Source organism: Phascolarctos cinereus, unplaced genomic scaffold, assembly GCF_003287225.1.
Source record: "Phascolarctos cinereus isolate Bilbo 61053 unplaced genomic scaffold, phaCin_HiC Scaffold_1;HRSCAF=81, whole genome shotgun sequence".
Taxonomy (NCBI): Eukaryota; Metazoa; Chordata; class Mammalia; order Diprotodontia; family Phascolarctidae; genus Phascolarctos; species Phascolarctos cinereus.
The window spans coordinates 176,128,645-176,232,154 of record NW_027555514.1 but is presented as its reverse complement, the minus strand read 5'-3'; the positions used below and the strand labels follow the sequence as shown (position 1 = coordinate 176,232,154).

General features: G+C 36.3%; 3 protein-coding genes across 10 annotated transcripts; 2 read left to right on the top strand and 1 right to left on the bottom strand.

Annotated features, from left to right (window-relative positions):
- Positions 1–19,249: 19,249 nt before the first annotated feature.
- PYROXD1 (pyridine nucleotide-disulphide oxidoreductase domain 1) lies at positions 19,250–57,929 on the top strand. Of its 2 annotated transcripts, XM_020994294.2 has the most exons (12): positions 19,250–19,473; positions 23,097–23,177; positions 24,331–24,450; positions 28,174–28,302; positions 31,279–31,352; positions 38,037–38,197; positions 38,939–39,039; positions 45,702–45,831; positions 46,523–46,635; positions 47,709–47,831; positions 52,025–52,162; positions 53,477–57,929. In XM_020994294.2, the coding sequence occupies exons 1-12, from the start codon at positions 19,390–19,392 to the stop codon at positions 53,723–53,725; spliced, it is 1,503 nt and encodes a 500-aa protein (XP_020849953.1). In that variant the 5' UTR covers positions 19,250–19,389; the 3' UTR covers positions 53,726–57,929. The 2 variants fall into 2 exon arrangements, with proteins under 2 accessions (XP_020849953.1, XP_020849955.1); XM_020994296.2 differs by lacking the exon at positions 24,331–24,450.
- RECQL (RecQ like helicase) lies at positions 56,095–81,221 on the bottom strand. Of its 7 annotated transcripts, none has more exons than XM_020994266.2 (17): positions 81,137–81,221; positions 78,228–78,329; positions 77,768–77,855; positions 77,293–77,341; positions 74,475–74,672; positions 73,033–73,212; positions 71,168–71,274; positions 69,630–69,828; positions 65,084–65,250; positions 63,334–63,415; positions 61,797–61,945; positions 61,591–61,708; positions 60,911–61,049; positions 59,047–59,138; positions 58,325–58,544; positions 57,947–58,076; positions 56,095–57,359 (listed from the first exon to the last, which is right to left on the bottom strand). In XM_020994266.2, the coding sequence occupies exons 4-17, from the start codon at positions 77,306–77,308 to the stop codon at positions 57,189–57,191; spliced, it is 1,968 nt and encodes a 655-aa protein (XP_020849925.1). In that variant the 5' UTR covers positions 77,309–77,341; positions 77,768–77,855; positions 78,228–78,329; positions 81,137–81,221; the 3' UTR covers positions 56,095–57,188. The 7 variants fall into 7 exon arrangements, with proteins under 7 accessions (XP_020849925.1, XP_020849928.1, XP_020849926.1 ...); XM_020994269.2 differs by having other exon boundaries at positions 78,228–78,263; positions 81,137–81,201; XM_020994267.2 differs by lacking the exon at positions 81,137–81,221 and adding an exon at positions 81,027–81,130.
- Positions 81,222–81,346: 125 nt separating this feature from the next.
- Positions 81,347–97,649, top strand: GOLT1B (golgi transport 1B). Its single transcript, XM_020994371.2, has 5 exons — positions 81,347–81,510; positions 86,661–86,752; positions 89,081–89,259; positions 91,053–91,134; positions 95,089–97,649. The coding sequence occupies exons 1-5, from the start codon at positions 81,486–81,488 to the stop codon at positions 95,125–95,127; spliced, it is 417 nt and encodes a 138-aa protein (XP_020850030.1). The 5' UTR covers positions 81,347–81,485; the 3' UTR covers positions 95,128–97,649.
- Positions 97,650–103,510: the final 5,861 nt, after the last annotated feature.

Here is a 103,510-nt window from a genome sequence, read left to right as displayed (position 1 = left end):
GTCAGAAAGAAACAATTCAACTATTGTGGAAACACAATCAGGATAACACAGGATTTAGCAGCTTCAATGTTAAGTGACTGGAGGGCTTGGAATATGATATTCTGGAGGGGAAAGTATATAGGATTACAGCCAAGAATAACCTACCAGCAAAATTGAGCATAATCCTTCAGGGGAAAATGGACATTCAGTGAAATAGAAGACTTCCAAGCATTCTTGATGAAAAGACCAGAGCCAAATAGAAAATTCAACTTTCAAATATAAGACTCAAGAGAGGCATGAAGAGGTAAACAGGAAAAAGAAATCATAAGGGACTTATTACGATTGAACTGTTTACATCCCCACATGGAAAAATTACATCTGTAACTCATGAGACCTTTGTCTCATGGTAGGTTAGTTGGAGGAGAAAAAAATTATATGTATAAACAGATTGATAGATAGAAGGCACAGGGTGAGTTGAAGATGAATGAGTGATATCTGGAGAATAAAATTAAGGAGTGAGAGAAGATTATACTGGGAGAAGGAGAAAAGGAGAGGTAGAATGGGGTAAATTATCTCACAGATAAGAAAAGGCTTTTACAGTGGAGGGGAAGTGGGGGAAGGTGAAAGGGAATAAGTGAATCTTATTCTCACCGGATTTGGCTTAAGGAGGGAAAAACATACATACTCATTTGGGTATGGAAAGCTATCTTACCCTACAGGAAAATAGGGGGGAAGGGGATAAGAGAGTGAGAGAATGCTAGAAGGGTGGGCAGATGGGGGTAGGGGGTAATCAGGAGCAAATACTTCTAAGGAGGGACAGGGTCAAAAGAGAGAATAGAATAAATGGGGAGTCAGATAGGATGAAGGGAAATATAGTTAGTTTTCCACAGCATGACTACTATGGAAGTGTTTTGCATGACTACACATGTACAGCCTACATTGAATTGCTTGTCTTCTCAATAAGGGTGGGTGGGGAGGAAGGAAAGGAGAAAATTTGGAGCCCAAAGTTTTAAAAACAAATGTTAAAAAACTGTTTTCACATGCAACTGGGAAATAAGATATATAGCCAATGGGGTATAGAAATCTATCCTTCCCTACAGGAAAATAGAAGAAGGAGATAAAAGAAGAGGTGGGGGAGATAAAAGGGAGGGCAGATTGGGGGAAAGGGTATTCAGAATGCATGCTGTCTTGAGGTTGGGGGAGGGACGAGATGGGGAGAAAATTTGGAGCTCAAAATCTTGTGGAAGTGAATGTAGAAAACTAAAAATAAATAAATTAATGAATCTTTTAAAAAAGGAATAAAAATTATTAATCATGTAGAATATCCTACAATTATGACTGTCATCATCATTTATGATTAGTGGTGAATAATTAGAAAAAGGTACAGAGGTGGAGCCAAGATGGCAGATTAAAGGCAGGAACTCCTCTGAGCTGGCCCCCAACCCCTCCATATACCTTTAAATAATGACTCTAAACAAATTCTAGAGGAGCAGAACCCACAGAAAGATGAAGTGAAACAGTTTTCCAGCCCAAGAAACTTAGAAGGTCAGCAGGAAAGGTCTGTTCTGCCAGAGTGAGAGAGGAGCACAATTCAACACAGGACTTCTGAGCACAGACTGGGCCTCAGCAAACCAGAAGCAGGCCTCAGGGCAATTTAATCAGTGGCAGCAGTGGCAATTTCCAGACTTCTCAGCCTACAGATGCCAAAGACAACTTAGAAGGTTGGCAGGAAAGGTCTGTGAGAGTGAAGCAGAGTCCAGCACAGGCTGCATCAGCACAGCCGTGACCCCAGCAAATCTGGAGCAGGCCTTGGGAATCACTGAATCAGCAGCAGCTGTTTCCAGAGCTCTAAACCCACAGATGGTAAGGGGGTCAAACAACTGGGGTCAGAAGAAAATTATAGGGGCCTTTTTGATAGCACTGAGGCAGGACTCTGTTGCTTTGCCTATACTTAGATCCAGGTCACAGTTCCAGGTGGCAGTCCCAGAGCAAGGAGAAGTACTAGCACAACAGAGATTGTGACCACAGTGAAGCAGGTACCCTCCTCACAGTGCCAGGGCAGAAAAGAGTGCTTCTGGTTGCTCACAGACAAGAGCACAGGCCAGGAGAGGAGTAAACATCTCTCCTTAGATCATACTACCTTGGAAGAACTGAAAACTGGTGGGTCCTTAGAAGTATCTCTGAAAACAGCTGAACAAAACCCCTAAAGCTTGAGACATTGCACCCTCCACCCTGGAAGCAGAGCTGTACTTTAACAAAGACTAAAAAGTCAAGCAATAGGCTGGGAAAATGCACAAACAATGGAAAAATACTCTGACTATAGAAAGTTACTATGATGACAAAGAAGATCAAAACCCACCCTCAGGAGAAGACAACAAAGTCAAAGAAAAATATGAATTGCTCTCAGGCCATGGAAGAGTTCAAAAAGGATTTTGAAAATCAAGTAAGAGAGGTAGAGGAAAAATTGGGAAGAGAAATGAGAGTGATGCAAAAAAAATCATGAAAAATGAATCAACAGCCTGGTAACGGAGACACACACACACACACACACACACACACACACACACACAATACTGAAGAAAATAACACCTTAAAAAAACAGACTAGGCCAAATGATAAAAGAAATACAAAAAGCCAATGAAGAGAAGAATGCCTTAAAAAGCAGAATTGGCCAAATGGAAGAAGAAGCACAAAAATTCACTTTAGAAAAGAAATCCTTAAAAAGTAGAATTGGCTAAATGGAAAAGGAGGTACAAAAGCTCACTGAAGAAAATAATTCCTTCAGAATTAGAATGGAGCAAATGGAAGCTAATTTCTTTATGAAAAATTAAGAAACAATAAAACAAAGTCAAAAGAAGGAAAAAATAAAAGACAATGTGAAATATCTCATGGAAAAACAACTGACCTGGAAAATAGATCCAGGAGAGAGAATTTAAAAATTATTGGACTACCTGAGAGCCATGATCAAAAAGAGAGCCTAGACATCATCTTCCAAGAAATTATCAAGGAAAACTGTCCTGACATTCTAAAACCAGAGGGTAAAAAAGAAATTGAAAGAATTCACCAATCACCTCCTGAAAGTGATCCCAAAATGAAAACTGCCAGGAATATTATAGCCAAATTCCAGAGTTCCCAGGTCAAGGAGAAAATATTGCAAGCAGCCAGAAAAAAAAAATCAAGTATTGTGGAACCACAGTCAGGATAACACAAGATTTAACAGGTTCTACATTAAAGGATGGGAGGGCTTGGAATATGAAATTCCAGAGGGTAAAGGAGCTAGAATTACAACCAAGACTCATATGCCCAGTAAAACTGACTATAATCCTTCAAAGAAAAAATGCATATTCAATGAAATAGAGGACTTTCAAGCATTCTTGATGAAAAGATCAGAGCTGAATAAAAAATTTGACTTTCAAATACAAAACTCAAGAGAAGTGTAAAAAGGTAATCAGGAACGGGAAAACATGAAGGACTTACTAAGGTTAAATTATTTACATTCCTACCTGAGAAGATGATACTTGTAAATCATTATTAGAGCAGTTAGAAGGAGTATATATAGGCAGGAGGCACAAGTGTGAGTTGAATATGAAGGGATGATATCTGAAAAACAAAATTAATGGATGAAAGAGGAATGTACTGGGAGAAAGGAAAAAGAAAAGGTAAACTGGAGTGAATTGTCTCACATCAAACAAGGCAAGAAAAAGTTTTTTCAAGTGGGGAGGAAGTGGGAGAAATGAGAGGGGAGTGAGCAAATCTTACTCTCATCAGAATTATCTCAAAGAGAGAATAACATACACACTCAATTGGGTATAGAAATCTACCTACAGAAAAGTAGGAAGGGAAGGGGTAAAAGAAGGGGATGATAGAAGAGAGGGCAGATTGGGGGAGGAGAAGAGTAAAACACTTTTGAGGAGGATCAGGTTGAAAGGAGAGAAGAGTATAGAATAAATGTGGGGGTGAGAAATACAATGGAGGAAAATAAAGTTAGCAATATTAACTCAGAAAAAAAAATTTGAAGCGAGTTTCTCTGATAAAGGCTTCATTTCTCAAGCATGTAGAGAACTAAGTCAAATTTATAAAAATAAGAACCATTCCCCGCTTGAAAAATGATCAAAATGTATGAACAGTTTTCAGATGAAATAATCAAAGCTACCTATAGACACATAGAAAAATATTTGAACTCTTTATCTATTGGAGAAATTAAAATTAAAACAATTCTGAGGTACTATCTCATACCTATTAATTAGCTAATAGGACAGAAAAGGTAAATGAAAAATGGTGAAGGGGGTGTGGTAAAAATGAGACATTAATGCACTATTATCGTAGTTGTGAACTTATTCAACCATTCTTTAGAGCAATTTGGAACTATGCCCAAAGGGCTCTAAAACCATGCATGCCCTTTGACCTAGCAATATCACTACTAGGTCTGTATCCCAAAAGAGATTTAAAAAACGCAAAGGAAAAGGACCTATGTGTACAAAGATATTTTATGTCAGCTCTTTTCTGGTGGCAAAGAATTGGAAACTCAGGGGATGACCATCAATTACGGAATGGCTGAACAAATTGTGGTGTGTGATTATGATGTGCTATAAGAAATGACAAGCAAGATGCTCTCAGAAAAACCTGGAAAAACTTACAAGAGCCGATGCAAAGTGAAATGTGCTGTGTACAAAGCAACAGAAATATTGTAAGATGATCACCTATGAATGACTTTTTTTTAATTAATTTATTTATTTTTAATTTTCAACATTCACTTCCACAAGATTTTGAGTTCCAAATTTTCTCCCTATATCTCCCCTCCCTCCACCCCAAGACCACATGCATTCTGAATACCCCTTCCCCCAATTTTCCCTCCCTTCTATTCCCCCTGTCTTCTCTTCTCCCCTTCCCCTTCTATTTTCTTGTAGGGCAGGATAGATTTCTATACCCCATTGCTGTATATCTTCTTTCCAAGTTGCATGCAAAAATGATTTTTAACATTTGTTTTTAAAACTTTGAATTCCAGATTTTCTCCCTTCCTCCCTCCCCACTCACCCTCATTGAGAAGGCAAGCAATTAAATATAGGTTATACATGTGTAGCCATGCAAAACACTTCCATACCAGTCATATTGTGAAAGATTTTCTTTTTTGTATCTGTATCCCCAGCTCAGTGCCTGGCATACGGTAGGTGCTTAATAAATATTGATTGATTGATCCAAACTATGTGGGTCATATCATCATCCCAAGTTTCTTTGCAGTCCTGAAATCCAAGAATATAAGCTAGGTGAGTGCAGAAATACAGAGTCAAACTGGAGAAGACAATACTAGATCAGGAAACAATCAGAGTGAATCCCAATAGAGGCTCTGATGATATCATAGATCCACTAAAGCATTAAAGTACCCACAATTGGTGATGGTAGGTACAGATTAGGAAGGTGTCATTCAAGATCAAAATCAGTACATTACTAGCTGTGTGACCCTGGGCAAGTCACTTAACCCCAATTGCCTCACCAAAAAAAAAAAAAGTCAGTACATCATAACAAATACCAAAGGCATATGGGGTGCATAGAGAGTGAAGAGATAAACCCTAGCCTGTAGGCTGAATGATAAGAAAAAGTGTCCTTTCTGTGAGTTTCTTAAAATGTCTGCTGGCACAAAGGTTATGAGAAAATGTCCAGATTTGTTTCCTTAACCTCACGGACTGCCCAGGATTACAATGGTTACATCCTCCTGTTTATTTATCACTTTGGCTACTTGCAGAGTGCATTGCAGGTCAGTCTGGGTACTCCAGCTCCCCCAAATAGTTAATAATTATGGAAACTGTGGAGTACAGCTAGTACTGGGGGAGGACAAAACAACTACAACTGGGAGGCATAGTTCATTTAAAAAAGAAGTGTTATAAGTACATGAGGACCAAAGTATTAAAAAAAACAACAACAACCCTGCAGTATGTAGTAATGTGCAGCATCAGAGACAGCATGTCAATAAAAAGGCAAATTTTTACCTAGAATGTGTCCAGAAATGTATGATAAATTAGAGATTTTAATCTGAAGTCAGAGAATCACAGAATTTCAGAGAAGATAGGAATCTCAGTTGCTTTGTAGTCCAACTCAAATCTGAAAAAAGAATCTCCTATATGATATCCTTGTGTGGCATTTTAAAGTTCTAGAAATTTAATTTCAGAGTAATTTAATCATTTTATTAATAATGCTAGTATTTTAATAAAAGCATGGTCATTTGGCCATCTCTCTCTTAGACCAAGGACCATCATGGCAAATGCTTACAGCTTATGTCCATTGGAAAAGCAGGTTCCCTAGGGTGTTAACTCCGATTAGTTCACAATTAACAAGAGAATGAATATTACAATGTGGGGCTAAACCTATTCAAACAAACTTGATTGTGTCATTTACTTCTAGGTTACCCCCAGCCTAGGACAATCAATTCAAAGAATTTATACCCACCCATATCTGAGTAGAGCACCCATCTGGGTGAGGTCTAAACAAGATTGTTAAGAAAGTTAGTAATATCCTTCCAGAGACTGAACTTTTGAAATCAGGACTTTAGAAAAAGGAGGGAACTCTGGCTCTCCCAAAATCATTGGTTATTAATAATCAATTCTCTCACTTAATAAGTAGACCTTTGTTTGAACATCTCTGGAAAAGGGGAAACTCATCTCTTGAGCTAGTCCATTCTACTTTGGGTTAAATGTAATTGCTATATTTTTTTTCTTACATCAAGCCTATATTACCTGGTGATGCAGTAGATAGAATGCTAGGCCTAAAATCAGGAAGTTCTGAATTCAGATCAAAACTTACTAGCTGTGTGGTTCTAGGCAAGTTATTGAATCTCTGTCTGCCTCCATTTCCTCAACTATAAAATTAGAATAATAATAGCACCTACCTAGCATGGTTGTTGTGAGGATAAAATGAGACATTTGTAAAAAGTGGTTGGCACAGTGCCTGGCACATAGTAGGTCTTATATAAATACTTATTTTCTCTCTCCTCCCTTCCCCCTAAATTTTCCTCTTGGCAACATCTAACCATTGTTCTTAGTTTTGCTCTCTGGAATTAAGCAGAAAAAGCCTAATGTTTATTCTATGTTTAGCCTTTCAAGTATTTAAAGACAACCATCACCTACCTCCCTATTAAGCCCACTCTTCATATGAACTCAAAGCTCTTCACCATCCTGGTTTCCATCCTCAGGATGCACTCTAGCCTACCAATGTCTTCCCTAAACTTTGGCACCAAGAATTGAACACAATATTCCTGATCAGGTCTGATGAGGGCAGAGTCCAGTAATACTGTTATTGCCTTACTCTTAATTGCTTTGTCAGTCAATGCCATCTGAAAATCACATCATTTCCTTAGCTACTATACCATGTTTTTGAGCACACTAAAATTCCTATACCATTTTCAAACAAACTGCTCTCTAGCTGTATCTTCCCCATATTAAGAGTTACAGGTCATAGGATCAGAGATTTAGAGCCAGAAGGGACTTGGGAATTCATCTACTCCAACCCCCTCATTTTGTACTTGTGAAAATTATTTGTTTAATCAACAGAGTAAGTGTGATGGGAGACGAATGTGTGATGGCAGAGGGGAAGTGTAAGCATAGGAAAGAGAAGACTATGGAGCCAGAAATTTTTCTTCAGTAACAGGCTAGTAGCCTCAGTATGATATCAGGCTCCTCAGAGAGAAGGAAGTGAGCCAGCTAATCCAGTAACTCAATAGGCATTTTTATTAAGAGCCTACAATGTGTAAGGCACCCTGCTGGATGTACAAAAATTAAATAGTACCTGACTTCAAGGAGTGTACACACACATGCACATATACATATACCAACATATACAACATATGTATGTGTGTGTGTGTGTGTGTATATATATATATATATAATACATATTTATCTTTCCACACTGACCTCACATTACTGACCTTCGTGAACTCTATGTTCTAGCCAAACTGACATATTTGCTATTCCCTATGTAATGAGGATAATTAAGGGAGACTCCCCCTCCCCTCTGGTCTGGCTATTTCACACACACACACACACACACACACACACACACACACACACACATATATACATATATATGTATATACATACATATGTATATACATATATATATATATATACATATATATGTATATACATATATATATATATATGTATATATGTATATATGTGTGAGAGACTGACCAATGATCCCAGTCTTTATGAGCATGCACAGAGAGCTTCTGTTGCAATCTTAATGTGGATCTTGGAGCATGCAGAGACATTCTATAACCAGTTCTGGTCGGCTAGCTCTGTGGTAAATAAGAGCCCCTTTGGTTGGCTCAGTTACATAGCTGGAATTGGGAGTATGTTCAAATGTATATAATTTCTTTTAGTCTGGTGGTATACTGGTGAAAGATGGTGCTATAACGGGAGAGACCTCAGGCTCAGCCCATTCTAGGCTACTATGTATCTCATGAATATAGACCTCAGTCCTTGTTCTTTTCCTTTGTATTTACTTTTAATTTTAGATGAAAGAGATTGAAGATAACTATGACCTTATAAACTTCAAGAGGTCAGAAGAATGAGCCACAAGGTTCAGGGATTGAGTCCAGGTTTTATAGCCAACTGTATAGTTCTGACAGAGAGAGAAAGAGAGAGAGAGAGAGAGAGAGAGAGAGAGAGAGAGAGAGAAGATACTTAAATGTACCATTCATGACCTCAAGGAACTACAATTCATCAGAATGGGAAACCCCCAGTGTGGAAGCTCCTGCTATTGATATTGACTGACAACTTGTCTGTACCTGACTGTTCATAGTCACAGATTTAAATAGATTTCAGAGTCAGAGCCTAAGCCCAGCTCTTCCTAATTTCAAGGCTGGCCCTCAATAGACTATGCCTTACTCTCTCTTACAAAATACTTATGAAATAAATACAAATAATATTTTGGAGTGAGGAGAGTACTAACAATGGGAGGGATCAGGAAAGGACTTATCAAGGAAACAGCATCTGCAAATAACCAGATACTCCTGTTCACACATGCCATTTCGTAAGAGTCTAAAGCATACATCATCAGAAGTGGCCTAATAATATGGTCACCAGTAGCAGCCAAAGACACGTGGTCAGTATCTTAGATACAGCCGTGTAGTGGGGAAGAATTCACCTAATCATCCCCATTACATAGAAAACAACAACTAGGCCAGTTTGGCTAGGACATGAGCATAGAGTGCATAAAGAGGAAATAATGTTAAATTAATATGGAAGGTAGACTGAAGCCAGACTGTGAAAGGCTTTAAATATACAACGGAAGAGTTTGTATTTTATCATACAGTCAATAAAGAGACAATTAAGGGTCTTAAGAAGAAGAATGAAATGATCAGGCCTGTGTTTTAGGTGCAGTTCTTTGAGCCAGCTGTGTGGAAGATGAATTAGAGGAGAGACTGTAATTAGGTAAACCATTTAGGAAGTTATTGGATAAGTAACAGATACAAACTTAGGCTCAATATATAGAAAAAATTTTTTATCTAAAAATGATCTAAAAATTAATAAACAAAAAGCACATAAGACTAAAGCAGAATGGGCAACTTTGGAAGGTAGTGAGTCTCTTCAGTAGAAGTCTTTGAGCAAAGGCTAGCTGACCACTTGTTGGAGATTTATACAGATGATATTCCTGTTCAGTTACCAGTTGGCCTAAATGAACTTTGAGGCCCCCTAAACTCTAAGTTTCTATGCTTCTTTGAGAAATGTCTACATTTAGAGTTTTGAGTTGTTCAGTAATAAAGTGTCAATATGATTGCACCTATCTTTTTCTATCTTTTATAAAAAAGCTACAGTTGAATATAATTGTTTCCTATGTTGTCATCCCATGATCTTATGCCAAATTGCAGCAGATGATTTTGTTTTTCTTTCTTTTTCAGAAAGCAAAAGCAATGTACCAATGACTGTCTCTTTTTGCTTTAATTGTCAGAAAACTTACAGCCAAATTGAAGTAACTGGTAGTATTTAGAATATATTTAGAATTACATTCCTTGATTCTATTTGGTTTTATTCTTAATTATGTTGTTCATAATTGTTCTTTTCTATAACTGTTATGCCTCTTTTGTTAAGTGTCCTCAAATCCTTCTAGAAATAGATGAGGAATAAATTCTACATTTTGAAAAGTGTGCAATTATCAGAAATTATTTTATTATTTCATCCCCATAAAAAATAAGCCATATGCACATTTATTAGATAAATCCAAACTGCTAAGGAACTAAAGGGTACAAATTTTTTCCTACAAAATTTAGCGTAATTAACTATTCAACCCATGGTGACCTTGGAGAAGCAAACAGTGGAATAGAAAGTAATGAATTAGAAAAAATGGAAACACTGGGTTTTGAATTATGAGCCAATCAATTTGCCCAGTGACCCTATTTCTTGACAGGTGTTGATGGCTAACCTCTCCTCAGCAAACCTTGCAGAGAAAAGGTGAAAAATAGAAATCTCTCTGCTAACAGAAATATATCAAGACCTCTCACAACATGAATTTTACAAACGGACTAATTTGAACTTGCCAGGCAGGACTAATAAATATGGACTGACATCAGAGTGATAGGAAAAAGAGAATAACAAAAGTCAAACAGTCAAAATGATCTCCAATAAGATAAATTACATCTTGCATACTACAAAGTGTGGCAAAAGAAAGTAAAACATCTATCAAATATATCATCGGTTGAGAAATACAATAATAGCTCACTGAATTTTGAATCAAAAACTCTACCTACTAGTAAGGTAGTTTCTCCAACAATGAGAAACCATCTAGGTGTATTATAAGTAACCTTTCTTTATTACTAAGACTTTAGAAGGTCTGGTAAGGGTTCTCTTTTGTTGATTGTCCTTTTTTTCAATTGCTTTGGCTAATATTTGCAGAATATGTCTTTTGGATACAATCTTTAGTTTCTGTGCTTTTTATACATCCTTACATTCTCTTCTAAAATTTCTCTTTGATGCGGAATAATCCAATGCAAATCATTTTTCTTCATGTTGGAAAATCTGCCTAATAATATATGATTGTAAAATATGTTTTTTTGTCACTTAAGTCGATAAATTTAATGATCACATGCCTTAGAATCTGAAGTATGAGGATTTTCATGATGGTAACGAATTTTCTGCATCAATGCTTTGTTGTCTGCAATCAAAAATTCTGGAGAGTTTTCTTACATTATTTCTGGCATTACAGAATTAACATTTTTTTTATTTATCACATTCTTCTGGGACACCTATGATTATTATCTCTTGCATGCTGTCTTCAGTTATTTTGTCTTGTATAGAATTTATGTACTATTTTAAAGTGCCTTTTGCTTTTCTTCTGCCAAGTTTTCTTCCTTTTCAGTATTTCTAGCTTATAAATCTATATTCATCTCTCTCTCTCTCTCTCTCTCTCTCTCTCTGTGTCTCTGTCTCCCTCTCTCTGTCTCTTTCTGTGTCTCTGTCTCCCTCTCTCTCTGTCTCTGTCTATTTCTGTCTCCATCTCTGTCTCTTTTCTCTCTCTCTCTCTCTCTCTCTCTCTCTCTCTCTTCTCTCTCTCTCTCTCTCTCTCTCTCTCTGAAGGGCTGTCCAGACCTGTTGCTTTCATCAGTACAGGGAACTCCCACATTGTGGAAACTCCTTCCACAATTATAACTTCTCAATTCCTCTGTAATCAGAACCACAAGAGCAAGCAATTGGAGCTTTGCTGACAGAATTTTTCCTCTGTGCTAGTAATGGCAGCACTACCTCTCTGCCTCTGAACCCTGATAACTATCACGGATAAATTATAATTAATTATATCATTATTGATTCTTTAACAATATCAGCATAAAATTTTTAAAGAAAAATATCAAAGTGCAAAATATAATTTGTTGAATTTATTCTATAAAACATATAGCACCACCTCAGAGTAACTCCTCTAACCTACACTGGCATTAGAAGGTTGGGTCTCAAGATGTGCAATTGCTACTATTATCAGGGCTTTAGGACAGCCTAGGAGTGGCTGTCCTTCCAATAATGTTCTTAGAAGCCTTCAATGAAGTCAATCAGTAGCCTTGATTCTCTTTTTAGAAAAGGCATTTATTCAAATGGCATAGCAAGAATAGTAATTATAAAGTATTTCCCAAAAAAAAGATTAGGGTGCACTCTTCCACAAATGAAAATAGTAGATGGAACTAGGTAGAAAGTGGGCATGAACTTAAGTACAAGTAGGCACATATGTAAGGAATACACATGGCCAAGGCAATTTATAGCTCTAGAACTTCAGTTGCCAATACCCTGCTTTCTCAGAACAGTTCTCACAAGGTTGGCTGTACAGCATGGTCTTCATGATGGACAAGTTGTTCTACTACTGCTCAGTTGGGCTAGTTCAAAGATGTGGCAATATACTGCTAGACTGAGTCAAGCAGGGTCACTCAGCTGTGCAGCTGCCTCTTCACTAGTTTGGGTTGACACAAGTCCCATCTACTGGACTTCCTAGACTTAATCTCTGATAGGCAACTGCAATCTTTATTACTTTTAGCTCTGGTTTGGCTGGGTGTACAGCATTCTTCTCAGCCAGAGTGTTGCATTATACGTAAATTATATATAAGCACATACATGTATGTATGCATATACATGCATCGTTTTTAAACTTAAAGATCTTTTATAAATCACATGTAATACATTTCTAGGATTGCCCCACTGAAGCTCATTAGTTAATTACTTTCTACTGAAATCATTATTATATATTGGAAAAACAGTTTAGCTACCATCTAATAACCTATCTGTTCATTTTTCTTTTGTAGACAACATTGTGATATTGGTTATATGGAAGATAAAGGAAACATAAACAAAAATTTATTAGCAATTACTTGAAATAACTGGATAAAACCTAAAAATCCTTTTTTACTTATAACTTACAATATTTTCTATTTAATAAAATTGACATATTTTCAATATTGTATAAGTGGAGGAACACTTTTCAGTTGAGAAAATTATAAAGTAATGTGCATCCAGGTAAAAATGGCTGTTTCTCTCCAAATAACATAAAATATTGAAATTAGAATATATTATATTTCTGTAAGAATCTTAACTATGCTCAAAAACAACACAATCTATTCAGACATTTAATTTTACTCTTTTTTTAGTTCACAAAAGTATGGTATATTTACATATTCATGTATGCTGTTACTGATTTTATCACTTTGAGAAATAAACATTTGTAGATTTATACATAATATAGTTTTAGTTGGGTACTTTTTCTTTAAAGTAAAATACGCATTTGCTCAGCTTATTCAGAGGGGAATGACTAACCAAACATATCGGTCTAAAAATAAAAGAAAATTTCTCATTTAATTTTTTCAGGCATGGCAGAATAATAAAAATATCTGAAATATATTTAATCCTTATGACATGTCTGGCCAATTTCTTACATTGTTCAGATCAGATCATTTATTAGACTAGCTTAGGTTGTAGAATAGTTGTGTGAGAAAGACAATATTTAGTTTACAATCACGATGGGTAGCAGGTGTGTCATGGTTGTCAAATTACATTCACAGAGAGTAAAAGGTATTTCAAAAGAAAATAAAACATTTCTTGTTAAAAGAGATCCATCAGCTTCCAGAAGTGTGATTCATTTCCTGACCTCACAGGAGATGTGAAGTTTTTATCAGTAATGCAATAGCCTCCACACCAATCTTTTCACCCGTGCTCTCCAATCTGCCCTTAGAAAAGTTGTCAGAATAATCTTTTTATGCACATATATCATCTTGTCACACTTCTCAAACCCATTCAATAGTCCTCCATTGTCTAACAATTAAAGTTTAAACCTTCATAACCTGCACCTCTTAATCTTCCACCAGTCTTATATCATTCTATTCCCTGCTCCTACTCCTCCAACCCCCAGGTACAAATAAAATATAAAGACAATGTTCACATAGAGCTTTTAAGTTTTGCAAAATGTTTTACATAGTGCTGTGAAGTAGGTATTATCATTATCTCCATTTTACAGGTGAGGGAACTAAATCTCAGAAAGGTTTAATACCTTGCACTGGGATATGTGTCCAGCTAGGAACTGAAGAAGGATGCAAACCCAGGTCTTCCTTACTCCAAGACCAGTATCCTATCTATTATAATACAGCCTCTGACCACTACCTCCTCTATTCTACATTCTAGCCAATTTGGAGTCTTGTCTTGTCTTTACTTTCTTTCTTTTTCTTTTCTCCCTCCTCCCTTTCTTCTTCTCATCCTTTCCTTCTCTTTCTTTCCATACTCTTTTCTTTTCTTTCCTTCCTTCCTTCCTTCCTTCCTTCCTTCCTTCCTTCCTTCCTTCCTTCTTTCCTTTGTTTCCTACCTTGCCTCCTTCCTTCTCTTCTCACCTTCTTTCTTCCTTCCCTTATTCTTCCCTTCCTTTCTTTCCTCCCTCCTTCTTTCCTTTCTTCTTCTTTATTTCTTAAACACAATTTCACCCTGATTCCTATTGTTTACTCATCCAATTCCCTGTACCTAGAATGACCTTTCTACCCACTAAAGTATCATCATCATCATCAAGATCTGTAATTTCATCTGGAAACTACCTCCTTAAATGGGCAATTCATTTTCAATTTATACTCATATAAAGTTGCTTGGAACCAGTGGTGTGCTGGTGAACATTTAACAACTGGCTCTCAAAAAAATGTATGCATGACATACTGTTAAGTTCAATCTACATTATTTTCTCCATTATCCTTAAATCTAGACAATCAACAAAACAATAAATTAAGCCCTGATTTGTAGCTTTTGCCAATTTCTGAGGTGCAAATGCTCATAATGAAAATTTAACAATCAGCTCTCATGATCTGATACAAGCTTGATCTGACACCACTGCCTCTAGAACTGAGAGTTTTGATTCATAATTCTCTTATTGGTAATTATTTAGAGAATTCTTTCATACTGTTGTTAATGGTTTGCTGTTCTTTTGAGAACTATGTATTCATGTCCTTTGACCACTGGATTTTGGTTACACATAAATACACACATACACACACAAACATATGTATATACATATAAAATACACACACATTATTTGTTAAGATATTTTGGATATTAAACTCTTATCTGAGAAATTTGATACCAAGATTTTTTTCCCCATTCAACTACTTCCCTTCTTATACTAGATGAATTAATTTTATTTATAAACTTTTTGACTTTGTATAAGCAAAATGATCTATTTTACCCTCCAATTTACTTCTACTCCTTGTTAGGTTAGGAATAGAGTTTCTATCTAGAGCTATGAAACATATATGATTTATTTGGCTTCCAATTATTTTATATTATGATCTTTAATATTCAGGACATGTGTCTTTTGAATTTATTGTGGAATATGGCACAAAACGTTGATATAAGCCTAATTTCTGCCAGACTGCTTTCTAGTTTTCAAGTCAACAAATATTTATTAAGTACTTACTATGCACCAGACAATGGGCAAGGTGCTGAAAATACAAATATATGCAAAAAGAACGATTTTGGTTAGGGGAGAGAAGGTATCCATTCTGGCACATGGAGAAGAAATCTGTAATATCAGAAGCAGAGCCAGGAGAGAGATGAAGGAGTGAGCATGGCTGATTCGGAAGTTCCAGGAGGAATTTACCAGTCAGAGAAGGAGACCACAGGGCAGATGCATCTCCCAGAGTGAGAAATCTTCAAGGGAGAAGAGGCAAATTCCAGGGTGAGAAGACTGCTGGTACATGGAGAAGTTCAGACTCAAAAGTAGAGTCAGGAGAGGAGTGAAAGACAGCCAAGAGAAGAATAAGAGTTTGATATGCTCAAAGACCCCAGTTATTAGGGGAAACATTCACAATTTGCCAACAACTGCTAGGAAAAAACCAAACAGCAGTCTGGCACAGATTAGCTGTAGCCTTATACCTCACACCATACACCAAGGTAAGTTCTCAATTAATACATGACCTAGATATGAAAGGTCACATCAAAAACAATAAATAAAGGAGAAAGGAAGAAATTACCTTTTGGATCTTTGGATAGGACAAGAGTTTATGAATAAACAAGTGAATAAACAAGTGATAAACAAGGGGTGGACCACACAAAATAGAATGGACAATTTTGATTATTTAAAAGTTTTATTTAATTTTGATTATTTAAAAAGTTTTTGCAAATAAAACTCAAATTTGTAGTAAAAACTTGAAAGGAAACATGAAACCAGGGGGAAAAAACTTTGTAGCAAGTTTTTGATAAAAGACCAGTATCCAAGAGATAGATAGATAGATAGATAGATAGATAGATAGATAGATAGATAGATAGATAGATAGATAGATATAGTTGATGTTGTTGTTTTTTAGGCAATTAAGTGACTTGCCCAACATCACACAGCTAGTGTCAAGTGTTTTGGTCTGAGGCCGCATTTGAAATCAGGTCCTCCTGACTTCAGGGCCAGTGTTCTATCCACTGCCCCACCTAGCTGCCCCTACCAAGATATATTTTTTTAAAAAATCAAGTTTTTCACTAATCCACTCTTAATATACAAATGGGTCAAGGATTATGAACAGAAAGTTTTCAAATGAAGAAACCTAAGCTATCAACATCCTTTTGAAAAAAATGATATAAATCACTAATAAATTTTTGTTGTTGTTTAGTTGTTTCAGTTGTGTCCAATTCTTTGTGACCTCTTTGGGGGGGTTTTCTGGGCAAGATATTGGAGTGGTTTGCCATTTCTTTCTCCAGCTCATTTTACAAATGAGGAAACTAAAGCAAACAAGGTTAAGTGACTTGCCCAGGGTCACAGAGCTAGTAAATGTCTTAAGGCCACATTTGAACTCAAGTCTTCTTGATTCCAGGCCTGGCGCTCTAACTACTCTGCCACTAATATTAAAGAAATACAAATTAAAGCAACTTTGAGATTATACCAGATTGGCAAAAATGACAAAAAAGGAAAATAAATGCTACAGGGGCTTTGAGAAAACAAGTACCTGAGTGCATTGTTGGTGGTGGAGCTGTGAATTGGTCTGGAAATCCAGAAAGCAATTGATACCTTTCAACCTAGCTATAACACTACTAAGGCTATGCCCTAAAAGAAATCAAAGAAAAAAATAATTTATGCAGATAAAAATATAAATAAAATATAATTTAATTGAAATAAAATCTAAGGAAGAAAGAATGGGAAGGAGAATTAATTAATGGCTTAGAACAGAAAGTTGTAAACCTTACCCAAGAATTGTATTTCCCCTGAAAATCTGAATGGCCTTACCAGAAGCAGTGACCCATGAAGCAAGAAATATTAAAAACAAATCCAAAAATTTAAAGAAAAAAAATATAAGACATATATTTTCAAAAACCACATCCCTGGAAAACAAGCTGAAGAGGGATAATCTCAGAATCATGGAACTACCAGATTATTATGACTAAAAATAAAAAAGAGCCTGAGCACTACATTTTAAGAAATCACAAAAGAAAATTACTTAGAACTAGTGGTACAAGAGGGCAAATTGAAAGTAAGAAGAATCCACCAGACCCCTCTGGAAAGAAACCCCAAAATGAAAGCTCCTAGTTATATCATAACCAAAATCCAGAATTTCTAAGTTGAAGAAAATATTGCAAGTAATCAGAAAAAAAGAGTTCCAATAGTAGGGAATCTGTCAGGCTCACATAAGACTTGCCAAGTACTATGATATCCCAAAAGGCAAAAGATAAAGCCTTGTAATAAAGAATAGCTTATTCTAAGAAACTGAATATAATCAATCAGGTGCAAACTTCAAGGTTTTGCTGGAGTAGGTATGGGAGAGGACAATAATGCTCCTATTCAAGCAGCCATCTTGGCAGAAAAATTAGAAGAGATCTTGTGGTATAATATTCCAAAGAGTAAAGAGATAGGCATACAACCAGGAATAACTTATCCTGAAAAGTTGAGTGTAATCAAGTGTAAGTTGGACATTAGATAGATCGCTGGACCTGGAGTCAGGAGAGCCAGTTCTAATATGGTCTCAGACAATTACTAGCTGTGTGGCTCTGGGCCTTCTGCCTGGCTCATTTTCTAATCTGTAACATGGGGATTAAAAATAGCACTTTCTAGGGTTTGTTGAGGGGGTAAAATAAAATAGTATTTGTAAAGTGTTTTTGCAAACCTTAAAGTGTTATATAAATGCTAGCTATTATTATTAATCCTACAGGGGGAGAAAATGGGCTTTTAATGGAATAGGGGACTATGAAGTATTTCTAATGAAAAGACAAGAGTAGGAACTTCCAAATACCAGCACAAGAATACAAAGACTCCTACAAAGATAAATTTATTTAAGGAACTGGAAGGAGTTATATGACAACTAACAACCTAACAGGGAGAGAAGAAACAAGTGTCTCTCCAGAACCCTAATTCTTCCAAATGTATTGAAGGAGTTAAATAACAAAAACAGAGACCTTGAGGGTGAACTGGTTTTCTTCTGAGGGTTTTGAAGACAGGCCAATGAAGATAAAAGAAATGTATGGAAAACAGGGTGTAGCTTCTCATAATTGGGGTGATAGAGAAGAATATGCAAATATGGAGAAATGGGTAGGAGCAGCAGGCATGCCTTGAATATCACTCTTATCTGAAAAATATTGTACACAAAGACACAATTTGGTGTAGAAATACAGCAGACTCAACAGGAGAACAAACAAGAATAAGGAAAGACTCATTAAGAGAGACGATAATTTCTAGACAGCCAATAGTCACAAACTAAACAAATTCCCTGATCTTGAAAGGAGAATCAAAGAGGGGGAGTGGGAGAAGAGTAGTAGTACTTATGCCCTCCCCCCCCAAAAAATGTCCATTTAAACATTTTTTAAAGTTCACAGAAGAGAGTTAAGGAGGAAGCACAGATAAGAATGGAAGCTTTGAAAGTAACATGTAGAATTTGCTATATACTTGAACCAAAAAAAAAAAAGCAAGTAGTGTGAAATGGAGACTTATTATTTCATATATAATCCTCTTTTCATCCTCTGCTGTATGATGTGGATTTGGGTTTGGGGTTTGTTTGTTTTTTGGTACTTAAGTTCATAATATTTCACAAAAAATAATATCTTCTTACTATGGGAGGAAAATAAACCTTTAATAGAATAAAAAACTTTCAAGAATTCCTGAGGAAAATATCAGAACTTAGCAGAAACTCTGAAATGCAAACATAGGGTTCAAGAAAACAAAAACTCTCTAAAAGTAAGTACATTCGAACATCTAGAACAGACCACCAGCCTGCCACCTCCCCGACGTCACAACCCCTCACAGAACCACACGCACATCCCCTCCCCCCGCCCCGGTCTCGCAGAAAGTAAATGGAAGCGAGTAAGTTTGAGCGCTCTTGCGATCCGTAGGAAGGGCTTCTTCCGCTTCGGTGCGGGAAACGTCCGGGGCGGCAGCAAGCGCCCCCCTGGAGCGGCAACTATCTATGGTTTCTCTCTGAGAAACACCCGCGCTGGACTGGCGGAGATGGCGGCTGCGTGCCCTTCTGCGCCGGCGTCGAGGTTCGTGGTGGTCGGCGGAGGCATCGCGGGCGTCACCTGTGCCGAGCAGGTGAGAGCAGAGCAGGACCGGCCCCGGCCGGCGCCCAGCACCGAGGCCCGCCCCCGTGACCCCCCTCGAGGCTTGCTGCCTCCCCGCAGCTCTGGGCTTGCTCCAAAGCACGGGCCGCTTACAGAGACTGCTCGTGTTTACCCCTTTCCGAGCTAGACCGGAAGTTCCAGGAAGTCGAAAACTGTATCTTATGTGAATCTCCATGCCCCTCTGCTTTAACCACAGCCGTTTGCACGCATTTGATACTTCCTTAATGTATTGTTGACGGTTGCCGAGATCGCTGCTGGTAATTTCCTACTCCAGAGCTTGTGTAGAGGGAAGGACCGGCCCTTTCTTCTTTTTGGGGGGCCGAGGGCAGCCCTCTAGTGGGGTTTCTGCTCCGCAGTTGCCTGGGAAGCTTTCCAGTAACAGAAATGTGGGGAAAGGAGACTTGTGCCTTATCCCGTTAGGTAGGAGCCTGAAGTCTGTAGGGAAGAGAATATTCTTACAATCCTGTGGACAGACAACAGCATCGCCATAGTTGCTTTGTCTAACTTAATTAAACAAGTTGAATTATGGGTGTGGATAAATGCTAAATCTTTTTGATCTTATGTTCATTTTTTGATCTTATGTTCATTCTATTGTGATACCTATAATATATCGTCAAAAATCATCTCTTAGTGACTGTAACTGTGTGGAGATCACTTCACCTCTGCAGCACTCATACCCATCTGTAAAATGAGGTTGTTCAACTTTACAGTACTTAACCTTCTGTAATGTTAGCACTAAGATATTGATCGAATGGATGATTGAAGATATCCAGATAGACTGAGTTGAAAAAAGTTTGTATATTTAAAAAAATGGGAGTTAGGCATGCACTTGAGCACTTAATGGTTACAGTTTGGGCCGCTAGGTGGCGCAGTGGATAGAGCACTGCCCCTGGACTTCAAAGTGGGCCTCAGACACGTAACATTTACTAGCTGTGTGACCCTGGGTAAGTCACTTAACCCCATTGCCTAGCCAAAAAAAAAAAATCCAAAAATTTGGAAGAAAAAAAAAAGAAGAAAATATAAGTCATATATTATCAAAAACTACATCTCTGGAAAACAAGTTGAAGAGGGATAATCTCAGAATCATAGAACTACCAGACTATTTTGATTAAAAATAAAAAAGAGCCTGCACACTATATTTTAAGAAATCACAAAAGAAAATTATTTAGAACTAGTGGTACAAGAGGGCAAAATGAAAATAAGAACAATCCACCAGATCCCTCTGGAAAGAAACCCCAAAATGAAAGCTCCTTGGTATGTCATAACCAAAATCCGGAATTTCTAAGTTGAAGGAAATATTTCAAGCAATCAGAAAAAAAAAGAATAATAGAATAGAGTAAGGAATCTGTCAGGCTTACATAAGACTTGACAGTTACTTTTATAATGAAAAGATGATCATAGACTATGATGTCCTAAAAGGCAAAAGATAATGCCTTGTAATAAAGAATAACTTATCCTAAGAAACTGAATATAACCAATTAGGTGCAAACTTAAAGGTTTTGCTGGAGTAGGTATGGGAGAGAAGGATAATATGCTTCCAACTGTCCATTTGGGGTTTTCCTTGGCAAAGATATTGGAGTGGTTTGCCATTTCCTTCTCCAGTGAATTAAAGCAAACAGGGTTAAGTGACTTTCCCAGGGTCACATATCTAGTAAGCATCTGAGGCCAGATTTTAACTGGGAAGAAGAGTCTTCCTGACTCCAGGCACAGGGCTCTATCCACTATCCTTCATGGAGTAGGTAGTATATGCACTTTATTCTTTTCCTTCTAAGAATGGAAGGAGGAGATTTCCACAGTCAGAGATGAGCATTCCATACATGGAAGAATATAGGACAAGGTCAGGGAACAAGAAATAATTGAGTTTGACCACAATGAAAGGAAGTGATGTGAAATAAGACTGGAAAGGTAGGTTGGAACCAAATTATGAAGGTCCTTAAATGCTAGCCTGAAAAGTTTCTATTTTGTGTTATAGGTAGTAGGTAATCCCTGAAAGTTTTTGAGTAAGAGAATAACCATCCCTTTACATTAACAATTTATTTTACCAGATGGTGAGGATTGGAGAGGGACAAGTCTAGAGGTGGTAGGTCATTTAGGAAGTTGTGCCAGAGTCCTGCTCAAAAATGACAAAGATCTGAACCAGGAGTGGGCCCAGCGTATGTGGAAGGGGAAGTATAATTGCAAGAGATACAATGATTTATATACAAGCCGTTACTGTTGTCCTGCCTCTGATACATATTGGCTGTGTAACTGTTTATATGTTATATGCCAGGCATTTTGCTGAGCTCAGGGGATACAAAGAAAAGTAAAGGACAATCCCTCTTCTCAAGGAGCTCATATGTAATGGGAAAGGGTCATTTAACCTTTCAGTGCTCTGGGCAGCTCTCCAAGGGTATAAATTGTAGATTAAGTGTTAACCTGCATTGGTAGAGGGAATTCTCTATATCAATGAAGTTGCAGGTCTACACCCCCTGAACTAGATCCTTGTCCTAACTACTGTGTTTGGTAGTATTACCGCTGTATGCCCATGTAAAATGGACAAATTACAAAATGTCATGTGAATGAGATTGCCAAGTATATATACAGCATGTAGAGAAAAGAGGGCCAAAGACAGCATATTGGGACATAGCTGCAGTTAAGTGGTTGGGAGAGGGATTAAATGCCAGTGAAAGAGGCTGAAAAGGAAAAAGTTAAGAGGGAAAACCAGAAGAGCGTTATGTCTCAGAAGGCAAGAGAAGAAAGAAGTAGATGATGCTAAAGGAGACAAAGAATGAAAAAAGATAACTGGTTTTGATAGGCAATTTTTGACTATTGAACTGGCTTGGTAACTGTTCCCCACAAACTATATTCCTTCTCTGAAATTTGCCTTTGCAAGAATGGTCCCCAGGCCCTGGAATATACTTCACCTCTACTTTATGGAATCCATACCTACCTTCAAAGTACAGCTCAGGTGTCCCTACCTACATAGTGCTTATTCTTATTCCCTCTCCTAACTCCACCAAGTTATTGGTACTTCTCCCCTCCCCCCAGTAGAATGTAAATTCCTTGACATCAGGTACTCTTTCATTTTGTCTTTGATTGTCCAGTGCATAGCCAAGTAGTTGTTTAATGAATGCTTGTTGAGTTAAATTGAATTTAATTTCTCCTTCCTTTCATGTTGTTTATGTTTAAAATGTGTTGTTGAATGTGGAGGGGAATAAATTTTAAGTTTACTAGGTAAAATAGATCTACCCATATTTGAGGCAGCTGGTGACCCAGTGGATAGAGTGTTGGACCTGAAATTGGGAAGTCCTAAGTTAAAATATGGCTTCAGACACTTACTAGTTTATGACCCTGGACAAGTCACTTAACCTCTGTTTGCCTCAGTTTTCTTATCTGCAAAATGGGAATAATAACAGCCCCTACTTCACAGAGTTGTTGTGTGTATCAAATGAGATAATATTTGTAAAAAGTGCTTAATGTAATACCTGCTATGTAGTAGGCACTTAATAAATGTTTATTCCTTCTCTTGCCTAAATTTTATTGTTTATACTTATATTCCACAGATATCAATACCTATACTAATTTTGATTTTTTTACCTGCTCTTTCATTGCAAGTTGGCTACTCATTTTCCATTAGAAGAAGTTCTTTTGGTTACAGCTTCTCCTGTTATTAAAGCAGTTACAAATTTTAAGCAAGTAAGTACCTGTTATAGCTTTTCTTAGTATTAGAAGAAAATGCTAGAACTTAACAGTTAAGACAATTTTAATGGTACTAATTTTTACAAATTTTCTTTTCATATTTACTTTATTTGCTGATCTTACTATTTAGAATTTAAAATATTTGAATACCTTAGACAACCAAAATAATGGCTGTTTTTTTAACTTCTTTTTTTCCATACTTAGGCTAAACACATTAACGCTTTTTTCAGGAAGACTCCTTAGATCATTTGAATAAAGTGTGCATAAATGCAGATATGAATATATGAATTATCTTAAGTTTTTCCAATTAAGGGAAGAAAAATTTCATCAAGCCAACTTTATTCTTTCGCACATTGTTTCAGCACTTTAATAATCATGTAAGACCATTTTTAGTATAACAGTGAAAATTTATTATAAATCAAATCATAGTATTATAGTTCTTGATCCCTTTCCATAGAAAACATAGATAATTAATACACAGTTTCTAGTGGCCACTTAGGGATGTATACTGTATTGCTTTTACGTAACTGCAGAAGAGCCACATATGAATGTCCTAGTGCCTAAAAGTACTGTAGCAGTTAACTTTTCTGTATTTATAAACTTTTATTTTCTTTGCATATACTTTGTAGTGTGTGTATATTGTGTCTCATCCTTCCCATCCCTTTCAATAAAATGTCATTTTGAGGGAAGGAACTATTTCATTTTTGTCTTTGTATCCTCAGCTTCTTGCTCTCTACTTTCCTCATCTCTCTATGGAGGCCAGGGGCACAGGGCACCTCCTGGCCAGACTTAATTATCCAAATAATAGGGATAGTCTGTAACACTGTAATTTTAATAAATAAGGCAACTACTAAAATCTTCATCCATCATCATATGGAATCAATCTTAGATTGAAGTGCCATTTCTCTCTTCAGATTTTTCTGGAGTACTTTTTTTCCTGTCTCTCTCCTTTACTCCCATCAGGCTACACTGCATTCAGTTCCATGTTGTTTTCCTAGGAAATTAGTTTCTTGGATAGGAAAGGGACTGTGTCATTTTTCATGCTTTGTATCATCGTCTTCTAATCACTGTCTTATATAAGAGTAGTTACTTCATAAAGGCTTAAATCGAAAACCATTTGTCAAACATTCATTTAATTGTTATTATACAGATTTCCAAAACATTGGAAGAATTTGATGTTGAAGAACAACCAAGTACTATTTTAGAAAAATGTTTCCCCAACATTAAGGTTTTAGAGTCTGGAGTAAAGCAGCTCAAGGCGACAGAGCACGTAAGATAATTTTTTCTAAAGCTTTTAATATAGAAAGTTTTCATTCTACCTGTTATATTTTTACTTTTCAACCCTTTTGATCCTTCTGTTTTTCTCAGTGGTGAAATAACCTATAGTATATGAATGTAATGAAGTATAATTGTGTAATAAGAAATGACAAATAGGAATTCAGAGAAGAACAGGAAGATTTTTGTGAACTGATGCCAAATGAAATAAGCAGAACCAAGAGAAAAATATATACAGTCACTACAAATCGTGTAAATGAAATATTATTAAAACTGAGTAACCAGCAAAAAACAAAAAACTGAGTAACCAAAAACACAATGAAGTCTTAGGGAACAGATAATGAAATTTACTTCTTCCTCATGACTTAGAACTAATAGAAGACAATATTGTATAATTGTATTGTATAGTTGTTTGATGTTATAATTGAATGGAGTCTTTGCTTAATTACTTGCCTTTGTAAAAAGGAAAGGATGGTTTGATTTGGAAATACAGTGGAAAATGACTGTGCTGAAAAGAAAAAAAAATAAAACTTGGGCTAACTAAAAACAATAAAATACATAACAACAGAAGACTTTTTTCAGAGATGCCTTGACTTTTAATCCAAAGTAAGACATGCTTTCCAAAGCTGTTTGCCACTATCAGGGAGGATATTCAGTAAGAATACCAATGAAACAGAGATTCCCTATGGTTTGTCAAGTTTTTCAGATATTCCTTCTTGAACATGCCAGTGTTCAGGATTAAGCCCTACATTGCAGTTTTCTAAATGAGATCTGAATTTATTCAAGAGGTCAGTCTAAATATCCATAGAAGAAAAACTAGGAGGATGAAGATTTCCATTGTCTAAACTCTCCTGTGCAGTTGAAAGGACAGCCTATAGATGTGGATATATCTTGGTCAGAAACTGCAAGGTAGAGAATGAACTGGAGCTAGGACTGAACAGGATGAACAAAGCAGTCTGGATTGCTTTGGGAAATTGTATAGTGCTTTTAATGACCCATACCTCCTCTCTATAACAAGGCCAGGCTTTTTATGATAAACATTTTTCTCATGCTGCTGTATAGTTGCAAGTCATGGAATACCACAGTCTCCAAAGAATTGAAGTTGAGAGTTACTGAAAAGATGATAGAAAAGTAGATATGAGTTGATTCTGATATATTCACCACAAAGAATTATGCTGGAGAAGTGGCATAAAGGATGTCAAAAGAAATATATGACCAGAAAAGAAAGCTTTGTCATGAAGGAAGAGTGAAGGACAGGCAGCCCACATGTGGCATTGATATCTACACAATATCAGCAAATCTAGAAAAAGGTCTCTAACACGTTGCGTTCTCCTACTTATTTCTCCTTCCTCTCCTTCTCTCTTGAAGGAAATGTTATTTTTCCTTACATATTTGGACTTCTTTGTTGTGTCTTAGATTCTGTCATATAAAAAACCTCTTAGCCCTCATCATGTTTCATCCAGACTATTGCAGCAATGTCCTCTTTGGTCTCCCTGCATTATCTTAACTCTCTCCAATTCATCTTCCATCCGGTTAACAAATTGATAGTCCTAGAGTTCAGGTTTTTTACCATGTTGTTTTTCTGCTCAGTAAGGTTCAGTAGCTCCCCAGTGCCTTTAGATTAAAATATAGACTCTGTTTGGCTTCTGAAGTCCTTCACAATCTGACTTCAGTCTGTATTTTTACTCTAATTACACATTACTCTGTCATTCACTGTTAAGCCAAACTAGCCTGCTTGCAGTTCTCCATACATCACAGTTAATCTCTCACTTCCATACCTTTGCATAAGCTGTCCTCCTTGCATGGAGTGCTTCTCCTCATTGAACCTCTTAACTCTTTTTAAGGCTCAGCTTAAGGTGCCACTTCCTTCAGGAAGCCTTTCCTGTTTCCTCTAGTTGCCGATTGCCAAACTTCCCTTAATAATCATGTTGTATTTTTTGTATCTATATTATACTTACTTCTTTGTGAATATGTTGCATACTCATAGTAGTTTGTAAGCTTCTTGATGACAGGAAATGTCTCACTTTTATATTTGTAACCCTAGATCCTAGCACATAATAGTTGCATATTAAATGCTTATTGATTGATGGATGGGTTGCAGGCTCAATTTGGGAGTCAATACCTATTATGGGATGACAGTTCCTTTGAGATCATCAGTTTTATGCAGTTGGCATGACTTGGTCCTTTAGTCATAATATTTTTTAAATTAACACTAAGTTATGAGGTCTTTTGGGAGACCAAAAGATGGAGAGAGGGTAAATATTCTTTTGAGCTAAGATAATTAGGTAAAAAAAAGATAGGATAATGTAGTAGCATTAAAATTTATATTGCATTTCTAGTGGTGACAGATTTCAATATTAGAATGCTATGTAATATATATGTCAATGAATGGTTATATTTAGGGATGACTCCCAAAATACAATATTCAGGACCAGTATCTATTATCTTTTTTTAAATTGGAATTATAAATAAAACTATATTTTTTAAATTGTGGGGATTATTATGTACTGTAGCATTTAAGTGACTCAGAATATATTACCATTTGAAAGTATCAGATTCATGTCTACGTGTTCTTAGCTTTTTTGAACATTCTTTAATGAATTAGAAAATGTCTGTTACTTTTATGGGCATTCATATTCTAATACCACTAGCTTAACAGAAGCTAATGAAAAGGTTTCCCAGCACTTAAATGTGAATCATCATTTTGTAAACTCTCTTGTGGTCTCAAACTTTTATTTTTCATCATATAAAATACCCAGCTTATCTGACCTTAATATTTTATGTTTAAAAAAAACAAATAAAACTGTACATTTATGTTGCATTTGAAATTGTTGGTTTCATGGCATTATTAAACAATTCTGGTTTTATTGTATTAGAAATAATGTCATAAATTGAGTGATATGTTTGTTATATTATTTCTGAATTCTGACACATGCTGGGTTTGTGACCCTGATCAATTCATGTAATCCCTCAGTGCTCTAGGCTTCCTTTTGTTACTATTCAAGTTGTAGAGTTGGTACTGACCTGAGTTAGTGAAAGGAATTTCCTTATCTAGAGGTTTCCTATGCAAGTAAAATCACAGGGCCAGTCTTTACACTAGTTTTTTTTTTAATTTTGTTATCCTTTCTCAGGTTTACCTGGTAACCTATAAATTATTCTATTTATCCATTTCATTCCTCCCGTAAATTTTATTTTGATACTGCTGCCAGTGACGTGATAAAACAGAATACTTCCTGATTCACTTTTGGGAGTTGCAGACCATGTTGCTGAAAATAAAATAATAAAATAGCACCTTTAAGGTACTTCCTGTTGGTACTCTAGCTAAAACATGATTGAATTACAGGATTTTAACATTTTGTTTTTAATGTGTCCTTTGTTTAATGTTAATCGGAGTTTAACAAGTTATCCCAAAATCTTATTTTCATAAAATATTTTAATAACACCTTATTCTCCAGTTAATAAAAAATATGAAAAGCTAAAGGAAAAAAATATTCTAAATAATGCCAAAATATTTATACATACTATCAGTGCTATAGAAAGGCATCAACTGCCAATTAGAAGGAGCAGCTTTATATTTTTTAGCTATTCTAAAATTGAATTTTTACTGCAAGCTTCTGCTTTTTTGGCACCATTTAAATCCAAATCTCCCTCCCTCCCCACCACCAAATTCTTTTATTTCAAAGTAACTTTTTTTCTTTATTGATTTATAATTTCACAGTGCATTTTAACAGAAGATGGCAATCAGTATAAATATGAAAAACTCTGTCTGTGTGCTGGAGCTAAACCAAAGTTAATATCTGAAGGAAATCCATATGTATTAGGAATCCGTGATACAGACAGCGCTCAGGTAATGTTTTAAGATTGTAGTATGTCACAGAACAATTCAGGTGAAAATCATAGAAAGGAATAGGAAACATGACCATTTTCAAAATGGTTCTTTAGTGAATATTTCACTCATTATTAATAAAATTTATGTAAACTTTCCCATAAAATAGTTTAGATGCAATTAAATTAGGTACACTTTTTCTTACAGCATCAAAGCTATATATTTTCATAGTCATCAAATACTTATTAAACACTTCAGTGCAAAAGAAAGAGACCAATAGTAGACAGCAGAGAAGCTTCACTAATACAATAATATTTTCTTCAAGAAGAAAATCTGAGGGGGTTCTGAACATAGGGAATATCAAAAAAATATCACAAAAAATAAAATTAACTGAATAGGAAATGACTTGTTTTTAAGTGGGAACTATATCTAAATAAATTATCCATGTACATACAGACCATCAGCTTGCTAAAGGGTAGATCAAAATCAAAATTGAATTAGAAAAAAACTGTAAAAACAAGAAAACATGACATGCATTTCAGACAGCTTCAATCTGACCTATTAAAAAAAGCTATTGCCCCCCTGCCCAGAGGAAATGAATAAAGGAACAAATGACAACATAAACTATCTCCATTCGTTATATAAGTTTAAATGATGTAAAGCAATTGCCACAATGAGGAAGCCAACTATAGTTTATTAGTCAATTTCAATCAGCAAATATTTAATCTCCTTGTCAACTGTAAAAACACAGCACCAAGAAGCAACACTGCAAAAGCTTTTGGAGGTAGATGGTAGAAGATTGCGAATGGAATTGTACCATAAAACAGAAGAAGTGGAAGGTAAAATTATTTAAAAAGAAATCTTGTCCTAAGAATCAATTAAGCATTTTAATATGAAAAAATGATTCCCAAGAGATAGAGAAGTCTTCTCAGTATTCCTGTTTGCAAATGGCATTGTCCTGAGTGCCTCAAGCCTTGACATATTCATCTTTGCAAAGCCAAAATCCCGTGGAAATAAATAGGCAGCAGCATAAAAGACATTATTAAAAAGCTACATGAATAGAAAATGTTTCAGGCCAGCTATGTAGTGAGAATAGTAAAGTCTATGTGCTGTATTGTACCCTGCACAATTTCAGGAGATCTAGAGGAGGAACACTGATATGTTGAATGGACTCCCTATGAAGGATTTAGAAGAGGACACAAGTAAGAATGATTTACCTATCTTTATTAATGAAACATACTCACATATCTGTGATGTCATCAATTTGAATATTCTCTTCATTGGTGCAGATGCTAATTTATTGATGCCTGCCCATCCTATGTGAGTCTTGTCTTGGTTCTTCCATAAATTTTCTACAGAGTATGCAGTTTGCTGGAGGCTTTCCTCAATTTCTCCTGACATTATGAGGATAACACATAGGTCACCATCTTTATATAAATATATTTAATCTTTAATACACTTGTTTGATGTGTTTTCCGTAGGACTTTTCTTCTATAGACTGATTTCATATTTTTTGGCTTTTCCTCTGAAATGTATTTTTTTTTCTTTTTTTTAATGTTTTGTGCTTTAACTTCATGATAATAGTTTTATCAAGGGAGACAGGCATGAAGTAAACATCTCTAAGAGATTTTGAACTCATTATTTTAGGGAGAAAATACAGAAATTCACTTCTTCAAGGGTATTCATTTCAGTATAGCTAAGAACTGTATTTTATTAAATTTCCTCAGAAAATAAATCCTAAAATATGATCATTTTCTAACATCAGCAATTCCTACCTAAATCATATGATTCATTTAATGTGTTTCTGTTGACCTTCAAAATTCTTAAAATGTCTAAGGAGTCATCCCATTCCTTTAGGCAGAGTTGAAATGGTCTGGAGCTAACTTAAATGAGATATCGTTTTGAGCCCTGTAATCAACTATCAGACTAACCCTGAATTGCCCAAAGTACTGAATGAAACACAAACTGAATTCAACTTCAGTTTTTCAGTCTTAGTGTCATAAAGTAGACAACAATTTTGGTGGACTTTCTTTGAGTTGTTATAACCATTGTTTATGTTTTAGGTCACTCATACAGCAATGTTAATTTTTTTTATTTCTTTTAGAAGGAAGATGCAAGGTACAGGTGCTTTAGTTCTAATTCTGAAGCAAGTAAGGTGCCATGTCAGGACCACAAAATGTCAAAAAAAAAATTAGTGGGAACCACTAGTTCATTCTAAACTATAGTGATCTCTCCTATTAAGTTAGTATATGACAAGTCCATCATTCCTAAAATATAGGCAAGAGAGTGTTGACTAGTATGAAAAAATGAGAGGTCATTGTCATATTAGTGAATTAAGTCTAGCACTAATATGGTGAGCCCCCTGCCTTTGTTGGAAAAACTAAACAGATTAAAGCTTCAATCAATCTGTATTAAGATAGGGCCCATGAGTGGCCACTACACTTCTAGATTCAGGGAGAGAGGGAAAGTCTTTAAAAAAAAAAAAGGTCTCAGGTTCAAATCTGACCTCAGACACCTTCTACTTGCTAGGTGTGTGACCCTGGGCAAGTCTTTTAATCCCAATTGCCTTCACCAAAAAAAAAAAAGTCAAAAAAGTGTAAAAAATGTAGGCTAGTTAAGAGTGCCATAAGGAAGAAGAAACTGCGATAATTATAGTGCGCTAAAAAAGGTACAATAAATATGATAGAAGAGATCAAGGAATATCATAAGATGATAGCTAACATTTATATCATGCTTTAAGGTTTTCCAAGTGCTTTTCATAAATTATCTTGTTTTGAGCCTCACAATAATTCTGTAAGAACAGCTCAAAGAAGGAGAACTAAAGGAGAAAATGAACACGTGGTTTGGGAGTTTCGAAAAATGGAGAGGTGGGGTAGTACTGGGGCTCCTCTGCAAATTAAACAAACCATTTGGCTATAAAATTATTATGGTATTCTGTTGCTTCAAATATTGCCCAGTACTGCTATAAGATTTCTGATTGTTCTCTCTTCAATACAGGAATTTCAAAAGCAGCTCACTAAAGCTAAAAGAATAACAATCGTTGGGAATGGGGGCATTGCACTTGAGTTAGTGTAAGTATACCTTTTGCTTCTTAATAAATAACTTTGCTGGGGCAGCTAGATGGCAAAGTGTATAGAGCATCGGCCTGGGAGTCAGGAGGACCTGAGTTCAAATCCAGTTTCAGACCATGCACTTGACACGTACTAGCTGTGTGACCCTGGGCAAGTCACTTAACCCCAATTGCCTCTCAAATTTAAATAAATAAATAAATAAACAAATAAATTGCTCTGGGATTTTAAGTGATTTTTAGCAAACCAGAACATAAAAAGGCTGTTAGCTGGATAAAAATATTTGAAAATTTTTTTTATTAATTTTCAAAGATAGTAAGTACTTGACTTTCTCTTTCCAGATGTTATAAGAACTAGAACATAAGATCTCTAATGTTTTCATACAGTTCTTTCAGAAGTATAGTATCTTCAGCAGCAAGGCCCCTCAAGTTTGATAAACGTGGATTATTTTCAATTCAACGTAGTTGTATATAGGGTTCAAAAAATGTGGTCATTGCTCGATATTCTGCATTGGTTAATAAATACATTGGTTCACTTTATCCTTGTGCTTTGTTCTTGCAGTGCAAGTTGGTATCTAAGAGTAAAGAGGAGTGTTATAATACTTGCTTTAGATTTTTGTGGTGTTACTATTTATACCCAAAGGTACAAAAATACAGAAAGTTTACTGTCTTTCCCTCTCAACAGACAGTAGCCTCTGTAAAGTAAGAGATAGTCAATATAAAGCATTTTCAGCATCTAAAGCCCTATGTTGTTAACTGTTACCTCTCTTGTTCCAAATTATTGCCCTGCTCCACAAGAAAAACAGATAATAGTTAAATCTTATTGAAGGTTAAGAAAAGGTGAAAAGTTTCTTAAATGTTCAGTAGTCAGACTTACCAAATCATTTATTAAGTAGTTAATTGTATGTAGTTCTCTTCTAAGAAACTTACAATAAAATAGTACGGTGGGAAGTTTACTGGGTTTATAGTCATAGGATGCAATTTCAAATCCTGCCTCTGCCACTTAACTACCTGTGAGACCTTGGGCAAATTATTTGACTTCTCTAGGCCTTGGTTTCCTCTTATGTAAAATGAAGGAGTTGGACTAATTGGTTTCTAAGGTTCTCTATCTAAATCTGCAATCCCACGAGCTTATGTAAAACCTGTGTCCATTGGGAACATACAATCTAGGACTCGTGTCTTTATTTGGGGCATAGAATAAACCAAGACATAAAAAAAATTACAAGGTATAGAGATAGCAAAACAGATCAATAGTAAGACCAATAGTAAGGTTTAGGGGTAAGTGATAAGGAAATATCTAGTAACATAGGTAGAGATCAAGAAGAGTTCTGTGTCCAGTTAGCGTTTCTTTGATCAGTTGAAGAAGGAACACTCCTGAGCAATGAGGTTTTTTCTTTTAATATTAAAATATGTATGTGTGTATATATGTATACATGTATTCTTTATATACTTTAAAAATCTTCCTATTTTAGTGTGATTTAATTATGATTATATTTTTTCATAGTATTTTCATTCATTTAACAGCACTAATTTTTCTTCTTTCACTCTGACAAATTTCCTGCCCTCATTTGTTACTAGTTCTATAATGCTTATAGCATCTTCTTTATTTTTGTTTAGTGGTGGAAAAAACTATCCATAGTTACCCATAGAGGCAAGAAAAAAAGAGGGAATATATCTTTAGGTTCCGAGGGTTAATAGTGTCCTTTTCAAAATGGCATACTTTTGGGGACGGAGCCAAGATGGCAGAGTGAAAGCAGTGACTTGCTTGAGCTCTCCCCCAAGCCCCGCCAATTACTTATAAAAAATGGCTCTAAACAAATTCTGAAGCAGCAGAACCCACAAAAAGACAGAGTGAAACAAATTTCCAGCCCAACACAACCTTGATGATAGATCAGAAAGGTATATCGTGCCGGGCTGGTAGCACAGCGCAGCACAGTGCAGCATGGGTATGCAGGCCACAGCAAACATGGAGCAGGCCCCAGAGGACTGAATCTCGGGCAGCTGTGGAGGTTTCCAGACTCCTCAATCCACAAATGCCAAAGACAACTTAGAAGGTCAGTGGGAAAAGTCTGTTTCTGTCGGTGGTCAGAGAGGAAGGCGGGGTTTCAGGTACATTCCCCAAAAGCGTGGCCGGGGGGGGGGCAGCTGCTTCCCGAGCTTCTGGCCCACACACTGAGGGGGAATCCAGTGGCTGATCAGAGGGGGATTGCAGGGATCTTTTTGCCAGTGTTGAGGCAGGAATCTCTTGCTTTGCCTGTGTGTGGATCTGGGTCACAGTTCTGGGCAGCAGTGCTGGGGTGAGGAGGAGCACTGGCGTGGTAGAGCTTGTAGTGGCTGTGGAGAGGAACCCCTCCTCACAGTTACGGGACAGAAAGGAATACTTGTGGTCGCAGGCCAGGAAAGGAGTAAACACCTCGCCATCTTGGAAGAACTGAAAATTTACAGGTCCCTACAAGTGTCTCTGAAAACAGCTACACAAACCCCTGAAGCTTGGGACAGTACACTCTCCACATTGGAAGCAGACTCTTACCTTAACAAAGAGTTTAAAACTCAAGTAATTGGCCAGGATCATGAGCAAGCAGCGCAAAAAGAGTCAGACTATATTATCTTACTTTGGTGACAAAGAAGATCAAAATATACAACCAAGAAGACAACAAAATCAAAGCTCCTACATCCAAAGCCTCCAAGAAAAATATGAACCAGTCCCAGGCCTTGGAAGAGCTCAAAAGGGATTTTGAGAAGCAAGTAAGGGAAGCAGAGGAAAAACTGGGAAGAGAAATGAGAGTGATGCAAGAAAATCATGAAAAACAAGTCAACAGCTTGCTAAAGGAGACCCAAAAAAATACTGAAGAAAATAACACCTTAAAAAACAGCCTAACCCAAATGGCAAAAGAGGTCCAAAAAGCCAATGAGGAGAAAAATGCCCTAAAAAGAAAAATTGGCCAAATGGAAAAGGAAGTCCAAAAGATTACTGAAGAAAATACTTCCTTAAAAATTAGAATTGAGCAATTGGAAGACAGTGACTTTATGAGAAATCAAGACACTGTAAAACAAATCCAAAAGAATGAAAAATTAGAAAACAATGTGAAATATCTCATTGGAAAAACAACTGACCTGGAAAATAGATCCAAGAGAGAGAATTTAAAAATTATTGGACTATCTGAAAGCCATGATCAAAAAAAAAAGCCTAGACATCATCTTTCAAGAAATTATCAAGGAAAACCGCAGGGCATGGAATATAATATTCTGGAGGGCAAAGGAGATAGGATTACAGCCAAGAATCACTTTTGCCCTGCAGTCCTTTAATGTAGAAGCAAAACTGAGTATAATCCTTCAGGGGAAAAAATGGTCATTCAGTGAAATAGAGGACTTTCAAGCATTCCTGATGAAAAGACCAGAGCTAAACAGAAAATTTGACTTTCAAAATACAGGACTCCAGTGGAACATGAAGAGGTAAACAGGAAAGAGAAATCATAAGAGACTTATTAAGATTGAACTGTTTACATTCTTGCATGGAAAGATAATATTTGTAACTCATGAGAACTTTGTCAGTATTAGGGTAGTTGAAGGGAAAAAATTGTATGTATGTATGGATAGATAGATAGATAGATAGATAGATAGATAGATAGATAGATAGATAGATAGATAGATAGATAGATAGAGGAGGCACAGGGTGAGTTGAAGATGAAGGGGTCATATCTGGAGAATAAATTAAGGGATGAGAGAGGATGATACTCGGAGAAGAAGAAAGGGAGAGGTAGAATGGGGTAAATTATCTCACAAAAAAAAACAGAAAAGTCTCTCACAGTGGAGAGGAAACAGGAAGGTGAGGGGGAATGAGGGAATCTTATTCTCATAGGATTTGGCTTAAGGAGAGAACAACATACACATTCAGTTGGGTATGGAAATCTGTCTTACCCTACAGGAAAATAGGGGGAGAAGGGGACAAGAGAGCAGGGGGGTGATAGAGAGGAGGGCAGAATGGGAAAGAGGGTAATCAGAAGCAAATACTTCTGAGGAGGGACAGGGTCAAAATAAAGAATAGAATAAATGTGAGGGCAGGAAAGGATTAAGGGAAATAGAGTTAGTTTTTCACAACATGTCTACTAAGGAAGTGTTTTGCATAACTGCACATGTACAACCTATATTGAGTCGCTTGCCTTTTCAATGAGGGTGGGTGGGGAGGGAGGAAGGGAGAAAATTTGGAACTCAAAGTTTTAAAAACACATATTTAAAAAAATGTTTTCACATGCAACTGGGAAATAAGAAATACAAGAAATGGGGTACAGAAGTCTATCCTGCTCTACAGGAAAATAGAAGGGGAAGGGGATAAGAGAAGGGAGGGGGGAGAGATAGAAGAGAAGGCAGACCAGGGGAAGGGGTATTCAGAATGCATACCATCTTGGGGTGGGGGAAGCGGTGAGAAATTTGGAACTGAAAAACTTGTGGTAGTGAATATTGAAAACTAAAAATAAATTTATATTAAAAAAACAAAAAAACAAAATGGCATACTTTTTTTATAATTTCACAAGTATATAGTTACCCATTATCTCTATCTCTACCCACCATTTAGCTTTCTTTTTATCACTTTAATACCATCTTAGAAACAAAAGCACTACTTTCCCATTACTGTTAGATTCCTCCTTTGTAAAACTCACGTATGTTTTAACTAAGGACTAGTGAACCTAACTGAAAAAGAATACATCATTTTCTTCCAAGCTCCTGAATCTTTTTCTATGATAAGACTTTGGTTTTGGTGGGATTTGGGGGAATTTTGTTTGAAATAAGCGACCTAGTTAGTGTGAGAACAAACAATAAAGAAATCAGCTTTCCCTTGTGCCTCCCCATATAATTTTAGTTGTGATAAATGTTATTTAATGTTATTTATTAACTGGTTTTGTAAAAACAGGACATTACAGTTTGTTCCATAGAAAGTGTTGTAAATGGGAGATGCTTCTTAGATGGTCAGAATTTGTACTATAAAAGCTCAAAATAAATCTTTCTGGAATTACCCAGTGTAAGTACCTGAACTGGTCATGATAACCCAAGGCATGAAAAGAGACAGGTGTTTACACTAATGCTGCTACCCCTTTGAGGAAGATCCAGAAGTGCTGAGAACCTTTCCTACTTGAAATGAAGGGAAGAACAGCATGACTTACATGGAAATATGTTTTGCATGCCTACATATGTATAACCTGTGTCAAATTGCTTGCCTTCTGGAAAAGGGAGAGAGAGAATTTAGAACTCAAAATTTGGGAAAAAGAATGTGAAAATTGTTTTTACGGGTATTTGGGGGGAGGGAATAAAATATTAAATCAGTGATTGGAATGAAAAATAAGTAAATAAACTAAAGGAAGAGACAGCATTATTCTTGGTGAAGAATTTTGATTGTGGGTGCATTTCCTACTTTTACTTGTCAAGAAAGTGAATTTCCCACGGGCAGAAGCTACTTAGGCATCAGTGGAGGTTTTGTAATTCCTAAAGCTTGATAAAGTGTTGCAAGAGTGTCTCTAGGACATGGCTTTATGGGTGCTAGTGGGACAATAGGTGATATTCATTAAGGTGCATACCCAGGTTTGAGCCTAACAAACTCTCCCAGGGGACATCTACTATTTCTGACTTCCTTTTCAAAAAATGGCCATGTGATCTGTTATCTGAGTGATAGAGGAGGATTTAGGAGTGTATTTGGATATAATGTTACCATGGTATCCTGGCAAAGGGACTTTAGTTGAGACCCTGTTAGATAAGGAAAGCTTGAATGTTCCTTAGAGGAATGATTATTACCAGATTACTTCTCCCCTCCTTCACCATTTAAAAGATGTGTATTTATTCATGTGAGTTCTTAATGCATTCTCAACCACTCTGTGCCCTTGTAGGTAATCTTTAGAGTTACCGTAGCTGTTTCATCACCCTGTGGCCAGCTTCGTGATGAACTTCTGTGAACTTAGTTAGATTGGTCCTAAAATTGCAGCACAGTCCGTCATTGGGTCTGTGTTTTCAGCCTTCAAAGCTTGGTGTAAGATCTCTAAGAGCTTGAACTTCACTGGCAAGCCTCTCCCCTCCTGGTGAGGCATCAGAATAGAACTTTAGTGGAGGTTACTAGGGCAATCATTTATTTTACAAGATAAACCTACATATTAACCAGGTTTTTAAAAAATAAAATAAAACATCGTCACTGTGGGCCCTACACAGGAATGGGGATTAATGGATTTAGAGAGAAAATGGAATTTAGAGATCTAATTCAACCCCCTAATTGTTCACATAAGGAAACTGAGACTAAGAGACTTAAAGCAATTCACCCAAAGTTACATTAGGTAGTAAACAACAGAACAAGGACTCAGACCAAGGTCTTCTAACCCTAAATTTAGTGACTTTTTGTTTTATACCATAATGCCTCTGGGAAACAGATTTCTTACATAGAATCTTCTGTGTAGAAATTTTCACTATAATGGAATTTTGCCAATATTCATTAAAATTGATCAGTTGTGGGTTCTTTTGGCCTATCAGATGAGTTCCTTTTATAAATCTACAATGAGCCTTTTATTCTAAATATATGTTGCATGTTACACATTCTTTTTCCATCTTGAGTCAAGATGTTTCTTGTTTAATAGTTAGTTGTTTAGATTTAAATAGTCTTATTGTAACTCATTTGTAACTATACTGATGCAGTTCAATATATCTCCTTCAGGTATGAAATTGAAGGCTGTGAAGTGATTTGGGCTATTAAAGACAAAGCAATTGGGAATGCTTTCTTTGATGCTGGAGCAGCAGAATTCCTGACCTCAGAGCTCACTTCTAAAAAATCTGAAGCAAAAATCACATGTAAAAGAACCAGATATACAATAGAAGGTAATTTTTTTAAGTTATTTCCCTTTCCTTTCTATCTGCAACAATTTAGTTACTTTAAATCAGAGAACATTTAGTAATGTTTAGAGGGTCTGAAAGTGTCAGTGACAAACAAGGAATCTGTCTTCTCCTTCCCCAGTATTTTGGGGGTATTAGAGAAGATGTAACTAGCATTTAAAGCCACAAACTATATTTGCTCCCAAAGTAGATGCGATTAGGAGCACAAATACAGGGGTTGTCCTTGGAAAGAAAAAGATTCTCTTCATTTGAGGATGCAACAAAAGAAGAAAGAATAAGAGGAGAGGTTAATTTTGAGGGATTTAGAGGTTTGTAAGAGAGCAGAAGAGGAAGCTTATGTTTGAATGACCTCTTTTCTGCTTAAAGTAGGCTCTGGGGCCCTTCTTGAGAGAAGCAAGCCTTAGTAGAGTAGTAGGGATGAAGTAGTGCAAGAAGGTTAAAAGAAGATAAGGTTTAGAACAGGTCTGTAGGAGGTTTGTTTAAAGACTTGATTAGAGAAGAATAAATGGACTGAGTCACAATAGTAATAGTTCAGTTGAGATTAGTTTATAAATTTGTAGCTGACAAAATCAGCATGGTTGTGTGACTTCTTTAGGTGCATTCAGTAGCACACAAATATAAATGAAGAAGGTGCATAGGTGCATAGGCACATGCCACGAGAATTGAGGAAGGCATTTACAACTTGTATATGGTTTTAGGTTTTTGACCCAACTTCTTTGTTTTCAGAAAGTGAAAGGAAAGCAAGTGCCATAGCTGATGCTGGTAATCTAGGCAGTGCCTTGGGACCTGATTGGCATGAAGGTTTAAATCTTAAAGGAACGAAAGAGGTATGTGTTTCTATACCTAATTAATTTTTATAAATGCAAAATTTATATATCTCCTTGAATTGACAAAAACACAAAATATCTTTAAAAGTAGTGCACAAGACAGTTACTGTGTCATTTTCTAGTTATACCATCTAGGAAAGCATTTGATTTGTCCCTCCTGCCTTGGGTAGCTACATATCTAAATCAATAGTTACTAATTGTCTTTTGAGAGCAGTTCGGGGAAGAGGAAGGAGGGAAAAAGAACAAAGTAAAAAGTACACAGCAGAGAACAAAAGAAAACTTACAAGGAAGCAAAAGATGGACAGCTCTCAACACAATGTGTAGTCTTTATTACATAGGCTTTTTTGAAATGGAAATTTATTGCTGTATATTTTGAATTCTCTCACATTCTGCTGTGCACATGGCAATGCTTTTTTTTCTTTTCTTATTTTGTATTAGTTTTAGTATTTAAATTTGTTTTTTCTTTACTTATTTTGTATTTAAATTAAAATTTACAAATTTACAAACAAACAAAAAAAAGTAGTCCAGGGGTAGCCCAAATTGCATTGGTAGCCTATTCAAGTATATTAATGCAATCTTCATATCAAATTAAATTCACCAGTGTATTATTTTTAAGCCCTTTTCTTTACTTATAGAGATAAATAAAATATGCTCAGTGTTCTTAATATTATTTCATGAATTTAAAGATGACTAAAACATTTAATAATTTATTTAATGAAACTGAATTTTTTTAAACTTAACCATAACTCCCACCCCTACCCCCCCCAAAAAAAAATCCGCATTCATTAAGTGTCTGCTGGGTTTTATAGCACTGTGCTGAGAGCCAAGAGAGATATAAAGTTTTGCTTCAACACAGTTCCTGGCTTCAGAAAGCTCATAGTGTAGTAAGGAGACAAAACACAAACACATAGAGCTATAACATGTTATATTACATGTAATTCTGTAACATATGTGTAAAGTCTGAGCAGGAGGACTCTTACCATAGCTGGTGATGAGGAAAGGCTTCATGGAGGAGGCTGTATTTGAGTTGCACCCATCCAAAGGGGGGTGCAGAAGTGGAGAAGGGTGACTTAAGCAAGCAGATAAGAAGGACATGCTAGATATATGTAATCACGGGGACCAACGTCTGCAAGAGAGTGACCATGAGGCAGAGAGGGTCCAGTTGCAGTGGAGTGTTGAGTTCATTGAGGCAAATAACAGGAGTTAAGGCAGGATAGACAGGGTTGTGTGATAAGGTGGAAATCTCTGAACATCAGACTGAGGAGTTTGAACTTTCCCTGGTAAGCTACTGGGAAGGTTTCTAAAGCTTTTTAAGCAGAGGAGTGACATGGCTAGATCTAGGTATAAGAACCATAATCCTGATGGAATGAGAAGGATGGTTTGGAGCAGAAGGAGAATAGAGGCAATAAAAAAGGCTGTAAAGAAGCTGTTGTTTGTAATCCAGGCAGCAGTGATGAGAGCCTGTAAGGTAGTTGTTGTGTTTCTCCTTCATTCTCAGAGAGGACCATGACATCAAGGACATGACTTGCAATTGCCTTTGATTTGAGTAAGGGAGTGCTGTGGAAGGTCACCAGCCTCACTTTCTCCTCCAGAGCCATCCCTGTCCAGTGGGCAGACATTTATCAGGACAACTGGAGATGGCCCAGGATGCAGTTGAAGACCCTGGCCCTTTTAAGCTAAGGTCTTTTAGGTTCTCACTTTGAGTGAGGCAAAGCCTGTTCAGTGAATAGGCCTCTTTGACAAGTGAGTCTAGGGATGGCCCCTTTAATCAAAAACCACAACAAAAAAATCAAACTGGGAGAGGAAGACCCTCAGGGTTGCTGGCCAAAAGAGAAACAGTTACTATTTACATTCACTCTGAGCCAGGAGGGCCCAAAAAATAACATTTAAGTGGTACTTGGGCAGGGACCTATTGTTGTCCAGTCTTTGAGCTCTGGAGTGAATTAAGTTTAAGGCTTGGTCTTTGAGAAAGAAATCTAGCCAGTAAAACCCCAAGAGGAGAGAGAAAAAGGGAGAGGGGACGACAAGCTGAGTTACCCAACTGGAACGGACCAGCTGGGTCAGACAGCTCAGACTACTTACAGGTTGTGTTTGACCTTCATTCTCAAAGAGTTCCATGACATCAGGGAGATGATGACATGACTTACAATTGTCTTTGATTTTAGTGAGGGAGGGCTGTACCAGCTTTACTTTCTCCTTCAGAGCCATCTGGGTCCAGTGGGCAGATATTCATCAGGACAACTAGAGATAGCCCAACTGTAGGGTAGTGGTAATGGGGTAGAGAGCAGGGGGCAGGAGAGGATCCTGCTTTGCTACCCTGGGACCAGCCATATCACCTTCTGTGCTCTCCTAGTAAAGCACTACACCTTTGACAGAATGCAAGCTCCTTTAGGGCTAGGAACTTTGCATTTTTGTCTTTTATCCTTTGTGCCTGGGATATAGTAGGCATTTAATAAATGCTTATTGGTTAATTATATAAAAATTACCACAAAAGTGGTAACAGAAGTTATATGAGTGAATGAGATTGCCACTAGAGATATTGTAGAGAGAAGAAAAGAGGCCTAAAGATAGATCCTTGAAGAATCCCTATATTAAACGATTAGAAACATTAGCTTCACAGTCAAAAAGCCTGAGTTAGGTTAGATGATTTCCCCTCAGTTGTTAGTGTTCTCCTCTGTCCCATCCCCCTAACTTCAAATTACTTTGTATTTACTTATTTATGTACATGTTGTTTATGCTCAGTAGAACGGAATTTCTTTCAGCATAGAAACTTACTTTCATTTTTGTTTCTGTGAGACACAAATTGAGCAGACATGTATGGGTTGCTTCAGATTGAAGATCTCATTACATCATCTTTCCCTTCCTTCAGACTTCCTTATTACTGTCCATGGCACTATAATCTCTTCAGACATTCAAGCTCACAACTTTGGTGTCATGGACTCAAAGAATCCATATTCCATGTCACTTTGAAAGGAAGTTTCCAGCCCTTGGCCCTTTGTTGTTTACCATTTTTATTAATAATAACAACTGACATTTATGTAGCACTTAAAAATTTGCAAAAATATCTTATATATAGCCCACCTCTTGACCCCATATATACAATTAGTTTCCAAATCATTTCATTTCTTACTGAGATAGCTAGGTGGTACAGTAGATTGGGCTGGAGTTAGAAAGTCCTGGGTTCAAATCCAGTCTCAGACACTTAGTAACTATGTAGGTTTAGGACAAGTCACTTCACCTCTGTTTGCCTCAGTTTCTTCAACTATAAAATGGGAATCATAATAGCAGCTACCTCCCAAGGTAGTTGTATCAAATGAGATAGTATTTGTAAAGCTCTTTAGCATAGTGCTTGGTACATAGTAAGCATTATATAAATGTTAGGTGTTATTATTACTATTATTATTATTATCCCACTTCTCTTGTATCTGTCCCTTTCCCTTTACTGCCCCAGTTCAGATTCTTATCATCTTTCCCCAGGTCTGTTACAGTAGCCTCCTATTCAGTTACCCATTTGTAAATTATAAGTAAGTATACATTCACATATTTGTGAATTGTAAAATTGTGTGTATTCAAAAATGTTTGGAAACTGCTAGTCTCAAGAGTACAGTGGGATGCATTCTCATTCATACATTGGTCGAATGGCAGACCCAAAGAGTGCATATTCCATGTCACTTTAGAAGGAAGTTTCCAGCCCTTGGCCCTTTATATTGTTTAGCATTTTATGAATAATAACAATAAACACATTTATATAGCACTTTAAAATTTGCAAAAATATTTTATATGCATCCCATGTGATCTATAGAAGTCCTATGTAGACTTATTACCAGCATTATTACTATAAGCGTTATTATCCCCATTTTACAGACAAAGAAACTGAGGCTTAATTTACTTGGGGAAAGCCCTAGATTGCATGCTTATCCAGAGCTGTTAGGGATAGCTAACATTGAGTAACAGAGTCAGGATCCAAAAAAATCTTGACTAGAACAAACATTGAGCCAAAGCTAATTAGATACCTTAATTGGAATAGTTGTTAAGTCCTACACTTGTAGGTTGGATCAAGATGGCAAAGGTATGCCTGAAAAGCAGTGCAGAATAAGACAATCGTATAGTATGGTAGCCAAAAAAAAACCTAATAAAATCCTAGGCTTCATTTAAAATGACGTGATGTCCATGCCTAGGAAGATACCATATCTGCTGTACACTATCCTGGGCAGATCACAATTAAGAATATTGTGTTTAGTTCAGGGTACCATATTTTAAAGGGCAGGTAGGTAGCAGAGTGGATAGAATGTGACCCTGGAGTCAGAAGGACCTAAGTTCAAATCCACCCTTAGACACTAGCTGTGTGACCCTGGGCAAGTCACTTAACCCTGTTTGCTTCAGTTCTTCATCTGTAAAATAAGCTGGAGAAGGAAATGGCAAACCTTTCCAGTATCTTTGCCAAGAAAACCCCAAATAGGGTCACAGAAAGTTGGACACGACTGAAATGACTCAACAGCAACCGAATTTTAAGAAGAACATTATTAAGCTGAAGAGCATGCAAAGAAAGTGTGAGGATTAGTCATTGTGTTGGGAGGGAGAGATGTGAAGGGTTATAAGATTGTATTTGGAGGATGCAATTGCAAAATTCTTTATTTTAAAAGTTCTACAATTCCCTAAGACTACCAAAAATAAGTATAAAACTATTTTCATTAACTGTTTCTTTTAATTTCTCAGAGGCCATTTTAAGTGTACATTATAGACATAGAACTGTGGGATAGTACAGTTAAAAATTATATCCTCTAACTAACCCTCATTGTAAAAATGGGGAAAGTCCATCCCTGTGAGTTTAAAGTGAATTGCCTAAGGTCATACAGTAAATTGTTGAAGGGTTCAAACTAGAACCCAAGTAAAGCCAGTGGACTTGCCCAGGATCACACAGACAGGATGTGTCAAAGGCTGGACTTGAATTCTGATCTTCTTGGCTTGAAGGCCACTATTCACTGTGGTATGCTGCTTTATAGTCTTATCTTTTTCTGAGGTCTTAAGTGTCATGTTGATATTTGATGATACTCGAACCTTTATTTCTAGGCCTAATCTCACCTTAATGCTAGTCCCCTGTTATCAGTTCCCTGATGGGCATCTCCTCTTGGACTATGTATAAGCATCAACATGTCTGAAAGCAGAACTCATCTATTACCATAAATTTGCTCCTTAATACCTGCCAGTTTAGGGCAAGCAATAACAATAATAACAGTGATTTTAAGTTTTCAGATTACATTTTATCCTCACGAACAATCCTGGGAGATAGGTGCTGTTATTATTTCCGTTTTACAGATGAGGAAGCTGAGATAGAGGTTAAGTGGCTTGCCCAGGGTCACGCAATAAAGTGTTCTAGGTTGAATTCAGACTCAGATCTCCTTAATTCCTGTGCTCTCTCCACTCTACCACCTAGCTGCCTTTAGGGTACCACCAGCCTCAGTCACCTAGATTCATAACTTTTGTTTCTCTATTGCTCTTTATATCCAATCACTTGTCCACTTGTCGTCTATCTCCATAACATCTCTCTAATTCATCTTCTCTCCTCTCCACTTTATTGTTGTTCAGTCACTTCAGTTGTGTCTGACTGTTTGTGAGCCCATTTGGGGTTTTCTTTGCAAAGACACTGGAGTGGTTTGCCATTTCCTCCTCCAGCTTATTTCACAGATGAGATAACAGAGAGTTAAGTGACTTACCCAGGGTCGCACAGTAAATGTGAGGCCAGATTTGAACCCATATCTTCCTGACTCCAGGCCCAGCGTTCTATCACCTGTGCCAAATGCCTATTCATTCTGCCACCACCCTGGATCACCCTCTTTCTTATGGAATACTATAGTGGCTTCCTAATTGTTTTCTTTGCTTCCATTCTTTCTTCTCTCCAGTCTGCCTTCCACAGAGCTACCAGAAGTAATCATCCAAACATATCTAACCATCTAACTCCTTAGATCAAAAGCTTTCAATCATTTCCCATTACTTCTAGAATAAAATAGGAACTCCTTAGGTTTTCATTTATGTACTTCCACAGTCTGTCTCCAACTTTCCAACCTTACTTAATGCTTCTCTCTTTTTCAGTATTTGGTGTAATAGGTGCTTAAAAAATGTTCTTTGTTTGATTCACAAACTCTACATTCCACCCAAATTGGACTCCTCTCTGTGACCTGAACTCAGCATTCTATTTTTCATCTTTCTGCATTCACAAAAATTGTTCTTCCCCACTTTCCTGTCCATGGCTGGAATGCTTCATGTCTGCCTCAGAGTTCAAGGCTTACCACTGCAACACTTCCTCTGCTAAACTTTCATTGAGCTCTCAGTTTTTACTGCTGTCTCCCTCTTCTAGTTTCCTTGTCCTAAACTTATTTGTGTGCTTGCCCTTGCTCTGTCCCCTCCCCCCAGTAGAATGTAAGCACCTTGAAGGCAATTACTGTTTCATTTTTGGTTTTGTATGTGAAGTCATTTAAGAATTTTTTTTTTATTGAATCATCGTTTAGATTGAAGGGATTTGCTTTTCTGCATGTTGGGCTTACTATAAATATACTATAAATTCATATAAGTTAAATATTAAAAGCTTTATAAATACAAATAAATTGTTATTCCTAATGTTATGTTTTATGGTAACTAGCAAGTTTCTTTTTTTTTGTTTTTAGTTTTCCCACAAAGTTCACATTGAAACCATGTGTGAAGTTAAAAACATATATCACCAGGAAGAATTTAAGCAACTGAAGAAAACATCCTTGACTTTTCCTAGAGATTGTCACAATACGTCAGCGGATAAAGGTAAATATTGAAAGAATAGTTTACAACTATTTATGATCTATTTTACTTTTTTTATAATTTCTTTTAAGCATTTGAAACCATTGAAAACACACATATATATATGAAGGCATTATATAAATATAGATAAATTGAATTATTGTAATTAATTACATTTTTCAAAGTTTGTAAATCATTTCTTCAGCCACTATTCCAATCATTACCCTCAGCCAGTGCTAGGCTTACATAAATTCATTTTGCTCTGAAAGATTTTTTTCCTTTATAGGACAAAGAGTGATTCAAAGAACTTGAATGGGTTGTTGAAGGAAGAGCAGGTTGTGAAATGGGTAGTTTAGTCTCACTGAAGTATGCGTAAAACTCATCAAACTTATAGTTGTTTGAAAATACCATAATTTTTTGGGTTTTTTTTTTATTAATAGAAGTAGATATATATTGTATGCTTACTTCTCTTATGGGAAGTTTTTGAAACTAGATTAGTGAGATTTGTGAATTAGGTGAAGAATTATGCCTAATTTATTTCTTAAAAGAACAAGAATTATTAGCATTTTAAAGTTTATCTGCCTTATAACTAATGATTGCAATTTTGTTTTGATGTCTGTCTTTATATTCATATGGTGCTGGGCCCATTTAGTGCTAAGTAAATACTTATTGACCTGTTGATACTTTCTGAGTCTGAGGTCTTCACTGTTTTTAGATATGTGGCCTGTATATGTAGAATTGACCAATGAGAAGATATATGGCTGTGATTTTATTGTCAGTGCAACTGGGGTCATGCCAAATGTTAAGCCTTTCCTCGATGGCAACAATGTAAGAAAACACTTTGTATTTATCTGAAAATGTCATTTGTTGGGATAAAGTAGAATGTTAGTAATCTTTATGCAGAAGTCTAATTCAAAAAACATGCAGAATTTGTCCTAAAATTGGGGTTTGAAATTTTATTAAGCACCCAGTGTAGTAGTTTTCAGTTTGGCTCTATTTATATCTTGATTTGTAGTAGTGTCAGTTCCTTGATTATCATAAATATTTATCAATTCCATGAATACACTTACTTCAGCTTGATATTTAAAATTAGGTTGTTGACATGAGCCTAAACCAACTGATGAATTTTGAAGGTTGGCTGTGCAGTAGTAAATGGGCCTGTCTTTTAGTTGATAAACACTTAAATTTTATGAATCTATAAGAAGTACACAAGTTCATTTTTTTAAAAATATTTTGTTTTTTCCAGTTATATGAAAAAGCAATTTTTAACATTTTTTTTTTAAATTTTGAGTTCCAAATTCTGTCTCTGCCTTCCCTCCCTCTACATTGAGAACACAAGCAATTTGATATAGGTTATACATGTGCAGTCATAAAAACTTTATTTCCATATCAGTCTTGTTGTAAAAAGAAAACACTAACCAAAAAAGTTAGCAAAAAAATAAAGTAAAATTAATAGTTCGATCTGCATTCAGACTCCATCAGTTCTTTCTCTGGAGGTAGATAGTATTTTTCATAAGTCCTTCAGAATTGCCTTGGCTCTTTGTATTGCTGTGAATAACTAAGTCATTCATTGTACCAACTAAGTTGGTCATTGTACAATATTGCTGTTACACAGGTGCATTTTTCAATTCAGATTGATTGATGAAACCCCAAAGGAAGAAATTGGGATAGCTGGACGCTGGTCTGAAAGAGTTTTAAATAGTTCTTTGAAGATTTTCTTTCTTCAAGTGGTTGGTTGGTTGGTTGGTTTAGGTTTGTGCACTGAGCCCTTTTCCTGCTTTCTTTTATTCATTAAATTTAGTCTACCAATGAGTAAAATTGGGCTTTTTCCAGTTTAACATGGAAAAGGCTTTGTTTTGCTATCTTTTTTATTTTTGTTATTTATTTGCACATATTCTTAGTTTATGCTAGGTGAAGATGGTGGCCTGAAAGTAGATGACCATATGCGTACATCAGTTCCCAGTATATATGCTGCAGGTGATATCTGTACTGCATCATGGCAACCTAGTCCAGTCTGGCAACAGGTAAGCCAGGCTATCTATGTTATACTTTTATGTAATGTAACCTATTGTTCCCACGTAATCAATTTTTCTACAAGTGATTAAGCAGAAGGCACCACATAGGATGATGTAACATTGAAAAACTTACGGAACAATAAGTAGAAATTAGCCTAAATCCTAGTAAGTAAGCATAATATTGGCACAGGCCACTTTGTCTTTTTTCAGATTTTTTTTTAAATATTGTGGTGGTTTTCCTTGTATTTGTTATTACTTAAAAGTTTGAGAGTAAAATATTGTTTCGTTTCTGTAGCATGGCATAGTGGAATAAGAACTGGCCTTGGAGCCAGGAAAGCTTGAGTTCAAGCCCTGCCTCAGAGCTTCATTGAGGGCTTTTCTCACCAGGAGTTCCTCACACCATTGTGATTACAAGTCCAGACCAAAACACGTTTTAACCTCTTTCAAAAGTGGAGATTAAGTATTTTGTTCCCTGGATAACTTTTATTCTGTTCCATATTTCACTTATTGCCATTTTAAAGAATTCATTTGCATTACTTGTTTCTCAGTGATTTGCTGCCAGACTCATTGCAGGCCAGGGGATTCCTGAAATGCTTTCAGGGGGTCCAGGAGGTCAAAACTATTTTAGTAATAATACTAAGATGTTAAATTTAGATAGAGACTATCACCCACATAAACAATAGCTCTTTAGGGAGTCTTCAGCGATTTTTAAGAATGTAAAGTCAGGGCATCTAGGAGAGGCAGTGGATAGAGCTCTGGCCTTGGAGTCAGGAGGAACTGAGTTCAAATCTGGCCTCAGACACTTGACACTTAGTAGTTGTGTGACCCTGGGCAAATCACTTAACCCCAATTGCCTCACCAAAAAGCAAAAAGAAAATGTATGTAAAGGGTCCCTGAGACCAAATAAACTTGAAACCTACTAATCTAAACCAGCTTAAACCTGAAAACAAGAATCCTTTCTACAAATTTCCAACAAGATGTCATGCAACCTTTTACTTGAAGGTCCCTATAGGCTGGGAATAATGACTCCTAAAAGAGTCCATTACACTTTTATACTCCTCATTGTTAGGAAATTTTTACTTTTTAGCAAGCTGAAATCTATATCTCTGCAGTTTCTACCTGTTGTTCCTACTCCTACCTGTTATGGCCGAGGAAAAACAAGTCTAATCCCTCTTCTATATGATAGCCCCTCACATACTTAAAATAGCTATAATTGCTTCCTTGCCTAAACATTTTTATTTTCTTCAGCTGAGTTTCAATATAAATTTATACTCATATAAAAATTGATAATTTAACAAAGAGAAGAGCAAAGTTTGGGGTAGTGTGAATGTCTAGTGAAGGGATTCTAAGATATAGTTGACATTTTTATGGCGTGTCAAGATGGTAGAAAATTCTACAACAGGGAAAAGGACTAAAAGTTTTGCCAAGGAAAAGTTAATTCCAAAATTTCTGTGGAGCTGACCGTCCCGATAATCCTTTCTGAAATAAACATTTTCAACAGATTTTTACTAGGGAGGTTTTTTTGTTTGTTTGTTTGTTTGTTTTGTTTTTTTACTAGAGAATACACCATTTGGTTTTATAACCAGGGAAAAAATACTGAGAATAACTTTGTTGGAACATTTTCCTTAAAGTGAATGTTACTCATACTAGTTAAGCAAAATTATAAAATTTAATATATAGCACTCTACAATTAAAATAATTTCAGTCATCCTTGCTACAACTCTGTGAGGAAGGTAACGTAAGTATCACTATCCCTATTTTATAAATAAGGAAACTGAGGCTCAGAGATTCAGTGACGTGTCCATGATAAGAAAGGTTTGTCTGTCTCTGTCTCTTTTCTCCCTCTGTTTCTCTCTGACACTCTCTCTCTCTCTCTCTCTCTCTCTCTCTCTCTCTCTCTCTCTCTCTCTCTCTGTCTCTCTCTCTCTCTGTCTCTCTCTCTCTCTCTCACACACACACACACACACTCTCTCTCTCTCTCTCTCTCTCTCTCTCTCTCTCACACATACATACACACACACACACACACATATAAAAGATAAAGCTTCTACTTCTACAGATTTAGTAAAGTAAGGTTGATAATCATATCAGCATATCTGATAATCCTCAGTTTAGGAAAGAATTATTTTTCAAAAGGTGTTTTCCCCCTCAGAAAATGGGGGTGCATTTTTAAAAAAGATTTGTTGTAACAAAGAAAACAGACCAAAATATTTGATGCACTCAGTGCATCTCAATGTATGTACATTCTGAGTTATTAATTCCCAGCTTCTCTTCATTAGTTCGTCTAGATCATCCTGTGTTTATCAGAATTCTTGAAATTTGTCATTTCTAACTGCACAATAACATTCCATTACATTTATAAACCAATTTCTTTTGTCATGCTAGGATTGCATGTTTTTCAATAGAAAAAATATTATAAATTTGAATTAGGTTCTCAGGTCAGTTTCATAAATATGTATTTAATAGCCCTTGGTGTGCCAGAACCGATTCCTTTAATGCTTCAAGAATCTGTGATTTCTTTGATATGTGTTCACTTCATAGACACAAATCTCAACCCTTCTGTGCTTTAATAATCTTTCTTGAGAGTTGTAATGGCCAAAAAATGTACCACCCTTAGGCTAACCTGTTATTGACCCTTCTCCCCATTTCCTTAGATGACACTTCATCATTAGGTGTACCTTTGAAACTTTTACAGCATCACCAGAAGACCTTCCAGAACTTATGGCATAAGCTGTGAGAACCCAGGGTCACTTTTATACTACAGTGAGGCATTGAAGTAGGACTTAAGAGTAGTTATCTTACCAATACTAAAGCTAACCATTGTGTGTAACATTTTTATGAGATTGTTAATAAGAATTATAATTTAGAACTCTAGGAACCTATTTCCCTTTGCTTCATTGGGAACTCCCCAGGTCCAGGCAATGATGGCTCTAAAGACCTTCCACAGAGGCGTGTATAGTATACGGCTTCTTACCAATATCATGTCAGGAATGCAGCGAGGTTGGCTCCTTAGTGATCTTTTTTTTTCCCTTTTGTCAGCTTTAGAGATCATCTAGTTCACTTCCTACTGCTACCACCTGTTGTTTCCAAGAGGAGTTTCTTTACTTCCTTGGCCCTCTTGGAGCAGAACACAATCACACTTTTTCTCTTTACACTCCTGTCTCTGAAACACACAGCCCTTTCAAGGTGTTAGAATATTTACTACTGTAATAAAGAATGAAAAAATTACCTCGTGTGTTAAGTTTTTTCCACTTAGACTTTATCAAAGAATATTAGTTTCTTTTATTCAAAGGACTGAAGATTAATCTGTATTTTTAAAAAACCCTCAGACTCAGGCTAAGTCAATTTTTTTACAGGCATTTGGGTTAGGGACTCAGAAATGTCATTGAGACAAGAATGGTAATAGTGGTTTATTTTCAACCTTTGTCCTCACCAGGCTGATCTTGGTCTTGACCCTACTTGGACCTGGTGAGGAGGGAAATATTAAGTAGCAGCAATGGGGAAAAAAGTTCTTCAGCCAACATTATTTAAAGCATGTATACAAGCCAGGTTATGTTAAGTATATTCTTAGTATCATGTCAAGTATAAATTTTGCCCTTTTTTTCCCAGAGGATGGTGAGAGGGGTGTCAGGGTCTGGATCTGTGCTTTTTCTTTGGTGTAGGGAACCCCTGGTATGGAATTTCTTCTTCTGATGAAGATCAGCACCAATGAAACTTATAGAGTTAACTGTGAGCACCGAGAGGTTAAGAGATTTGTCCATGGTCACACAGCTAGTATCAGAAACAGGATCTGAAACCCAGTGCTTCCTGGGTTCAAAGCTAGCTCTTTGTCCACTACACCCTACTTCTTCTTATAACAAAATCAGTGTATTTCAATATTTAATTTTCTTAAATTCAAAGATTCTTTCCAATGCAGCAAACTTTGAACTGAGGTACCATTTATCAAAATCATTTTGTTTGTTTTCTAATTTGTCAAAGCAATTGCAATTCAATTTTGTCAATTTCATTTCGTGAGAACTATGGTTCTATGTTTAGTTCCTTAAAGGGAATTTTATATAAGGGTGTGTGTGTGTGTGTGTGTGTGTGTGTGTGTGTGTGTGTGTGTGTGTGTGTATGGATAATGTAAACCGGTAATGTGGTAAGCACTATCATAAACTGTACTATATGCAAAATTTTTAAAAATATAATTCTACCACTTTCAGATGAGACTGTGGACTCAGGCTAGACAGATGGGAAACTATGCCGCAAAATGCATGGCTGCAGATACTCTGGGAGACTCTATTGACATGGATTTCAGTTTTGAACTTTTTGCTCATGTAACAAAATTTTTTAACTATAAGGTAAAAGATCTTGTACTATAATCAGTTGTCAAATACGGCATATTTCTTGCACACAAAATGTTGATATCTGACTTTTCACTCATTTAAATAATATTTGTCTACTTCTAAATTTAAACTAAAATTAACCTCAAACTCTTAAGTTGGAAGAGACTTCAGAATTCACCTATACACCAACCTCTCCCTGAACACAGTAATTCTTTGTATAGCATTCCTGAGGAGTGGTATCTCCCCTCTTCTTGTAGACTTACTATGATTGGGAACTTAGTTTCAAAACCACCCCATTTCATTTTTGGAAGGCTCTAATCTAAGACTACTACCTGTTTTTCCTAAGTCTGTTTCTCTGGGTTCAAAGAGAATACATTTAACCTAATCTATACAATAGCCCTTCAAATACTTGAAAGACCATTATCACGTCCCTCTTAAATCTCTTCTACTCTAGGTCAAATAACTACATTTCCTTCAACCGAATCTCCCTCTGGCATTGTCACTAGTCCTTTACCATACTGCTTGCCCAGGTCTAATAGTGTTTCAGTTTGTTATGTCTTTCCTAAACTGTGGTGCCCAGAATTAAAGAGTATTACATATGTGCTTTAAGCAGGGCTATATCACCTCTTGTTCAAGATGCTGTGCGTCTGTTGATAGTAGCCCAAGCTCATGTTAAGTTTTTGCTTCAAAATTCATTTTACTAATGCTTTTTTTTGTCTTTTCATAAGGCATTTTTGGATATACTACTTCCCTGATCCCCTTCCTTTCTCAGAATTGAAACCTCCTTTGTGACAAACTGTTGTCTTTAAATAACACACTGTGGAATTCCTTGGCCTGTGGTTTTAAGATTCACCCGTCTCGGGGCAGCTAGGTGGCGCAGTGGGTAGGGCACCGGCCCTGAAGTCAGGAGGACCTGAGTTCAAATCCGACCTCAGACCAAATACTTGACACTTGCTAGCTGTGTGACCCTGGGCAAGTCACTTAACCTCAATTGCCTAAAAAGAAGAAAAAAACCCTAAAAACAAAAAAAGATTCACCCCTCTCCCTTTTTTAAAACTGTCAATTGTACAGTTTTACCTTTCCTGTCCTTTAGCACTTCTTTTATTCTTCATTTTTTGAAGATGGACAGATATATACCCTTTGCAGTAGAAAGAGACCCAGCTTTGAAGTCAAAGGACTGGATTTCAAATCCCACATCTAATGCTAAGGATTTTCAGTGAATTTCATACATTTTTTTCTAATTTTTGCTAATAATGTAGTTTTCTTCAACTAAGACAATTTTTTAAAAATTTGAGTACCCATTGAAATAACCTTTATTTCTCTTTTCAGGTTATATTATTGGGAAAGTACAATGCCCAAGGCTTAGGTTTAGATTACGAATTAATGTTGAGATGTACCAAAGGACAAGAATATGTTAAAGTGGTCATGCAAAACGGACGGATGATGGGAGCCATTCTTATTGGTGAAACAGACTTGGAAGAAACATTTGAAAATTTGATTTTAAACCAGATGAACCTTTCAGCATATGGAGAGGATTTGCTAGATCCAGATATTGATATAGAAGACTATTTCGACTAAAAAATATGTAAGCCACTGGAAATAAGAAGAATCTCAAGTCAAGGCGGAAAGTTGAATCATTGTAGCAACTTAGATGATAAACATTATGCTGAAATTAACTATGCAGAGGTCTTAATGATGAATATTTATATGGAAAGATGTGAAATTAATTTAAAATATCAATAAGCATGCCCAACTAATTTTTGTGTTTTTATACTATATTACTGATCAACTTGAACACATAATATAGTTTGGAAATATGTATGTTACATTTCATTGACTGTTAGGTTCCCCTAAAGAAAGGACCATAAAGGCAATCTAGGCAAACCTCTACCTGAACAAGACTACCCCCTCTATATTCATACTCAACAACTGGTCATCTAGCTTTGGCTTGAATATTTGGTTGAAGGGTGGGAAGGCAGGATGAGCAAGAAGAGAAACTATACCTTCCAAGATAGCCTGTTTCACTTTAAGATGGCTTTAATTGTTAGGAAGTTGTTTTTTTCTTACATTAAGCTTAAATTGGCCACTTCTACATATTTATTCCTAGTTCTGTCCATATTCCTAATTGGTCCCAGCAAAACAAGTCTAATGCCTCATCTTTGTGACACTTGAAGAAAGCAATCATGTTCTTCTCTAAATCTGATCTTCCTATAGTTTCAAAGCTCTACTGTCTTTAGTCACTCTTCTTTGAGCCCTCTATAGCTGAATACAGAGCAAATATTCTAGGTATTTGACCAACTTTCTTTTCCTTATTTACTCCCCTTCACACCTTCTGCAGTTCAGTCTTGCTATTCTTCACATCTGGCACTCCCATCTCTATGCATTTATACACTGTCCCCCATGCCTGGAATGCATTCTCTCAGTCACTTCTTGGAATCCTTAGTTTCAAAGCTCACCTCAGGTGCCCCCTTTAACTGAAGGCCTTTCCTGATTCTCTCAGCTGCTCATTGCCTCCCTCCATGCCCCCCCATTTTGTTCATTTTGAACATATTTATGTATATATCATCCCCCCTAATAAAATATAAGCACCCTACAGGCAGGGAATTTATCCCCAGTGTCTGATGCATAGTAGGCATTTAATAAATGTTTAATAATTGGCTAATTGACCAAGGCAGAGTACAGCAAAACTACAGCCTCCCTAATCATCTACTACACTGTCTCTCAATGCAGCCAAAGATAACTTTTTCAGCTAATATATCAATCTGTTGACTCACATTGAGTTACCAGCCCACTAAAACCCATAGCTCTTTTGCACATGAACTCTGCTATATCGTACATGTGAAATTGATCTTTTAAAATGTGTATGTTTATTCAGTTTGTAGCCTGTTGAAGATTTTTTGAATCATATCACTCAGAAATGATAGATGTACAATCTGTACCTTTATTCAGGTCACTGATTAAAAAAAGGTTGAACAACATGGGTCCAAGCAGATTGCTGGGGCACTCACTTCATTCGATTCTTTCTTGCAAGCTGACATGGAACCATTAATGACAATTCTGGATCCAGCCATTCAGCCAGTTCTCTATCCACTTCATTGAATTATTGTCTAGCTTATATCTCTCCACCTTGTCCCTAAGAATAACATAAGACTTTCTCACAGACTTTTCTAAAATTCTAGATAGAGTCTATGCATTTACAGTAATTCCATCGAAACAGAAAATGGTCATATCTGGCATGATCTATTCTTGATGAAGCCATATTGGCCCTTAGTGATAATTTGCTAGATGCTCACTGACCTTCTCTTTAGTAATATTTTGTTCATCTGTTTTAGTCCTGACTCTCTGTGACCCCATTTGGGCTTTTATTGGCAAAGATCCTTGAGTGATTTGCCATTTCTTTGTCAGCTGAGTTCACAGATGAGGAAACTAAGGCAAATAGAGTTAAGTGACTTGCCCAGGATCACACAGCTAGAAAGCATCTGAGGCTGGATTTGAATTTACGAAGATGAGTCTTCTCGATTCTAAGCCCAGTGCTCCATCCACTGCACCACCTAGCTGTACCTCGTTAATAATAATAATAATAATACTCTAGGTTTTTGGTTTTGGGGGGGATTTTTTTTTTGCCAATATTGAAGACTAGCTTACTGGCCTCTAGTTTGCAAACTCTGATCTCTTTTCTTCTTTGAGAATCAGGACATCGTTCCAGCAATGCACATTCACTCAGTAATCATATATCCTTTCAGCAATTTATCACTCTTCTCATTTTACTTTTGAATTTCTTAAGAAATTCATGACATTTAGAACTTGTAGCCATGCCTTTTAGGGAAATAACAGATATTACTTACATTTAACTAAATAATCTATTTGTTTCACCTCCATTAAGCTAGAAGCCCTTATGTGATTAGTTCCTTTATACAGCAATACTTTGAACATCATGACTACTCAAATATTTGTCAGCAATTTAGTTTATTAGTTGATATATTTAAAAAACTGTGACATGCTTTGATACTTTGGACATCATGATTGCTCAAATATTTATCAGCCATTTAGTTTATTGGATAATATGTTCAAAAAACTATTGTTGTTATAAAGGAGTTGCTTTAAGAAAAAAATTCAGTTTAAATGCTGAGACTATCTGAAAGGCTTTCACAAGGGTGCTTGTATGAAAACAAGAATCTTCCAAACTTAATTAGCAAGAAATGTTATTTTAAGTAGTGCAATTTTAAAGTTTCTAAACAAATAACTTTTACTTCAGCTGCTGTAGGTCATAATGGAGCTCTTTTGTGTTTTCACCTATAACTGAACAGCAACAAAAGCTCTGGTGCCTCTTGATATTATGAGGCATATTTATCATCTTTGAGTTTGTGAATAAGGGGGAAAAAAGCATGTGGTCCAAACCAGATTAAAATGTAGTTGGGAAATGTTTAACAAAATAATAAAAATATAATAAAGCATAATGTTAATAGGTGGTTTTCTAAGTCAATATGTACCTTCAGATATCTTTATATACAGTTTAGTGGCCCCTATTTCTGTTTGAGCATGACGCCACTAATCTGGTTGAACCTCCCTTCATTTTACAGATGGGGGAAGTGAGAGACTAGTGGAAGTTTAAATGACTTGCTCAAGCTCATACAGGTAGTCAGCAAAAGAGGTGGCATTTGTGTCCAGGTTCTCTGACTCCAAAGCCAGTGCATTTTCTGCCACTACACTGATTTTAATCCACCTATAGTGTGTTATGAAGAATATAGGCTGTATAATAATAGTACCAGCTATGGCAGTTCAGTAAATCTTATATATTCAGAACATTCAATGATGTTCTAAAAATTTTACTTTTTTTGGTATTTCATTTTATTGGATAGTTTTCTGTTTTCTAAATCAAGTGGTTCGTAATCTTAAATCAGAAATATTTCAAAAAGTATAAAAACTGTTCATCCAAAAACTGCTTAAGATTCTGAAAATGTAGTTCCATGTACATAAAAGGAAACAATTCAAAAATTAATCTTTTGTTGAGGTGAGTACATATTTGCTTCTTTTGGAAAATTTAGTCAATGACTGAGTTATCCAGCTTCCTTTTCTTTGTCTTCGTACCCTCTGAATGAGGCTGTTTAAGCACACTTCCACGCTTCTTTACATCCGTATTCTGGAAGTTACCCAAATATTTTTCTTCTATCTTTCTTTCTGCTTCAGAATTAGAAACCTGAGGCAATTCAACCTGTAAATCCAAAAAATAATGCTCGTAAAAATTCAGTTGTTTTACCTTATAAAAACTATAGTTAGATAATTTATAATAATGAATCCTTTTGCATCATTAGTATGTTACCACTGTCAAAGCAAGCTAGTATAAGGGTATTTAAAGAGCCTTTGTTATTAAGCATCACAGTTACATAAGTGCCACTCAGCTATCCTCATCTTACTACCAGTACGTTTTGGGATTATGTTATTCGGAGGTAGCAAAGAAATCTAAAACATACATGGACCATTGACTGGTACTAGGGAGTTATGTTACTCAGCAGCTCTACAGTAAGCTAAAATAGGTTTTCCCCTGCAAGCATCCATGTAACTTAAGCAAAAACCATGGGCTATTATTATCTTTTTCAAATGAAATTTTGTCTTCTAAGCCTCAAACAGTACTTTGTTAATAAGGTAAAATTAAATCTTTACTTAGCACTGGACTAAGTTCTGGGAGAGACGTAAGAAATGTTCTCTGGCATTCTAGAGCTTAAAATAAATAAGTCCTATGTTAAAAGGAATCTATTTTCTTAATAAACAATAAGAATTTTAACAGTTTGTTTACAGTACCTTGAAAGAACCCTTCATGTCTTTCTTTACTTTCATGGTAATTATATGTTCCTCATTGTTCAGAAGATGAGCTTTAGGGCCTACTTTCAAATATGAAATAGTAGCATATGCTGTAAAACTGAAGTCTTCTCTGTGGAAGAAAAAGTCCACAATCAAGACATTTGAATAAATCACAAAAGTAATAAATATGTTTGAAAGCATCATATGACAAACGCTTTTTAAAGGTAACATTTAATGTAATGATTTTTAAAATCTCTGAAGAAGTTTTTTCAGAAATAAGAATCAAGTTCATATAAATATTTTAAATTTGTTCATCAAGTAACTTTTCATAACATCTTAACTTTAAGAAGATTAAAAAAAACTGAGTTTGTTTTATACTTAAGATATTGTTGTAGGATGAAGTGAGCAATAATTTTCTCCAATTCATCACGTGGAAGTTTAGGGGAAACAACATCAGATACTCTCAATTTTGCTACACCCTTTCCCATCCAGGCATCAAAAAGTTTCAATGGTGTTAGCTTTTCATTTAGTTTTTCAGCTTGTTTCAATATCTTGATTAAATCTCTGCAATACTCAGTTACATTCTTCTTTTCAAATGCTACAAAGGAAGAGATATCCATACAGAGTGAATAAATATTAGAACAACTATAAAAATATCTGAAGTATTGGCTTACAAATATATTGGTAATTGATTGGAATGGGCTCACTACAGTTTTTATCTATTTTTGCCCCTCCTATTCAATGGCTGCAGATGGTTAGTAAGTGATAACCACCATGCCTATGTGTTAGTCCCATTTTTTATATAACTTTTCTTAAAATATATCTGAAGATGCTCAAGTTTACTGTCTCCTATGGCAAATGCAATTTTAGAAGGAAGGACATTAACCATAGGCATCAGTTTCCTAAAATCTTTATCAATGATATCTTCTTCAACTTTATTTAAAACCTTCTTTTTGCCTACTACAGAATTTTTCAGAGCAAAACTCCCCCTTTGATTATTAGATCACACTCTAAGGTCTTCATGTTCTAGATGCATTTGTTGTATGCAGTCCCAATCTCAAATCACATTACAATTAAAAATAAAGCCACAATGAACTCACAAATGTCTTTACAGCAGTTATCACACATTTTGTTGCAAGCTGCTGAATTCCACACTTCATCAAAATGTTGAGCTATCAGCATACGACGACATCTAAAAACAATAGAAATATAATTGATAAACATTAGCCAGTAGCTTAATGAAGATCTCTAAGCAAACATTTCAAAGTGTAAGGTGATAAATTTTAAAACATCTTTTGTTTTAAATTTGCATCATAATAAAATAATATATTCAAAAAGCATTTATTAAGTGGCTCTATATGCTATGCACTATGCTAAGCACTGAGGATACAAAAACAAAGACAGTTTGACCTTAAAGAGGTCAAATTCTCCTGGGGGAATATAATATAGCACTTTACTAGGAAACTTAAGGCCCAGGGAAATGAAGTGATGATCAGAAAAAAAATATTATTTTTTTTTTTTTTGCAAACCTCTGATGTCAACAATTGAGTTTTAATACCTCAGGTATAATTTATTAGGGGGAGGGGAGGTAGCAAGGAGGGTAGCTAGGTGGTACAATGGATAGAGTGCCAAGCCTGGAGTCAAGAAGATCTGAGTTCAAATTCAGCCTCAGCCATTAGCTGTGTGACCCAGGACAAGTCACTTACCCCCATTTGCCTCAGTTTCCTCATCTTTAAAATGAGCAGCAGAAAGAAATTGCCAACCACTCCAGTATCTTTGCCAAGAAAACCCCAATGGGATCACGAAGAGTTGGACACGACTAAACAACAACAATGATTTATTGGAACCACTTAAACTCTAAAAAAAATTTCGCTCTTCCTATCTTAGAATATTATATGCAGCAGGAAAAAGCCTCCTATGGAATAACAAAAATTCAATCTTGTATATCAATCTTGTATATATTTGACACAAAATTACTCAGTTCAGGAGTTTGCTGTAGTTGTTTATAAACACATCTGCAATTCTAACTAATGGAAAAACTTGTTTTATTTAAATAAAACTCAGAAAAGTAACCAAATATTTTCAGGTCTTTTTCAGTTCATTTACAATTTAATATGGTTAAACTTAAAACAGGGTTGCTGTGTTAGCATAAGTGACAGCAAATATGATGAGCTCAGCAATCAAGTGGAAGCTAATTTTTTGCATAGTATAGACCTAGACATGCTTCCCTAAATTAAAAAAGTTTTTTGAATTTATGTGCCTCAGTTCGGCCATCATTCCAATTCTATGGAAGAATTCTTAGCCCTAAATTATGGTGAAACTTGAAGCAGATTTTCGGGCAGCAAACACAACTGAGTACTAGGTAGGTTAAGACATTGCACAAAAATGCACTGCCTATAGTTCCTTCTAGACAATTCCAGAATGATTCATAGGACAGCACTGTTAATATCAATTGTCTGAGTAGTATACAGAAAGAATGATGAGCTGTAAGACAGGTAATAAAGGGACCAAACAATGTTTGCTTTAATGTTCACACAATGGAAATAGGAAAACAAATACAAAAGTAAGGCCAACTGGAATACAAGTTAAGACATATCCCTACAGCTGTTAAGCATCACACATGTTAGGAGGCAAAAAAAGAACTACTTTAAAAGCTCCATTAATTTATTCCTTCACATATATATTCACATATATTGGATAGTGCTTTCCACTTTACAGTCTATCTCACTGGACAATTTCATTCATATGTATACAATTCTTTTTTAAAAGTTACATTAAAACTTTTTAAATTATAGAATTGTTTGATGGTTTGTAAGCTCCTAAGGGCAGGAATCGTTTCATTTTTGTCTTTTTATACTTAGAGCCCCCAAAGAGTCTGACACGTATTAAATGATAATTGAGTAAATGACTGATTTTAACTAATAAGTTATAAAATATATACATAAATGTAAAAATAAAACTTACTTGTGTATATTATGGCAGTATGACACCATTTCATAAAGTTTTTGTTGACCTACATTTTCCATTACCACCATTGAACTTATTCTGAATATGTCTCCAAAACCAGAGTATAAAATACAGTCAGCTTTCAGGTCATCTCGACCTATGATAGAAATGTTACTCTTAATACCGAATTAAACACAATTGGTTTTAGACCAAACATAAAAAAAAATGTTAATGAAAGAAAACTGGCAACCTTTTATGGAATGGAGAATTGAAAAGCTAAAAATCTCCCATAATATATGTGATAGGTGATCTACATAATTATCAAATAAATAAAATGTCTATTCAATATGTGACACTGTTAAATCTAAAGTCTAAACTAATCCAGTAATGTGACACACCAAACTAATAGCTAAAAACAAGACAGGAAAGGATAGTAAAACAAATTTTCTTAGCAAATTAAGGATGCAGGAATTTATAAATACAAAAATATGACAATAACCAAATACATATACTGAAATTTGCTGTATTTCCAAATAACCCTGGATATAAAACTACCCAAGAAAACATTTTTTAATTCTCTCTTGAATTAAGAATTAAAGACTAGTAATAAAAATGTTTTGGCATAGACTATATCTACATTAAGCACAATGCTCTGCACATAAAGTGTTTAGCTTTTAGATATACATATTTAATGATACCTGCACGTCCACTCTCTTGGTAATAATTCTCCATAGACTTGCTCATTGAATGATGAATAACAAATCTCACATCTGGCTTATCAATTCCCATTCCAAATGCAACTGTTGCCACTACTACCTGAAATATTCCCAACAATTTATCATTATTAAAATTGTGATTATTTTCAAAGTCCATGTATATTTCCACTGATAAATATATACTTAACCTGAATTTTATTTGTTGACCATTTTTTATGAACTTCAGTCTTGTCTTTTGATTCCATATTTGCATGGTAAGCACCTGCTTGAATTCCCAGTTTCTGTAAACTAACTGTGACTTGTTCAGAGTCCTTTTGGGAAAAACAATATATGATCCCTGTATAAAAATGCAAATTTTTTAAATACAAATGCCTGTTTGCCTGCAAAAAAAGCAATTTTGTTAAGAGGAAATTTTCAAAAGATCCTAACAAATTAAAACTATACATCAGCGAAAGGAAAACTATGGAGACACACAAAGCTATACTGTTTTCATGTTTAAAAATAAGCTCTCAATTTCACTCATCCAAAACAGGAGAATTGAGTCTGTTTTATTTACCTTTTTCTCATTACTGAGCTCCTAAAAGCTAAAACTGTATCAGCCATATGCTGAATATAACAGAAGAAATTAGTGTAATGGATAACTGAAATTTTGGACCACATACAAATGAAGTATTTGGAATAAGAAGGAATAGACTTTTAATTCCTGGTGTAAAAAAGGTACATTATTAATATGGAATAACCAAAGTTGTGGAAAACTTTACACCAAGCATAAAATACATGGAATGCTTCCCCTCCATTGGAAGCCAACATTCTCATACACACCCTTACTATCACTGGCCCCATTCAGGTTCAAGTCTTCCTCTTCCATCTCTCTCTACTACCACCTCCATCCAGGCCCATACAACTCATATCCTTATACAACTATTATAGTAGTCTAACTGGTATTGCTCCTTCTGGTCTCTGCTTTCTGTTCCATACTTTAGATTTATCTTTGCCCTCTAAATAATAAGTTCTAGATTTTATTTAAGTTCTAGCACAAGGACCACTTTCTTCTCAGAATTATTGTAGTGTTCTTCAATACAATTCATTTGGCAGTCAAAAAAACTATTCTGTATTGCTTTTTATCTTTTTATGGTTACATTCTGTTTCTGAAATTTGACTAAGTCCTCTGAGAATATGGACTATCTTAAACATTTTTATCATCTTTTCCTAGCACAGGAAATATACATGTAATACCTGTTCAATAAATGTTTGTTAACTATAATTCACATAAGGAAACCAGATGAACTAGCTGAAACTAATTTTACTACAAACAAAAGATGTATCCAAACAATTTTGTATAGTTTTTCTAAAATCTATGACTAAAGGACAGCTAGGTGGCACAGTGGCTAGAGCACTGGCCCTGAAGTCAGGACAACCTGAGTTCAAATCCAGGCTCAGCCACATAACACTTACTAGCTGTGTGACTCAGGGCAAGTCACTTAACCTCACTGCCTAACAACCCCCCCCAAAAAAAAAGTCAAACAAAAAATAAATAAATAAATAAATAAAGTCTATGACTGAGCTGGGTAAAACTACACAATCACATTCTAAGTTTGCAAAAAAAAATTATGTCAAAAATTACAATGTATTAAATTTCCAATTAGTAAACAACCAACTTCAGTTACCACTTTTTACAGGGAAGGCATTTCTAAGTCTTCAAAGTTGTTATTTTTCCTATATTACCAGACTGTCCTTTGTATCTCCCATTAATGAGCTTCACAATGTCCTCGATGAAATCCTCAGTGTTTGAGGGCTTCTGACGAACCTAAAAAGTACATTAACTTTAAAAAATAAACTAGTAACAATCACTAAATCATCACTCCGAAGTCACATCTTTCTTACTAAACTTTAATAAACACAGTACATATAATCCTCACGTTATTCACTTCATATGGCTCTCTCCTGCCACCCCCTGGATTTTGCTTTTAAGACATAATTTTTGCAATTCACCACAAAGAGAGATTTAGGACATCACATTCATGAGATTGTGAAATTCTGTCAGAAATCACTGCTTGGGATAATAAACCTACATTTAATTTATTAAGACTAATGTTAAAACAACAGAGTAGTACCCCTAAAGGACATTTTAAGATGTCTAAATTTTATGCTTAAGTATAATGCATAATTAAAAGCCGAATGAGGAACTATTAATAAATCCACATTCACATTTTAGCCAAGAATAATAATTCCATTCTATCACTTGAGGTCTCACCGTAAAGTGCATACTAACCTCCCCAAAAGAGAAAATATGTCTAAATTACATACACTTGAATTTCTCCTATTTCTGCATTTCCTAACAGAGACTAATTTCAATTGATAGTCTTTAGCAAAGCACAAAGTCTAATGTAGCCTAATAAAAGATTGTAATATGCAAGAGATATACATACTTACAGGCTACAACTTAAAATAAAGGAATAATGGGCCCCTAACAAGGAATGGAGTTTACCTCACAAGGGCTGTTATTTGCATGAAGTCTTAAAAATCTTAACCAAAGGAGCTTTAAACTGAAAAGAGAAGGACAGGGAAAACTGCTTCTCTTTATCCACCAACTATAGCTACGACAGAGACTAGCTTCAATGTAGGATAAATAGTAGTAGGGTTCCCCAGAAATACACAGAAAGAAAAAAAAATCAAAGAAAAAAGCCATCAAAAAAGCCCTTAACCTCAATTGTCTATATACAAATAAAATATAGGTAGCACATTTCCTGAAGAAAGTCACACCCTTCTTCATTATCCTCCATTCTCTCTTCCTTTGCTTTAAGTTCTATCAAATAGCTAACATCTTAATCATTTCTTCTCTCCCTCTCTCATTTTTAAAACTCTCCTCATCCTACAAAAGTGTCCATGTGTCTTCCAATCCTTAAGACAAACAAACAAAATAACTTCATTGGCCTTCCATTCCCTCAATCTCTTCTCCCTTTCAGAGTCAAATTCCCAAAAAGAGCTGCCTATACTCACTACCTCCATTACTTCTTATATCCATCTCACTTTTCAATCCCCTGTCATCTGGCTTCGAACCCACTTCTCTCTTCAAAGAAAATGACTTTGGCTTGATTTAAGGAAGAATTTCCTAACAATTAGAACTATCCAAAAGCATAATGAGAAGCCTGGGAAAGAGGAAGGGAGTGATCATCACAAGAGTTCAAAAAAAGGCTAGACAACATTTATTGGGTATGTTGTAGATGGAATAGTTTATCCAGCTATAGGTATGAATAGAGAGCCTCTCGGATTCCACATGACATTATTTGGAAAGTTGTCTTCAATATCTGTTCATTCCCTAGTTACAGCAATCACACACACACACATACACACACACACACACACACACACACACACACACACACACACACACACACACACACACACACTGCAAGGTAAGTCTACTCCACTAAAGTTTCATGTAGTGTATTCAATTAACATAAAAGCTACATGCCTCATAATAAAGATTTGGCCGATTAAAAGATGCAGTAAATGTAAAGCACTTCTCAACACATAAAATTTTTTGAGCATCCTTCAAAACGTGACTGGTAGCAGTTGCTGTCAAACCAATTAGTGATGTATTGGGGAACTGCCGCTTTAAAATACCAAGTGCCTTATAATCTGGAAAAAAAATGGGGAAAAAAACTGTTAAAGGTATCCTTCCCCACCTGCAAGAATTAAAGTAGGTCACATACTATAACAATGTATGAAGCAATATAATTATTATTGATTTTGATTAGTACATAAATTATTATTAATAACATTTCTCTAGTGCTTTTGAGCCCAAAAAGCACCTTCCTCACAACAGTCCTGTGATGTAGGTAATTCAAGTATTATGGTCCTTTTATGTCTAAACACAATGTTTCTCTATCCAGTTGCCTCTAAGCTGCCTCTAAGTTACTAAGTAACATTTGCCTACAGAATTTAATTTAAGGAGTTCTTCAGGAAGAGTGTCAGAGGGCAAACATCAGGAGCTAAGGAACAACTTAATTCTAGTCAAGTTTAGTGAGGCATCTGACAAAATATCCTATTCTCTTCTGATAAAAGAAAAAATAGAAATATGTAGGCTAGAGATAATGAAGTGAATTCAGAAGTCAAGTCAACAAGAAATGACTATGTGCTGGGGATAAAAAAGCCAAAGACAGTCCCTACCCTTGAGGAGTACACAATCTAATGGGGGGGAAATAACACATAAACAATACGTACAAACAAGATATGTGGAGGATAAATTGGAGATAATTTCAGAGGGATAACATTAGCATTAACTGGGATTGGGAAAGGCTTCTTGCCAAAGGTGAAACTTAAAGGCGGGCAGGGAAGCCAGAGGAATGAGCTAAGGAGGAAAACCATTCCAGGCATGGAGGACAGTCAGTGAAAATGACAGAGCATCTTGTAAGTGGAACAGCAAGGAGGCCAGTATCACTGGATTGCAGAGTACATGGAAGCAAATAAGGCGAAAGAATACAAAAAAGGTAGGAAGAGATCAGGTTATGATGAAATTTAAAACAGGATTTTTTTTTTGTATTTTGCTAGGCAATGGGATTAAGTGACTTGCCCAGGGTCACACAGATAGTGAGTATCAAGAGTCTGAGGCCATATTTGAACTCAGGTCCTCCCGACTCCAGGGCCAGTGCTCTATCCACTGCGCCACCTAGCTGCCCCCAAACAAGATTTTACATTTGAGCCTGGAGGTAACAGGGAACCACCAGAGTTTACTGAGTGGGATATGATATAATCGACCTTGTGCTTTAGGAAGATCAATTTGACAACTGGATAGAGGATGTACTAGAATGGGGAAAAATGAGGCAGGGAGACCAATCAGAAGGCTATTGCAGGAATCTATTTTTCTGGTATATATTTAGTACCATAAACTATATAATTACTATTAAACATAGGTATATAAAACATACCAGGAAAAGCCCAGAAAATATCACCCCAGGAAAAACCCTGAAACAGCTGAACCAGAAGAAAGATAGGGTGCAGCAGTCCAGTAGCCCAGGTAGCTTGAGGGATTAACTGGAAAGGCCCCTCTTAACTCTGGGGGAAGGGGAGCAGTACAGAACAGGAGGCATCCCAGCAAGCTAGCAGAAAGCCTCACCTCAGCATACCAGGAGGAGATCCTGAAGCCCAAGTGGTGGAGCAGGCAAACACCAACACCTGGAATCCTGAGTGCCTCATTGAGGGCGGGGGAACTGGTGGAAACCAGCTCAAAAAACCACCAGGTGCCTGGACATTCTACAGCAACCAGCCCTCCCAATGCCTCAGCAAAACTAAGGGAAGCAGCGCTCCAAGAGGCCCCAGGCAGATAAACACCCTACAACATCCATCTAAAAGGAGCTGAAGAAAGCAAAAGGAAGGAAAGGCCTGGGTGAGCAGGAAATCTCCAGGAGCCTCACTACCCAATCCTATCCCTAGAGTTCCAGTGTTACTGATTCCAGCCCAACAACAGTAAGCTGCCAGAACCCTACAGCCTCCAACTGTCAACACTGGAGGCCCCAGTACATAAAGCCATCAACCAGGCCCTAGACTCCCAACACAAGAAGCTTGGGCCAGTGCCCTCTGCTCCCCAGCAGGAGAGCCCAATCTCTTTAAAGGCCAGGAAATAAGCAAACACCATGAGCAAAAAGAAACATACGATAGATTTTTATTATGGGAAGAGTGAAGATCAAGGCAGAAATTCTGAAGAGGATAATACCGTCAACAAACCTACATCTGGAACCTCAAAGGGGAATATGAAGTGGTCTGAAGCCCAAAAAGCCTTCTTAGAAGAGCTCAAGAAGGATTTTAAAAGTCAAATGAGAGAGGTAGAAGAAAAAATGGGAAACGAAATGAGAGGTGTGCAAGAGAGAGTCAATAGCTTGGAAAAGGAAGTACAAAAATTAACTGTAGAAAACAAGTCCTTAAAAAATATAGTTGGCCAACTGGACAAAAGGTACAGTGAAGAAAACAAGTCCCTACAAAATACAATTGGCCAAATGAGGAAGGAGGTACAAAATCTAATAGAAGAAAACAATTTGTTAAAAATTAGAATTGAGGAGCAGCAAGGTAGCACAGTGGATAGAGCACTGGCCCTGGATTCAGGAGGACCTGAGCTCAAATCCGGCCTCAGACACATAACACTTAACTAGCTGTGTGACCCTGGGCAAGTCACTTAACCCCATTGCGTAGCCAAAAACAAAAAACAAAAAACAAAAAAAAAATTAGAATTGAGCAAATGGAAGCTAATGACTCTATGAGAGAACAAGAATCAGTCAAACAAAAACAAAAGAATGAAAAAATAGATGAAAATGTAAAATATTTCATTGGTAAAACAACTGACCTGGAAAATCGATCCAGGAGAGACAATTTAAAAATTATTGGTCTACCTGAAAATCACGATGAAAAAAAGAGCCTGGACAGTATCTTTCAGGAAATCATAAAGGAAAACTGCCCTGAGGTCCTAGAACCAGACAGTAAAATAGCCATAGAAAGAATCCACCAATCACCTGAAAGAGATCCCAAATTGAAAACACCAAGGAATATGGTAGCCAAATTCCAAAATTACCAGGTCAAAGAGAAAATACTGCAAGCAGCCAGAAAAAAACAATTTGAATATCGTGGAATCAGTCAGGATTACACAGGACCTTGCAGCTTCTACATTAAAAGACCATAGGGCATGGAATATGACATTCCATAAGGCAAAGGAGCTTGGATTACAACCAAGGATCAACTACCCAGAAAAAATGAGCATGATCTTTCAGGGGAGGAGATGGATATTCAATGAAACAGGGGACTTCCACACCTTCCTGATAAAAAGACCAGAGCTCAACAGAAAATTTGATCTTCAAATACAAGACTCAAGAGACATAAAAAGGTAAATGGGACAGAAAGAAACACATGTTATTAATATAGGGCAAACTGTTTACATCACTACAAGGGAAGATGACACTTGTAACTCTTGAGAACTGTATTGTTATTACACCATCTTAAAGGGGCATACATAAGGGGGGGGTATAAATTGACTTTGATGTAATGATGAAAAAAATCTAATCAAGTGGGTTAAATGGATCCAAGTAAGTGAATTATTCTGATCTAACTACTAAGAAAATGTACTGAGAGAAAAGGAAAGGAGGAGGCAGACAAGGGTAAATTACATCACAGGAAAAGGCACAAAAACCTATTACGGCAGAGGGAAAGAAGGGAGGGAGATGAGCATTGTTTGAACCTTACTCTCATCAGATTTGGCTCAAGAAGGGAATAACATAATCAATTAGGTACAGAAATATAACATGCCCTATGGGCAGTAGGCAGGAAAAGGGGAAAGAAAAGGGAGGGGGCTAATAGAAGGGAGGTGGGAAAGAGGGAGGCAGTGGTCAAAAGCAAAACATTAGTGAGGAGGGAAAAGGAGAAAGAAAAGCATAAAGGGGGGAGAAGGATAGAGAGAAAGGCACAGATAGTAATCATAATTGTGAATGTGATATATGAATGTAATAGAATACTATTGTGCTATAAGAAATGATGAACAGGCAGACTTCAGATAAACCTGAAAAGACCTGTATGATTTGATGCTGAGTGAAATGAGCAGAACCAGGAGAACGCTGTACACAGTAACAGCCACACTGAGTGATGACTGACTTTGATAGACTTAACCCCTCTCAGCAATACAAGGATCTAAGACATCTCCAAAAGCCTCACGATGGAAACTGCTATCCACATCCAAAGAAAGAACTATGGAGTTTGAATGCAGATTAAGGCATACTATTTGCTATTTTTTTTTCTTCTGTTGTGTTTTGTTTCCTCTTTCTGGTGGTTCCTCCTAATTAGTTCTAATTCTTACTTACTAATGTGAAAATATGTTTAATAGGAATGTATATGTATAGCCTATATTAGACTGTACACTGTCTTAGGGAGGGAGGTAGGGAGGGGGAGAAAAATTTAAAATTCAAAAGCTTATGGAAGTGATTGTTGATAATTCAAAATAAATTAATAAAACATAAAAAATAAAATAAAATAAAACATACCAGGTCTGAAATCATGTCCCCATTGACTACAGCAATGAACTTCATCCACAGCAATTCTAGTAAATCTTCCTGCTTCATAGGCTTTCTCCAGCCTTGACATAAACATTTTGCTTTTAGCAATTTTCTCTGGGGTAACATAAATGAGCTTTAGCTTAGAGTTTTTATTTACCATTTCAGCATGAACCCATTTCACGTGTTCCTGTTAAAAAGTAAACAGAAATTTTAAAAAACCTTCTGGTCTATTTTGCTAAAATGGTTATTAAAGGAATTCATTGTTATAATTTATTACTACTACTCTACTACTACTACTACTACAACATATCATAATTTATTACATTCTTTATTATACAATTCAGGGTCTTCTAATATATCTTTGGCAGAATTTCAGTTGATAAAATCTCACATTCATTCAAAATATTTTTAATAAATATTCTTAAAATATATACAATATGCAGAGCTTTGTCCTAGATGATGAGAGAAATACAAAGACTGAATTAAAGCAGGTTCCATGGCCTACAGCTCTTAGTCTAACTCGATATGACATAAACATATGTATTATAAAATAACAAATGACAAGTGAAAAATGTGTAAGCACAAAGGGTATGGAGAGATAGCTTTTTAAAGAAATTAATCATATTTAAAGAGCTGGTTAGAAATCTCATAATGCTACTTCCATCCCCTTCCTCTTAAGTTGCTTACTCAGCAGCACATCAGTAGCCAGACTCTAATTCTGTCAAGGAAAACCTCCAGCACAGGAGTTTTTAACCTGAGGTCTGTGACCTTTCCTGCCCCCTCCTAATATTTTGATAAATTTAGTTCAATATAATTGGTTTCTTTTGTAATCCTATTCATTTTATTTTATGCATTTAAATATTATTCTGAAAAGGCATCTGGCTTCACCAGACACAAAAAAGTTGAAGAACTCCTGCTTTAGAAGGGCTGACAGAGGAATGAAAAGTCTAGAGCAAAGTCTAGAACAGGTGTTCTTAACCTTGAGTCCTCAGGCTTCCAAGAGGTCAGTGGACAGATTTCAAGGGATCTTAGATGGGGAAAACTTAGATGGAGAAAAAAATACATCTTAATTTTTACTAACCTCTAACTGAAATTTTGTACTTCATTTATTTAAAAAAAAAGTTACTGAGACAAGGCATGAATAGACTTCATCAAACTGACAAAGGTGCCAATGCTGCAAAAAAGGCCAAGAACCCCCAGTCTAGAGGGTGTTTTTAATCCAACTAGGTTTTAGATTAACTAAAGCATTATTCCTACCAAACCTCTTGAAAAAGAGGTGGATAGGCATAGAAGGATGGCAAAAAGAATAAGTGGAAAATGTTTTATAGTGTATATGCATTTATTCCCCAAACAGAATAAACTATATAAGAGTAAGCTATCTTGCCTATAAAATATTTTTCATTTGTTTATTGCATAATTACATATTCCTAATTATTACTATAGGATTCTAATAATAAGTTACCAGTTTATTGCTTTAGAGGAACAAGACACTATGAACCCACCTTTAATACCTATCCAAAACATACCTTAGTGCTGGAAGCATTTAGCAAAGTAGCTGAAACTCCCAATTGTTCTAAAACCATTAACTGATCTTCCATAAGAGAAATCAAAGGGCAGATCACAAGTGTGAAACCTGAAAGATAACATTTCTGCTTTTAAACTTCACAATTCCCTCACAGTATGCTATTGGGATATTAGGTAAATACGGGCCAATAAGCAAAAATCTGAAAACTATGCAGAAGTCTTAATATTTGTTAATTTCTCTTACCTTATCAATTTTCCAATATAGTCCGATATTCCAAGGACTAATAATTTGAATGCTTAATTTACAACCAGTAATATTTCTTTTTTTTAAACTCAAATACTAAAACTTAAATACATATTAAGAAAAAGAAACATTATAAACTTAAATATTGGAATTTAAATACAAAATGAGAAAAGAAAAAAAAGCATCACCATGTGCACAGCAGAACAGAAGAGAGGATTCAAAATATACAACAATAAATTTCCATTTCAAGAAAGCCTATATAATATATACTACACATTGTGTTCAGAGCTGTCCATCTTTGCTTCCTTGTAAGTTTTCTTTTGTTCTCTGCTGTTCACTTCTTACTTTGTTCTTTTTCCCCCCTTCTTCCCCCTAATCCAGAAGGCTACAATTAAGTGCAAATATATTTATATATATATATACACATACATACATACATACATACACACACACACACACACACACACACACACACGAGTAATATTTCAATATAGTATTAGTCAAGCCAATAACATCTTTGGATCAAACTTCTAAGGTGATGTAGAAGGGTATCCATGAGGAACCTACAGTTTAAGCAAAAAAAAAAAACCCAGCAACTTATAAATTTATAAGTGTTAGTTTCATGGTGGCATTTAATACATCATACCAGTCTACATTAACGTCTTCTGGGTTTGAGTCCAAGTGAAAATATAACTAAATTAATGGCTTTTTCTGAAAACTATAGCCTTTCCTTTATGTTCCATCCCAGAGCTGAGATTGACATAGTCCTAAAAACTCTGAACAATTTTAATAAAAATAACAATACTTACTTCAATACTTCAAGATTCCAGGATTTAATCAGTGCACATACTTCCTTCACTGATACAAAATATAATCTTAATATTGTCTTCATGAGTGGTTTTAACCAAAAAAAATTATCTGGCAGTCAATCCCATAATGATGTTAATATTGTTCAGTTGTTGCAGTCAGGTCCAGCTCTCCATGATCCCCCATTTGGGGTTCTCTTGACAAAGATTTTGAACTCAAGAAGATGAGTCTTCCTAACTTTAGGCCCCATACTTTATCCACTGTGCCACCTAGTTGCCCTGCATGGTATATCCTTTCAGAAACCAGGGTTACCTCCATGTTAAGGTAGCAGAACTTTAATGAAATATTAATAATAATACTTAAATTACCCCACGCTTATTTAGTGCTTTACAGTTTTCAAAGTACTCTCTTACTGAAGATAAACATATTAGATAATGTTGTTCCAAATTTATAGGTGACAAAAAAGCATCAGAAAAGTTCTGTGACTTGTTCAATGTCACATAAGTGGTTAGTGACAGAGCTGTGACTCAAACTCAAGTTTTCAAAGTCTTGGTCCAATATTCCTTGCACTCTACCTTGCTACTTTCTACTATTTATGTTTCAAGGCCTACATCAAAATACTTTCATAAGGGAAAAAAATCACTAAAATTAATTTTAAAAAACTAAACTAGTAGGTAAATTTCTGCAAAGATACACTCAACAAAAAATTTTGCAAAATCAGTATATTACTTAGAAATTATTTTAAAGCTATTTACAAATAAATATGAAAGAAAACCACATATTCCCCCAATTTTAGTTAATTTTTCTTTCACATACCATCAGAACATACTGCCGGCAACTGGTAACACAAGCTCTTTCCACCCCCAGTAGGCATCACAAGAAATATTTCCCTTCCAGCCATTGTCACATTAATAGTTTCAAGCTGTAGAGTCCTAAACTTTTGCAGTTTAAAGACATTCTGCAAGGCATCTTTAACTTTCCCAGACCACGGAAAATCTAGGATGAGAAAGACATAAAATAAATTCCATACACTGAGACACTTAAAACAAACAACATACTTAGATGGGTGGTTTTCTAAAACAGATTTTCATATGCAATATTCATTAACAAAATACAAATGAACTAAGTACAACAAACAATTTTTAACTTTTGGGGAGGCATTCTTTTTTTCAAAATACTGATTTATTTTTATGACTAGCTTGACTATTTCAGGAAACATTCAAATAAGGTCAATGAAATAAATATAGAAGATTTTTTTTTCATTCAGATAAGGCTAAAAATATTGGCAACTCCTAATTAACACAGTAAGTATGGTATTCATAATTAAACATTTTTTGTTTTACTTTAGAATGTTCTGATAGTTACATTTCAATACAGGTTGTATGATGCACTTAGAAATAACAAAACCTAGCATATTTTGCTCATAGTAGGCAATTAATAAATGTTTATCAACTTTTTTTTATGTCTACTAACAGGAATCCAATTAACCAGAACTCATAAATGGCAATATTTTTTCTATACAGCTCATTTTTAGGAGAAACAAATCACAAGAAAATAAGCTATTTTAGATTTAGTAAAATAATAATAATCAATAATTTAGGATATGCCTTAAAATCTTTACCTACTGATTTCAATACTTTTTGTATCTTTAATATTGTGAAAGTTATCAATGATGTTCCTAATGACATCACAAAGTACTGCAAGATCCTGATTCATCAAATAAAGATTCAATGAGTATGTGTGTGTGTAGATATATATATATATTTCTTTTTTTTTTCTTTTTAAGTGAGGCAATTGCCCAGAGTCACATGGCTAGTGAGTGTTATGAGTCTGAGGCCAAATTTGAACTCGGGTCCTCCTGACTCCACGGCCGGTGCTCTATCCACTGCACCACCTATCTGCCCCATAAGCAAATATATTTTTAAAAAGCTTTCAACAACATTCAAGCAGGAACTAAGCAAATTCATGTAATTAGAATAACCACATTCTGCAGGCATCAAAGTTAATCTAAATTTTACTATATCTTTCCAAAAAAAAAATTTAAATCTAAACCATGAAAACTAAATTCACAAGGATCTGCAAAGTTGTATCCAATACCCACATCCAGCTCTCTTTTCCCTCTACTCCCTGAAAGGAATGACCAGCATAACCTTTCTAAGACTGATGCAAAGTAGCATACTAAACAGAACAATTTAAATTTCAGTTTATGCCAAAACAACAACAATAACAAAAAAAATTAGCAAGATAAAAAGTAAAACCTTGTTTATTCCAGCCCTCAGGTGAAGAATCCAATTCTGAGCTTGTGCCAGCATCTGAATCTTCTAGAGACTCCTTTATTTTCTTCTTTAGGGCAGTTTTTTTCTTAATAAGTTCTTGTTGTCTTTCCAGAAGTTCTTGTATCTGAATTTCTATTGCTTGTAGCTCACTGGTGACAGAATCTAATTCCTCATTTAGCTCTACAGGAAACAAAAGAGGTCCACAAGGACCATAATGATATCAAACCTCAGACTGTACTAGAAACTTTATTACATGTTGCTCAGCAACCAAGCAATGGATAGAGCACAAAATAAAGGAAGAATTATCCAAATGAGGCTAGAAGGTAATCAAGAGTTCCTACACCATCTATATTCTAATGACCAAACCTTAACACATGGACATTTGTAGTGCCATCTATTTAAAATTTCCCATACCTACTATAATAATAAATTTCACATCAATGTGTTTATATATTTATTAGCCTAGTGATAAATAGGGTTCATGACTATAACCTTGCGCTAGAGGTACAAAGAGCAAAACTATGTATTACTGGGGTTTTCATTATCTCTTCGTTAACTCCAATAAAAAATGCCATCCTGTATAGTTCTAATCAATACGAACACTGAAGTTACCAAGATGTAGCAGAGGGTGGATTTTCTCCCATAACAGTTCATTCAATTGACAATTGGAAAACTGTGAAAAGGTATCTCTAATGTTTTCCAATGTATCAAAATAAAGACATGCAAAGTAATCATCACTGTCATAGTTTTACTTCCCTTCAATCTCAATTTCACTGTTATTACCTGATACTACATGACTGATACAACATAATAATAGCTACACTACAAAATAAATATTGGATGACCTTTTGTAGTGCCAGTTTCAAGCTATCTGCCTACATTTTTCCTCTCCCTCACAGTCAAACTCGGCGAAAAAGCTGTAAATACTTATTTTTCTGCTTCCTCTCCTCTCATTCCTCAAACCCCTGCAATCTGGCTTCCACTTTAAGCACTCAACTGAAACTGTTCTCTCCAAAGTCACTAATGATCTCTTAATTGCCAAATACAACCAACGTCTTCTCAGTCTTCATTTTTGTTGACATTTCTGCTGCATCTAATAGTTTCAACCACCTCTTCCTCCTGGATACTCTCTCTTCCCTGGATTTTCCTGATATTAATTTCTCCTGGTTGTATTCCTTCCTGTTTAATTACTCCTCAGTCTCCTTTGCTGGATCATAATCCATATCTCAACTCCTATATGTAGTACCACCTTGGCTCCCTTCTCTCTCTATTCTTTCTTTGATGATCTTAGAGCTCCCCTGGGATCATGTTTACACAGATGACTCTCAGATTGAAATATCCAGCCCTAATTTCTCTGCTGAGCTCCAATCCCACATTCCAAATTAATGTACCATAAGTATCTTAAACTCAACAAGTCTAAAATCAAACTTCTGTAGTTGTGTACTTTCCCCTTTTTAATACGTTCCCATTTATGGTGAAGTACCACCATCACTCCAGCCATCCATGACAACAACCCTTGGAGTCATCCTTAAATATTCACTGTCCTTCAACCAAATATCCAATCAGCTTCAAAGTCCTATTCATTACATTTCTACATCTGTTAACGTTCTTCCCTTTTCCTCCATTCACTTGGTCACTACCCAGTTCAGATCCACCTTATCTTCAGGCCTGAATTATTAGAATAACCTCTTAATAAATATTCCTATTTCAAGTATCTTCCTCTCCAATCCACCCTCCATGGAGCTTATAAATTGATTGTCCTAAAACATAGGTACGAACATGTCAATATTCTTCTCAAAAAGTTCCAGTGGCTCCTAATTGCCTCTAGGATAAAATACAAACCCTTCCATTTGACATTCAAAGTCCTTCACAATATGACTGCAGCCTACCTTTCCAGAGTTATTGTAAATTCATAGACTCTGTTCCATAAATGCCAAAAAAAAAGCTTAGCTACTTGTTCCCCACATATACCATTCCATATCCCCATTCCTGTACCTTTGTATAGATTGTCCTTCATGACTGCAATGTACTCTCTACCTCACAGAATGTCTAGCTTCCTTCAAGGCTCAGCTCAAATGACATGTCCTACATGAGACTTACCCTAATCTCTCAGTTGCTAGTGGTACTCTCCTTCACTCCCAGAAAATTACTTAATATCCATTTTGTATTTACTTAACTGTATTCATGTTCCCCCTCCCCTCAACAGAATGTAAGTTCCTTGAAGGAAAAGACTGTTCCAGTTTTGTCTTTGTATTTCCCAATGCCGAACATAATGTAGGCAACTTAATAAACATCTGTTGAATAAATACACAAAGCCAACAAGTTGGGCTGTTCAAAAGAAGCCACATAGTTCTGAGGCAGTTATTCATTAAAACTTATCCTATCAACTTAACTTACTTTTCAGGAATAGTTTACATGCTTAAAGAATCTGAATCAACATATAATGATAATGTAAACTCAGAAAAAGAAAATGAAGGACAAGACCTAGGCTCTTAAAACTTAAGCACCTCTTTTTATCACTACCTCCAGGCTAGTCATCAGGACAGCAAAATGGGCGTTTAGGCAAAATTTGGATGTATCATTTCAAAACACTGTATGAGCTGAGAGTTCAGGCTCATACAGATCTTTCACATGTCATGGGCACCCAAGTCTGTGGCCAAGTCCATATTCACTATATTCTCCAGATAGCCTTGATAATGACTATTGCTTGTGATCTGCAAAATGTTTTTAGATGCTTAAATTTGAAGCAAGCAGAATTAGAAATAAAACAGAACTAAAAAAGGTAATTATTTCAACCCACCTGAAACTGATTCCATTTTCAAACTGTTTTACAATCCCTGAAGTTCTTTCTAAAAAAGAAAGACTGATCAATAAATTTTTAAAGTTCTTTGTTCTATGCATCGGAGTATTCTCACTGATAAGTATTAGAAAATTAATAAAATGTGAGTGAATTCAAATGAATAATATGTGAATTGTTCCTAACTTACAAATAGTCCTTAATTAAGAAATGCTACTCCAGCAAAGAATCCATCTCCTAGTTAGTGAAGATGTAAGAAAATCCTCTTCCCTCCTCCAAAACACTGCTCAAAGACTATCCCTTCCCAGTCACTTCATCTACTTGAGATTACTGTTCTCTCCTCCCACTAAAAACTAAACTACAGTTGCCTACCAATAATCAAAGATCCCAGTATGCTCGTCTGAGTAGAGACAAGATTGTTGCTATTGTTATCACATGCTACTATTATCACGATGAAAAAACAGAAAAGGCAACAGACCTTTTTATTACAATGAAGGTACTTCGTTGCGGAGACTGTAAATCAGTCTACGGTAAAAGATGTTTCCACAGGTAGATAAAGGCTTGTACTGCAAATGAAAACCATGTTTTATTAAAAATAAAATATACAAATACATTAAAATCAGCTTAACTAAAAAAGAAAAAAGATCCAGATTCCCCCATATTGCTCAAGACTATCCACTAGGAACATTCCATCTCCCTGCCATCCCTAAGGTATTCAGCTTTTGTTGTTGTAGTTGGAGAAGAAGAAAGGGGATATTTCAAAGACTTGCTAGCTGTTTGGCAATGAATTCTTTGGCTATGGCAACCCATGAAACATAGAAAAATGTAAAACTGTCCCCCAATCCTTTGTGATACAGTTTACAGTGATGGTAGCAAAGTAGAGGAAAAGGGGATAGAGAATGCTAAGAATCACACAGATGAACAAGAGGACATACTACCTGAGGAACTGAATCTTGTCAATTCTGACATTCTTGCTATAAATGAAACCAGAAGACAAAAAGAAGTTTCAGTTAAACATGCAAGTGCCTCATAAGTCATTCCTGCAAAGACAAATAAAGGAGTTAGCAGTGTAAGATTTTTCATGCATTGAAGGATAAGAAAAAATATTTCATGGGACATATGGTCATCTCATATTGTAGTGGTCATGAGAAGCATTTGCAAAATGAACACAATCATAGTTCACACCAACATCTGCTGCAGAGGATAAGAAGGTAGAGAAATTCTACAAAGTTCAATATGACCTTACAAATTCAATCAGTATATGCTTTAAAATTGGGTGACTTCAATGCAAAGTTGAACATACTGGAACAAGATTAAAAGTGAGGAAAAGTCAAAGGCTTATAGACTATACAGAGACCTCATGTCTATATATCACATATATTCCTAACTCTGGTCCACTAACAAAACTCAGAATCCTCCCATATCTATCTAGCTGCCTCTCTTGGAGTTGATGTTGTAAAAGCTAGTTTTTGTTCTTATTTGTTTCTTTGGGTTTTTTTTTTAAGTTAGAAAGGCAGTAAGCATAACAGATACAATCCTGAATTCTAAATCAGGAAGACTTGGGTTCAAGTCCCATTTCTCATTTACTAGTTTGTGCCCACAGGCAAGTCACTTACTAATCATAACTTATCTGTAGCTTTTAGTTGTATCAGTAAAGAATGTTGCCACACCAACAAAATCACAAGTCATTGAAATACTGAGGAAAATATGGAGATCAAAGATGGTACAAGACTACTGCTCAGGGTGGACTACACAATGGAAACTGATGACAGAAAAAAGTAGCACTGCTCATTTCTAATTTTGCTGCTATTTTATCCACCAAGAAAAATGCTCTCTAAACTGGAATAAATGAAATAAATATCACTAGTGGAAAACTGATATGCAAGATACATGGGGAGATAAGAGAGCACCTAAATGCCTTTGATGAATTCATAACAAAAGGTCTAGAGGAACGTCCTTTGGTATTGAAATAACTGGTAGGTTTGAGTGCTGAGCACCACTGGTGATCTTGTAAAGATCATTCAGAATGGGAAAGGTACCAGAGGATTGGAAAAAAGAAAATGCTCTAATTTTGTTAAGAGGAGGAAAATGGAGTCTACAAACTATACGCCAGGCAAAATTCTAGAATGTTTCATTAACGAGATGGTTAGTGAACACCTAAGAAAGTAAGAAGTAATCACAGAGTCAATATAGTTTGATTTAAAAAAAAAGGGGAGGGCACAACATGCTATTGTCAGCTCCTTTTTTGACAGACTTATTGAAGTGGTAGTCAAGGGAACACTTGATATAGTTAACCTAGATTTTAGCAAATACTTTTATAATCTCTCATATTACTTATATAGAAAGATGGAGTTGTAGGCTAGACAACAGTGCAATTAGATGAATTCAGAATTAGTTGGATGGCTGGACCCAAAACTAATGGTTAATGGTTCCATGAAGGTCTCTAATGGAGAGCCTCAGGGATGCATGCTTGGCCCCATCATTTTTAACATTTTTAACAATGATTTAGATGGCACGATTATCAAATCTACAGGTGACACAAATGTGGGAGGAATAATTAACATGTTGAATAGCAGAGTCAGAATTCAAAAAGATCTTGACAGGTTAGAGTACTGGGTTGAGTGTGAAAAAAGCAACAACAACAAGGACTTTAAAAAAGAGAGTTAAATATTTTAGGGAAAAGATAATGAGTTCTGCTTTAGACAGAGTAAATTTGAGATGCCTATGGGAGACGTTTCTATCCACATGGAAGTGTCTAGAAAGCAGTTAGAAATATGGGAGTGGAACTCAGAAAAGATATAAAGGATAGATATGCAGATAATGTCAGGGAGAACAGATAAAGAAACATACTTTCTTCCCATAGGAAAACGGGTGGGAGACTGACTGAATGCGGCATATCCAGACTATATAGTCGGTTTTTGCTTAAGTGATTTTCTTTACTACATGATGATTTAACATAGGAGAGGGGGAGGGTTACATCCAGGGGTGTGCCTCAGTTAAATGTTTTGAAACTGGCAAACATGACAAATGAGATTTTGATTGAGTTGGTTGTCTAGACTTAGGAAAATAATGAAGAAAATGTTAATAACGTATATTAAATTTAAATGTGGATCCAGAGTACCTCCCCTTCTCCCAAAAGTCGACTGTTAATCATTTTTACCAGCACAACCCTGGTTATATCTAGAAATGACTGTAATATAGAAACAAGGCATCAATAAAACATCTCAAAATAAATATCAACTTCAGAAGTATAAGACATAGGAGGCTAACTAGACAACAGTTCATCTGAAAATCACTCTAAATTGTGCATTTACGCATCAGTAACAGCTTGATTAAAAAAATTAAAACACACACACACACACACACGCACACACACACACACACACACACACACACACACACACACACACACACAACTTGACAAGTCTTACAAGTTGCACCCGAACTCTCTAAAATTGTGCCTGACGTGAAAAAATACGCAACTTTCCCTCCCAAAAAAGCCAACAGAGGGGTACACAAAAAGCTATGCCAAGCAGACTTCCCAAAAGATTCGGGTGGCCAGAGGCGGCTCCTTTCAGCAACATCCTGGCTTCCCTAATCTTAGCCCAAATCCAGGCCCGCCTGGTCAAGGAGTCACCCACCCGGCCGCCAACTGAGAGGAAGGGACGAGTGGAAAGGGAGGGCGCCGCAGACCCGTTAAGGCTCCTCGCTTGCTAACGCAGGGAGCATCGCCTCACCAGTCCCTAGCAGCAACCTCACCGCTGCCATTCTCCCCGCCGGACCTCAAGCAGCAGAGCCCAGGTCGGCCCCAGAGGCCAGCATCTCCACGCCAGCTCAAGTTACTTACCCTCAGCCGTTAGGGATAGCTTCCCTCCGCCGGAAGTCTTCTTCTCAGCCAAACGCGACAGCGCACGATCATTGGCTCGACTCTTGCAGCCAATCAGAGGGAGCACCCTTCCGGATTGGTCCTAGGGGGCGGACCAAAGCCTACCACATGAAACAAGATCCTTCGCGATTGGCTCTCTGTGGGAGCGGGTTCAGCCATCAGGAAGATGTTTTAGAATCGAGGTACCGGCGGCTGCGTGTTTCCGGAAGACGTGGCGGCTGCTGCCAGGGTTGCTTTCCCTTACATCCCCCCGGCACTATTCGCTTTCCCCCAAGTCGCCGCTGCCACCGCCCCTGCCACCACCGCAGCCATGATCTCCTTAACGGACACGCAGAGTAAGCACCACCCCCGGGTCCCCACCTTCCCCTCTCCCTCAGGTGCCGCGCACGCCCCTCCCTCACACCCAAGCTCTGCAGCCCAGCCCCGCCCCGCCTACCCCAGTCAATGAATGAAGCCCCAACTGAGGAGGTCGGGGGAGGCTGGGGACCCGAGGGGCGGGGTGGGTCGCTGATCCCGGGCTGGACCGGGTCCGGACTAGGGCAAGAAGGCGTAAGGGGGCCGGGAAATGAAGTCAACCACCTCCCCTGCCGACTAAGCCCTTAGGGGTCCTCAGCCGCCTTTGTTCTCCCGAAGGCACCTGGAAGAGAAAGTTGGAGGAACTAAGGAAGGCCTCCGGGGTCTTAGGAGGAATTTCAGTGTCAGAGGGACCCGGGGATCCGGCTCAGCACAAACCGTGGACTCCTTTGAGGGTTGCTTTTTTGTTTTTGTTTGAAGGCACTTGTTTTTTATATGTTAGTGATGGTTAAAATGAGCCCTAATAATCAAAGCTTTTAAATGTATTTGCACCTATTTCTCGGTTCTCACCACTACCCCCATGCCTGACCAACGAGACACCTCTGGAGAATACTGAGTGATTTTTTTTTAAATGTTAGCAATACAAGCACTCACCAGTTAAAGTCGTTCAGTCAACCAGTGTTTACTAAGCACCTACTATTATATGTTCGGTTTTGGGCCACAGGTACTGGGGATACAAAGAAAGGCAAACTATTCCTGCTTTCAAAGAACTCACAGTCTAATGAATCTAAAAGCGAGTGTATATTATGGCCGATCGTATGTGTCTGTTTTCATTTCTGGCGTCCACCTGCCGCCAAATTCTCAAGACTTAACCTATAACTACCAAAAGTTATACTTAGTTGACTTTTTTTCATCCACTCAAGTTTTCATTTACATGTCTAGCCTGTTCCATCCTTCATAAGTGCTTTTTGATGATATTGATTCTATTTCCTTGTTTAACTATTTTGTCCCACCATCTTCCTGGGTAAAGTTTCTGTAACCCCTTCTTTGTCAAACAATACTTTACTTTTTTTACTAGTTGAATTTTTTTGTAATTTGTCTTTTGTGCAGACAAATCTTGAACACAAAAACACTTGTACTCTAAATGGAATTGTGTTCATTCTTTCTCAACTACTATTTTAGTTGTCCTGATGTAGCGCTGAAAACTCCAATATTTGTGATTCAGTTCAGTGGTAACAGTGCATTGCAAAAATAAGCACGAGTATATTTACCCCATTAATGAGTGTCATCTGGTTTTTAGAGGCAGTTCACAATTAGTATGGGCTGTTCAGAACTTGTTTTATTTGTGGCAAAATTGCTAGCATTTATATAAAACATTATGGTTTGCAAAGTGCATATATTTTATTTTATTTTTACAGCAGTCCTGTGAAGTAGGTACCAGTATAATCCCCATCTTATAGAAAAGTAAACTGAGAACTTGGGTCTTTCTGTATTCAAGTCCAAGGCTTCATCCACTATGCCACCTAGATGCCTCAAAGACGTACATGATACCTTTCTTCTCTTGCTTGAAATATTAAATGTGAAGATAATTAAGGCTTTTCAAAATTGATGCAGCAGCATTAAGTATGTGGAGTTTTGAACGTTGGGCTTTAGTCTCCATTCTACTCACTAAGAAGCCTCTGTGCCACAGTTTTCTCTGCTCCACACCTGCCTCGAATTTGTGATGAATGATTAGCTAAAATGAATTAACTATTCTATCACTGGCCTTATCCCCTGTATTCATTAAGATCTCCTTACAGTGACTCCTCAGGAAGTTTTGTTTTGGTGTTTTAGGTGCTAACATTGAATTGTATCTAACATGGTTTATAATGTTAGCTGTCTGCAGGTTAGCTGTTGTGATGAAACTTTTGCCTTATGTGTTGCCATTTCAGGAGAAGTAGCATGTTACAATGTAAATCCAAATTCAGTTCAACAAATACTATGTACCTATTTTTATTTAGTGACTATTACAAGGTCCTGTGCTAAGCTGTAGAAATATGGAGACAAAATTGTTCCTTTCCTAGAGGTGCTTAAAATGTGCTTAAAATGTCACACGTACACAAATATATAACTGCAAGGTTACTTCAAGAGGGAGAGAGTGCTAAGAATTTGGAGGATCAGGAAAGATTTTAGATAGGAGATAGGATGCTAGGGACTTTATGAGAAAGGTGAGGGGAACCACATAGGCATAATCACAGAAGTGAGAGATGAAATGCTAACAGCCAGCAAGCTAGTTTGACTGGAACAAGATTATGTAAGTAGAGTAATATGAAACAAGACTGGAAAGTTAATTTGGGAGCCAGATTGAGGTGGGCTTTAAATGCAGACTAAGAATTTTATATTTTATCCTAGAGGCAATAGGGAACCATTGAGCATTTAGGGGTGGGGTAGGTTACATGAGCCTCTGTGTTTTAGTTAATATCAGTTTGGCAGCTCTGTGGAGTTAAAATGGAGATGAGAGATACTAGAGGCAGGAAGAACAAGTTGGGAGGTTATTAGAGTAGTTCAGATGAAAGGTGATGAGGGCCTGAGCTAAGGTGGAGGCTGTGTGAGTTGAGATTAAGGGACAGATGTCAGAGATGTTAAGGATGCATCAGCAAAATTTAGCAGCTGACTAAATATGGGCTATTGAAGAAAAGGGAAAAATCAAGGAATACTCTTAGAGCAATGAACTGTATTTGAGTCCCATCTCAATTACTTACTCCCTTTGTAACCTCAGGCTAGTCACTAATAATATATTATGAGTATAAAAAGCCATGAGTTCTGGGTTAAATTATAAAATTTGTCACTGTCATATCAAACTAGTTAAGGGAAGTCAGCTTTATCTCACATTTACCCACTTTTTTAAAAAAGTTTAAATACATGCCTCTTAACACTGTGAAATTTCATAAATTATATGGGAATATGCTTGTTAATGATTAATACACAGCTCTGAAACAAAAAAAGAATATACAAAAGGAACGTATTGATCTCTTTGTTAGCACTCTTAAAAGAAGCATGAAACTAGTTGGTTTTCATTGGAATTTGAATCTTTATTCTAGTCACTTGTGGTTTTTATTAACTCATTCATTATAAGGGTGCAAAAGGAAATCAGCCTAGCTACAGTGGGAAAGGATTATAATAATAAATATAATAAAATGTAATAATAATAATAATAATATACATTTAATATTTATATAATAAAATATATAATAAAACGGGAATGAATCTCTTTGAAATATTCATACCAAATGAAATTTTTGTCAGACAAAGCTTTTTGGTACCTTTTTTCAAAAAGCTAAGTTTAATAGATGACTCTTCAATTGTATGGATATGTATTTGAAGCAAAAGGTTAAGTACAATTAGAAATTATTGATAGTGTCAGCTTTAAATAGAGTTTCATAGCCTACCAGTTTGCTGCTGTGGTTTTTCCTCATAGGTAGAATAGGGAGTAGCAATACCCTGAAGGCAAAGAAACTAAAAGTTTTGAAGGACTGCAGCTATGAATAGGTCAGAAAGATTAGAATCCTTCAGAAAAAAATGTCAATCTATAAAATCAAGTGTATAGATAAGGGGACTGTAAACTTCAATACTAAACCCTGAAGACCTTTGCAGCTTAGTTTTAAGACTCCTAAAATCCTCAAAAAGGCAACAAGGTGTCAAAGGGGATAGAGTGCTGACCCCTGGAGTCAGAAGGACCAGAGTTCAAATGTGGCCTCAGAGACTTACTAGCTGTGTGACCCTGGGTAAGTCACTTACCCATCTTTACCTCAGTTTTCTCATCTGTAAAATGAGCTGGAGAAGGAAATGGCAACCACTCCAGTATCTTTGCCAAGAAAATCCCAAATAGGGTCACAAAGAGATGGATACAACTGAAATGACTCAACAACAAAACCTCAAAAGCTTATGTAGATGAGCATATTAATAAGTGTAAAGGTAACGTCTATAAATTCACAGATCATAAATCTGTAACAAGTCATTAAAAAGTTTTTCTAAAAATGTTCAGGCTTTCTATGGGAAGTAATAGATTTAGAGTTTTAAGGTACATTAGAAGCCATTTACTATAGGTTCTTAATTGTACAGATAAGGAAACAAGCCCAAAGAGATTAAGTGGTCAGACAAGTAATTTTCTAATTTTCAAAATGTAGAATCGACAACTATCATTTTTCTCACAAATTGTTGAGTCAAACAGCACAAATGCACTTAACCAACTATATCTAGCTGGCCCTAGTCTATGCTTACAATCCCAGCCAACCATTTACCCTCACCGTCTTTTCCCTATTTTACCTGCTACCCACCACTTTCTTAGGACCTCCTGAGACCAAAGTCCCTACCGTCTTCTCATTTCTTGCTTCTGAAACAGAAATCTAATGATTGGCTACCATTGCTTCCAGAAAGGACATGTCAATTGACTCTCTTATTGCTCCATGTATTTTCCCTGTGACTTCCTAAACACACACTTCCTTGGCCATGATTCCTTTATCTCCCTCTACTAGAATCTAAGTTCCATGAAGGCAAGTACTATCTTGCTTTTTTTTTTAATTTGTATCCTAGTGTTTTAGCATATATATATAAAGCACTTAATAAAAGCCTTCCATTCATTCATTGGTGCCTCTCTTTTAGAGAAATGAATATTGGGCTAAGTAGAGTGACCCTGGATAGCATTTATGTACTTGTAGAATACAAGAGTGGGCATAAATTTGAAAAGTGAGGAGATATACATACATATATATATAATACATACACACATACATATATACACATACATACCTTATGATTGTTTTATAAAACATTATTGAATTGGATACAAGACAAAAGGAGAACAGTTAAAGATCATAAAATTGTCAAATGCCTATTGTCAAATGCCGAAGAAAGTTGACGTAAAGTTTGGAACCAATGGCTTAAATAACCATAATTTTCATCTCTTCACACTGTGCTTCCTGTGTCCTAAGAAGCACTATCTCATTTAAGAATGAGAAATTTCCATTCAAATATTATGTTTTTAAGGAATTAACTGGTGTTAACTTATACCATTGTTTTGTTACTTCATTTAGAAAGCTATTCTATAATGTTTAAGAGCTTGTTCCCTAGTGTAACAACCAAGGAAAAACACCAGTTTTAGAAATCAAGACTTTTATTCTTTGTTACCTTAACCCTATAATTTTTATTACAGAAATTGGAATGGGATTAACAGGATTTGGCGTATTTTTCCTATTTTTTGGAATGATTCTCTTTTTCGACAAAGCACTACTGGCTATTGGAAATGTGAGTTTTTAAAATATATTTTAACTAATATATTTTAACTAAATTCATAAATAACTTTTATAGCATATGTAATGTAATTATTTGGGGAAAGAATTCACTCTTATTAGTTTGTTTTTTTAAATTGTAGATTTAGGTTTAATTCACTCTGTTCTTGATCAGAAATAAGGTTCATCAGTTTTAATTATTAATGTGAAAGGCAATGAGATCATCTAGGTCCAGAACTATCTATGATTTAAAATGTTTAAACAGTGGCTAAATGATGACTAAAGAGATAGCCAGCTGATTATATTAACTTGTCTACCTGAAAGCAAGAATATTTGACCTCTGAATGTCCTAAATTTCAGTGATTCTTTTAAATTGTTTTGATCTCAGTCTTCCAATAAGCATTTCACATTTGCTACTCTGGTATAAGATAAACATGGTGCTTAAGTTTTTCAGTACTCCTACAACAGTATTTCTAGAGTATATAGCTTATACTAACTAAACATTTATGCTGTCATTTGGATGGAGTGGAAGAAACCCAAAAGGACAAATTCCTGATAACTATTCATTATAAAGAGGTGAGGGGGAAAGTAATAGAAAGCCACTAGCACCCTAACAATTTTAAATTAAACCCATGGAAGATCCATGTTGAGTCAGAGAAAGGAAAAGGTAAAAGACAAAGTAGATCAAAATTGCTGTATGTTGTTTTGTTTTTTTTTAATTAGGAGTTGTTCACAGGATTAGTGGTATTGGTATAATGTTTGAATAATGGTGAGAGTCATGATGTTTAATATATATTTTTATAAACTTTTCCCGAAAGAAACTCACTTTTTGGCAATTAATATAAGTTAAAATGTAGGTAAAATAGTAAGAAAAGTGCTTTAGAAAACTTGTCTATTTCAAGTTTCTGACAGATAATTATGGGCTGGAAAGGTGAAAAGCCAATTATATTTAAGTGCTTATGCCCTCTACCATTTGTCTTTTTCTTTGACTACATACTCTTTAACATGTACAGGAAAGGGTGTGCAGCTAATTAGCTTCTGCTGCCACCATGTTCTTTGGATTTAACAAACCTTAAAGTGCCATATACGTTACTTATTATCTATAATTCTCTTTATGGAACGGAGCTTGGGAGCCACTTATTTCAAACCATACCTGAAAAATAATTTCATCTTCAGCACACCTGCCATGGGTCCAGCAACCCACCACCTCAGCCTGTTACACTTTTGAATAGTTGTGTTCATTAAGACATTTGTTCTCATAGCAAGTCTAAATATACCTCTTCAGAACTTCCAACCATTGATCCTAGTTCTGCCCTTGATAGACAAAACAATTCTCCCTTTTCAAAGTGAAGCCCTTCATATATTTGACAAGAACTAGTCTCCCTTCTCTCCCCATGTCATTTCTGTGTAAGCTAAACATCTTCAGATTTTCAGCAGGTCAATGTTAAGTCCCTTCACCATCCTGGTGATCCTCCCTTGGATATTTTCCTACTTACCAGTGTCGTTCCTCGACTGGGATGCCCAGAACCGATCACAGCAATCAGAAAACCTGGGATCAAATCTCTGCTTTGCTGTTTACTACCTACATGACCTTGGGCAAATCATTTAAATTCTCTATTCCTTAGTTTTCTCTTGAAGGAGGTGAACTAGATGATCTCTGAGGCCACTATGCACACAGTGAATATAATGCTCCAGATATCGTCTGACTAGTGCAGAGTACAGCAGTGCTCTCACCTCCTTATGCTTGGAATCTATGTATCCATTAATGAAACCCAGTATCTCATTAGATTTTTGGCTGCCTATCACACCTTTTGCTCATGATACTCCATCTTCTGACTGTACATTTTCACTGACTATGCCCCATTCCTGGAATTCTCACCCTCCTCATTTCTGACCACTGACTTCCCTAGCATTCTTCAAATCCCATCTAAAAATCTCATCTTCTACAAAAACTCTTTCTGAATCTCTTTATGCCCGTTCCTTCCCTACGTTGATTATCTTCAGTTGATTCTGTCTATGTCTTGCTTGCACATGGTTGTTTGCATGTTGTCTCCCCTATTAGACTATGAGCTCTTTTGAGAGCAGGGGCTTTGTATCCCTGGCACTTAGCACAGTGCCTGGCACAAGAGCAGATGTTTAACAAATGCTTCTTGACTTGACGACTTTTCATAGTCATCATATTAACCATATTAACCTCTCACATCCAGAGGAGGCCCAGTAGCTTCCTCCTAAAATCAAGGGATTATCTTAAAGATTCTACTTCCATAAGTCTACTTTTTTAATTTTTACGTGTTCTAGTTAAATACCTTTCTTTATTTTGAGGTGAATTTTCTTTGTCTTCCAGGTATTATTTGTAGCTGGATTGGCTTTTGTAATTGGTTTGGAAAGAACGTTTAGATTCTTCTTCCAGAAACACAAAGTTAAAGCTACAGGATTTTTCCTGGGTGGTGTATTTGTAGTTCTGATTGGTTGGCCTTTGATAGGCATGATCCTTGAAATTTATGGATTCTTTCTTCTATTCAGGTAAGATAATCACCTAAATAGCAGTTTGGTTTGGCTTTTATAGTTGAGGAATCTTTTGTTTCCGTTTCCACATTCAGTCAAATTTAAAACTTCTAAGGGCAGCTAGGTGGCGCAGTGGATACAGCACCGGCCCTGAAGTTAGGAGGACCTGAGTTCAAATATGGCCTCAGACTAAACACTTGACACTTACTAGCTGTGTGACCCTGGACAAGTCACTTAACCCCAATTGCCTAAAAATTTAAAAAAAAAATAAAAAATTTAAAACTTTTATCAAACTATCAAATACCAAATGTGCTAATCAGATAAGGTGAAGATATATGGGTAATGAGTAATCTCACCAAATTATTTATAATACAGTCAAAAATCTTTTTAAATGTGCCCCATTTTTCTTTATTAGATTAAAGAATCTTATGTCTTAATTTCGTATTTTTTCAATTTAAAGAGCATGTTTTATACATGGATAGCATTTTATTTTTCAGTATAATCATGTTTAATAATTACTGCTACTTTATAATAAAACTACAGTTTTGGTAACAGACATTATTTTGAAATTCTGTATCAAAACCATCATGAAAGATTTTAATCGGGCAGGTAGTAGAGCACCGGCCTTGTACTCAGGAGGATTTGAATTCAAATGTGGCCTCCGACACTTGACACTTATTAGCTGTGTAATGCTTGGCAAGTCACTTAACCCCAGTTGCCTTGCAAGCAAAAAAAAAAATTAATTAGGCAGTATTTTGTAAGTGCCACTGATGCTATGAATAAGCTATAGTGTCAGTTTGTAAAAGGTCTCACTTAAGCAGAACTGAGCACTTGCAACCATGGTTATAGCAGGATTGAAAGTCCCAGATGCTTTGGTTTGTTACAGAAAATATATTGTCTTTTTTAGCTGGATTGAAGATAATACAATTTTAAAAAAATACTTTTTCCCTTATTAAAAACCTTAGAGGTATTGGATTCTACCAATATTTTGTTTCAAAAGTTCTCAAGCCTTTTAGATGTTCTACCAATTGTACTTCTTTAGTTTGTGGCATAGCACTGAAGACTTGGAGCATTTACTTGACTGTTTGCATTAGTAAGTAGTGGAATTTGAAATAAGATTTTTTTATTTGAAAGAAACTACTTAAAACTTAGAATCTAGAAAAGATCTTGCTGAATTTAACGCTTTGGGGGAAAGATTGTGATTTTATTTTGTGTTTGAATATATATTTTTCAGAGCATGAATAGCTTCTAAAATAAAACTTTAAAATTACTACATAACTCTTCTACTCATTTAGTAATAACTGCCTTGAGAATATTTAATTTCCAAAAACTTCAAGTTAACTACTTTTTCCCTTAGATCTAAAATTGAATTCTATTCACTCTAGTATTTGCATCCTTGTCTGACTAATTTTAAGACATAGCTGAACCTTGAAAATCTTGTTAGCTGTACTTTGTGTAGAAAGGTAATGTCTTGGATCCACCATCTAGGCCATCCCCTATGAATTCAAACTGCATCTCACCAACAGCATATATTTTTCCTAGACAACTGGCCAGAGCTTGAATTCTAATTTGCAGCGACAGAAAGAAAGTCCAGTTAGCCTACATGTATTCTTGATCCATGGCTCTAGCCTCGTTATATTACTGCCTTCTCACTTTTTCATTATTTTCTTTTTTTTTCCATCAAAATGCCAGTAATTCTTAACTTCAGGTTAAAATAGATAATATTGAATACTTTTGCACTTATTTTAAATTGTAAAGTTTTAAATATTTGGTGTTCTGAATGTTAATTTGTCATTATCATTCATTTTTAGGGGATTCTTTCCTGTGGTGGTTGGCTTTATTAGAAGAGTGCCTGTCCTTGGATCCCTCTTGAATTTACCTGGAATAAGATCAGTATGTTATCATTTATTTATCATTATACCTTTTTAAAAGTAAAAAGAAGTTCATTATTTTTCAAAAGTATAATTATTTATTAGTAATGAAAAAGCAAGTATGTATATGAACATGGCTGTGGCAATAAGTAATTTAGTCATTTTTGGTGTAGTTTTTGCATCTTTTAGTTTATAATACCTTTTAACATAATCAGCAAAAAAACTAGTAAAATGTGAAATTTTGATACTGGGTTTCACTGCATCCGTTTTTCCTATTGTTCTCAAAATTCTCTCTGTGTTTTTATTTCTGGGTCACCTTTGCATTAGAGAGTTTAAAGCACCATACAATTAACTTTTACATATGAGCTATAATTTTTTAAACTAGATGAGGGAAGATTGTGCCTAAGGAAGAGTGATCAGTGCCACTGTTAGCTGACAACAGGCCATCACATTATACAATCTAAATTGCTTTTGTAATGAAATCATAGACCCAGCATTGGAAGGGAATTGAAGTTCCATTTCATCTGACCCCCCCTTCCTTCAACAAATTTACATCTCACCTCCACACCTCCGGGGGTTGGGAACATATTACCTCCTGAGGCAGCCCTTTCAAAGAGTAACTCTCATCTGTCCTGCTCCCCCTTAGCAACAAAGAATAATTCAAAAAGTCCCTATTACTGCTTTCAAGCATTTTCTCCTTCAGTGATACTATTAACCATTATGGTTTTAAGACCACTCAGTGGGAAGCAGCATGGTATCTCTGCCACTAGCTAGCTAGGTAACCTTGGACAAGTCACTTCACCTCAATGAGAAGCAGTTTCCTCATTGAGAAAGTAAAAGGTTTTAGAAAAAATGATCTTTAAGGTCCCTTCCTGCTCTAATTAATTTCTGCAAGCATTAAGTGTCTATTCTGTGCCACCTCTGGGGATACAAAGAGGCCCTGTTTTCTGTAAGCTTGTGATTTAATGGAAGAATGAATCACACAAATTAATTATAACTTTACTCTCCTTTCCTGAACCTGTTGTTTCATTGGTCTCTTAGTAAAGAGACTTCCTCTGCAAATGTGGATGGGTTTTTTGTTCTGATATTTACAGAGAGTCTTAGAGAATGGACTGGAGCAAGGAAGGGTTAATTTACTTGCCCCCTAGTCACTCAGCCAGGATATTTCCAAAGTGATTGTGGAGCCCAGATGTCCTTTATCCCAAAGAAGGCAAAAGGCAGTATGATGCCACCTCTTCCGAAATAGGTAGAAGTCTTAGTAGCCCGACAAGTTCAAGAAGAGGAGAATCATATCTAGCTAGGAGTTATCAGAGAAGGCTTTGTTGGAAGAGGTGTCATCTTAGTTGGGCCTTGAAGTTAGGGTGAGAGGCAGGTTTTGGAGTTAAGATAAATCCAGATTTAGGTATATTAAGTGGAAAGTGTCAGTGAGACTTACACAGAGAGAGCTTTCCAGAAGGTATATGACAATATAAGACTGCATCTCAGGGCAGAGGCTGAGGTTAGAAATGCAAATTTCAGTGGCATCTACATAGAGATGATCATTGAAACTGGTAAGTCAGCAAACATTTATAACTTTCTGTAATGTGCCAGGCACTGTGCTAAGTGCTGGGAATACAAAGAAAGTTTTTAAATGGAGGCTGTGCCCTAAAGGAGCTCACATTCTAAAAGGGAAACTATGTGCAATTAGCTAAGTAGAAAGTATTCCTAGAGGCCAAACCCTGGACTTCAGAGGACAGGAGGTGGGTAGTGGAATGGAGAGACTGGGAAAGCCCTCCCCAAGGAAGGGGAATTTGAACTGAGTCTTAGATGAAACCCAGGAAGCCAAACTACTAGAGTAGATGAACTTACCAAGGCAAAGATTTTAATAAGAGCCAAAAAAAGATGGTACAGGACAGAAATGTGAAGAATACCCTCACTTAATAAGAGCTAAAATTTATATGGCACTTTCAGGTTTGCAAAACATTGTGCATGTGATCTCATTTGATCTTCATAGCAACTTTGTGAGACAGGAATTTTTATTATCTGAAATCTACAGATAAGAAAACAGGCTGGGAAAGGTTTAAGTGACTTACCCAAGGTCACACAGCTGCTAAGTGTCTGAAACAGGATTTGAACTCAGGCCTTCTTTACTCTGAGTCCAGTACTCTTACTTAGTACTACCAAGCTGCCTCAAAAGAAGTGTGTGAGACTGTGCCTACAAGTTCTTGCATCTTAAAATAGGCAAGATAAACTAGAATTCAACAGTATGGCTCTTCTTGTCTTGTCTCTAGTCTTGGCCCAGGTCAGAGGTACCTAGGCAGTTCCCTTTCTTGAGGCCTCTTTCATCAGCATTAGCTCTAATTGCTCACCACCTAACCAGCTGAGTCAGGCTTGTCCCAAAAGCAGTCAGTATAAGCCTCTAGGCTCAACCTACCCCATTTCAGTCTCCAGAACTATTTTTAAAGCCACAGCCAGGATGGTCTTGGGCTGGGCTGGAATTTGGGGGCTTATATTTCTATAAGTAGATGGTCACTTCTACTTGAATCCAGGTCAGAATTCTAATTAAGACATAGATCTGTGAAGCAGCTTTCAAATTATTCACCTCAGTCCCTGATTTTCTTGTCATGCAATCACAGGGGTTTGAACCCCTCATTTTACAGATGAGGAAACTGAGGCCCAAAGACGTAAAGTGATTTACCCTAAATTACACAGTTTAAGTAGGAGAATTAGGAACTTGAACCCAGGGCTTTTGACTTCCACATCAGCACTCTTTCCACTGTAATATGCCTATCAGATGTTTAATTTAGGCAGTCAGCATCCAAACACATACTATTGCCAGCATTATACAAACTCAGGACCATTGTCTTTTAATTTTACCACAATTTTACTTCAGGATATTTTGTAAAAACCATAGTTGTCTTCATACCTTTGCTATAGGAATTCTGTAGTGTTAGTATGCCTAGAAGTGTAATTGCTCTGGTCCTGTACTTTCATTAACGTAAGGAACTTCCAGTGAGGAAACTCCCTCTACCAACGGCATTCAGTCGTTGAGAAGTTAAATAAGGGGTAAGTGAGTTACCCAGTGTCACATGGCCAGTGTGTGTCAGAGGCAGGATTTGTTGAACCCAGGTCTTCCTTACTCCAAGGCCAACTCTGTTCATTCCACAGTATATATTTAATTCCTGTTATCACTGCATTGTGTTATTTGTTGAAGTGAAAATCTTAGTGAATTAGTTGATAAGCCTTTTTAGTATTGTAACATTTGCATTACTTAAACTCCTACATTAATTAGTGTTCTAATGTAGGAGCTTACTGTCTGAATACCCATTCTAGGGTATTGAAGAAAAGTAAACTGCTTTGTATATTTAGTTGTAAATATGTGTATAAAAATTAAATGCAGATTTTTATCATATAAACCTATAACTTTTGCTTGCATCATAAAGTTTGTTTTTCAATCTGTTGTCAAACATTCTGAGACTAAGGTCTAGAAACCACAATTTTAATTTAATTAAAATTTTAATCAGTAGTTGATTTTCACTATTGATTGATCTTAATGGAGTTAAATCTGTTTGTTCAAAGACTACATAGGCTCAGAAGAGAATCCACACTAATGGTCAGTTGAAGCATCTTACTGGGTTTATTAATGCATGAACGGCTCATATTTTAGCTTTTCTCTTTTTTTTCCTTTTTTGTTTAAGCTAATAGCGATACCTTCATTTTTCACATTTATTTATCCATTGTATTGCATTTTCATGTTGCACCTTCAAATTTCAACGCAGAACATGTCATGCAAAAACAGTATTGTAAGAAATTTATTTTGCAACCTTTAAAAATGTCAGAAGACTTCAGTGAATATTATTTAATCAGTTATTATTAGTCATATCTTGGATTTCTTCAAGTATCTTTCTGAGTTTGTGTTTTGAATAAATACATGTAAACTGTAAAGTTTATGGAAAGTATATGCCTTTAACTGCCTTATTTGTCTTCTTCCCTACAGCTTGTCGATAAAGTTGGAGAAAGCAACAATATGGTATAACAGCAAGTGGACTAAAGATTACATTAAAATTGCATTATTTACAAAAGCCCCTTTGAAGAATATTCAGCACAAAATTAAATTACACAAAACAGCTTATAACATCTTTTACATAAGTTTATAACGTGTAGTCTTCGAAGTACCAACAGTAATTAGCAATGAAGCAATGAAAAGGTGCTTGATTCCAAGACAAGTGATTAAGAATTCAGCAAGTGAACTGAAGAAGGGGAATGCCGTGTTACAATCTATATCGAAACTGTTGAAAGTTATTTTTATTGTTTTTTTCACAATGTGCTAAACACAGCCATCCCTATAGAACTGTGGTGCCTGATTTCTGTCTCCTTATTTTGAAGGTACAGGAGAGCCACCAGGCATTTGGGTTTTTTTTTTTAAGAAATGCTCATTGCAATGGCAAAAATGTTACCTGTTGTTTAACAAGAGTTGTAGCTCCAAAAGTGTTGCATGAGTTAGGATGGATTATGTCATTTTAATGTATTAAAAACAAAGGAAAATCCAAACACATTTGTTGTATGAATCAAGCTTTTTTTTGTTTGTAAATACATAGTTTAAATAAACTTTTGCTGTTCTTAGGAATCAAAGCCAGATGTAAATGCTAACTGGATTTACCTTCTGTGCTGGAATATGCAAAGGTCATTCTTTTTTAACTTGGATCCTAAATTATAGGTGACTAAAGCTCTCTTTGGTCAGTAGAATACCTTGGATATACACTCCACGCCTTGGGGGATTTCATCTCCAAGATACCTGCATGTATAATTACATGTGAGCATAAAAAGAAGTACCCTTTGTACCCTTTGTCCCGCTAAGTAACCTTTTACATATCCTGTCTCATGGAATAGTCTTTTATTTAAGATACTTAATGATGCTAACTTGTATTTTTCCTATTCAAACATAGCTTGTTTTTGAAAAGTCTGTCTGGCATGATGATAGTTTCTTTGGGGAGAGAGGAAAAACTCTACAAGTTTCAGATCTTATTTTGCTAATGTTCATAAAGAAAAACACCCTAAAGAGTTAACTGTTGTTTACCTTGGGACATGTGAAGTGTTGAAAAGTTGAAACTTTTGATTGTATCTTAAAGGGCTATTCATATAAACTGAAAAGTTGGTTTTCTTATTTAAAAATGTCTTTTGTTTGATATGAAGATTTTCCACAAAGAGTTGCCTAAAAAAACTGAGTGATGATATAAGCAAATTATTTTAGGCTATTTAGTGGCTAGATTCTTTCAAAGGTGAGGAAGTTAAGAAAAATGTGTTCTGTTTTGTTATAACCAGTGGTGTTATAACCAGTGTTATAACCAGTGGCAAGTGGTATGACATTCATTTTTTTCTTGATAGGCTTCCCCAGTTGGCATACTTTTTTCAAGGATGTAGAAACATTTGAAACACATTTTTTATCAACCACATTACAGCTTGTTTTACCACTTATGATACATTCATTTTTCTTTTTTTTTTTAACATTTTGCAATGCTTCTTGATCCAAAAAAAATCATAATTGTAGAAATTTGATTTGCGTTTTTAAAACATTCTGCTACTTCTCAAGTTTATTCTGTTGAAAGAGTCTATAGTGAGAAAAAGAGAGGAAAAGTTCCCAACCTCATCCAAAACAGAAGCAAAAGACTTAAATATACAGTGAAATGGTTCAGTGTTGTGGATTCAATGCAAAGGCATTTGACGCATGACAAAACTCATGCAGCGGGTAAGACATTTTAAAATGGAGACTCCTACCTCAACAGCTGTCGGAATCTTAAGAGACTTGGTGTTTTATGTCTGTGTGATGTTCAAATAGTCTCATCCGTTGAAGAATGTAAAAAAAACATACTTTGGGCTTTGAATGTTCTAGGCCTTTGTTCTACCTATTTTTGACAGGTGATCATTATTTACAGTAGATTATGAAATCTGCCTTTTTTAAAAGCAAGAATAAAATCTACTTAAATGAATAGCTGCATTGCAATTGGACCTTTGTAGATGTGAATTTCTATCAAATTATTCCTTGCACTGTGATAAACTCTCTTTTCCCAAGAACATTCTTTTAGCAAATAATTTGGGTAGAAATTTGAAAGAGATCTAACAGTGATCCCTCAGTCAATGAAATTGAGAGGTGGTGCAATTTTCATTTTAAGTGAGCCCACTGTTACGATCAGTCTTAATTTCTGAACTGCTTGGAAGCATTGTATATTTTATAAATGTACTGGTCTTCTGACAGAAAGCACTGTAAATACCACTGTCTCTTTCTTAAATTAGCTTTCTGTCTTTGCCACTAAAGTGTAATTTGATTTTCAGAGAGGTGGAGGAAAAGGTCAAATGCTACCTAGCCTTAAGTGTTTCTGTCATTGCTCAAGTGTATTTTCTGTAACAGAAACATAATTGGAATGTTTTTCTTTCCCCTAATAAATTGTAACTCTTAAAATATTGCTGCTTTAAAAAGTCTCACAGATTATGTGATATAAGCAATTGAATAATGTAAATACACTTGTCTTACCTCTCAATAAAAAGGTACTTTTATATTAAGTGGTGGTCAAGTGTATCTTTATTCTAAAATTCAAAATACAAACTAAAGGCAGACAGACATGATAAAGTAAACCACCTCACTTTTTTAATGCACTTTATAATGTGCTTTTTATGTTATCATACACTTAGTACCTCTATAAAATACTTGGTATAATTCATTTACCAAATCACAGTATTCATGTAAAGTAACTGTATTTTAAAAACGTGAGTTTTGTGAACAAAGCACTTATATCCCAAGCATAATTTACTTGATTTAGATCATCTGGCTTCGGGAAAGAGCTTCAAAGATTGGCAACCTTCACTGAACTTTGTAACTTGCCTCTACATTCTCAACCCTGTGTATACAAAGTCATCCACAGTTGAGGTGCATCACAGTCAGGTACATAAGTAGCTGTAGTCTAGATATTTTAATTTCCCTTTCATTTCAGGTAGCTGTTCTTGGCTAAACAATTTTCCCTCAGTCTTGTAACTGGTATATGTATTTAAGGGATTTTTGCAGGGTGAAAAATGATACTTCACCTAAAATTATAGTAATTTTCCAATATGTAGTATTAGTATTAACTATGCTTTCTGAGAGCTAGATGAATTTATTTACAGGTAAGGGTGTAGTAATCTGAGATTGCTACTACTCTAACTGTTGACAAATCACCTCACCTACCTGGGCCTCAGTTTTTCCAGTTACCAAATAAAAAGTTTGAATGAATTATCTCTAGGATCTATTAGACCCTACTTGGTGCATTATGCTGCATGCAGGAGTTTACTGTATATTTGCAGCTACTGAGGGCAATCATCACAGTTGTCAGTAGTTACTACAAACAGTTGCAAAACAGATGAAGGACGAATTCAGGAACTATGTAGGGGGGTTAGAGGTGCCCTTTTTTTTTTTAATTTGGCCAGTATCTTGTGTGTCTGCTGCAGTCCACCTCATAAAGCAAGATGCTATTGATGAATTACAAGTTTCTGCTTGTAGGAATGAGGCTAAATGATGAATCACTTCGGTTACACGCTCATGATCATGAACTCTGATCCTTATCTGATCTCAGTCTCTTGTCATTCCACCTCTTGCCCTGTCTTGTAATCCCAAACGTTCTTTGTCCTCACTGTGATCTCCAATCCCCTGAACTTTCAGTTCTTTTCCAGGCCATCACTGTTGTACTGACTGCACTCTTCTTCTCCATCTTAACTCCTTGGTAAAGTAATTCAACTCTACAATATCCTCCTCCCAAGGCCCTTGCCTCCTTCTTGTCTTGCTGATCTTTCCTGGCCAAGCCTCAACCTTGGATTACTTCCACTATCTGTTTGCCCTCCCACTTACGCGCCGCTGAACAAAACCGGAGAGGATCACTGAACTGTGCTGACAAGTCCACTACAAATTTGTTGCATTATTTCCACTGGGTCCTTATTGTAGCAAGGCAATCCTCCCTACTTAACCTACTATCCCATTCTCCATTATGGCTTTTCAAATGTTTTTATCCTTCCTCAAATTAAACTTGCCATAGCGTCCCTCCCTGCACCCTTTCAGCTGAGAATTTTGCCTCATATTTCACTGGAAAAACTAATGCTATTTGCCAAAAGCTCCCTCTTCTCCCCTCCTCCTCATTTCACTTCACTCAGACGCCTTCACCCAGATCCCAAATTGAGAGCTGGCCTATCTTCTTGCCAAGGCACTCCTTCCATGCACAAATGATCCCATTTTATACAGCCTTCTCCAGCAGATTGCCCCTTTATCCCTGCTTTCTCACATCTTCAATTTCTCCTTATCCTACTGCCTATAAATATGTTCATGTCCTTCCCCATACCCCCAAAATTCTCAAAAAAACACTTGATCTAGCCTTCCTCACTCACTATTAATTATGCCATACCTTTTCTGCCTTTTGTGGCTAAAATTGAAAAGGCCATCTACAACTACCTAAAATCCTAAAATCAGTCCTTCTGCTTCCTTTCCTCTTTGTAACTCTGCACTCTGGCTTCCGTCTCATCATTCAACTGAAACTGCTCTTTCCAAAGTTGCCAATGATCTCTGAATTGCCAAATTGAATGGCCTTTTCTCCATCTTCATCCTTCTTGACCTCTCTGCAGTCTTTGACACTGTCAGTCACTGTCTTCTCCTTGATACTTTGGTCTCTAGGTTTTCCCAATACTGCTGTTCCCTGGTTTTCCTCCTACCTGTCTTCTCAGTCTCCTTTTATTAGATCTTAATCCAAGTTGAGCCTACTAACCATGGATGTCCCCCAAGACTCTGTCCTAGACCCTCTGCTCTTCTATACTCTTTGGTGATCTCATCAGTTCTGATGTGTGGGCCACAAAATTCCAATCAACAACAAAGGCAACTGAGGCAGTGCTCCAAACTCTATCAAATCAATTTGTTAGGGAGACTGGTGGTGCCCAAGCAATTGAATCCAAGACCTCCCTCTCAATAAAGGATTTCTCTGTCCCGTGGAAAGATGAACTACAGAGACTTTCCACAAGCCTTATGAAACTTATTTCAAGCATAGTATATTTAGGAGCGGGGATAGGATGGAGAGTGGGGGTAAAGGTCAGTGCTAATACAGCAGCACAAGCTAAGCTAAATCCTTATAACCAGCCTATCCAATACAGTATAAATCTATACATCAATCATGAGTAATATACTCAATGCAGGATGGGTTAATTAATCATAACTTATCTTTACAGCATTGATTAGCATAGCTTAGTTTTACTCAAATCCCTAATACAATCACTGATACTTATTAAATCATAATGATTTGAGTAAATATTAATAAGATTGAGTAGGGGTATCAAAATTTTCTTCAATTATCTCTATACAAATAATTCTCAGGTCTATTTTTCTAGCCTTATCCTGTTTCATGTCTATCTCAAACTGTCTGTCTTATAAATCTCAAACTCAACATGTCCAAAACTGAAGAAGTCATTATCTTCCTCTTCCTCCAACCTTCTCTTCCCAACTTTACTGTTACTTTCAAGGGCACCACCGTCCTCCGTGTTAGGTTTACAGCGCAGGTGTCATCTTCAATTCCTCATTCTTTTCTACCTTTCCTATCCAATCAGCTGCCAAATACTACCCAATCTACCTTTCCAACGTCTCTTCCATGAGACTTCTCTCCTGTGACATTGCCACCACCCTGGTCAAGCCCTCGACACCTCACACTTAGACTACTCCTGTACTCTTCTGGTTGGTGTTCCTGTCTCAAGTCTCCCCGCTCCACACTATCATCTCGGCTTTCAAAATGATCTTCTTAAAGCACCAGTCTGAACATGTTACCTCCCTACCTCTACCCCTTTCAGCAAAGTCCAGTGGTTCCCTGCTACTTCCACAATGAAATATGAAATGCTCTGCTTGGTTTTTAAAGCTTTTCATAACCTGACCCCTTTCTACCTTTATAGTCTCTTTACACCTTCCTCTCCTTCAGATAGTCTCTGACCCAGTAACACTGGTATCCCTTCTGTTCTTCTTATACATCATTCTAGCTCCTGAATCCATGCATTTTTCTGGCCAGAATCCTCTCCCTCTTCATCTCTTCCTCACAGTTTCCCTGGCTTCCTTCAAGTCTCAGATAAAATCCCACCATCTTTAAGAAGCTTTTCCTCATCCCCCTTATTGCTAGTTCCTTCCCTCTGTGATTATCTCTGATTTTTCCAGTATGTGTCTTAACATAGTTGTTTGTCTATGCCACCCAATTAGATTGTAAACTTGAGGGTAGTGATTATTTTTGCCTTTTTTTTTTGCACTCCTGGGCAGCTAGGTGGCATAGTGTTGAGAGTGACAGGCCAAGAGTCAGGAAGATTGATCTTTCTGAGCTCAAATTGGACCTCAAATACTTAACCCTGTTTGCCTAAGTTTACATGCACATGTATGTATGTATGTATGTATGCAAACATTTGTGTTATATAGAATATGTGTGTATGTATAAATATGTGCATAGGTAACTGCCTCCATTTTCTCATATGTGTACATCTATGTGCATATGTGTATGTAAGTATATGTATGTGTATGTATATATATATATATATATATGTATTCATGTGTTGCTAAAGGTTGGAGAAAGGACAGGTAAGACAGCAGCCTCTGAAATCAGCTCCTTAAACACAGGACAAGAGTACATTTTGATTGACTTTTTTCCCTCAAAAGATTGGGCAAGAAGGTATGAAACTAAATATATTAAAATATATATATATATATATAAAATACATTATATATTGCATCACATCTATTTTTATGATATAAGATTTTATGTAACATAAATATGATGCACAACATATAAATAATATTTTAAAAATATTTTTAAATATGTATCATTTAATTTTTAATTTTAATAATACCTTAATATTAATAAAAATCTTGGGGTCTAGTATATTAAAAAAAGCCAGCAGTAAAGTCAACTAAAGTGCAAGTCATGAATGGTCATTTTTGATCCAAATGAAGGAGAATCAAACCCCTGCTACTGGAGATCCACCACGTCCAGCACCAAGCTGATCCTCGTCCTTTGGACTTCCCAGCCTTTCAGCCCCTCCTGCTAGCTGGAGAGACAGCAGTTAAGTTGCTCATACAATTCATGAGAGTGAGATCAGGAACAGAAGTGGTTCAGTGCAACCTTATAAATGGCGATTTCTTCGTCAGCCCTTAAGCATGTTCTTACCTCTTAGTCCTAACATTAACTAACAATTTGTCTTTCATACTTCACGTTTCGCACCTCACAAAAGAAATTACAGAGTTAAAAAGGACCTTAGAGACCATATAGGCCAGTCTGTATCTGAATTTAGCACAGTCCTTGGCACATTTGTTGTCATTGTGCAGTTGAATCTGCCTCTTTGTGACCCCATTTGGGGTTTTCTTGGCAAAGATACTGGCATGGTTTACCATTTCCTTCTCCAGCTCATTTTATAGATGAGGAACTGAAGCAAAAAAGGGTTAAGTGACTTGCCCAGGGTCACACAGCTATGAAGTGTCTGAGGCCAGATTTGAACTCAGGAAGATAAGTCTTCCTGACTTCAGGTCTGGCACTCTATCTGCTGTGCCACCTAGCTGCATAGCTTGGCACATAGCAGATACTTAATAAATACTTGTTTCTTTTCTTCCTTCATAAATTATAGCTGAAAAATTCATCACCCTGCAACGAATCTTAAGGCTATGAGCCTATAGGCTGATTATCTAGTCTGATTGGTCCTCAGGCAGCAGGCATGACTATCCATCACTAAGCTTACACTAAAAAACTTTCCAACTTAGTAGGACCTACCAGAGCAGTGGGGATCAGTTTTCGAGTATAGGTTGGGATAGAAGACTACTGATATCCTTTTCAACTCAGAAATTCTGTGATTCTCTGATGTGTTGGCTTAACTATTGAAAATACAGGATCATCCTCCCACCACAATGAGGCATCCAAGTAGGACTTCAGTGGTGATTTCTATATGATCTCATCTAAAACAGAGAATTTTACTATGCAAGTAGGATACATAAGGACTTTTCAAAAATGATGCTGAAATCAGGATCTTTTTAGCAATCACCTCCTTCCTAAACAGATGTCAAGTGCCATTTTTCAGGCAAGCACAGGATTTGCATTACTAAGTGGTAAAAGCAAAAATCACCTTCAGTGAGCCCCTGTTCAAGAAGACTTGACCATAGCAAAACCTGGTCCAACTATCATCAGAATCAAAATTATCTTTGGATTTCCCCCAGCTACTATGCACAGAGTAGGCCTCTAATGAATGGTTGTGGTTGAATGAACGAATGTATCAGTACATATAGATGGATGGGTAAATGAATGAATGGATTGTGTTCTTGTTATTTATTAAGTAATTTTCCTATTTCAGCATATCTCTGATTTAGTTATCCCTCTTCAGGCTACCCTGCTGACTCATTTCCA

What these genes read in the sequence shown, in the direction of transcription:
- PYROXD1 (XM_020994294.2), top strand. Translation starts at nt 19,390, where the DNA reads ATGGCGGCTGCGTGCCCTTCTGCGCCGGCGTCGAGGTTCGTGGTGGTC. An exon ending in GTGATACAGACAGCGCTCAG is followed by an intron (nt 28,303 to 31,278) that starts GTAATGTTTTAA and finishes TCTTCAATACAG; the next exon opens with GAATTTCAAAAGCAGCTCAC. An exon ending in CTTTCCTCGATGGCAACAAT is followed by an intron (nt 46,636 to 47,708) that starts GTAAGAAAACAC and finishes ACATATTCTTAG; the next exon opens with TTTATGCTAGGTGAAGATGG.
- GOLT1B (XM_020994371.2), top strand. Translation starts at nt 81,486, where the DNA reads ATGATCTCCTTAACGGACACGCAGA. An exon ending in CTCCTTAACGGACACGCAGA is followed by an intron (nt 81,511 to 86,660) that starts GTAAGCACCACC and finishes TTTTTATTACAG; the next exon opens with AAATTGGAATGGGATTAACA. An exon ending in CACTACTGGCTATTGGAAAT is followed by an intron (nt 86,753 to 89,080) that starts GTGAGTTTTTAA and finishes TTTGTCTTCCAG; the next exon opens with GTATTATTTGTAGCTGGATT.
- RECQL (XM_020994266.2), bottom strand. An exon ending in GGCCAAATCTTTATTATGAG is followed by an intron (nt 63,416 to 65,083) that starts GCATGTAGCTTT and finishes TGTACTTTTTAG; the next exon opens with GTTCGTCAGAAGCCCTCAAA. An exon ending in ACATGAAGGGTTCTTTCAAG is followed by an intron (nt 57,360 to 57,946) that starts GTACTGTAAACA and finishes TTGGATTTACAG; the next exon opens with GTTGAATTGCCTCAGGTTTC.